This window comes from Haliotis rufescens, unplaced genomic scaffold (assembly GCF_023055435.1).
Source record: "Haliotis rufescens isolate VD_foot unplaced genomic scaffold, xgHalRufe1.0.p SCAF_23, whole genome shotgun sequence".
In the NCBI taxonomy this organism is placed as follows: Eukaryota; Metazoa; Mollusca; class Gastropoda; order Lepetellida; family Haliotidae; genus Haliotis; species Haliotis rufescens.
This window is the reverse complement of record NW_025963924.1, coordinates 8,474,839-8,616,185: the sequence shown is the minus strand read 5'-3', so window position 1 is coordinate 8,616,185 and position 141,347 is coordinate 8,474,839. Positions and strand designations below refer to the sequence as shown.

Sequence of the window (141,347 nt, the reverse complement as noted above, 5' to 3'; positions counted from 1 at the left end):
TCTATTCATGACATTGGAGTGATCAGGAGTATGGTATTGTGGCTATATGAGCAATATTCCAGCAATATCACGGCGGGGAACAACAGAAATGGGATTCACACATTGCACCCATTGTGGGAAATGGAACATTGGACTTTGGTGTGTTGTGCGAACAAGTCAGCCACTAGCTTACCCCACCTTCCCCGATATAAATTCAAATCAGTATACAGTATGATAAAAAGTCTATAAGTGACCCGGCGTCAAGAAATTATGTTGATTTGACGCCTTCTGTGCCTGGGAGATATGTTTTACGATCCGAGCCAATATTTTAATTACAGGGCTACCCCAGATGAAACAATCATGTTTTTTTGTTGTAAATATACACCTTGAAATACGCTTAGGTCTACCCTTCTTTGTTTTTTAAAGATATATTCCTTACTTCCGTGTAGCATTTGAATAGGGGTCACATGTGGCCCAGTCGTCCTGTTCGATTGTAAGTTCGAATCCCGATTCGCCCCGATTATGTTTTTAGGTTTATCAGCTCCATACACGTGCTCGTGTGTTTCATCAAAGTGGTAAACGTTAGAGACCTGTGTCACTTAGGGCTTTCCTCCCACATTAAGCTGACACGCCGTGATATAACCGTACTACTGTTCAAATTCGGTGTTAAACCCAAATCAGTCACAAAGTATATGATTTTATTCATTTATCACGCTAATTTTCACTACTTCATGTTTTACAGTTTCATGATTAACAAAATACTTTTGAAAGGCTTCAGATGAAATTGGTTTATTTCCAGATCCCATATGTAGTATTATTTCACAGACATTGTAAATTGTTTTCTGATATAAAACACTTACAATACAATACACGTGGGAGGCCGTATCGCATTCATGTTCTATTCTTACACATTACCATAACCACATAGTCCCACAAGGAAAGGGTTCCACCCTTAAACTATAAACGTTTAAATGGAGAAGATAAACATGTATTTATTATGTTGTAACTCATTCTATCATGATAGCATACCATTCATCTCACCATCATATCATTAAGTGACGTATATCATATATCATACCCATGTCACTCAGAAATACATACCATCTGAAACACAGTTAATAGTTAATAATAAACTTATTAAGGAGCAAAGAAACTATAACACTCAGCTAATCCTATGTTTCAATTTCAATTGAAAATATCTTTTGTTAGCGAAATTATATCCCCCCCCCCAAAAAAAAAAAAATAAAAAAAAATAAATAAAAAATGAATTCACATGCGCCTAAAGAAAATCTCTACATTGTTTTAATTTTAAAAATATTATTTGAATAAAAAAATTACGCATAATATACAACTGCTGTTATGTATCTTAGACATGTTATCTTTTAAAATCAAATCAATTACACCATTTCTAACATGGTAGGGGTCATGTGGTTGCAAATTCATTTCTTACCCAAGTCTCTGAGATGTTCTTTTCAAGAAGAGTTGTTTGAACTGTGCCTTTGACATTCAAACATATTCATGAAAAGTCGTTGTGCATCAAGTCATGTTGCATAATACATTTACTATTTTTGTCGTTTGCCTTTGGGGCTGCCCTTTTCTTTGTTTGTGGACCCTATTGTGATCGATTTAACTTGCCAACTAACCTGCAAGAAACACTAGTATTGGTATTATCGGACAAAACAGGTTTAAAATTTGAGACGACGATGGTTGCATAACATTTTGGTGAAAAGGAAAGAGTACGGTGAAACTCCATGTCATTATCAACAAATGACTTGATAGACGCCATTTTGTACGTGTGCAACGTGGGCTATGTGTGCATGTGGAAAAAAACTATGGATAAGTGTACACGTAAATACGGATGCGTGTCATGGATACGGGGGCCAAAAATACCGGACATGTGTGATCCTAGCTTTGGGAAACCCGGAAAACTTGCCAATCTGACGGTTATTACGTGAAGCAAAATATAAACTACATAGAATGCTTCTTTAATCCGCAAATCCGGTTTCCGGATCTGGACAATGAATTTCAATTACCAACAGTGCAAAATACTCACACCTGTGTCCCATTTGCCCTTCAGTGACCACGCTTGACCATTGTCCGTTGCTTGACGATGTTTATTTAGCAGCATACACATCAAAGGGGCAGGTATCATGGGATCAGTGTGTAAATTAGTAACATGTCTCGTTCGTTAGTTAGTCAGCCATCATCATTTGACATTGAGGTGAGGTATGCATGATATAGCTATGGGTACTCCGCTTCCTCAGCTCGCCCTATCAGTTGGTTGGTTGGTTTGTTGTTTAACGCCGCACTCAGCAATTTTTCTCAGCTATATGACTACGGTCTGTAAATAATCGATTCTGGACCAGACAATCCAGTGATTGACATCATGAGCATCAATCCACGCAATTAGGATCGATGACATGCATCAACCAAGTCAGCGAGCCTGACCACCCGATCCCGTTAGTCACCTTTTACGACAAGCATAGTCGCCTTTTACGGCAAACATGGGTTGCTGAAGACCTATTCGAACCCGGATCTCGCCCTATCAGAATGTACTGTCAAATATCCCCCACCCCCTCTCGAAACGATCATTACTACAAGCGGCATGTATCTTGTCATCCTCCCCTGCATCAACGGGTTAAAATAATTGAAATACATAGATAAAATGTTTGTTTTGTTCTTGCAATTCGTGTTTGCATTCGATACCGAATGCCCTTCACTTACAAAGACACGAGACTAGAAACCAAGTAACATTTGTCAAAGTTCTAAGTATATGTCAGTAGGCAAGGTACGTATCGATTTATCTTTCCGTACACACGAATGCCGGATTCTGATTGGCTGAGAGCCATTCTAATATTTTCAATGTACCCGCTAAATGTAAGGTACTTTTCTTATGTTCCCCGCTTGAATTGCTGAACTCCTGGCATTACATTTGCAACTCACGAACTTCAATTTTGTTTCTCGAATTATATATAATGTAGGACGCAATTCCCCTGATATTTACGATATGTTACGGATGTAATATAACCAGTGGAGAAATAACTCTTTTTTCTGTCGTCTACTGTACGTTTGATGAATGTGAAAATGAAAGAAGTTGATAAATGCCTCACTGTACATGTGGTACGATTCGGAACAAAGCTTGCATGCATAAGCCATACCAGTTATATCATCTGGTGTGCGATAAAAACGTTCGTTTTCCACCGGCCTTCGTGGAACATAAGTTGATGTACCCTCTCTTCTAGTTTGCATTGTACATCAACCCATGTACCCTCGAGCTCTCTGCTAGTTTGCATAGTACATCAACCCATGTACCCTCTCTGCTAGTTTGCATAGTACATCAACCCATGTACCCTCTCTGCTAGTTTGCATAGTACATCAACCCATGTACCCTCTCTGCTAGTTTGCATAGTACATCAACCCATGTACCCTCTCTGCTAGTTTGCATAGTACATCAACCCATGTACCCTCTCTGCTAGTTTGCATGGTACATCAACCCATGTACCGCTAGAGACCGTTGGACAACATGTAATGTCATTATGTACCCGGGTACATATGAATGGTACCCCGCGGGTCCTGGGGTAGAATGTGTCCTCAACACTCCGTTGCTTGTCGTAAAAGGCGACAAAATTGGGCAACCAGTTTTCCGTGGGTTGCGCCCCTGTGTCGACAGAGGACGGGAGTCTGGTGGTTGTTGGCACCGGAGCCGACAGTAGTGGCACTCAGTCCAACACACCATTTCGACCATAACTTTGCCTAGACGGGTTGGACGAAGAATGTGCCGATTTCTATCAATCGGCCGGTCCTGTCATGCCCTGTGCATACACTTTTTTGCACAAACATTTGGTATTTTAAAAATAAATGTTCTGGGAGACCGCAATCTGTCAATTTGCTCCAAATAAAGCGTTAACAACTAAATCTGAAATTGCCCACAAACTTGGTAAAACTTTAGCAAACAGTTCCAACTCATTACATTATAACCGGGTCCCTCAATTGCAGAGGTTTAAAAAACAGCAAGAAATGGTCAATTATAACAGGGATAATGGTGAGGATGATACTGCCCTGGGCCAAGTTCACTGACACTGCAGCAGGAGCCGACAACATTAATTATCAGCTCCTGAAATACTTGCCCGATTCATGTTTGGAAACTCTACTTAATATATTTGATGAAATATGGATAACCGGAAATTTCCCTCCTTTGTGGCACAATGCTTTTATTCCTATACCAAAGCTTTTACGGGACAATACTGATCCATCCAATTGCAGTCCCATATCATTAACCAGCTGTGTTCGTTAAACCATAGAGCGTATGGCCAACAATAGATAAGTGTGGTATTTGCAGACCAATAACCTCCTGAGTGACATCCAGTGAGGTTTTGTAAAAAATCAAAAGTACCTTAGACCAATTGGTGCGTTTAGGAACATTTATTAAAATTCCATTGTCAACAAACAACATACTGTATCAATCTTTTTCGACCAAGAGAAGGCATATGATACAACGTGCAAACATGATATTTTAAATTATTTGCATTAATTTGGATTGAGGTACAGATTACCTCACTTCATATCTCATTTTTTAACCAACAGACAATTTCAAGTACGAGTGGGCTCTACCCTGTCTGATCATTTCGATCAAGATCGGGGCGTCCCTCAAGGCAGCACCCTGTCTGTCACACTATTGAAGTTAACAATTGATAGTCTCACTAAAGTTTTGAACACCTGTGTTGATGAGTCACTTTTTGTGACTTGCCGTCATGGTAAGAGTATGCATACAATAGAAAGACAACTAAGTCTTTACAAAATTGCAAATTGGGCCAACGAAAATAGCTTCAAGTTTTCCAAATCCACAACAGTATTCACTTTTGTCGTAAATATAAACTGCACAAGGATCCTGAATTATGTTTAGATGATACTCCTATCAAGGTAGTAAAGGAAGCCAGATTCCTGGGCATCATATTTGACCATCATCTCACATTCTTACAAATACCTAAATTCCGAGTGCGGAGGGGATCAGACAACCTTCCTTCCCTTGTACAGATCGTTAATAGGCTTTAAACAAGGTTATGGTTTAACTGTCTATGGTGGAGCCTGCAAAGGCAACTTAGTGAAATCAGACACTTTACACCACCAAGGCCTAAGGCTATGTCTTGGAAATTTTGGGACCTCTCCCGTGGACAGTTTGTATGTGGAAGCTGATGAAGCTTCCCTCGAACAACGCTGCATTAAACTGCAAGGAATCACTAAATTGCATTCCAGTCAATCATACCAAGCATACAATTATGTTTTCTTCCCTCTGTATGAAAACCCGTTTCGAATTTTTTCAAACTGGTTCCACCAATTAAAATCAGAATGCAAACAAACATCACTGCAACTAAAGTAAATCAAAATATTATATCACCTACCTACTGGTGAAGCCAGATGTAGACCTCACTCCTACCCAGCTGAAAAAAAACTTACCCGAAACAAATCCTTTGGTATATCAACAAGAATATAACCAGTTACAAACAAAATATAATTATCAGGGATCCATTTTTTTACAAAGGATGGTTGCAAGTGCCACCATCATTGGATCCAAAACTGTTTCCTCAAGAATCCCAGATAATAGTTCAATTTTCACTGCTGAGGCCAAAGAACTTTGACAACAAAACCATCGTAAATATTTCATCATCTTTTCAGATTCATTGTCTTGCCTTCAGGCACTTAAAAGTGTCTCCCCACATCACCCTGTAATCCTTGACATTTTAGAACTTTAAAATGATCTTTCTACTGGCCAATGTGACATGGTCTTTTGCTGGTTACCAAATCATGCAAGCATAGCAGATAACCCAAACGCCGATGCTGCAGCTTTAAGTAGCTCTTAACAAACCGCTATCTCCATTCCTTATCCAGTACAGTGATTTCAAACCAACCTCGGGATCTTATGCAATAAAGGCGGGACACCTGGGGGGGGAATCAATAAACTTCACGAATTTAAACCAACAATCTGTCTTACCGACTCGGGGTGTCAGTCAAGACATGATGAGGTTTTTTTGCGACGATGTCTTATTGGCCACGGTCGGCTACCCACGAATATCTGCTTAAAACAAATGAAGACGGACCTCCTAAGTGTATCCCTTGTAGTGAAAGGTTCATCGTGAAGCATATTTTGCTTGACTGTGTGGACTTCGCAATCGCAAGGGATTCACATCACCAAACAGTAAATCTGAAATATCTTTTTCCCCCGTGTAAGCGGGTATCTCATTCTAAGCAACTTGAAAGAGACTGGTCTGTATCATATATAAATTTAAATATGTATGTACATAACAAATCGCTTGTTTTAAAATTTGTTGTAATACTTTTATCCACAAGGCTCTGCCCCGGATGTTAACGTGCCGAAAAATTATTGTCTCCTTGTGTGACACGTAATAAGAGGCTTAATAATGTAAAACTATCATCAACCAGTGTTTTAAGCCATCTCATTGCTGAGCATTTTTTAATATTGGCTACTATTGTGCACAACCATGGCCAGAGAGTGGCCAAAGTGATGACTTAAATCCCGCTTGGGTATCGTGCAGGAAGTTGAGGCACCGTAAGTCCCCATGATCCCCAGCGAGGTGGACTAGCTTTGGTTACTGGTGGCTTATGGTCCATGTTTTAAAAAGGTTTTAAATATTGTTATGCCCACATATGTTTGACAAATTTGTTTTTGAATATAACTTTGTATTCATGACTCAATTGTATACACATATACAACAAGAACAAGTTGATATATATATATATATATATATATATATATATGTGTGTGTGTGTGTGTGTGTACATGCATATATCAACTTGTTCTCGTCGCTATATGGCTGAAGTAATGCCGATGCGACGTTAAATTTAAGCTCACTCACTCACATACCACTGAAACCATGGTTGAGCATGACCCTTTCTAACGAAACTTTGTAAATACAGGTATATCATGTTCAAGTTCAGAACACCAGAAGTACCATCTCCATCAGTCACCTTACATTGATTCTGAATTCTATACTGGGAGTAGACCAGCCCGCCTGCCAAACACTTAACTAAAGGATAACGTATCACGTGCCATAAACTGTACATCAGGGACAAGAAGTGCAAGTGTCGTGTCCATTGGGACACCAGCATCTGTGAACCCCTTCACTCTTTTGAAGCTGTGAAGCATCGTCTTTCAGCATCAGAGTGACAGCTGCTTATTCGTATTTCCTCGACCCGGCTCGAACCCGGCTACGTAAATATGTAACAGTTAATGTGTAAAATGTGATTCACTTAGAGAATTTACAAAATGCCTCAATATTTTAGTCATCTTACAAACTGACTGAAAAATCTGTCCGTTAATTTGACAAACTAATGAGAATTCGAAAGTGAAATTTTCAGTCATTTTACACACTATAAACCAGGGTTAATGGATCAGATTACACTTGAATTTCATTCTCAGCTCCCTAGGGAGTATACAACCCACACAACCAAAGAGGCGCTGGAAGGTTTTCATGCACATTACCATCTCATACTACCCTTAAGGATGCCTGATGTGATTGTCTAATCACTAGGCAATTCCAATGGGGGTGTTATAACTACATTATTATACCTATGGCCGTCATGAAGCGGTGACGCCAATAATCATACACTGAACGATATTTCTAAAATGGAATGTCACTGCACCTTTGAAATTGAGGGAAATATCTTAATGCGCACGTTTTTCTTTAAATTATTTGCGAAAAAATTAGCACACTAACATGTATCATTATTTTTCGGTGTAGACACACGTTTTATTAATTGGTTGTAGGTTTAACAGTTAAATACTATTACTTTTACCATAAAAGAACAAACTCATGAATATTAATGACCCCACAACCTAGTTTGGCGATGTTCGTAGAAGTGAGTTCTGCTGTATTGTTTTTTTAAATAGACAAAATAGCAGTTTGTAATGCGGGTTTGTTTACGTAGTACATATTCTCAACAAAAAGTGCGTTTAGTTTCGGATGTGGGCCCACCTCGAACTTCCGATTAAGCAAACGGAGTTAGCTCCCTCCTCGAACCACCGATAATGCGGTTTCGCCATTACTTTTACTGTTATTCGGAACTGTTCAGGAAGTAGAGTGATTTCAGTATATGCCGTTATAATAGATTGTGAATTTGGCCCGATAGTGCGTCAACAGTCAATTCTTACTTTTTCATTTGAACAGTTAGATTAGATTATATTTTCTTTTGTAATAAACATTTGGTCAAAGTTACACAACTATTTATAACTGCCCCCAAATTTCCATACAAATGCCAATACACCTATGTATAGTGTAATCGTGTCAGTTAAATCACGCCTCCAGCGATTCGAGGATCCATTTGGTAGCCATGAACTGTCCCGCACTCCTTGGTATCCAATCTAGTGCCAAGGCAATATGCCGCTGCCAAGAAATATGCCCGAATCAAAGCGGTTATATAACACATATGACACTAATGGTCGATTGGCGCTAAATAAATGTCATTGCTAAAAAAAACCCCCAAAAAATCAACAGCCCACGTGTACCGTTTGGTGCAATTTCCCATCCGTCTTGTAGCATGTAGTTTAACATTGATTAAAGCTGAGCAAGTGTAGGCGTTTTACAGTATATCGATACCTTGACGCCGTTTTGATTGCTGACATATCCTTGACCAATGAATTCACGAGAATTATGACTGCGGAGAAAAAACCAACAACACAGCACCTCACAGGGGCTCAATGCTTCATGATCTTGATGTCCGTTTTCGGTCTTGCAGGTTGTGAAAGATTTGCATCAAATACAGGGGCTGCCAAATTCCTTTAACCGTGTCTGCCTTTTAGGGTTCCGCTTTTTGATATTCGGAACGGTGTGTTCTCCTTAATCATAGCAATCTTTACTAAAAGCAGATCAATTGTACGATTCCGACCGAATTACAAAAATGTGTTTATGAAACACTATCAAATAGTAATGACACACACGCACTTTGAAAGCAGGAGCCCTTTTTTCACAACACATTTGTGTTAGAACAGCCAGCATGTCCAACGAACTATATATTATTTTTGGTGAAACCTGAAAATTATTTCTTTCCCCTTTTTAGTTATATTTTTCAAATTAATGCCAGCTATCCCTTCCACACACACCCACATACACACCTTAGAATAGGCAACTCAGTTCAGGCTGGGAGCTGTTACTTGTTTGTCAGTTTCGTATGGCATTAACGCCTTTAAAAGAAATATTCTTATATAAACTGATCCTTTGAACTGGTGACATGACATGTAGGAGTGGATTTTGAAATATCACTTTGATTGATCACATGTAATTGAAACGTCTATTGGGTGGTCAGTTTCATGTTCCCTTCCGATGATCCAGCATCATGATGAAACGAAGCCACTTTCAAAGGTTGCGTGATATAAATGATGGCATTAATTTCTAATTGTCAGTTTTCGTTTCATCTCAAGCACCATTCCTTCCACAACAACGCCAGATGTCAACACGTTAAAATCTGTAGAGGTACGTAAGGTCGAGATGTTTTTCAAGGCAGATCTTGAAACGACCCGAGTTTCTTGAACAAGAGTTGTTTGATCTGAAGATACATGAGGAGGCTTTGACACTTCAAAGTTTTTTATAACAATTACTTTTGAGGTTTTACTTTTCTAAATGTCATCCCGAGATCTGGAACATAGTGTCAGGTGAGCAGACTTTATTGGAAAGGTTGCGTGACTTTTAATCCGCACATTTAATGCCTAATTTAACGCGACAGCATACCGACCTAGCCCTGTGAACATCCGGGTTAAAATGTATTTTCAGTAACCCTTGCTTGTCGTAAGAGGCGACTAACGGGATCGAATGGTCAGATTCGCTGACTTGGTTAATGCATGTCATCGTATCCTGTTTGCGTAGATCGATGCTCATGATATCAAGCACCGTCTGGTCGAGATTCGATTATTTACAAACCACTGTCACATAGCTGGAATATTGGAGTGTGGCATTAAACAACAAACAAACAAAGGGACCAAATGACCTGTTTACTCTCATAATTAACACATGGTTAAGCAGGGATATGACACGAATTAATCTACATTGATGCTACTGCGTGCAATCTGTTTCTGTAATTACGTTTGATATTTTGTCAAAGCTCAGCTGCATGTACAGAGAGTTATATTTCGCACAATTGCAAGAGCCCTCAATGGAATCCAGACACCACAAAAATACCCTCAAAGAAGCAAACGTGTTAGGGGCCTATATTCTTGCCCGGATTTCCCACAGGAATTCTTACATGAGCGTTTCTGATATTAGGAATATGACATCGAATATCAAATTTGGAAATGTCCTCAAAGTATAAATTGCGAATAAAAGACATTCGCTGTTTGTGTACACATGCTATTGAAGCTAAACTGGCTTGTTATTTTGAAAACAAATATTCAATAGTTATGTTGAGAACAAATATTTCATAGCTATATTTCTACATACGTAGAATCTACATGTTTTCTTTATGATGAAATCTCTTCTTTAGCTGCGAAACGAAACCATCCAATTGGCTCCGTTTCAACGTGCGATGTAAGACAAACTTTACTTTAATCAAAAACATTGATTATCACTATTTTCTGCCTCACACTGTCAGCCCTCATGTTTTGATGGATTTGATGAAATTGACAGTAGATATTCTATTTCCACCATCCGATGTCATTGGCAAAACAATGGTACACATTTCTTGAAGACAGCGAGTTCAGTAAGGATGACTCTTAATATTGATCAGTATTCCTTTTGTAATACCCAATGTGGAAACACATCTACTTTGCTTATTGGTAATACTTTGAGATGGATCAAAGAATAATATATTGTCATATGTTGAGTTGTTTTTGAGACCATCTGGCTGCGTCATATCCAGAGACGTTGAAAGATGGTACGTTAAACCCCATTACACATCACCACTTCTTTACGAAACTTTGGTTAAGGTCATTATTCAGAGGGTGTGTTGCACATATTATGCCACTCCAAGATCAAAGGACGCCAGTGTTAAAACAGTCCTTAGATAGTTCATGACTTCTCAGTGATTAAAAAGATGGGATTTATTGGTTTGTGAGATTGTCGAATGACTTGGAGTGACAATCATCGTTGCAAAAGATATTTTGATTATTTTTCTGTGTATAAAAAAACTAATCGCGTTTAGTTCTGTCCTACGTCACAGGCAAAACTGCGACAGTAAGGGTAAGTATGCTTGTCGTGCAAAATACTATTTATTTTATGTTCTCCTTATTATATATTTTAATAAAGCAATATTTCGTTAAATTGATACATAAAATTTCAAAGCTGAAATTAAATATAATTAACATACCGTATTTTCTCTAATAGAGGTTTGGGCGTCTGTTTTTAGTTCAGCTTAGCTGAAATACCGTATGGCCTGATTTTCTTGGTGCGGAGTCGGCCATCGGCTTTTACAACAAAACGATGGACAAAAGATGGTGAAAAGTGACCTGCTTGTTTCAACTAGAAGGATCGAATCCGATTATACCATTTATGACCATTAGTCATCCATCTTCGTTGGATATATAAAGCTTTAATATTTTATTCTCAAGAATGAACCATAAATGCTCAGAAAGCTGAATCTGTGTGTGTACGGTAATAGCTATAAAAATAATCTAGGAATCGTGATAGCTGTTTAAGTTTGGGTTTACTTAGAATCTGTTGAACTAAATTTAGCTAATCTCAGCGTATCTCTTTCTTTGTCTCCCCCAAAAAGAAACATTTTGGAAAAAAAGACTTGGTCATATTCATATAAAACAAAGTTTCTGGAAAACATCTGAAAGAAGCCATCTCGTTTAAAGTCCAAAATACGAAAGCATTGAATGAGCAGCGTCTAGTTGTCATATGATTATTGGTTGAAATGACATTTGAATCTAAAATAACTAATAATTAATTTCATTTATACCAAGAAAGACATATTTTAGTTTGCCGGTTTGATCAAGCCGTTTTGGTATATGTACTGTGCTCCAAAATAATGATGACTCCCTGTTGTGTTTTGCGAGCTCCAGCGATGAGCGTGAGTGACCCGCGATGGTCAAATGTGTGAGAATTTCTGTGTGTTGCAGAGAGTTAGCGGCTTAGCACTAATCTTCAGGTATAAAATACTGTTTTTTGTTTAATTTATTATCATGTCATAAATGCAAGTTTTGGAAATATGTCAACTTTATTGATAATTCATTTTGCATTTTTCAAAGCGCGTGTTGTTCAATTTTCAATCATCTTTGAGTGCTCAAAATATATGCTGGAAATATTTGTAATGTTTTCAAGTATTGTTCTATCCCCTAAATGGTATAACTATTCTTTGCTGCGTAAATGTCAGTCAAACAAAATGTTTATTTACTGTAAATGTGAATCTTGGAGCGAGTTAAATTTAAGGAGAAATCCTTGTTTCAAAATGAAATGTAAACTTTATTGGGGATGATTTTGGGTGAACATTGTGAATGTTTGAATACTTTTCAAGAACTATAATTGATTTATTTGATTTATTATCACTAAAAAGTATATTTATTTTACTCTTCAGAACATATTTAATCTTACGAAGGACTCAGCCAATAAAGAGTGGTGAACAAGTTAAAGCAAGTTGAAGGTTTTGCTCATCAGCTCAAAGGTATAGCTCTTACTGAAATGTTGCTTGATCAGGGTTACAACATTCAAGACTTGCGTAACGCTTTCAAAAGGTTTTATGGTGGACATGTAGAGGACAAATCTGACGTATCGGTGACAAATATGATGTCCAATGCAATTCCGCATTTTGACTTGTTTCATATATTCCCGTGTCATGTGAACAATTGACTCCTTCAATGTGTGATGGTTGCCATCGGTGGGCAGGATACGTTCACCTTTTCGCGAACGACTGGCATCATCATAAAAAATACATGCTTAATATCTGGTACGAAACGTACAATGGACTATGGCTGATCATACCTTGTCCTTCCTTTATACAGGAAACGATCAGCCAAAGCAGTGCTTACTTCAAACGTATCTCATGAACAAGAAATGCGGTCAGCATGTTGTCATGGAATGCCAAAGGAACCGCGATGAACTTCACCTGACCATCATTCATATATTTCTCATTATCTTGATATTACCAGCCTCCTGGGAGTGTTGACATGGCTGCGCCATTGTCTGAGACTCTGACATCGAAACCTTGACAGCTCTTGGGACACTCGTGAAAGGTCTAGGTCATGATGGCGTTATTGGAGCCTGAAGGCTTGACGTGTCTGGTTTGAAAGGGTTTTGTCGCTTTTATTGAAGTCGCTCGTTTGTCATATTGTTTTATTTGTTCAAGAGTTAATACCAACCGTAAGACATCCTCGGTTATCCAGGCTATTACAATTCTGGGCAAAATAAAGTACACATTCATGCTTGATGGTGGTTAAAATGAAGCAAGCAGAATATGATGTATTTGATTCGGGTATCATAGTTGTATTTTACCCTTTAATTTGCAGTGTTTCGGCGACTGTTTTCTTACCACAAATGTTTTCAATAACGTAATTTGTTCTCGAATCAAATTTTCATTTTAATACTTTCTTTTTGCCCGGCAAGAATATCTCCATTCTATTATGACGAATACTCTAGACCCATTTGCCAGCAAAGCTTCAATTTTGAATTGACGTCAACACCTCTTTTCACCCACCCATCAGAGAATTTTCCTTGCTCATGCGTGTGAAGAATATCACACGATGAAAGGGAATCAGTATACATGATGTCATTTCCTTATTCTTTGACGCCTAATGTATTACTGAATCACGGCTACGTGTATTTAGTGCTGAATTTATCTGTTCAAAATGACAAAAGGTAGTACAGTGCATTTAAACAGAACAGTTTGTCACCACATGCTAGCTGTGATGTTTTATTGAAAGTAAATAGTTTAATAGAATTTCATAACGTATTTGTAACACTGACACATTGTTAGTCAAGCATTCCTCTGTTGCAAGCTTTATTCATGATCATATGTCAACAAAGATATCAATGATAAGTCTGGGATATGATCTGCAGCTGTAACAAATGATCCAAATGTATGGACTCTTCCTATCAAGTCAAATGAGATAGTTGTTAAACATAAAGGTCAAAGTCGGGGAATACTCAGTCTCGAGTATCTGTCGAAACAGATTCCATTTGGTGCAAAAGGCAAACTAGGTTTGAAAATTACACGAATGGATCACTGCAAATCAGTGATGACACCAGGTGTTCTCGAAAAGGATAAGCATGTCCTACTCTACCGGTAGCGCCCGCCATTTACACAGTTTGCATAAAACAAGCCAATGTTCATTTGTTGCGTAACGCAGCATAGCAGTACTCCTGCCAGAAGACCCCGACCTGTAAACAATCGATTCTTGACAAACCTGCTTTATTTTACAATATAGGGAGTAGGGAGATAACGATTCACCGAACCTTCGGTGCACCACAATACAAATATCATCTTGGAAAGCCATCGATAATGCATCGATAAAAATGAAGCAAGTGTATATAGAACGGAGACACGTGAAATTGAGAGTACATTACTTAATTTTGTAAAATTGTCTTTTTGCTTTTTTGTACAAGAAATATCACGAGCCACAAATTTAGAAATTGACTCCAATGCGCTAAATATGTTTCAGTTTGCTGATTAAAGTCCTTTGATAATGGAAATGTTTTCTTTGCATGTCACTGTCGAATTAACAGTTATCACTTTAGAATAATGAATTCTATCGCACATAAGCACATTATTACGTTTCTTACAAAAAGGACTGTTCTAAATATTTGTCCCTTGGCTACGCCTATGATCGTCGGTTCGAATCAGGGATCACTCCGATTATGTTTCTAGGTTTGTCAGCACCCGTCCTCGTGGGTTTCACTGAAGTGGTAAACGTCTGAGAGCTACATCACTCAAGGCTTTCCTTCCGGCGTGGTATAACTGGAATACTGTTCAAACCAACGTTAAACTCAACTCACTCATTCAATCACTAACTCACTGAATTTTTGTGTAAAATAAAGAATAACCTACTCACAACTCGTAATTGCGGAATATCTGTCACTCGGAACATATTTTTATTCACTCAGGGCATATCATCCGTCATTCCTAATAGGTCGTAGGTTATCCTAAAAATAGTCAGTGTGTTGACTGCAGCTGCGGAAATTGAAGCGCTATAGTTTTAAGGTGTTTAATTGCATGTAACCGTCATGAGTCAGTTAATTAGGTCGATGATTGAACATAAAATAAGCTTCTCCATGCGGCCAACATAGTATATAAAATGCATTAAATCAATGCTTCATGGATTTGACGCAATCAAACGCACTGGTTGAGATTTTCTGTGAGATTGTAGCATCTTTACCTTAATTTAAAAGTATTGATAATTAACATCCTCTGCCTCGTAATATGAACTGAAATTGATTTTCTCACAAGTCAGTTTATGCTTCATCCTGTTCATCCTTGATCCTAGAAATGAAAGTATTCTATGTCCACCATCCTAAATTGAATTCGGAGAGACAACGGTTCGGATTGGTCGACGTGAGAATTGACTTCAAGGGTGCCCGTTGAAAGAATTGTCATGAAATTTATTAGTAACCCTGGTTTAAAACCTAAATATTAATATTAATTTTCGTTATTATGTCCAAGTTATCGTTCAACAAGCATCAAATAGCCAATTCCCTTCCTATGATTTACCAACCTGAACAAGAAATAAAGGAGACCCATGAAACTGGCTCATCTGTGACAAAGAATTCTCCACAAGACTATGATCATCACAAGAGTGATGTATGGGGATTAGATATGTCTCCAGCTGCAGCTGCAAAACCAGATATTCTGTGTTAATTCAAACTGTGAATCTAAACATTAAAAATATATAAATAAAACACCTTGCAATGTATTTTTTTGTACATTGCAATGTATTCTTTTGTGCCAGGCAATATATTTTATTGTTTCAACAGTCTGAAGCAGAAATATTTTTTTCCAGAATTTTCTGAGACAATGTACGCCCCTCCCCCCACCCCAGATATAAAGCGGTCGATCTCTTATATTGACCAGTTCAAGGAGTACAAGGAATAAATTAGACAAATATCTTTGGTAGAGTACAATCAGTGTACTGTTTATTGGTACTGCTTTTATAGCAATCAAATGCTTTCGGGCGTCTGTTATTTTTGTCATTTGCTGACCATCAAAGACCTTTTCAAACCGCATTCATATACTTCTCTAATATTGGCGACCCGCACGTATTGAAAAATCTGTGCCATTGTGAGACGCCAAATCCTACCAGAGCCCTCGGCACAGTCTCAGAAACACAGGTCAAGGACGTGGAGTTATTGAAGCCTCAGGTAAATTTCTTCTGAGTTGCGATGACATTTGCAACACTCTCCTTTCAATAATAAAAGCGTTGGTTACCATTGTCCTGCAGACCAGACCGTCAGTAGTTCGTTTACGATTATTGTTATGTTTGTATACTGAGACAAGACCACGAATGTCCATTTGTTCATTGGCAGTTATGCTATTGGTGATGAGGACAGTTTTAATAAGGTCTCATGATCCGTTCACCACTTCGAACAGGACGATAATAATAATAATATTATAATCTTATGGTCTTATAATCTTATTCCTGTCTAAAATATATCACAAACTGAGAATCAATAGCACTGACAATGTCAAAATATCTTGTAATACATGCTAGTGCGTCTGGATCGTTATAACGTTTACACAATCTCTGGTCTTGACCCACAATGTTCCCAGAATATTCTAATGTCTCCCAATTACTGGTTATATCATAGTCACATGACCCTTGAAAAACAGCTCATTATTAAAGGTGAACGCCTTCTGTTGAAATTAGACAAGTTAATACAATTCAACTAAACCGTGCAAAGCAGCAGACGAAAGATTTATCATTACTTAGGAACAAATACATTTTTACTGGTATCTTTTACGTATGGTTTTGAAATATGCACAGTAAAGTATTCATGATCATACACAGTAAAGAGTTCAGGGATCTAAGAACTCTTTTTCAAGCAAACAACACCACACACCATCGATTTTACAGTTTAATCTCACTATGTATGTGCAATAATCTTGAACGCGACGTTTGGATGGACTCAGATCAGATACTTGAAATCGAGAGAGTATACATGCTCTCAGTCTTGCATTATATGTAAACACTGTGGCATCATAAAGGCTAGAGCATCAGTAATATACGAAATTTCAATCTTGTCGCGGCATTGATCATCACAGCTTCTACTGTTATACATTCCTTAGATACCGCATCATATTCTTAATTGTTTACCAGAGTTTAGTATTGGTTAAAATATGTTCATGAACAGTGTTTCTTTCTCCTGGCGAATCAAAATCTTAAAGTCCAATCGTGCTTAAGCACCATACGTTCGGATCCCTTATCTGTTGGTAATGCGGCACTCGTGAAGAGCAACCTCCTCGTGGTGAGTGCTGGGTAGCGCTAATAGCTCTTCCCCCGTGCGGAACCGGGGCAGAATGTTTCCACAGCACCCCATTGCTGGTCGTAGAAGGCGACCGAACTGGGCAACCTGTTTGCCGTGGGTTGCGTGCCTGTGTCGGCGGAGGACGGGATTCTGGTTGAGGGCACTGGTTCCAGGAATAGTGTTCCTTTGCCCAATACACCACTTCGACCCTTACTTCGGCTAGACGAGTGGTAGCATGGGCCCGGTCTTATCAATCGGCTGGTCATGTCGAGCCCTGTGCATCGTTTGTATTTGCACAAAAATTATATTCAAAATTTCACTTATACTTTAGGTTTTGGTCAACATTTCTTTCTTATACAACCTGATTTGTTATTGTGAAATCGTTCATATGCCTAGAGTCTTATGCCCAGAAGGCGGTGGCTCATGGGCCAATCCGGTCGACTACATTAAGTTTTACTTAATTTGTCTGCTTGAGTATACCATTCCAGTAACCTTGGTGCTGCCAGTTGGATCCACTGGCGTAAAGCATTGTCCCTGTGATACTCCATGGTGGGTGGGGAGCTGGGATGGTGAACCTTTTACAAACTCAAAATGGCTCAACCAAAAAAAACCAAACGTCTTTTGGAATATGAAGTGTTCTTCTGGTAGTTGGTCTAGATTTTTAGTGGTTTCCGCCACTGATGGTACACCGTTAAAGTTAAATCCTTTTGCCATTTCTAAGGCACTGTATGGCACTGCTGGAGATGTCCAGGATGTCAAAAAGATTAGGTCTGGATTGCTGCTTGTTGAGTGCAAAACGGCAAAACAATCAACAACTTTGCTAGCTGCCAAACAATTAGTTTCTACACCAGTGTTGATTTCAGCTCACAAAACTTTAAATTCTAGCAAAGGTATTATCAGAGATAGGGAACATTGTCTCTCTGATATGACTGAAATTGAAATAGCTGATGAACTGAGAGATCAGGGAGTGACACATGTGAAACGTTTCACATATAAAAGGGATAATGCAATCTTCAATTCCAACACTTACCTCATGACATTTGCAAAGCCTACTCGTCCCAAAAATATAAAAGTGGGATATTTTAACATCGAAGTGGATCAATACATTCCAAACCCACTTCGATGTTACAAATGCCAGAAGTTCGGGCACGGTGCACAATCTTGCAACCGTCGCAAGATATGTCATCAATGTGGTGAAGATGACCACAATACTGATTCAAAATGTACTAAAAATCCTCATTGCGCAAACTGTTCAGGTGACCATGTCGCTTCTTCGAAGTCATGCCCAAAATTCAAAATACAACATCAGATTGTGAAAGTGAAACATGAAAGGAATATAACCTTCCCCGAAGCCAAGCGTTTGTTCATGGCTTCTGTTTCTCCAACCTCAGCTGTGTCCTACTCAGCAGCCCTGCCAAATCTGTTATGTCTGTTGAATGCCAGACAGATATAACTTGGGTCTCGCTAGAAAACTATTCTTTTGTACTATCAAGTTCATCATCCCAAACAGGTGATAAATCAACATCAGCTCCAGTGTCAACATTAGCACAAGTGCCAGAAACGTCAACAAAACTAACTGCTGTTAAAAGTGCAAACAAAAACGTTGATAACTCAAAACAATCATATCGTGTACCAAGGGGTCAACGTGACCCTATAAAAATTTATAAGGGGCGGTCGGGTAGCCTAGTGGTTGAAGCGTTCGCTCGTCACGCCGAAGACCCGGGTTCGATTCCCAACATGGGTACAATGTGTGAAGCCCATTTCTGGTGTCCCCCGCCGTGATATTGCTGGAATATTGCTAAAAGCGGCGTAAAACCATACTCACGCACGCACGCACGCACTATACAAATTTATAACAGATATCAAACCTTGGAGGACATGGATGTCTCTCATCAACCTAATGGGCGCAACAGAAGTAAGTCGCCGCGAAATGGGAGACGTAGATCTCCTGTTTACCCACCAGTTACTTGAACATTATGAATCCACTGGTTCAGTGGAATTGCAGAGGTCTTAATTAGGACCAATTTTAATGAAATACATTTATTAATACAAGATTTTAACCCATTGGCAATCTGTCTCCAGGAGACATATCTCAAAGAGACTGATAGCTTTGATTTGCGTCGGTATAGTTCCTACCATTCATTTTCTCCTCCAGGTGTTAAAGCTACTGGAGGATCTTCTGTTTAAGTAAAGCAGGGAGTGATCCACAGCCCTGTTTCACTTCATACCAATCTACTAGCTGTTGCAGTCCGACTGACTTTGCACATAACCTTTACACTGTGTTCTCTGTACATTTCACCTTCTTCTGTGCTTCAGCGATCAGATCTTCAATCCTTATATGATCAACTCCCTAAACCTTGCATGATTGTGGGTGATTTAAACGGCCATAGCCCATTATGGGGAAGTGTTAACGTTAATCCAAAGGGGAAAGTACTTGAAGATTTTATTTCTGATAACAATTTATGCATTTTCAATGATGGATCAAAAACCTATTTACATGCTGCTACTGGAACTTATTCCGCTTTAGATCTGTCACTAACAGATTCAAATCTATTAAACGAATTTACGTTGTCGGTCCACGATGACTTTTGTGGAAGCCACAATTTTCCCTCAATATTAACAGCACTTAATTCATCTGATTTTCCACCTACATCAAGGTGGAATTTTACCAAGGCCAACTTGCCTTCCTTTCAGGAACTCTGTACAGACAGATTAATACCTGAGATGTTCAGGACTGCTACCGACCCAATCCAATCGTTTTCGGATAAGCTGAATGCAATTGCTGATATAACCATCCCTAAGTCCTCTGCAAATCAACACATTCGAAAGCCATGGTTTGATAAAGAATGCAAACAGGCTAGGAAGTGCAGGAAAAAAGCGGAGAAATATTTCCGCCGACATCCAACTGTACATAATTTGGATCGTGTTAAGATCACAAATGCCAAGGCACGCCGTACATTCAAACAGAATAAGCGTATGTCTTGGAGGAATTATTATCTCTAAAATTAATTCTCGCACACCAATATCCAAGGTGTGGAACATGATTGCAAAAATTAAAGGCAAAGGTTCAAAATCGAGTGTTCAGCATCTCAAAGATGGTGACCATCTGTTAACAGATAAATCAGACATTGCCAATAAGTTTGGTGAAACGCTGGCCAAAAACTCTTCATCTTCCAACTACGATCCTAAGTTTCAAAATTATCAGAAACAACAGGAAAAGAAGAGGGTTGATTTTACTTCTCAAAATAGAGAAGATTACAATGAGGTATTTTCGCTCCACGAGCTAAATACTGCACTAGGTCAAGCGCACGATACTGCAACGGGAGATGATAATATTCATTATCAACTCCTGAAGCATTTGCCTAATTCATGTTCAGAGACTCTTCTTGATATATTTGATCAGATCTGGACGTCAGGAAAGACTAAGCTGGTCCCACCACTAGGTATTCGGATTAAACCACACATTACAGCTGCCAATATTAATCTTGATATTATTTCTCCTTTTAGGCTTTTGTCTTCTCCTCCTTGGCAACTTATCAAGCCGGAGGTAGACTTTACTCTTTCACAATTTAAAAAATCAAACACAAATCAATTAATATATCAACAATATATTCAAGTTAGAACTAAATATGACTCCCGTGCTGCTGTCATTGGATCGAAAACAGTATCATCCCGATTACCAGACAATAGCTCCTTTTTCACAGCTGAAGCCAAAGCAATATTAACTGCATTGGAATATATCCCAAAATAGTCCAGTTGTAAACGGTTCATCATCTTTTCAGATTCTTTATCATGTCTACAGGCCATAAAATCTAGCTCTTCAAGTCATCAATTCATTTTAGATATTTTAGAATTATATAATGAACTTGCTACTGGCCTATACGACATCGTCTTTTGCTGGTTGCCCAGTCATGTTAGCATCAAGGGTAACACTATGGCCGATGCTGCAGCAAAGGCAGCTCTCAACAAATCTGTGACACCACTTCTAATACCTTACAGTGACTACAAGCCTGTCATTAGGTACTATATCAAAGATCTAATGCAAAAGAAGTGGGACACCCAAGTAGGTACTAATAAATTACATGCAATAAAACCAACTATCGGTTACTCTTACTTGGGTTGTCAGTCCAGATTTGAAGAGGTCATTATGCAACGATGTCGTATTGGCCATTCGCGTTATACACATGAGAATTTATTGCAAGGTGAAGATCCTCCATTCTGTATCCCTTGTGATGAAAGAATCACAGTCAAGCATGTCCTGCTTGACTGTATTGATTTTTCCATCACAAGGGATAATTTTCAAGGTTTCATCCATAAAGGATCTTTTTACTGTAAGTTCTCATTTCATTCTTGGATTTTTAAAAGAAATTGAGTTACTAGATAAATTTTGATTATATGTATTGTAAAATGTATGTGATTTTAATTTGGTAAAATGATTATATAACTGGGATATGTAGTGGCTGTACCTTCAAAGGGGGTTGAAGTAACGTAAAATAATTGTCCCCCTGAGAGGGTAAGTAAGTCCCACTTCATTCAAAGTATGTTTCATTGCCATGTTTTTAATCGTAGAATTCTTGTTGTTTTTAGTGATTTGGCTAAACTTTACTTACAATCAGAGGGATGGTGTAAATCCTGCTGGGATACCATGTAGGTAGCAGAAGTACCGTAAGTCCCCATGGTACCTAGTATGGTGACCTACCTTTGGTTAGTGGTGATCTATCGCCCATTCTTATTGTGTACTGTTGTGAATAGTTCAAATTTTATGATGATATGCTAGTTTTAAATCTACATTTGTGATAGTCTAGTACTTTTACTGTCCTTTGTCGACAGATTTTAATGTTTATATGTATTAATTTATAACAGTCACTATATGGCTGAAATAATGCAGATGCGACTTTAAATAGTAACTAACTCACTCACTCACTGTTGGTAATGCACTATGTGGAAAAGGAAACTTTAATATTGTTTCATTGTTACAAACTACCGACGTAAAATCTATTCCCTTAGAAAAAGAGAAACATTTCCTCAATATGTCAGCGTTTTGTTATAAATCCTACGTGAAAGGACATCTAGACGAAATGTCATCGATATCTGTATTAGACTGCTTAAATGACAAATTGACCAAACAAGCATGAACCAGACATCCATAAAACTAACAACTGTGGTTGAAAACAAATGATTTGTCGATAAACAGACGTTTTTGTTCACTGACAATCCTAATCACCATTCCTACTCAATCGTCTCCAAATGAGGCGGCATAGTGTTAAAGAGTGGCGGTATGTTCATGGCGGACATCGTTCATGTTATCTAGGGGTGGTACAATACAAAGATGGGAAATGGCCGAGGGGTCAATCATTGCCCTGGAACAACATCCATGTAATCACTTGGAGCCCAATCCTAAAAATCATTTATCCTGTCTGTGCAAGCTTTATCAGCTAACACTGGGCCATGTTTATCTTCAAGCGAGTGTTTTCCAACAGGATCCATCCATCCAGCCCCTACTCTGGCCCTCCTCCTTCTCCCTCCTCCTACACGCATCGATCTCCAGCGTCAGGACACATGCCCCACCGGGATCACTCTAGCCACTCAACAGAACCTTCTTTGGAGGACATTTACCTTCCGTATCATAGACCATCAGATATTGATCCAGAATCTGGTTAGATAACATTGTGTTTGGGGTGAACGATAACAATCAAAATCTATAGAAAATATGTCGATGAACTGAATTTGAGTTGTGGTATTGGCACGCTGTCGAGGAATTGGGGTGTGAAGCAAACTCAAACCAACAGATGAACTTCCCTATCATCGAATTATTTGATCCAGAGAATCTCAGGGGCTGTCTTGGAAGTGTACAAAAGCATATGTGTAACATTTCGTCTGAATATATTTCTGCTGTGCATTGTTGTGTCTCTTTGAAACCTATGGTTGTTGGTTCTAATGCTAGATTAGTCCTGATTAAGTTCCTGTGTTTATCGCCACCATGCCCGTGCTCGTGGTTTCACCCAAACGGTAAGACCTGCATCACTTCAGGCCTTCCTCCGAAATCAAGTTGAAACGCCGTGATGTGACTGGACGCTTGTTGAAAGTGGCACTAAACACACTCACTCACTACGAAGCAAAGTTGGGGGAAGATCGGGCGAGGGAGTGAGTATGGCCTGTTGATAGTCTTATCTGAATCAAACAAACCAGTGATTGAAACCATGAGAAACCATCACGCCATCGGGACGTTTTGACACGCAGTCAGCCAGTACAATGCATCCAATCAGTTTTAGTCGTTGGATATTCCTAAGGTAATGGGGACCTTTTCTTCACCGAAAACCCCAAATATAGAAATTATTACAATATATGATGAACAAATTAAACTAAAATCGACTCAACTATGATGTCACAATTATAATATTTTGCGAGGGAGCCGAGTGGTTCAAGTGTCAATTAATGAGAATGCGAATGGGACTTCTAGGGGTGTTGAAATTAACAAAAAACTGTTTGTAATTCGTTATCATTATAAAGTATATGAACTCATTTTCAGTCAGTTTGCGAAAATGATTGAAAAATATTTATTTATTTTTACAAATTGCCAAAGTGAAAATTTAGGTCATTTTGTGCAGAATTCTGCAGCAGATACATATGTACATGAGGGAACTACAGTAACTGTTAGAAATTCAATCTTACGTTGTGTGAATATCGTTGGTTGAATAATTCTAGGCTATTCTAAATGTCAATATATGCATGAGATAGACTTCCATATGGTTTGGCAATCAGAGGAATAAAAAATCGTTTTTTGCATACAGTGTAACAGATAAAATAAATAACCAACACAAAATGGAAAAGCGTTTGGGGGAAGGTAAACGAAATTACACATACTGAAAGGAGCATATTTGATCTGTTCTTCTTCATACAACTTCTCCCTGCGGGGATTCAGGGTTAGGATAGGTCCCCTGCAACCTATGCTGGCCGCAATAGATCGGGTGGACATGCTCTGTGACTTGATTGATAGTGGGTCATTGTCCGAAGACGACATGGGTCGTTGCTCACAATGTCAATCATAGGGTTTGGTAGTCATGGCTCGATCATATAGCTGGAATTCTGATGAGGACGGCGTTAATAAAAAAAACAAAAGACAAAACAAAGAAGTACTTGTCATCAACTACAATCATACGTCAACCTAAAATTTGTCACACGAGGCAACAACCGAAAGATCGACTTACATGACAGAAGCCGTCTCGGAATTAGGGTTCGAACAGTTCTCCAGTACAGATGCTTGTCTAGAGCTGACTTAATTAGGATCGGGTGGCCAGCATCTTTGTCTTGACTGAGTTTCCTGTCATCATCCCTTTTATAATACCGGTTTCAATGTGTGATCGTGATCACTCGCTGATAGTGAGACCTTTGCCCGACGGCACCCCCCCCCCCCCCCCCTTTTTTCCTGGACTTCAGTAGGAAGTCCAAACAAAGGAAGTACTTGTCATCAACTACAATCATGTGTCAACTTAAAACTTGTCGCACGAGGCAACAACATTCAGTCTCTCTTTCACGGTGTTTCCTGGACTTCAGTAGGAAGTCATTTCTTTTATCAAACACCTGGTATCATCATTGTAAGATTGCACTATTTCGTTTTTGTAGATACCTGTGAATTCGTCGCTTGTAATTAGTTTGTTTCTTGTCACGCGAATGACACAAATGTTCCAGTATGAATATTATGTAATTTATAAAGCACCTGAATGGCAGCTCAGTGGAGCTACAAATTATTATCACCAGGGTTAACGGATCAGCGTACACTCGAATTTCATTCTCAGCTCCCTGGGGATTATACAACCCACAAAACCTTTGAGGCGCTGGAAGGTTAACATGCACATCACCATCTCATACTACCCTTAATGATGCCTGATGTGATTGTCTAATCATTGGGCAATTCCTATGGGGGTGTTCTAACAACATTTTTATACCTATGGCCGTCATGAAGCGATGACGCCAACAATCGTAAACGTCAAATCGTTAAGGATATTACTAAAATTTAATGTCACTGCACGTTTGAAATTGAGGGAAATATGTTAATGCGCACGTTTTCCTTTAAATTATTTACAAAATAATGATCCATTATTGTTATAGGTTTAACAGTTAGATACTATTACTTTGGCGAAACTATCAGTGGTTCATATTGGGAAAGGGAGGTCATTCTAATTTCAAACGGGAGCTATCTCCGTTGTTTTCGTGTTTGCGAGAAATGGCGTCAGCTACGCTGTACGTTGTTGGTCCAGCTATTGAATCCCCAGCTTATCCCTAAGGTAAAAGGTATTCTTAATTAAATGTTTGAATGCATGATATCTTTATGTTTCCATCCGTACATAATCTAAGATTGGTTTAGTGCTGATGACGGGAAAAATGTGGGCCCACATTTTACAAAATTGTTATCTCCAGTGATCGAAACAAGTGGGCCCACATTTGTATATCGCCTAGCTTCTTTAGGTTGTTTCGTTAGTTCTGATAATCAATTCCTAAATGTGGGCAGACGTTGTTCCGTCATATTGATTGAAACAGGAGGGACCACATTTATTTATCGCGAAATTCTACTTAAATATTGATAATCATTTTCTCACATGTGGGCCCACATTGTTCCCGTCATATATGGTGATCGAAACAAGTCGGCCCACATTTGTATATCGCCTAGTGGGTGGACGTTCTTCCGTCATTGTGATTGCAACTAGAGAGACCACATTTATAAATCGCTAAGCTTCATTAGCTTGGCTTACTTGTAACCATTTTCTAAAACGTGGGCCCACATTGTTCCCGTCTCGTAGTGATCGAAACAGGTGGGCCCACATTTGTAAATCGCTGGGCTTCATTGGGTTGACTAAGTCATTTAGGCAAGTGGGCTCACATTTGTCATTACTTTGCATGGGTATGTGAAATTATATATTATTCTCATTTTGTAATAAGGGGCGGTCGGGTAGCCTAGTGGTTAAAGCGTTCGCTCGTCACGCCGGAGACCCCGGGTTCGATTCCCGACATGGGTACAATGTGTGAAGCCCATTTCTGGTGTCCCCCGCCGTGATATTTCTGGAATATTGCCCAAAGCGGCGTAAAACCATACTCACTCACTCACTCATTTTGTAATATTGATGGGAAATATCTTTATAAATTATTTAGTGTGACGTTAATTCCACGAAAGGCACACAAAGTCTTTGAAGTTTGAATAATGTCATCATAGCTAACCACACTAGTTTTGCAAAAATAGTTACAAAGCAAGAAACTTAGATCTACTTCAAATTAAATAAACAGAGGCAATACGACTCATTCTACTTTTTCCAGTATAAAACAACAATCTAATCATAATTTTTGGTGGCGATATAAGCCTGAAAATATGTCTACACTTGAATTGATCTCGGACATGATACAAGCCTCAAACCTTTCCGAGAACTTGTTCCATAAAAGGAATAACTCATGAATATTAATGACCCCACAACCTAGTTTGGCGATGTTCGTAGAAGTGAGTTCTGCTGTATTGTCATCACATTTGTACATTTTAATCCAGTTATAAGTCATAATACTTATTACAAATAGACAATATAGCAGTTTGGAATGCGGGTTTGTTTACGTAGTACATATTCTCAACAACAAGTGCGTTTTGTTTCGAATGTGGGCCCATCTCGAACTTTGGATGAAGCAAACGGAGTTAGCTCCCTCCTCGAACCACCGATAATGCGGTTTCGCCATTACTTTTACTGTTATTCGCTACTGTGCAGGAAGCGTGATTTCACTAATATGCAGTTATAATAGATTGTGAATATGGCGCAATAGTGATCAACACAATAAAATTCACTTCTTTTTTCTCTTGAACAGTTAGATACTGATAATGCGGTTTCGCCGATTATAATTCTTTTCGTAAAAAACATCTAGTAAGAGTTACGGTACACATCCTCAACAACTCGTTATAGCTCATTGGGAACACCCCCAAAATGTCCATACAAATGTCAATACATACCTGTGTATCGTGTAATCATGTAAGTTTAATCACGCCTCAAGCGGAAATGCTTCTTGTCATAACGGGCGGTCGGGTAGCCTAGTGTTTAAAGCGTTCGCTCGTCACGCCGAAGACCCGGGTTCGATTCCCGACATGGGTACAATGTGTGAAGCCCATTTCTGGTGTCCCCCGCCGTGATATTGCTTGAATAATGCTAAAAGCGGCGTAAAATCAAACTCACTCACTCACTCTTGTCATAACACGCGTCGCCAATGAATCACTGGGGCATAGCGTTATTTGATTTTCGATTCGCGGATGCATCTGGTACCCATGAACTGTCCCGCACTCCTATGTATCCAATTTAGTGCCAAGACAATCTGCCGCTCCCAACAAATTTAGCGGTTGTATAAGACACATGACACTGATGGTCGATTGGCGCCAAATAAATGTCATTAGTTACAAAAGAAAACACCCCACGTGTACCGTTAGGTGCAATTTCTCAACCATCTAGCGGCGTGGCCAGTTTCAAGTTGATTAACGCTCAACAAGTGTAGGCGTTTCACAGAATATCGATACCATAAAGCCGTTTTGATTGTTGACATATCTTTGATATTCGGAACAGTGTGTGTGTGTGCGTGTGTGTGTGTGTGCGTGTGTGTGTGCGTGTGTGCGTGTGTGCGTGCGTGCGTGTGTGTGTGTGTGTGTGTGTGTGGAATCTGTTTTCTATATGTTTCGGTTACTCCTATCAAATGAAGCGACAAAACCATTTCCTAAATCATAAAAATCTCTACTTGAAGCAGAATCAAGGTACGTTTCCGACAAAATAACAAGAATGTGTTTATGAATCACTATCAAATGGTAATGACACCAGGTGTTCGCGGAAAGGAAGAGTGTATCAAACTGTGAAAGCAGGAGCCTTTTCGCAACACATTTGTGTTAGGAAAGCCAGCATGTCCAGCGTACAATATATTATTTTGGGTGAAACATGACAAATTATTTCTTTCGCCTTTTTTTGTGTGGCACATGTTTTAAAAAATAATGCCTATCCCTCCCTGACACCCTTCACCCCCGACATACACACCTTAGCTATAGTATATATCAAATAAGTTACTAAATCCATGCTGAGAGATGTTACTTGCTTGTCAGTTTCGTATGGCATTAACGCCTTGAAAAAATATTCTTACATAAACTGATCCTTTGAACTGATGACATGACATGCAGGAGTGGATTTTGAAATATCACTTTGATTTATCACATGTAATTGAAACGTCTATTGGGTGGTCAGTTTCATGTTCCCATCTGATGATCCAGCATCACGATGAAACGAAGCCACTTTCAAAGGTTGCGTGATATAAATGATGGCTTTAATTTCTAATTGTCAGTTTTCGTTTCATGTTAAGCACCATTCCTTCCACAACAACGCCATATGTCCACATGTTAAATTCTTAAGAGATACGTAAAGTCGAATTTTTTTTCATGGCAGATCTTAAAACGACCTGAGTTTCTTGGACAAGAGTTGTTTGATCTGATGATACGTGAGGAGGCTTTGACACTTCAAGGTTTTTTATAACAATTACTTTTGAGGTTTTACTTTACTAAATGTCATCCCGAGATTTTGAATATAGTATCAGGCGAGCAGACTTTATTGGAAAGGTTGCGTGACTTTTAATCCGCACATTCAATGCCTAAATTAACGCGACAGCATACGGACCTAGCCCTGTGAACATACGGGTTAATATGTGTCTTCAGCAACCCATGCTTCTCGTAAGAGGCGACTAACGGGATCGAATGGTCAGATTTGCTGACTTGGTTAATGCATGTCATCGTATCCTGTTTGCGTAGATCGATGCTCATGATATCAAGCACTGTCTATCCAGATTCGATTATTTACAAACCGCCGTCACATAGCTGGAATATTGGTGAGTGCGGCATTAAACAACAATCAAAGGGACCAAATGACCTGTTCACCCTCATAATAAACACATGGTAAAGCAGGGATATGATACGAGTTAATCTATAGTGCTGCTACTGTGTGCAATCTGTTTCTGTAATTACGTTTAATATTTTATCAAAGATCAGCTGCATGTACAGAGAGATATATTTCGCGCAATAGCAAGAGCCCTCAATGGAATCGAGACACCTCCAAAATACCCTCAAAGAAGCAAAGGTGTTGGGGACCACAGGATTTCTCACAGGAGTTATATGAGCGTTTCTGGTCGATATTCGGAATATGACATCGAATATCAAATTTGGAAATGTCCTAAAAGTATAAATTGCGAATAAAAGACATTCGCTGTTTGTGTACACATGCTATTGAAGCTAAACTGGCTTGTTAGTTTGATAACAAAGATTCCATGCTGAGAACAAATATTTCATAGCTATATTTCTACATACGTAGAATCTACATGTTTTCTATATTATGAAATCAATTCTTTAGCTGCGAAACGAAACCACCCAATTGGCTCCGTTTCAACGTGCGATGTAAGACAAACTTTACTTTAATCAAAAACATTGATTATCACTATTCTCTGCCTCACACTGTCAGCCCATATGGTTTGATGGATTTGATGAAATTGACAGTAGATATTCTATTTCCACCATCCGATGTCATTGGCAAAACAATGGTACACATTTCTTGAAGACAGCGAGTTCAGTAAGGATGACTCTTAATATTGATCAGTATTCCTTGTGTAATACCCAGTGTGAAAACACATCTACTTTGCTTATTGGTAATACTTTAAGATGGATCAAAGAAAAATACATTGTCAAATGTTGAGTTGTTTTCGAGACCATCTGGCTGCGTCATATCCAGAGACGTTGAAAGATGGTACGTTAAACCCCATTACACCTCACCACGTCTTTACGAAACTTTGGTTAAGGTCATTATTCAGAGGGTGTGTTGCCAGACACATTTCACATATTATGCCACTCCAAGATCAAAGGACGCCAGTGTTAAAACAGTCTTTAGATAGTTCATGACTTCTCAGTGATTAAAAAGATGGGATTTATTGCTTTGTGAGATTGTCGAATGACTCGGCGTGACAATCATCGTTGCAAGAAAATATTTTGATTATTTTTCTGTGTATAAAAACAACAAATCGCTTTTAGTTCTGTCCTACGTCCCAGGCAAAACTGCGACAGTAAGGTTAAGTATGCTTGTCGTGCAAAATACTATTTATTTTATGTACTCCTCATTTGAATAAAGCAATATTTCGTTAAATGGATACATACAATTTCAAAGCTGAAATTAGATACAATTAACATACCGTATTTTCTCTAATAGACGTTTGGGCGTCTGTTTTTAGTTCAGCTTAGCTGAAATACCGTATGGCCTGATTTTCTTGGTGCGGAGTTGGCCGTCGGCTTTTACAACAAAACGATGGACAAAAGATGGTGAAAAGTGACCTGCTTGTTTCAACTAGAAGGATCGAATCCGATTATACCATTTATGACCATGAGTCATCCATCTTCGTTGGATACATAAAGCTTTAATATTTTATTCTCAAGAATGAACCATAAATGCTCAGAAATCTGGATCTGTGTGTGCACGGTAATAGCTATAAAAATAGTCTAGGAATCGTGATAGCTGTTTAAGTTTGGGTTTACTTAGAATCTGTTGAACTAAATTTAGCTAATCTCAGCTTATCTCTTTCTTTGTCTCCCCCAGAAAGAAACATTTTGGAAAAAATACTTGGTCATATTTATTTAAAACAAAGTTTCTGGAAAACATCTGAAAGAAGCCATCTCGTTAAGTCCGAAACACGAAAGCATTGAATGAGCAGTTAGTTATCATATGATTATTGCAATTTCAAAGGTTTTGCACATTTGCTCTTTTGGTTTACTTAGAATCTGTAGAAGCAAATTTAGTAAATATCGGCTCAGCTCTTTGTCCCCCCCTTAAATGAACATTTTGGACCAATACTTGGTCATATTCATATAAAACACAGTAAGGTGGCCTAACTTTGGTAGCTGGTGATCTGTAGCTTATTTTTTGTATTGAATTGTTAAAAAATGTATTCTTTTAAATGTTCTCAACTAGTTTTAAAATCGAAACTGTGATACTCTAGATATTCTACTGTATATCCTTCGCTGACAGGTTAATATTCCATATAAATATATTTATTCTCGTCACGATGTGGCTGAAATATTGCCGATGGGAAGTTTTATTTTAATTCACTCACTCATATAAAACAAAGTTTCTGGAAAACATTTGAAAGTAGCCATCTCGTTAAAATCATTGAATGAGTAGAATATAATTGTCATATGATTATTGCAAGTTGAAGGTTTTGCTCATCAGCTCAAAGGTATAGCTCTTACTGAAATGTTGCTTGATGAGGGTTACAACATTCAAGACTTGCGTAACGCTTTCAAAACGTTTTATGGTAGACATGTAGAGGACAAATCTGACGTATTGATGACAAATATGATGTCCAATGCAATTCCGTATTTTGACTTGTATCATATGTTCCCGTGTCATGTGAACGATTGACTCCTTCCATGTGTGATGGTTGCCATCGGTGGGCAGGATACGTTCACTTTTTCGGGAACGACTGGCATCATCATAAAAAATACATGCTTAATATCTGGTACGAACGTACAATGGACTCTGGCTTATCATACCTTGTCCTTCCTTTATACAAGAAACGATCAGCCAAAGCAGTGCTCACTTCAAACGTATATCATGAACAAGAAATGCGGTCAGCATGTTGTCATGGAATGCCAAAGGAACCGCGATGAACTTCACCTGACCATCATTCATATATTTCTCATTATCTTGATATTACCAGCCTACTGGGAGTGTTGACATGGCTGCGCCATTGTCTGAGACTCTGACATCGAAACCTTGACAGCTCTTGGGACACTTGTGAAAGGTCTAGGTCATGATGGCGTTATTGGAGCCTGAAGGCTTGACGTGTCTGGTTTGAAAGGGTTTTGTCGCTTTTATTGAAGTCATATTTTATTTGTCATATTGTTTTATTTGTTCAAGGGTTCATACCAACCGTAAGACATCCTCGGTTATCCAGGCTATTACACTACTGGGCAAAATAAAGTACACACTCATGCCTGATGATGGCTTAAATGAAGCAAGCAGAATATGATATTTTTGATTCGTGTATCATAGTTGTATTTTGGCTCTTAATTTGCAGCGTTTCGGCGACTGTTTTCTGCCCAGAAATGTTTTCAATAACGTTTAAAATTTCTTCTCGAATCAAAGTTTCAGTTGAATACTTTCTTTTGCCCGGCAGTGGATCCATTCTATTATGACGAATACTCTAGACCCATTTGCCAGCAAAGCTTCGATTTGGAATTGACGTCACCACCTCTTTTCACTGACCACGCAGAGAATTTCCCTCGCTCATGCGTGTAAAGAATATCACACAAAGTGAATCAGTTTACATGATGTCATTTCCTTATTCTTTCAGGTGTAATGTATAACTGAATCACGGCTACGTGTATTAAGTGCTGAATTTCTTCTTACTTCTGTTCAAAATTACAGAAAGTAGTACAATGCATTTAAACAGAACAGTTTGTCACCACACGTTAGCTGTGATGTTTTATTGAAAATAAATATTTTAATAGAATTTCATAACTCATTTGTTACACCGACACATTGTTACTCAAGCATTCCTCTGTTGCAAGCTTGATCATATGATCATATGTCAACAAAGATATCAATGATAAGTCTGGGATACCATCTGCAGAATGATCTAAATGTATGGGCTCCTCCTATCATGAGTCAAATGAAAAAGGTGTTAAACATAAAAGTCAAAGTCAGAGAATACTCAGTCCCGATTATCAGTCGAAACAGATTCCTTTTGGTGCAAAAGGCAAACTGGTTTGGAAAATTATATGAATGGATCACCGTAAATCAGTGATGACACCAGGTGTTCTCGAAAAGGGTAAGCATGTCCTGCCACCGCCACCTACACAGTTTGCATAAAACAGGCAAATGTTCATTTGTTGCTTAACGCAGCACAGCAGTACTCGTGCCATAAGACATCGACCTGTAAACAATCGATTCTTGACAATCCATTATTATTATATTATATCCTGGACAACAAAAGTTCCTGTGACATTGAAAGAGATTTAATGCAAAGTTATGTTTTTTACCAAATCTGAAACAAATTCGGTTTGCAACAGATAAACGACTCCTGTAAGTGTTCAAATGGTTTAATTTGCCATACTGACTTCAGAAAATGTGTGATTTCATAAAAAATATGAACATGCTAAAATGTCAATTACAAATCAATAGCGTGTGTGTCCACCTCTGGTTGCGATGCAAGCAACACATCTTCGTCTCATGGAATGGGCCAGGCGTCGCACGAAGTCCTATGGGATATCTGTCCATATCTGCTGGAGCATGTTTCGATGTTCCTGGAGTATCTGTGAAACAGGTGGTTGACGTCGAAGGCGCCGATCCATCTCATCCCCATGTGCTCGATTGTTGAGAGATCAGTTGATCAGGGGATGACATTCACGTTGTTTTGTTGAAGAGAATCCTGAACAAGTCGAGCATTATGAGGCCGGGCGTTGTCATGTTGAAAGGTAATGCCTGGGCCATGACGACGCAAAAAACAACGGTAGAACAACAGGGCCGATGATCTCGTCGCGGTAGCGCTGTCCATTGAGATTTCCCTCTACCACTATCAAACGGGTCCTCTGTGTTGCTGTAATCCCACCCCATACCATAACGCTGCCGCCCCCGAACCGATGTTCTTCCATGACACAATGATTGACGTAACGTTGATCTCGACGTCGGTACACTCGAATCCGTCCATCGCTGTGGCTGAGGTGGAAACGAGACTCGTCAGTGAATAGAACTTGTCCCCACTGCATGGCCGTCCAGCGTAGACGCAGTCTGCACCACTGTAGACGTGCTTGACGGTGGTTTCCTGTCAAAATGGAACGTCTGGAGGGTCTTCTGGCGACAATCCCTGCACTAAGGCGACGACATACGGTTTGTGAAGATATTCGTCGAAGGCCAGGGATGCTTCTTGCAGTCACTGTTGCTGGCTGGAATCGATTTCGTAGGTGTGCTGTTCGAATCCAGTTGTCTTGTTGATTATTGGTTACGCGTGGCCTGCCACTCCGAGGATTGTCTCTGACTGCATTCGTCTGTTGCCAACGTTGCCATAAACACCAAATGGTGTTTCTGTGGACGTTTACTTGTCTTGCAACATCACGTTGACTCAATCCTGCTTCAAGCATACCAATGGCTCCCAGACGCTCATTTTCGGACAAGCGTTGCATGTCGTAATGTTGAATAATTGCGAAATTTTGTTTGCATCAGCATGATGTGTTCACTGCAGCTGCAGAAAGTAAGGCACTATAGGTTTAAGGTGTTTAATTTCATGTAACCGTCATGTGTCAGTTAATTAGGTCGATGATTAAACATAAAATGAGCTTCTCTATGCGGCCAACTTAGCATATAAAATGCATGAAATCAATGCTTCATTGATTTGAAGCAATCCAATGCACTGGTTGAGATTTTCTGTGAGAATGTACGCGTCTTTACCTTAATTTAAAAGTATTGATAATCAACATCCTCTGCCTCGTAATATGAACTGAAATTGATTTCCTCACAAGTCAGTTTATGCTTCATCCTGTTCATCCTTGATCATAGAAATGAAACTATTCTATGTTCACCATCCTAAATTGAATTCGGAGAGACAACGGTTCGGATTGGTCGACGTGAGAATTGACTTCAAGGGTGCCCGTTGAAAGAATTGTCATGAAATTGATTAGTAAGCCTGGTTTAAAACCTAAATATTAATATTTACTTTTCGTTATTAAGTCCAAGTTTTCGTTCAACAAGCATCAAATAGCCAATTCCCTTCCTATGATTTACCCACGTGAACAAGAAATACAGGAGACCTGTGAAACTGGCTCATTTGTGACAAAAAATTCTCCACAAAACTGTATGATCATGACAAGAGTGATGTATGGAGTTTGTATGGGGATTAGATAGGTCTCCAGCTGCAGCTGCAAAACCAGATATTCTGTTAATTCAAACTGTGACTCTAAACATTAAAAACTATAAATAAAACACATTGCAATGTATTTTTTTGTGTCAGGCAATTTATTTTATTGTTTCAACAGTCTGAAGCAGAATTATTTTTATCCAGAATTTTCTGAGACAATGTACGCCCCTCCCTCCACCCCAGATATAAAGCGGTCGGTCTCTCATTGACCAGTTCCAGGAGTACAAGGATTGAATTAGACAAATATCTTTGGTAGAGTACAATCAGTGTACTGTTTATTGGTACTGCTTTTATAGAAATCAAATGCTTTCGGGCGTCTGTTATTTTGTCATTTGCTGACCATCAAAGACCTTTTCAAACCGCATTCATATACTTCTCTAATATTGGCGACCCGCACGTATTGAAAAATCTGTGCCATTGTGAGACGCCAAATCCTACCAGAGCCCTCGGCACAGTCTCAGAAACACAGGTCAAGGACGTGGAGTTATTGAAGCCTCAGGTAAATTTCTTCTGAGTTGCGATGACGTTTGCAACACTCTCCTTTCAATAATGAAAGCGTTGGTAAACCATTGTCTTGCAGGCGAGACCGTCAATAGTTCGTTTACGATTATTGTTATGTTTGTATACTGAGACAAGACCACGAATGTCCATTTGTTCATTGTCAGTTATGCTTTTGGTGATGAGGACAGTTTTAATAAGGTCCCATGATCCGTTCACCACTTCGAACAGGACGATAATAATAATAATAATAATAATAATAATAATAATAATAATAATAATAATCTTATGGTCTTATAATCTTATGTCACAAACTTAGAATCAATAGCACTGACAATATCAAAATATCTTGTAATACATGCTAGTGCGTCTGGATCGTTATAACGTTTACACAATCTCTGGTCTTGACCCACAATGTTCCCAGAATATTCTAATGTCTCCCAATTACTGGTTATATCATAGTCACATGACACTTGAAAAATATATCATTATTACAGGTGAACGCCTTCTGTTGAAATGTGACAAGTAAATACAATTCAACTAAACCGTGCAAAGCAGTTGGCGAAAGATTTATCATTACTTAGGAACAAATGCATTTTTACTGGTATCTTTTACGTATGGTTTTGAAATATAAACAGTAAAGTATTCATCATCATACACAGTTAAGAGTGCAGGGATCTAAGAACTTTTTTTCAAGCAAACAACACCACACACCATCGATTTTACAGTTTAATCTCACTATGTATGTGCAATAATCTTGAACGCGACGTTTGGCAGGGCTCAGATCAGATTCTTGAAATCGAGAGAGTATACATGCTCTCAATCTTGCATTAAGTATAAACACTGTGGCATCATAAAGGTTGGGAGCATCAGTAATAAACGAAATTTCAATCTTGTCGCAGCACTGATCATCACAGCTTCTACTGTTATACATTCCTTAGATACCGCATCAAATTCTTAATTGTTTACCAGAGTTTAGTATTGGTTAAAATATGTTCATGAACAGTGTTTCTTTCTCCTGGCGATTCAAAATCTTAAAGTCCACTCGTGCTTAAGCACCATACGTTCGGATCCCTTATCTGTTGGTAATGTACTATGGGGAAAAGGAAACTTTAATATTGTTTCCATGTTACAAACTACAGACGTAAAATATATTCCCTTAGAAAAAGAGAAACATTTCCTAAATATGTCAGCGTTTTGTTATGAATCCTATGTGAAATGACATCTAGACGAAATGTCATCGATATCTGTATCAGACTGCTTAAATGACAAATTGACCAAACAAGCATGAACCAGACATCCATAAAACTAACAACTGTGTTTGAAAACAAATGATTTGTCAATAAACAGACGTTTTTGTTCACTGACAATCCTCATCACCATTCCTACTGAATCGTCTCCAAATGAGGCGACATAGCGTTAAAGAGTACCAAGAATCGGCGGTATGTTCATGACGGACATCTTTCATGTTATCTAGGAGTGGTACAATACAAAGATGGGAAATGGCCGAGGGGTCAATCATTGCCCTGGAACAACATCCATGTAATCACTTGGAGATCAATCCTAAAAATCATTTATACTGTCTGTGCAAGCTTTATCAGCTAACACTGGGCCATGTTTATCTTCAAGCGAGTGTTTTCCAACAGGATCCTTCCATCCAGCCCCTACTCTGGCCCTCCTCCTTCTCCCTCCTCCTTCACGCATTGATCTCCAGCGTCAGGGCACATGCCCCACCGGGATCACTCTAGCCACTCAACAGAACCTTCTTTGGAGGACATTTACCTTCCGCATCATAGACCATCAGATATTGATCCAGAATCTGGTTAGATAACATTGTGTTTGGGGTGAACGATAACAATCAAGGTCTATAGAAATATGTCGATGAACTGAATTTAAGCTGTGGTATTAGCACGTTGTTGAGGAATTTGGGTGTGAAGCAAACTCAAACCAACAGATGAACTTCACTATTATCGGATTATTTGATCCAGCGAATCTCAGGGGCAGTCTTGGGAGTGAAGTGTAGATATAGTTTAACATTTCGTCTGAATATATTTCTGAACAATTTGCTGTGCAGAATTGTATCCCTTGGAAACCTATGGTTGTGGGTTCGAATTCCAGATTAGTACTGATTATGTTTCTGTGTTTATCCCCACCATGCCCGTGCTCGTAGGTTCCACCAAAGTCGTAAGACCTGCATCACTTCAGACTTTCCTCCGAAATCAAGATGAATGATGAAACTGGAATCTTGTTGAAAAGTAGCAATAAACAAAACTCACTCACTCACTACAAAGCGAAGGTGGAAGAAGAATTGAAACGTCAAAGTAACCGGGATCCCTTTCGGGTGAGGTGAGGTGAGGTGAGGTGAGGTGAGGTGAGGTGAGGTGAGGTGAGGTGAGGTGAGGTGAGGTGAGGTGAGGTGAGGTGAGGTGAGTGAGTGAGTGAGTGAGTGAGTGAGTGAGTGAGTGAGTGAGGCCCATTGCTAGTCTTTTCTGAATCAAACAAACCAGAGACTGAAATCATGAGCAGCGATCCACGCCATCCGGATGTGGTGACATGTCGTCAGTCAGTTCAATCCACCAAGCCCAACCATTTAATCAGCTTTCCCCTAAGGCGTTGGGGACCTATTTCACCGAAAACCCCAGTGGGTTCCAGATAATAGAAATTATTACATAATATCATAAACAAATTAAGCTAACTTCGAATAAACTATGATTTCACAATTATGATACGTGGCGAAGGAGCCGAGTTGTTTAAGTGTCATCACGTCCTCCTGAAAACCAGGTAAATGTCTGAGACCTGCATCACTTCAGGCTTTCCTCCCACATTAAACTGACACGCCGTGAAATAACCTGAATACTGTTTCAAGTTGCGTTAAACCCAACTCACTCACTCACTATTACCGTGGATCAAATAACAATTTCATTGACGCAGTCGGAAAAGAGACATCACATTTTCTGCAAATTGTGTGTGGCGGGTGCTACACCCTGCTATAGGGTTGAACATACTTACCCATTTCCCGAACACCTGGTGTCATCACTGATTTTCGGTGAACCATCCATACAATTTCACAACTATTTTGTCTTTTTTTGCCAGCAATATTCCAACTATATGACGTCGGTCTGTAGGAAATCGGATCTGGACCAGACAATCCTATGATTGACATCAGGAGCATCGACTTTCACGCATGGGATATGATAGCATGCATCAACCACGTCAACGAGGTTGACCACCTGATCCCGTTAGTCGCCTCTTACAAACGGTACGTCGCGCACATGGCCTTCGGGTTAACGATGTTCATCATTATAACTGAAGCACTGTTCAATCCAAATTCACTAGCTTGTTATTGATTGTAATCAAGCTTTATCTTCCATCCAGCTATAAACAGCACATATGGAGTTTATACTTCGGTAGAAGGAGACGAAAACAATAATATATTATTTGGCTCCAACTAACGGTTCTGTCGCCGACAACAATGCGAAGCGAAGCCGATCGTGTTTTCGTGATTGCATATCGATAATTCTTCGTTATGTGTCCTTAATCTTCACTACGTTATTCATCAATAATGCTTTGTTACGCTTCTTAATCAGTCTTCAATGAACCAAATATCACATATTGCAAATAGTGCACGTGCCGCACGGTGAGAGAATGGTTTGAAGGTTTCTTTCCGTCATAATTCAGTCTGTACTAATCTTATGAAGATATCAAATGACAATAGCCAATATTCCCATGATATACGACCAACTCCTTATATAACGAACTCTAAGCGGCCTTTCAACTACTGACTTCAAATCATAACTATTTGATAGTGATTCATAAACACATGCTCATACCATAGTCGGAATCCAACAATCGACTCTGCTTTATGCAGAGATTTCTATTGGAAATGGAAAGGGTTTTATCGTTTATTTGATTAATTATATCTGCTCGTTCAACTGCTTAAGCTCCGCCAAAGTTGGCCAAAAATAACTTATGCTTTAGCTCCAACTGCAATGGATCGAGTGGACAGTTCTGTATGTAGCCAGATAAGTATGATTATTGGTTTGCTTGATATTGCTGTCTGTGACGTTAAACAACCTTCACTAATACCACAGTTTGAATATAAGATGTCGTCATGTACCGCGACTATGTTAGATCCGATTTCGATTTTCGAAATTGACTTTTACACAAATTAAAGGGGAAAGAAATTGTAACAGTCTGGAAACCCATTTTTCGAGAAACTCTCCGCGTTGAGGACGGTATCGGTATATCAACATGCTATTTTCATGGGTAGATACTAAGGCATAAGGACAATTAAAAACCGTTTTTCGAACAAATTTTAAACCATGTTTACAAACGAACAAATTTTAAACCATGGGCCAGCTAATTATCCTCTGCTTAAACCTCATTCCTTTGCATCATGACACATACTTCAGGTGAATTTTTCCCTTAAGTTAATGCTTTTTTATCCGTTATCTCAATATTTGTCCATGGGCCATCAAATCATCCTTTGCTCACACCATACTCCAAATTTACACATCGTTTTTAGTTTCAACAAAATCAGTAAATGCGCTATCGTGTCATTGGATTGTCTGGCCCATCACTTGATTATCTAGTCAAGACTCGACTGTTAACAGGCCACCGTCGTATGGTAGGATAACTTCTGTGCGCCACAAGGAAGAAATACTTACTTATAATGCAAATCGTGTGTTTGGTGGCTTCTCTCGGCAGGACATGGTATGCTTACCCTTTTCGCGAACAGGGGCGGTCGGGTAGCCTAGTGGTTAACGCGTTCGCTCGTCACGCCGAAGACCCGGGTTCGATTCCCGACATGGGTACAATGTGTGAAGCCCATTTCTGGTGTCCCCCGCCGAGATATTGCTGGAATATTGCTAAAAGCGGCGTAAAACCATACATACTCACTCTCTTTTCGCGAACACCTGTTGTCATAGCCGATTTTCAGTGATCCATGTTATTGTCACCACTGTTAGCCTTTTACGCCCAAAGGAATTTGTTTTTACAGATAATGGAGTCTGATTATTCTCTGACGTTGATGTGTTATGATATATTACAAATGTTATGCATATAAATAGGGCAGAAAGCATTTCAACAGTCATAAGAACTCATAAAACAACTTATCGGATGGTCACGACTGCTCATTATCTGCACGGAATCTAATGTCCAGTTCTGGAGGCGTATATACAAGTCCCTTGTGAACGTGAACAGCTGGTATCTAATTAATTATTCTCAGTAAACCAACACGCCGTACTTACACACCAAAACTAAGCACATCAAACCGAAGTGTGATCAGGGAAGCCTTTCCTGCTGAATTAGAGACTAACAGATCGGCGTGGTTCTATTGGTAGCGAGATGCTTAAGCAATCGATAGCACCTGGTCCAAAGGCACACGCCAGCAATAGTGAGAACATTGGCACTAACAGTCACCACTAGTCGGCCAGCATCAGGCCAAGACCATATCCCCTGGGTAGTTGCTGTCATCGACCCCACCCCGCCTCACGGAACCTGGTCAGTGTGTCGTGGACCGTCATTGGATGAGCATCCTACTGACCACAGAGTTCTTACTTCATGTAGTAATGAACTAGGTTCTACGAGCATTGAGTTTACTGCTGGGGACTTTGCAAACAAGTTCATACTAAGCAAGCTGAAGTTTGTATCCATAAACACAGTATTAGGAACTGCCTGGGGTGATCTTCGTTTGTGTAAGTTCACAGGAAAGCGCCAGTGACTTTAAAGCAACACAGTAAGTATATTTTATTTGTAAATTTACCAATTTTCTAAAATTCAGTTGTGTCCATACATAGGGCGAACATGGGAATATTTGTTTATGTGACACAATCAATGTGCGTCGATGATATTCAATATTCAATGTCGGTGTTGTTAATTTCATCCTTTTAAACTTCAGTTGGGGCGGTGGGGTGGGGATTGGTGTCAAGTTATTAAATTGAGTGTGGAGTGTGTGATGGTTGGGACAAGAGGACCCATCCCCCCCCCCCCCCCACACCACACACACACACACACACACACATACACCCCCATTCACGCCGGACCCGCCGCCTCTGTCAATAATGCATCTTGTTGACCGTCACGCAGTTGTCATCTGTACATAAATAGTGCTACCTCAAATCAATTCCAGATAAATATTTGACATGACAGAACTAAAAGCAATGTGCCTGCCCTACATAAAGCGTGATGGCTGAAACAGTCCGAAACGATTTCAAACAAACAGAGATATAAAACAAAACATATTTATCTGCTCCTTTGTCCAACGTGGATTGCGTTTAAAGGAACGTCATCTCGTTCATCAGAATACACGCAACTGATCACCCATGTCATATACCCTATCAGTACTCCACGTGGTCTAATGGCTACGAAATAAAGTGTCCTTTGTTTCTTGCTGCAGTGACTATCAGATCAATCGTTCATTGATTTTTCTTGTAATGCAGAAAGGCACCATGAAAGCTGTTTTAAGTGCTTCACAACTGTGCAATTACCTATCTTGATTTGACCACATTAAACCCACCGTGTGTCTAATGACGTGTAGGAAGCATGATGACCACATTTTGGTTAAAAGGACTCTTCCAGGAAGTCTCCTACCATTGTGATTAATTGATTACATGTAGTTTAAAGACTATTTTCAGTTTGAATTGAAATGTACGACGTGCCCTGTTTAAACGATATCGTTACATTGTTATCATTAGAAATATGAGTTTGTTTCAGAGGTAATTTATTGATCTTACATTGTACCTTTATCTTAATGAGAAATGCATAATGCAAGTTATATGCATGTGAGCATCATTCAACGTAGGTGACTAATTCAGTGTCTAATGTTTGCGTTATTAGATTCCAGGGGTTATGAATACACTCGATCGATACAATCGGTCCCAAGTGTGTATAACCGGCATGGAATTAAAAGATAGAGTCACTGTACACAAACAGCAGATTAGAGACCCTAATGTTCGATGCTTAGGTGTCAGCAAACACGTTGATGATTGCGGAAACGGGAAATTTAGTATTTTTCCGTTTTATAAATTGTATACAAGTAACAAGCAGCTGAGACTGGAAAAAGAACAAATGTTTATCCAATTGATGAAACCCAAATTGAACTCTAGAATGTATTAATAGATTTGTCAGTTCAATCGTAAATGTTGCACAGTTACTTTACAAATACTGTATATTTAATTCAAATGTCTCCCTACAATTGTTAAATTACTTGGTGTCGTCGCTGGAGTGTGTAAATACATTATGACGTCACAGTTGTAATTTATGACGTCATCATAAGTATGACGTCATTATATGTCATTGTCAGTTACACTGAAGAGCTGTCATGAGACAGCGAAAGTACTATGTATGAAACTGATATAAAGAAGATGATGGACTAACGTGGACTTTATTATTTTATTTATATATGTATATATATATATATATAAATATTTATATATATATACAAAAATGAGGTAAATGTTCACTCGGTGTACATGTAATATATAATAAAATAATAAAGTCCACGTTAGTCCATTCATCTTCTTTATATCAGTTTCATAAATAGTACTTTGAATTCGCTGTCTCATGACAGCTCTTCAGTGTAACTGACATATCCATATGTCATATACATATGTCAGTTACACTGAAGAGCTGTCATGAGACAGCGAAAGTACTATGTATGAAACTGATATAAAGAAGATGATGGACTAACGCGGACTTTATTATTTTATTATATATATATATATATATATATATATATATATATATATATATATATATATATATATATATATATATATATATAGTTAGTGTAAAATTAAATGACATTGGGAAAACCTCAAAGTTGTCAACAGATCAATTAAAATATATTATTTTCAAGGTGCTTGCATGTCAATTTGGCATAGGCATAACCTTTTTGGTGAATGTCTTTATCAGTGATAATAATCGTTTATTAAGGTTATGTGGATTGTAGATGAAGCATGCATTCATTATTTTCATATCACATCTTCATCGGTGCCACGATTATGTTTCTTGGGTTGTCGGCACCACATCCGTGCTCGTGGGTTTCACCGAAGTGGTAAACGTCTGAGACCTGCATCACTTCGGGCTTTCCTTCCACATTAAACTGACACGCCGCGATATAACTGGAATACTGTTCGAAGTGGCGTTAAACCCAACTCACTCACCTGTCATCGGCGTAGTTGTGCATGCGTTATAAAGCAATCTAATTAAAATCAGATCTAAGTTCTCGCTGCCGCTAAGCAAAGATCTGAGGACATCCCATTACGTGTCACGACAGAACGACCATTCGCGAACTTTGACCGACCACTAAAACGACTAACAAGAAGTCGACATCAGCCAATTAGAAAGCAGCTTTCACGCGCTTTACGGCACTCGTTTCGACTTGACAACTTCCAATTCAGACTACGCTGACACAGTTCTCGATTAATTCTATTTTTTAAACTGAACAAACGAACATCCCGGAATGTCTAACATATGGTTGCGATTGTATGGCAGTGCTTCCCACGTACTGTCCAACGCCTCCTCCGTTCAAATGTTTATCCCACGGAAGCGAGAGAAAGACGATAATTTTGACGGAATCAGTCGTACGGGCCGTAAATGTCGTTCGGAGTACCCCGTGTTAACGTTTTCGAGGTTGCATGATTAGAAAACACATTCCGACTGTCACTTTCATGATCTGATAAGCGACGCTTTGAATGGTCGGATGAAAGGTCGTTCTGACGTGACCCTTAATGGGATGTCCTCAGATCTTTGTATAGCGATAGCGAGAACTAAGATCTGATTTTAATGAGATTGGTTATAAAGTTTCTTGGCGAATATGATCAAACTGGGAGTGCTAGTTTTAACATTGTGTAAATATTGAGCTTTCGAACTTGATAAAAACGGTGAATCGCAGTCGGATAATATTCATGAATATTCGTAGAAAAACATGGCGTAATCGTTTCATGTTAAGACAGGACCTGCCAATGTAAGACAATTGCGACATCAAACAGATTTGTTGTTATCTCTATTTGATAGTTAGTCATAATCACATGTTCATAATACAGTCGGAATCGTACAAGCGATTTCTTGTGGTTTTGTCGCTTTTATGTCTGTCGTTACCTTAACGTTAACATTTACGTATGACAGTAGTCTGGCTGTTGTCACGCTACATAAAAACAGCTCCCTTCTGTATAGGACTGATATGTTTCAGGTGGTCAGGGTCTCAAGGCTAGCGGCGATCCATAATTACTTCAGTTGCCAATCTGGTTGTGAGAAGCCCAAAGGAGATTGACTGCAACTCGAAATTCCACAAGTTATTATGCTTGAGCAGTTTTGGGAATTACCGAGATGTATTCACATGGTGTTATTTAGTTGATATCCTGTTCCAAAACAATAATCTTAAATCGTTAAAAAATAGTTAGGCACAACGAATGCAATACGTGGGTTTTTCCCTGTTTTAACGATCATTAACTTGCAAGCTGTAGGAATGCGAATACAGTTGTACTGTGTTAATTCTATACAAGTTGTCAATGCCTAAAAAACCCATTGTTGTACAAATTCTTAATATATTCATGTCCTCAATAGCCCGATTAGGGGGTATGGTGGCCCAGTCGTGGGAGGCGCCGCGATTCGTTGTGCAGAGTTGCGTCCTTTGGGCACGCCAGAAACCTATGATTGTTGGTTCGAATCCCTGTTCGCCCCGATTATGTTTCTAGGTTTGTCAGCACCATACCCGTGTTCGTGGGTTTCACTGAAGTGGTAAACGTCTGAGACCTGCATCACTTCGGGCTTTCCTCCCACATTAAGTTGACACGCCGTGAAATAACTGGAATACTGTTAAAAGCGGCGTTAAACCAAACTCAGTCATTATAGCCCGATTACAAATATAATAAGTCTTTTGAGTGCGTGACCTATTGATAACAGCGGTCAGAAAATGACATATAATGGGTTCTTTAGAGCAAATGGATGTTCACATCCTCCTCCTCCTCCTCGTCGTCGTCGTCGTTGTTATCGTCATCGTCATGATGATGATCATCATCACCATCATTTTGTACATGATAATCACAATCGCCTTCGTGGTGTAATGGAACGCCTGGCCACTTCTTACCAAAAAGACGTTGAAATATGGTACTTGTTGTTACCCTGCCTGGCGCTCGGCATTAAATTTAAGGGGATAAAACAAGGACTCGACTCCGCGGAGTCAATATACTGTGTCTAAGTGTGGTATTCATGTTAAACTCAGGTAACTCAGTGGGCTCGCACTATCAAACCGGCATAAATCGGGATTAAGTGCGACCGCCTCCGTGGCCTAGTGGTAGAGCGTCCGACCGGGGAGCGGAATGTCCGGGGTTCGATCCCCCGTCGCGTCATACCAAAAGACGTTACAAGACGGTACTTGTTGTTACCATGTCTGGCGCTAGGCATAAGGGGGCTAAAACAAGGACTGATCGGCTCGGAGTGAGTATACTAGGTGGGGTATTCATGTTAAACTGCGGCATAATATCTCAGTGGGCACGCACTATAAAATCGGCATTAGTCCGGACTAGTACAAGCAGCCAAACACACACACACACACACACACACACACACACACACACACACACACACACACACACACACACACACGTACACACACACACACACGTGCAAGCACGTCGCTTTATAAGTGAACTAATCATGAATGCGACGTTAAACCCCATTTCACCTTACCTATGTAAGGGAAATAATCTTGAAAGCAACGTTAAACACCATTTCTCAACAACATTCAAATCCTTGTTTATCGAAATACTTTTCAACAGCAACATGTCCACTAACCATGTTATTGCCAGTCAGTCATAATATACACAATCACCTTTCTCTTCTCTCACAACATGGGGACACGGGTGACTGAGTCTATACAATGTGTCAGGATACAACCAACGAGGTTCGAATCCTAGATTATGAACCTTGGTCTGTGAGCACGATACCCGATATTCCATCACCAAAATACCACAGTTGGCGTTCCGGGGCCTGTTTACCTTTTACGCGAACACCTGGTGTCATCAATGATTCCCGGTATTCCATTCATGTTTGTTCGCCTAAAATTACGACCAATGGAATATGTGGGGGTTACATCTGGCGTTGATGTGTTATCAGGTGACATGCCGTCACTGAAATACAGTTCAAACGGCGTTCAGCCAAATTTACTCAATCCTGAATTGTTTGATAGGCATTACCTAGAAGTTGACGGATGACAAAGTAGAGATAATTTGTGGATAACAACTTCTTTATTTACTGTAAAGGTTACGTTTCGGTGTAGATCCTTATAACGTTGAGAAGCCTTGACAGCTTGACAACGGTATAAGAATCTATACCAAAACGTCGACTTTACAGTAAATAAAGAAGTTGTTATCCATAAAGTATCTCTACTTTGTTACTCACTTCTGTCCAGACCCGTGAAGATTCCGGGGTAGAGTAGGTCTTCAGCAACCCATGCTTGCCGTAAAAGGTGACTATGCTTGTCGTAAAAGGCGACTAACGGGATCGAGTGATCAGGCTCGCTGACTTGGTTGATGCATGTCATCGATCCCAATTGCGTGGATCGATACTCATGATATTAATCACTGGATTGTCTGGTACAGACTCGATTATTTACAGATCGCCGTCATATAGCTGAATATTGCTGAGTGCGGCGTTAAACAAAAAACAAACAAAACAAACACTTCTGTCCAAGAGGTGGAAGGAATTGGTGCAGCCTTTTATAAACGAGATATGGTCTAACCCATGTTTCGTAAGGCGTCCTGATGATTAAATTTCTGGAGTGTGTAAACCCTCTACTTGTTCCGGTGAGTAGCTTGGGAGAAGCAGCATGGTCATGGAAGGTGCAACAGAGATGTCGCTGGTAGGATTGTGTTATGTGTGCACATAAACTCCCTGAAGTGGATTCAGCATCAGATGAGATATGGTTAACAGTCGTAATAGTGAGTGAGTGAGTATGGTTTTACGCCGCTTTTAGCAATATTCCAACAATATCACTGCGGGGGACACCAGAAATGGGCTTCACACATTGTACCCATGTCGGGAATCGAACCCGGGTCTTCTGCGTGACGAGCGAACGCTTTAACCACTAGGCTACCCGACCGCTCCCTAACAGTCGTAATAAGTTAAATGAAACGTTATAAGTGATAAGGTGATACGGAATATGTCATTACATCAAACTGTAGATGTACAATCAAATTTTCAAAACTTTGAAATAAAAGCGACAAAACCATTTCCATAGTGACAGGAAATCTCTGCTGAAAGCAGAATCGATTGCGCGAATCCAACTATGTTATGAGCATGCGTTTATGAAACACTATGAAATAGTTACGATACTAGGTGTTCGCGATAAGGTGAGCGTACCCTGCCCCACTGGTTGCATCATCACAAACACATGCAAAGACAAGTCAATTGTACTCTGAAAAAACCAAATGTGAATAAATTGTGATTTCATCGGACAAGCGTCAATCAATTTCTCGTCTAAATCTCACAATAAACTTGCAAAGCGCACCCAAATGAACTTCTGAAACAGGTGGTATTACCTAAAGCCAAGGTTTGATCGAAGGTAACATTATCAATATGCCCAGCGGACGTATTGCCAGAGTCGGTTTGTGTACGTTTCGCCAGCTATTGATTCTGTTTCGCGCCAAGGCCAGATCATGAATGAGTCTGAGAGTTCCCTTCCTCACGACCCTTGATGTATCGTAAATTCGTGACACTGTGCACAGAAACAGGCCCAAAGGGCATATTTACCAGACGACGGAAAATCAGAATCTTGACGCCTCAGCATATGCAAGCGTCGCGCCGTTACTCGTGATGAAATGAAGGTTTCAATGTCCGATTTATTCGCACCACAACTCTATATATAACTGAAGCTCGTTTTTCATGGGAGAAAGACAGACATTTCCCATTTCCAACTGTTTTCTTTACCTATTTCTGGTAGCTTTACTATTATCATTTTATGAAATGCCTCAATATAAAACGAGGAATATAGATGTAAAAAGTGATCTGAACCATTCCTCGAGTTTATCCGTGTTTTGTATGAGGCACTGTGTCTGAGACGTCGATGAGAAACCAACATGCGTGGCATCCTCATCTCGCAGCTGCTGATGCAGGTGTTGCGAAAAAAACTAAATACCAATAACTTTTATAGACGTCTCAGCTCCATAAACAATCGTGGCGAGAATATTCACGACAAATCAATTTGCGAAGAATTTTTACTTGTTTTTCTTGACATTTTATCTGAAAAAGGAAAGTTTAATTATTTAGGATTCTATGTGATGTGCAAAATGTTCGCATGGATTGCTTTTGAGAATCCCTTTTTACATCGTACTTGTTGTAATGATTTATTTAATTGTTAACTGAACGAAAGTTCAATTAAAACCCAAGCGTAGTTTTTTTGTAATTGTTTTGGCACACGCAGGACACAAAATATTAAATGCCACGATCAATTCAAATGATACATTGTATATAATAACACTAGCTTGGTCACATCAAGAGTCATTGACGTTTTGATGTAGAATTAAGTAAACTATTGTTCCAAAAGCTAATTTAGAGCAAAGCCGGGGTCATAATCACAAAAAGATAATCCACCTGACAATTGTACCATCTAGATTCATGTCTTTTGGTTTGTGTTCCAGTTGTGGAGTCTCGAAGACTCAAAGATGTTCATTTTACGTCAGCTCTCTTGAACAAATGAAAAATTCCATCTAACTCCATGGACATAAAACAGTCTGTTTTGAAATAATAAACTGAATAAAACCCGGGAGAAAGTTTTACACGTTGTATTTAAGATGTCATCAGAACAATGATTCGATCACAAATGACTCCTGCAAATGGTTAGGCTGTTATGGACGTCAAGTCCCAGACTCACTCATATTCATGTCCCATTTAAACAAAACTTAAAATATAATTCAAAATACTTTGTTATTGCTTTCCGAATTGAACCATGTTCAAGTTATATTTTCACAAACAAGTTACGTAGGCATGTATTCGATTGGATAGTTCAAAGGGGTTTTGATGCCTTTGGAACCAGTTTCTCCTTACATAAAACTCCAGACGAAGGCTTTGAACGATGTCACGCCATATTAGGTCATCTACGGTAACGACATCTGTATCCTCAACTGCAGCCTGGGAACCTCGACATCAGATAGGGCCAACGCTGTGAAGTGCACAGACAAAATTGATCCTGATATGGAAAAAAGGAAGCTCCATTTAATGAAATCTCGAAATGCTTCCGAGAAGGTATAGGGCCCGATGACCCTAAGCTTGCCCTACGAGCCGCTTCACAGGATCTGATGGTCAGGTTCGGTGTCATCATGACCTCATGACCCATCGGCGTTGTTTTTTGCTCATGCTTTTAGTCACTGGTTTGTCTTTTCGAGACTCGCTTACTAACAGGTAGCCTTGATGTAGTTGTAATATTACTGACCTCCGCTTTAAACGTTAACGTCAACGTTACCATACAATAAAGGACATTACTCTTTTCATTTATTTTCAAAACTTAGACCAGAGATTAACATCTCAGACAATTCTTGTGTTTTCATAAGGTAGTTTAGAGTTCCATATGATGACAAAATCGTTGGTTGTTACACTTCTTCACAATTATTTGAAGAAGGAAGTTCATGGAGTGCAGAAAAAGTGACGTTGGAAACGTCAAGTTCAGAACACGCAATCATAGATCTTTATCAGCGTGAAATATCGTTTTCATGAATGAAAACATATCCCTGAATTATATAAAGTGCATTGTTTGTGATAGTAGGCGATTAACAACGAATCCTGTTTCTTTTCGAGAATCACGGGAAGAGGGGTTTATTTGATCTGGGATGAAAAGTTCCATTTTATATTTGTCTAGTACATAACATCCATGTTCATAATTGTGGCTTGTGATGATATTACATTAAGAGTACATGACAGTCCCATTAGCGTGCATATTGAATTGGACATACATGGGAAGCATCACGCCAGACAAGCATCTCTTTTATGGTACTTGATGTGACGGACGAACTGTATGTTCTGAAATATTTTTCTCACCATCTGACGTATATATAATTAGCTTGTCATCATCTTTAATCTTCGAGGATTGATTGGTGTGTGTTAGACTAACGCTTAGTCCCTGAAAATATATAATTTTGACAGAAACGAATAACTCCTCTTAAATTGAAAAGGAACCCCTCTGAGTATGGAGATTCAGAACCTGAATAAAATCTAGACTTGCCTCATTTAAGGAAAAACAATAGGGTACTGGGACTGTGAGACAGGCTCTGTGTGTGTGTGTGTGTGTGTGTGTGTGCGTGTGTGTGCGTGCGTGCATGCGTGCGTGCATGTGTGTGTATGTGTGTGTATTGTTGTGTGTGTGTATGTGCGTGTGCATGTGTGTGTGTGTGTGTGTGTGTGTATTGTTGTGTGTGTGTGTGTGTGTTTGTGCGTGTGTGCGTGCGTGTGTTTATGTGTGTGTATGTGTGTGTGTGTGTGTGTGTGGTTGTGTGGTTGTGTGGTTGTGTGGTCGGGTGTGTGTGTTTGTAAGTGGGTGTGTGGGTTTGTTGGATATAGCATACAGTTAATTCATCTTGACGGGTGGCCCAGTCGTCTAATGCGCCGCGTTTCGCTGTGCAGAGTTGCATCCCTTGGGTACGCCAGAATCCTATGATTGTGGGTTCGAATCCCGGTTCGCCCCAATTATGTTTCTAGGTTTGTCAGCGCCATACCCGTGCTCGTGGGTTTCACCGATGTGGTAAACGTCTGAGACCTATATCACTTTGGGCTTTCCTGTCACATTAAGCTGACACGCCTTGATATAGCTGTAATAATGTTAAAAGCGGTGTCAAACCCAACTCACTCACTCATCTTGAGTTGGATGGTAATTGGAGGTGGATAAGCATGTTTGCTACGATTCTCTTGAGGTAGCAACTGCCGCACATGAATAAATTATTGATATCCCCATGCAGGCCTTTTCGTCACCAGGAAGATCCACAGAGGGAATTAAACGAGGATCTGGTGCACACAATGCGAGTCATTGCGTGTCATTAAACCGGACAGCATGGTCTTTGACTGGGGCGTAAACACACTCATTCATTTACCTGTATTGGGAAATGAATGTGCATCTTCATTGTTATTGATGAACACGTAACATTTCTGATAGAAGTAAAACAGTGACATAAATAATACAGTTTTATGTGAGCAGTAGCTCTATTGGAATGATATGAAACTATTATTTTTAATGTAGTCACACGTGTTCTTCCTTATTAAACCAGTTGGCAGATGTGTTTAAGTTTAACGTTCCACTAAATCGATTGAGGCTGTAGAGAGAAGCGTGTTCCTCACTATTTAAAATGTACATAAACAGCAGATCTTACGAACAGCTTCTGATCATGAAAGGACTCGGGTCTGAATGTCGTCCAAAACACTGCAGTCAGATAAATGTTTGCGTACTATTCAGACTGTGAACGTGTATCTCGTGAACGTTATTATTCTGCCTTCGTTCTGGCGAACCGTCCCAACAAATATAGCTGTATATACATCGTTTTCGCAACCATATGTAGGCTTACTCGACTTAACCCATGCTATGTGTATATATGACAAGAAGGTTAATTAGATGTGGAGCATAATTGGTGAAAGATACTAATAATTGTGTATAAGTGTTATTTCTTTAATGCAAAAGTAAAACTGAAATTGAATACATTGTGCTTGTCTTCCTTCCGTATTAACATTCAAATTCATGATATTTGTATCAGCAATACTGTCTACGTTCTACCGGTGAGTAAGCCTTATCTTACGAAATATGTCTGTTACTATTGTGTTTCTGAAGTCATAGTTTTTACGATCCATCACATGTTTGCACTAGTGCTTGATAATAACCTTGTGTTTGGGTGTTTCAGTTGTTTAAGTTACTGCTCTTGATATTGTCATTTTTCCTACTCGTCACGATATGGGTGAAATACTGCCGATGTGACGTTAAATAATAACTCACTCACTCACTCATTTTTCCTGACGTAAACGTGAATACACAGTCGTGCGGGATGCAATAATTCCGGCACCCTACCGAATGACTATATAGCACACAATAAGCATTTGGATCCCTGTGTGGCCGCCACACTAGCCATAGAATAAACACCATCGGTTCGGAATGTGACAAGTAATCTGTTTACAATTACAGAACATTGTCAACAACGTTATAATATTACCAGATCACTGAATAAGGTTTGAGGTAAGTGTTGAGGAATCCTGGGTCAATGTATTCAGGTTACATGACAATTAGAAGGTGAAATTACCTTAAAATTATTAATAAACATAATTTATTCCAAACAATATCAGAAACCATTATCTGTATATATTATCTGGCAACATATACCAAGGAGCCCCTTTGCAAAGATAAATTTTGAAAGCCGGCAAAGCCCTTCAAGATACCTGTTTAAATATGATTTATAAATAATTAAATGCCATATTTATAGTTTACTGTAAATCTCCTTTGACGTGTTATATGGACAGACTATTGGTGAGTTGATGAGCACTGTGCAAATCGAACAATCGTGTGTAGGAGTATTCTAACTGCATATTTTCAGTCAATGTATCGCCGATGTGAAGGGATCTATCCGAGAATCAGATTCAAATGGCCAAACTTTTTATTTTTCGTTTTATATATATCAAACACTTTATTCCATTTTACTACAAGTCACGTATTGATAACGACAAAGGGTAATGCGAGTAGCGCTGCAACCTTCCATAAACTTTATCTCAATGTATTGTAACCTCGTTTATGTTTAGGAATGTCGTATGTATACAGTGAGATCATAGCCCAATTCATGTGTGAAGATAACAAACCCAACATCTTTGTTCGGTTTAAGATTTAAACATACCTTTAGAGCTGAACATATCTAGCATGTATTTAATACCATATATATGTTGATTACGCCTTCTGCGAACACCTGGTGTCATCACTGGGTTTTCGATGTCCATTCATATGGTTTTTAGCCGCTGCGTTGCTTGTTCTCCCAATGGATTCTGTGACGGCGAATGATCAAGACAAGTTTCTGGCGTGGACATTTTTTATATTTACAGTGCAGTGAGGTATTTTCCTAAATGCCTTTTTAGTAAAATGAATTTGGCGCTAAAGTTAATAAGCTGGGCTAGGGCAATTGAACGCCGAGTAATCGCTTCTTGGTTCACTTGTCATTAAGTCTAAATCAATCTCATTAAAAATGCCTATCTCCGTAAACGTTAATTACTATTGGCACAAGCGGACATCATTTAGATAGAAAACTTCTCAAAAACCGACGACAGGGATCTATTTGACTGAGAATTTTGTGCCAGACCCGAGGCCTCGTCCTGCTAAATACGGTTTAGTTGAGTATATTGTTGATTCAGTAAATACAATCTTATCCCAAATGAACAACATAGACTAATCTATTATACATCGATGATAACAATATCTGAAATGGTATTTGAGCCATGCATTATTATCTCTTTAACTCGATTTATCTTTGGGACATAAAGAATATCTCGATTTATCCGCAGTTCGAGACAAACGGAGTATCAAAGCTAGACCAAGTCATCGATAATGTTTCTATGCGCCATTGTGCTACAGTCACGGCGATCAGTATCAATGAAGTTCGAGGTTAACAAGGTTACGCGAAAATGAATACCAGTGACAATACAGGTGGTGTACCCTTGTTGATAAAGCTTTCGCTCGTCAAGGCCCGGGTTCGATTCCCACATGCTTACACTGTGTGAAGTCATTAGTGTCCCCTGTCGTAATATGACTGGAATATTGCTATATAATACTCACTCCCAATGCATAACGAACAGTATGTGGGGATTTAGGAGGTAGAATTGGTACCCCTATCATGTGTCGAAAAAGGCGACACATGGAGTGGTCATGCTCGGTGACGTGGCTAGTTGTGTGTCATCTCAGCTCCATGGGAAGTGTCATGGATCATGCTTTCAGTCACTGGTTGCCTGGTTACGATTTTGTTTGTTTGTTGTTTAAAGTTGCACTCGCTGTATGACGGCGGTCTGTAAATAATCGAGTCTGGTTTGACTGACATCATGAGCATCGATCCACGCAATTGTGATACGATGACATGCATCAACCAAGTCAGCGAGCCTAACCACCCGATCCCGTTAGTCGCCTCTTACGACAAGCGTATTCGCCTCTTACGGCAAGCGTGGGTAGAAGACGTATTCTGTACCCAGATCTTCGAGGGTCGGCTGTTTACGAGTAGATCGGCGATCGTTGTTTTGAGGGAATAATACTTACTGCGGAGTTAAACAACATTCACTCACTCCCATGTAAATCTAAGTCACGAATTCTCTCACCCAGCATACACGCAATACCCACATATTCTCGCATACTGTACATGCTAACTATCACGTCCACAACAACCATAATTTGACACTTTATCAGTTTACTGCTAAAAAAAAGAGAAAATATAAGTACACAAACAGGAATATTGTGATTGATTTTTTCTATGAATTATTTGTTGTTAAAGGGGAAGTGTACACGCAAAAATCACTTTCTTTCTTTTTCTAAACAAAACGCAATTTTAGAATTAATTAGTATCTGTGTTTGAAAATATACACTCATTTTTTCACAGTGAAAGTAGGAAGCTCACAATAGTGTGAAAATGATATGCCGTTATGAGGCCTTCGTTTTTCGAGCTAAACAGGCCTGAGTTATCCCCCTTAGATTATGACGTAATTGGTGCCAATTCAACTGGGTCCCTGTCTATTCTCAACGCAAAAGATATCAAGTACCAGTTTGCGGTAAAACAACATGGCCTACGACACACTCCGGCGCAGTGGTGACTCAGCATAACACTATGCTGGCTGGCATCTGAGACGCTAGAATCACACACCTAGACCTACACCACGTGAAGCGGCTCTAACAAAGCATGATGACGTCATAATGTTTATCAATTGACACCAATGACGTCATATTGCAAGGGGCATAAGCCATGGTGTTTTTGTTGTGGAAATAGAACACTTGGTAAATGTGAAAAATATAAATCGTTTTAATGCGAAAAATATGTTAATTAATTGTGATATTTTTATATTTTTGTCTATGACACTTCTAGGTTAACACTTTTAATGTGGAAAAAGTACAAGAAAAATAGGTTAATTTCCGTGTGAACTTGCCCTTTAATATATTCCATCTTTATGACGACCGCCTGTAATTAATCGTGTCTAATCCAAACACTCCAGTGACTGAGATAGTGAGCAACGATCCACACCTCATACCGTCGGGGCACGTTGACACGCCATCAACCAGGATACAGAGTCTAACCACAAGATCCGTCATGTCTTACGACCAGCATTAACTGCAGGGGACCAATTCTATCCCATGGGGCGAACCCAAATCACCGACTAAGCCACTATTTCAACTTTTGACAAATCACAGAAAATAACCCGATTTACGGAACTTGACATAGAGCAAGCTTTATCGACAACAAAAATAGTTTTTTTGTGATAAAAAATAGAGTGGGTCTCTTGTCACGAGGATTTCCCGACAATATGAGTGGTTAAAAATACCAGCTTGACATTCAAAGAACACCAGATATTAACTGTCGTGTTTTGACCTTTTTTTAAAAACACGAAGAAGAGCAATTTTCATTGATGTCCTTGTGCAGAACACCGATGTATGCCAAATATAATTGAATAATAATCTGTTCTTCGACAAGCAGTCAGCGTTCTTATAATGTTGGCATGCCAATAGGATAGGAAAGTGAGCGAGTAGGGATTTATATTATGTCCTTTTTTATATTTTTACAGCTTTATCACTGCCATATTGCAACCGCATTAAATCTATTTCACAGTGTAATAAGCTATGTATTTCCATATTTCACATGACAATCATATTATGGTATTTTACATCATTGTGACATTAATATTTTCCCCACAAAATTGCCCACATCCATATTTCATTTTAATACAAGTGTCATTCCGTATATATGCGTGAATATTTCAGTTATACCACATTGTAAGATAACTATACAATCAGTAACTCGTCGACACAGATAATTAAAACTCCAATTAAGAAATATTCCTTTCTGTGACTTGGAAAGGAACAAAATAGAAAAAAAGTCCCAGAGATTTCAAGTGATTGCAGCGGGTATATGAGAATGAGAATCAATACTGCTCAACTTAACAAACTGAACGTCTGCAGTTGACCTATCTATAGTTTGTCACAAAAATATAGGCACGCTATCAAGCTGTGTTTGGCGGCCTACGACAAAAGATCGAATCTGAGTCAAGCGACATTATGATGTTAAATAAAAGCGTCAAAACCCTTTTGATAGTCATACGATACCCATTATAGATACCGACTATATTATAGGCATGTGTTTATTAAACACTATCAAACAGGAGCTCACCACAAACACATGCAAAGGCAAGTCAATTGTTCACCTGAACAAACAGGTGGACATACGGTACGAGTCAAAATAGAGATTTGCAGCAGACATAATTTTTGTCACTGACGGGTCAAATTTGGAAATGTCCTCCACGTGGCTCCCATAGAAGCTTTTGAAAGCTTTCCTGGGGCCTTGAACGTTGTTACCTTGAACAAATAACTTTTGAAATCTTTGAAATCTTTTTGAAAACTATTGGAAAGTTGACGTCATTCACCTTTTCATAAGTCTTGTGAAGAGTTTTTCGTCACTCTGATTCTTTATGCATAGATCTAAACATGAAACAGATGAGGTGGTTTCTCGCCCTACACCGTCGGTGCACAATGTCATGATCAGCACACAATCAAATCAGAGAACCTGAACACCAGATCCTGTTCAGTCTTCTCGTACAAGCAATAGAGTTCTTGTCACCCGAACTATCCCGATCCACAATCCCGATAATCTTACTGTCAGTAACGTCTGTTAATAACATGATGTATTCGTTCGTAAAATCGAAATGAAGATTTTTATAAATGAAATTGAGGGTGTGGTGAAATGGGATTTAATGCCGCGTTCGCGATGACGTCACTTCAATAGAGTCGTGCAGGCAGGTGCGTGGGTTGCTGCTTGTACTCGAGGGGCGGTCGGGTAGCCTAGTGGTTAAAGCGTTCGCTCGTCACGCCGAAGACCCGGGTTCGATTTTAGACATGGGTTCTATGTGTGAAGCCCATTTCTGGTGTCCCCCGCCGTGATATGCTGGAATATTGCTATGCCATGCCACAGTTTAACATGGATAACCCCTCTCAGACACATTGCACGGACTCCAAGACGGCCAGTCCTTGTTTATCCCCTTAATGCCAAGCGCCAGGTAGGGTAACGACAAGTAAATTCTTTTGCTCTTTCGAACCAGCGACCTTCTCTCCGGACAGACCTTGTATCCACTGCAGGCGGTAATGCCATTAACAGTATGGGAGTATTTTGTCCTCGCGACGTCACTGCTGCCAGTTCAGCACTCGACTCATCTCAGCCCATAGGTCGCATCTGTCAGCTCTCTTCGGAATCCACATTTGAATTATATCAGTTCGATTCACATACAAGTAACTATCACATAACAAAACACACCGTAACCCATCCTGGCACTGTGGGAAATATTACGAGTTTTTCTTGGGGCGTTTTTTCGCCGAATGAAGTTTTATGATCAATTATATTAAGTTGGTTGTATTCAACATTGGACGTCATGTCAGAGGTTCTACATGCGGCGTGATCGGGCTGTCACAGTCAATATTTTGTTATGATGCTGTATAACCACTCCCCTGTTGACTGATGGCGGATAACTTGACTGGTCAGATAAAAGAAGTTTAAGATGATCATCTCAAGAGGATTTTGTTGATGACACGAATGTTATGAAGAGGTGACATGTTGTCTCATAACATATTGTCTATCCCTGAATGAAAGTTGTGTGAGTTGCTGGTGTTACCGGCAAGGCAGGACATGCTTACCCTTTTCGCGAACACCTGGTGTCATCACTGATATTTAGTAATCAATCCACAGTATTTTCATCACAATTTAGCCGATGGAATCTGTTTCGGTAGATATATTGGTACTGGTTATTGCGTTGCGTTGCGTTGCCATGCTTTTATCTTTTACAATAATGTGGGTCTTTGAGAACCAAACTATTTTGAAATCCTGCATACGACTCATGAAGGGCACAATGCAGAACTGTAATAGCACATTACTATATAGTGAGTGAGTTAAAATTTAACGTCGCATCGGCATTTGTTCAGCCATATAGCGACGAGAGATAGGTATAGAAGGTAATGCTATGTAATATATGTTAGGCGTAGTGGCGTTTGATTTAAGAAAGGTGACATCTTCAACGAATTTGAAAAGCGGAAACCAATATTATGATTTATTTATCCCAAGACATCTTTTCCATTGAGGACAAGATAAGATAAGTATTCCGAACATTTATTCAAGAGCATATTATGAACTTAAAATGTTTAATTAAGGTGCTTGTATCAACTTACTACCAAGTTATCAATGCCTGCCATTACTCTGCATCGTAAATCCACCCTTTAGATCTTATATTTGACGTGGTTATACCTCTTAATAATTGATAAGGAGTTTTCTTGTAGAAAATTATAATGATATCATACATATTAACGTTGTATAATTTGTAAGTCTTCTTTAACTACCCTATTAATTTGAGCATGAGACCTTGAACATCGCTTACAATATTCATGACCTGAACGGAGTGGCTATTTACGACTTTTATGTGTGTGAGACAGCGACGATCTAAGGCAGTTTATTCCAAGTTCGCAAGGATACTTCCCGTCTGATTGGTATACGTCATATAGGATACGGTATTGTGAGAATTAATGTGACAGCTTAGCTGTTAAGGAGGTTACATTAAACCCGTGGGTTAACCTACAAACTCATTCCAAGGCTGACGTTCCTCAGTCTCTTCTTGAATTGTTAAAACAGTTTTAAAGTTTGAAAACGATTTAGTACATTTAGATCGAAAGGCAGACTTGCTTGTTGTACGTTCCTGTTGTGTCTTGATGTAGTTTGTACAAGGGCAACTGCTAAATTGGGTTCGAAATTCATTTCATAATATTACTATCATGGCTTGTGAGTACAAAATGCGTCAAAACCCAACGCAACTTTTGCGGGCAGCGTTTGCCAGTTCACTGAAACCAAGAACGTATGGTGCTGATAAACCAAGGAAAGGGACAAATCCTGGGTTCGAACCCACTGTCAGCGGATCATAGCGGCGAAGGTACGCAACTCTTCCTCGTCATTCCGATAAAACGGGTTTGATGTATCTATGCCAGTTGTCCCATTGAGATTCAGCTCTCTTCCATTCTCCGTCAGGGTATGATGTTGGTCTGCACAGTTTTTATTCGAGTACTGAGGTTGCGAAAATATTAAGTTGAACCATTCTTTTTCGTACTTAAGGTAACTAAAATGGAATATGACCTTCAAGATTCAAAACATTAATTCTAAAAGAAGAAGATTCATAATTATAGATATATCACTGATTATGCCTCTGTGACATATTAATACGAGCAATCGTAAGGCTTTTGAAATGTATCTAATCCATGATTCTGGTGTGGTATATATAATATAATATATACCTTCACCTGAACATGTTATTACAGTGCCGGGTTAGAAGTGGTCTTCAGCAACCCATGCTTGCCGTGAGAGGCGACTAACGGAATTGGGTGGTCAGGCTCGTTGCCTTGGTTGATGCATGTGAATGTATCCCTATTGCGTGGATCGAAGCTCATGATATCAATCTCTTGATTGTCTTTTCCTGACTCGCTTATTTACAAGCTGCCGTCATTAACAGGAATATTGCTGAGTGACGTTAAACAACAAACAAACAAACAAACGTATAATTACAATGATCATAATAAGAACGTTGTTGAATGTTCCCCCGGGGACGTACCTACATGTACGTTTGTAAGTGTAGTGTATGTACGGTGAGCTATGACTACAGGATATTGGTCCAAATATTTTTTTGAAATTTTGTTAATATCGTTTCATATTTCTCCTTAGTGATAAATGCAGCTTTGACTTAATGTTTTAGCTTTGCTGAACCAGGAGATGAAAGACTTTATCCTCTGAGATATTTTTTTTGTAGCTAAATATGTTATTTTTTGCTTCAACGTCATCGCTAATTCCTCATCACAAACGAACATAAAATGATAAAAGCAACAGATTAACTATGAACAAATAATTAATAAGATGTGGCCGTTTTTAGGACACCGAGTATTCTGTTTTATCTATCATGTACCTATTGACCCCACCTTAATGCTCAATAATATTAATCATAATATTTGTTGTATCATTAAGGATCCAATTAACGTGGGTTCCGTTTCAAATATATGCAAACTGGTTCAGCAATGGTCTCTTTATGGCACAAGTTGCTTCATGGTACCTCAAACAGAAGTCTGGACAAACAAGACGAAAGTGTTACTGACAGTTTGGTCAGAATTAGACGAAAGTGGTGAGAATACATTCACCATTCACTAACAGCACTCAGAAACTGAAGTGGGATCTTATCGGTTTTACTCGTTCATTAAGGTCATAATCTTAAGTGTAATCTGTTAGGAGTTATGACTGGCAAGATGGACGTTGAAGATGAAGAGGTCCAATCGCTAGGATGGAACCCGTCGCCTGGTGCCAATAATGGCAGCAGCGAGAAATCACATTACATTACCGCACTGCAAAGTTGTGTAAGCATTGGCAATTCAATTATTCATGTTGAGTGGGAAAATCGATTGTTGTGATACACTGATTGTAATCTACAGTGATTGAGGTTGATTAGAGGGTTATTTCCCGGCGGGAGCCATTTGGAAGGAGAGAATATGGGAGGGGGTGACGTTCCCCACTCGTCCCAGTGCCAGCCTACACATATACTAATATAAGGAAAAGAATTGATGGATATCAACTTCTTTGTTATGAGGAACACAACGTTTCTGAGTATATGCTTACTCCTTCATCCAGTGAATTAGATAACAAAGGTGGAAACTTAACAAGGGGGAGCCAACAGATACATACACTAGCATTCACAACGTCAACGCCAGAGAATGAGCAATCTCGAATATGTATGTCACGTTATGGAATACTGAATTTGGTCACACACTCAATGTCTCGGTAGTGGACAGCTAGTTTACTAAAGGACTTGGCGGATTGTAGGTCATTGTCCTCGGATGGTGTTTATCGTCGCGCATGTTTTCATATCCTTGTGGATCCTTGGTTAGAAATATTTCGGATTCGATCATATGGTCATAGGATCCTGCTACGTCTGAGGTACGCAACTCTGCGAAACGCACTCAAAAGCGACGTGGCCATCATCCCCCTGTCCTAAAGTACCTGTCGTGGACACAATGATGGAAGGACTTAACCAGTCAATTTCGAGTATCCAGTGTATTATGTCTTCAATGAATGTATAACACACTAGATCATTGATGATGACAAGACTACAACTTTCGAAATAATGCATAATTGTTACCTACCAGAACATAAATATTAAGATGATTTGTCATGGATGAATAATTATTTAGTGAGTTAAAATCTGAAGTCACATCGGCATTATTAAACCATGATATAAAAACAAAAATTCAGCAGTACCTATTTGCTACCATTAATTAGGACTCTAATGTATAATGTTCTTAAGGGCATCTGCGAGTAATGATTCTGCGCAATACTCGCCGTCATATGACCATTAACGACATATCTAATTAACACATCTCTGGTCAATTTATCGATTATATGAAGCAGTCTACTTGTCACGTTGTCAAAGAAACGTCCTTATGTATAAAAAAACAAAGTGAATCAGTTCCCATTTTGTTTTTTTGATATAAGATATTTACCGGTATCCACCTGGATTTCGAGGATTTGCATTTGCAGTTAAACCAAGCGACTCGGGCGCGCCATGATCCTAAGCTCGGTGGTTCGAACCCCAGATTCGCGCCGATAATTGTCATTGGTTTGTCAACATCATGCCTGTGACCATGGGTTGCTAAGATCTGAATAACTGTAGTCTTTCATCCAAAAACCAAGCTCGCTCACAAGATCACTTACTCGCTCGCCCAAAATCACAAACTCACTCACGCACGCAAATGTCAGAAGGCGTCACTCGGACATCGAGATTATACATAACCGTATTCCCCTTTGTATCCATACATGTATGCATCACCTGTAACGAAACAAAACAGTATATCTTTTTTCTGACCAAGATATAACACAATTTATTGTTCTTTGCAATATCCAGGAAGTGTCCAATCTAGACCCCTAAGGATATCCAAATTGGTTTTAATGACCTACTAGTTTTCCAAGTAAAGTGGGGCTGACTGAAGTATGCGAACGTAATGGCAGCGTTGTATCCCAGTATGTAATTGTTTCCTGCTGTATATCGTAATTGGATCTAAAGTAAAAGACTATCATTTTACAACATGAATGTAAGTGTGTTTTATTGCCATGGTCAGCCACCGGAAAAGTAGGCATTAAATGAACCAAAGAATACAAAGGTGAAGCAATGATAATTTATGGCTGATATCGGTTTTTGTTTGAGAACAAAGCATGTACCTTGGGGGTTAATTCAAGATGAGAAGCACAATAGATGATTAGGGTGGAAAAAGGAATCGCTTTGTTACCTTTCAACAGATATCAAGGCTTCATATGGGAGGAAAGCCAGAACTGGGTCAGAATCAGAATCAGTTTATTCTCTGAAACCACAAAGGTGGTACAAGAGCATATTACAATAAATAATTATGCATATGTTCAAAAAGCAGACAAGATGGCAATTAATAACAACATGTGATTACCTGGCATTTTTAATACTAATGGACATTTTTACAATAAATCTCGATAATGTTTTTAGATCCTGTGTGTTTGTTGTTGATAAGAGTTTTACAAATTTTATAATATTTGGCCATTCAGTATAATATGGTGAGAGAAATGTTCGCCTCTCTCTTTTAAAATAATTACATCTGAATAAGTAGTGAAATTCATCAGCAATAGATGGGAATTACATAATTTACAAGTTCTATTTTCCTTTGGAATATTTTTCCATCGGCCAGTCTCATTAGGTAAATTATGATTACAGGTTCGAAATCGTTGTATTGGAATTGCTATTCGTTTTGGCAATAGAAGATATTTATCGAGAACCGATTGTAATTAACAGTGACAAGATACATTTTCCATAATCATAAGAAATATCTGCTAGAAGCAGAGTCCATTTCACGATGCCGACACATTTGGAAATGTCCTCTACATGCCTACCATAAAACCCTTTGAAAGCTTTGCTGAGGCCTTGAATGTTTGAAACTATATTTGAGCAAGAGTTGTGTAACGCTCTTTGAAATTTTCGTAGACATTTTCTGATACCTCTCTGAGTGAGTGAGTGGGTGAGTGAGTACGGTTTTACGCCGCTTTTAGCAATATTCCAGCAATATCACGGCGGGGGACACCAGAAATGGGCTTCACACATTGTACCCATGTCGGGAATCGAACCCGGGTCTTCTGCGTGACGAGCAAACGCTTTAACCACTAGGCTACCCGACCGCCCCTCTCTGAGTGAAATCTGAGGACATTTTCGTATAAGGCAGCGTCAGGTGGACAATCTACACACCCAATCAGCGTCGCGGCTTCTAAGTTCTCGGTACGAGTGAGCAATGCATTCAGACAAGAATATCTGATTTCTGTAATTGATTGGCAAAGAAAATATTATTGTAGAGCTGATCAGAGAATCGTACACGTGGATACAAATCCTGAGCGAATTACCGAAATACCATATGGACGCAGACTATGGTGGCCACTGGGTCCTGGGTATTTATCATTATAAAAATGGAGATATAATATACTGGATAACGAGGATGATGCCGTATCTGTATCTGTTAAGTACTGTAACTATCCACTTCATAACGCCATATTGAACAAAGAATGCCGGGACAGGATGGATGCTATCAAATTGCATGTGATGTATCTGGTAATTATCAAGCAATACATCACGGCGTGATAGTATCATATTATCATACCCCGGTATTATCTTAAAGTTGTTGCACCAGACATTTTATTGACATTCAAAACAAGCTGCTGACGTCCGAAACACTTTTCTTTCAAATATGTTTCTTTATTGGTTAAACCAGAGACCATATAATAGATATAGTTTCTGGTTAAACTGATCTCATCATGATAGCTAATGTTTGCACCTACATTGCTAGAGAATGGATGGTGAAACGTTAATGGCCATATATTAAACTATATGCCAAGAGCAGGCCAAGAAAAGTCTAAATCAATAATATTTGATCAGTTTCTTCGATACCGACATTGTCAAGAGAATATACACTACCTGGCAAATTAATGTGTACATCGTTGTTTGATGGTGGATAGGAATGAAAGAAACAAGAAATGATAGATGTTGGTGATGTGTTTGATTCAGATATCCCAGACCTCACGTGTCCAGTGTTTCGGCGACTGTTTTCAGCCTACTAATATTTTGGATAACGATGGTGTCACACAGCTACGTGTAAACGTTCACAAAATGTAAATACAGATTTACATAATTTTTAAGCATAAAGAACATAAAGTCAGAAGGTAAATCATCAAAGTAGAGCCTTATCGTGAGTGAGTTAGGTTTAACGCCGCTTTTAACATTATTCCAGTTATATCACGGCGTGTCAGCTTAATGTGGCAGGAAAGCCCGAAGTGATGCAGACGTCTGGGACCTGCATCACTTCGGGCTTTCGTCCCGCATTAAGCTGACACGCCGTGATATAACCGGAATGTTAAAAGCGGCGTTAAACCCAACTCACTCACTCACTCACACTACTACTACTACTACTACTACTACTACTACTACTCCTACTACTACTACTACTACTACTACTACTACTACTACTACTATATGCTGACATCTGAATAAAGTATTAATATCGCCCTCTGCATGTTCATGTTCCCAGGCAGCAAATGCCAATAAATCAACCATTTCGTGCAGTCTCAGCCCCAAATTTATAATTTATGATATATTCCTCTTGCTGTTTGTTTATACGACGCTAGGCATCGAAAGTGGGGATTCCAGATTAAAGGGGTTATCTGGACATCTTTCGCGATTCTGCATTAACGTCATAATCAATTTTGATGTGTCGGATCCAAAGAAATAGCTTATTTCTGGGATTGTTCTTCATTAACAATTAGGTTAGATTGTGGGATGTCGTCAAGACGAGTCTGTCCAATGTGATCAGGATCTGGCTGTGACAGATATGTGCAGTCAACGCCTATCACATACACGGGAATTAACTGGGAACCGACTGACGGGATTGAAGGAATTAAGCCATTTTGTTCAAGCTTCGGTGGTATTTACCAACGTTAATTACGGACACACAATCTATCAACTCCTGACAACGGATACATAACGTTTCAAATTGTCATGATTCATGAAATAATACGCCCAAGAGGGGACAACAGAAGATGTTTTTCTCAGATCTTTAATTATATTTGATACAACAAGGAAGAGTATCAATAACTTTATTTACGTGAAACAGTAATTATACAGCAATCAATGTTCTATCCGCTTACTGGGGAGTTCACATTAACTTGTAACAATTCACAACGTCAACGCCAGAGAACAAGAAAGGTTTTGATGCGATGCATCAACACGGCGGCAAAGTCTTTGTTTGTCAAATTACATTTAAAGTATAATAATACCTTCAAAATATTTAATCAGCTAGGCATGTTCAAACTAGTATGAAAAATATTGGTTTCAATTCATTATCTGTTTCCTAGCAGCTCCAGCCTTTGGTGTTTACATTTCACAACTGTTAAGATACAATCGAGCATGTTCTTTCAACCAAGATTTCAATGAGCGTCATACGACTCTTGCTTAGAAGTTGTTTGATCAGGGTTACAACATTCAAGGCCTCAGTAAAGCCTTTAAAAAGCTTTACGGTAGACATGTAGAGGACGCATCAGTGACAAAAATGATGTCCGATGCAATTCCCTATTTTGACTTGTACCATATGTTCCTGTGCTTTTTCAGGTGATTAATTGACTTGCCTTTGCCTGTGTTTGTAGCGGGTGCCACCGTGGGGGCAGGATACGTTCACCTTTTCGCGAACACCTGGTGTCATCATTTTTTTTATAGTGATTCATAAACACATGCATATGATGTAGTCGGAATCGTAAAATCGACTCTGCTTTATGCAGATATGTCTATTGGATATGGAAAATGTTTTGTCGCTTTATTTATTCACATCTCAATGTTTTTTACCTTACTTACATACTGATAAACAATGTCCTTCCACAGTATATGAGGGGATTCCGCTTGTGATGAATCGGAACCTAGGCACCGTCACAACTTACTAAGAACTTATATACCAAATGTAAAAAAACAATGTTTAAAAATGGCATGACATGTTTCCATTGCAAAAGTAAGGCGGTATGAACACTCCAAGGAATGGCCGTGTCATTTGATAGCGCATCATGTTGACAAGCGACGTGTCATATTTAGTAAATTCATAAGAATGCCTATCATAATTCTCGTTCGTAAAGAGGTCTCTTCGACCAGTCGTCATTCTCATGAGGGCACACTTGATGGTCTGGAGTGTCTTGATAATGAAGGCCTGTAGTTTGTATTATAAGCCACTGAAGGCGTCCTTTTCTTTGTGCGAGAAGCCTGTGATTTAAATGCCAAATGAACTGTTTATAACCATAAATTTAACAGTAATGATTTCCGTGATGATATTTCACTCTGATACTCTTCTCCAAACAGTGTTGTCTGATAAAACGTCGAGGATGACGACGTTGCTAGAGCTTCACATGCTGAAGTGGGCGCTTCTCTTTCACACAAAACAGTTTCTTTCATGTTTTGACAATAAATCAGAATTTCGTTTTGGATATGAGTCTGCAAAACGAAATAAAAAATACATCAATAAGATTAATGAAAGAAATCGATCTGGAAAGAACAAAATGACTTTCCCCCCTTGATTATGACTAAGTTTGTACGAACTCGGAGGAGGTCAACTAGAAGGTCGTATCATCGTCTGACATCAGTAATGTCTGTTATTGTATACCCATTACCGCTGAAGAATAACGTGTTTAGCTGTCCTATTGGGAAATATTTTTAAGTATTACAACGAGACATCAATCTCAGATTATTTTTAGTTCAAGACAAAAGCCCCACGACGAGTGGTGGTCAGGTGTATTAATTACACTGTCATTCATTCTTCAGATATTTGATGCCAAACTAAGTGCATCGAATAAGAAAATATTAATTATTTTCACTTTCGGTATTGGGGTTATAATCCCGTATACATTGGTGCAAGTTATTAATTATTACATAAGTGACACCTTAGAAAGCAGATCAGGGAACGGTGTAGTTATTATGCCTTTGTGTCCTGTATACATGACATTATTTTCATGACGACTGTCTACATTTTGCCAAATTGTATCCTATTGTTTTGATGACTGCCTTCGACCCGAAACCACTTTAATCCATCGCATGATGAGTAATTAGAAACGGTGTTTTATTCAATGATAATACAACTTCTTGGCGGAGATTTCCGGCATGCTTTGTCACCATGCAATCACCATGCAAGTCCGAGAAGAATAGGAAAGTGTTAATCTGTAACGTAGTCAGCATGGCCATACATGACATGACAGTAACAAACATTAGCATGCAATAGGCATGTTTAGGTCGGGGACTCGGTGCGACAGATTGGTAATGATCTCAACAAATCAATCAGTCGGATGTTGAAGGTTATGGAATTTGTTTAGGTAACCTGGAGATGTGGAAATGCAACATTGTCGTAGTAGTTACATAGACAGAGAGGTCATCAAGACTGTCATTAGACTTATGCCATAACGGAGAGAATGAGATCATTTGTAAGAATATTATTTATCGACCATGGAGTCTTGAATATCAGATCTTTATTTCCAATAAGGTACCAGAGGATGTTTTGCAATTTACATGCAGAAAATGCAAAAATAGGTGTACAGACATTAATCGCCCGGAAGTTTTCTATAGTTTGACCCAAAATTATTGAAAATAACAACATTGTAAATTCTAGATTTATTAAGTCCTAGAACCAAGAAATCAGTTTGTTCAACAAACACTGCTTACCTAAAGCCATAAAACACCAAATTGTTCAATATTTAGTCAGTCCACCTCATGTTTCAATCTGGCGAGGCATGTTGCCTATCAAGGAAATAATGAGTCACTCTAGATCTGTCCAAATATCTCACCACCTCTGGTTTCATATCCCATATTTTTTAGATTGTTTTGACTGATATTGTCCTTAATGAAGAAGGTTCAGGGTCGAAGAATGTCCCTGTAGAATATTAGTGTACACTGCACTTGTCATGTTACCTTCAAATATACATAATGAGGTGGCACCCAACGCAGACACCCCGCCCCATACATGAAATTTAGGACTGTACTTTGGACGCTGGTTACCTGGATTTTCGGTACCTTTGGTCCACATTTTTATGCCGTTTGGATATAGCCACACTGGACTCATATGAGAATATATAGCTACGCGCTAAATCTCAAGGAATAATGTTGAACGGTTTATTTCACGATAAGACATTGTTCTATCATAACGTCATTTCTGGTGATTTCTGGTTGCGCTCGCAACTTGATGACGTCGTAAAATGGACGACGTTATTTTTGAGAGAGAAGTGTTGTTCCCCATAGATATAGCTGGACAGCGCCGATGAATGCAATGGCCGAACGATCGCACTCAAAAGTTAGAGAGATATAACAATCGGTATTGGGAGAAAAGGTACAGAAAATCGACGTGAAAATGGTGAAAATATGTGGGAAAGACCAAATTGAACCCCCGTGTTCATAAATTGGACTTGTCCGACATTGCCGCGCTCGGATTCTATTCAGGGAGTCATCATTATTTAAATAAGGGTAAATATTTTTCAAGTGTGTACTTTTTACTAAGATCCTTTGTCAGATGAGGCTGTACGTACATAATGTTGATTTGTTATATAAGAGATGGTTTATTCTCCCTGTACGATAAACACACCCACTCATCGTTGATTTCTTAAATAACATTGTGCCAACTGAAATTTCTTTGCTCCAATCACCAGTTCAAACATCGTTCTGTTTAAGTTTTAGGAGGGGTGATGGAATTCCTCGTGATTTCGGCAAATCAATTGCATGCAAATGTATTCGTATTGTCTCTTTAGAAACATAAGTGTTCCGCTATGAATAATTTCGTGCCTAATACTTTCTATGCCCATGTGTCCGTTTTTAGACGCCAATATACCAAGTCGACTTCTGTCACCAACAGTCTTTGGCCTACCTCTCCTTTTTTGTGCTCAATTCCATCTCCACTCAAAACACGATCAACGGTTGATAGTGGAATGTCTGTTCTCTTTGCAATAACCTGTCCTTATCTGATTTCTTCATGGTACAGTTAAGAAATCTTTTTTTTTTTTTATAGCTGCCATATCCAGAGTGGTTTTGTTTGCCGTCTGCTGGCTTGTTTACCAAGGGGGACAACTCTGGTGATACTTAACAAATATGACACGCGGAGTTATCTCCCTTTACGCAAAGTCAGATTAAATTCTACATGCACCTTTGATATGGAAAATATTGATGGCCAGAAATCTTAATAACTTTATACCTGAGTTTACTGTGCAACCACAACCAGGTCTATCATCATGACGCATTATTTGTTTCAGACAAGGCTTGGCCATTCCGTTCTGCGACATGGGAACTTGTAATATATGACGGTGCGTCCACTCCTGGAGTTAATAAGTTGCCAGTTATCTTCACATACATGGTTGGGAGTACCTGAATACCTAAGTACCTGCTCACTCAACAACAGCCAAGATAAATGGTAAGTGCAATCTTATGGAAAATTGTACAGATAATGTATCAATAAGGATTTTCTTATGGTACCAGTTTAAGCGTACCGTAATATCTACAGATCCACAGTGGTGTTGTTTGACGTAAATTATTATATAAATTCCATGCATTTCTTTTATTTACTTCAGTTCTTTTGGTAATGTTTATTTCAATTAGAAATATATCTTATATGTACGTGACTTTATGCTTCCACGTGTTTACTGCAACAATAGTTCATTATTAACGTGTGAGGTGAAATGGAGTTTAACGTTGCGTTCGAGATTATTGTACTTATATAGCGACGTTAATGGACTTGTTTGAGTGGCTGCTTGTACTAGCTCGGACTTTTGCCGGTTACATGGTGCTAGCCCACTGAGATACCATGCCGCAGTTTAACATGGATTACCATCTCAGATCCAATATACTAACTCCAGGCCGACCAGACCTTGTTTATCACCTTAAAGCCTAGCTCCTGGTAGGGTAACGACGCTGCAATGGGATCGAACCACCGCTCTCCGGGCAGACGCTCTATCCACTAGACCACGGAAGCTGTCCATTGTTATAGAAGCTATCAACCATATTTACATGTATAAATGTGTATGTGCTAAACATGGAAGTTGACAATTAACGGGAAGTGAAGTCAATAAAAGTATGGATAACCAATAGGGTTTCATTTCAAATTTTACATTGATTTTATAACGTATGGGGCGACTAGCGGGGTCGAGTGGTCAGGCTCGCTGATTTGGTTGATGCATGTCATCGTCTCCAAGCTCATAGATCGATGCTCATGATGTCAATCACTGGATTGTCTGGTCCAGACTCGATTATTTACAGACCGCCGTCATATAGCTGGAATATTGCTGAGTGCGGCGTTAAACAATAAAAAAAACGACCTTTAGACAGAGGCCTTCTTATTCCATCGTCTCTATGAAATTCATGGACGGCAAACAAAGCGTTAACAAATGGGATATGTTGTCAAGGGGGTAATGTGTGATTGGCGTAATGTGTGAAAGATTCGATAATGAAATGATTCGATATGCTCATGAAGACGTCTCGATGCAAAGCTTTACCTCTGGGTCATCATGACTTTCTAGTAAGTGTGGCTCAGTCGTTTAATTTCTAGAGTGCCGCAATCCGTCCCAGAATCATTTCATCGTGGGTTAGAATCTGATTCACCGAAATGTTTCTTGGCTTCTTGGTCAGCATCATACAAATGCTCGTGCGTTTCATCTTCTAACAGCTGCATCACTTCGGATTTTCCGGACACCAATTCATTATTGTTTTTGGACCTGCTTCTCGCTCTTTATTTACTTTGTGGTCTGGTTAACCCAGAAACCTCACATTCAGGGCAGTTAATGACGGGAAAGTTTACATTTACGCAAAGTGACATTTTTCTGCAGCAACGATTCGTTAATTCGGATAATTGTTAACCAGAACGACCTTAGTGGAAACACTTCTGTCCGGATTAACCAGGCTTCACTGTAAATAGTAAATTGGGCGAGGTGGTCCTGATGCTGGCCTTTTTAAGTGTTCATTAAAAAGAGAGGTACAATGGACCTCCGATAGTCTGGACCCCTTTAATCCGAAAACCCAGCTTTACGGACGTTTTCTGTTTGGTGCGTTCAGATGATTATGTCTCCATGGTGTCTGTGTTTGAAGACCCTGGTGACATTGTAACTATCTAACCCTAAGTTTAGTCAATTCTTACCACAAACATAAGCTGTTCTTGGTACATGGTCTGTGCAGGAGTCCCTCCCTGGAATTCCCCTAAGACAAAACGTCTAAAGGATCTACTATTTGATAGATTCGGTGGTCAGAAATTATTGGAAACAAAACAAAAATTCAGAGAAAAGAATCGTATGTTTTGAAGCAGTGACCGAAACATTTCTCTTGCTGACAAAAAACGCGAGACCTGCAACCCCCCACATTATCAATAAATATCACTACTGTACCATAAGATTTGTACTTTGATTTCTTCATGTCCGATGCAACTCACTATTTTGACTTGCGTCTTATGTTACGTGTTTTTTCAGCTTAACACAACTGACTTGCCTTTGCATGTGTTTATGACGAATGCCTCCGTTGGGGCAGGATACGCTCACCTTTTGGCAAACAATCTGGTATCATCTCTTATTGATGGTTATTCATCAGTATCCGCTTATGATGTAGTCTGAATCTTACAGTGAACTAAAATATGTTTTGGTTGTCAGCATAATGGGGAGGGTTTTGCCGCTTTTATCATTTGGAAAATACACAAAATATTTGCCTCTGAAATGGAAAGTAAGAAGATAAAGGTCTATATAGGCAAACCAGCTCTCTGATGTTCATTTAGGGCTGTAAACATCAGATTGTGGACTAACACCGTGGTACTCTGTTGCTTTTCTGGTGACAGACAGCGTGTTAGTAATAGCTGTCAAAGCAGATGTCTGTAACGATGACAATAGATTTCAAAATTGTTTGTTGAATACTCACGTTTCTTATAAACTAGCGGGCAAAAGAAACGCCACCAAATAAATAATGGTCGTCTGTTTTCAACAAATTTGCCAAACAGCACGAAAACAGTTGGGAACACATAGCTGGAATGCAACTTACCTATTCCCCGTGAACATGCGCACGTGCTTTACGTTATGTGCGAGAAAAGTGATTCTAATCACTAAAAAATGCAAAATGTGGACAAAGTTGCCCGTATGGTATAAAACATTAGCAGGATTGTACTCTCTCATCACATGAAACCGTTTAAAACAACGAACATGCCTCGACTAATAAAACCGCAGAGAAGAGGGAGAGAGCCATCGGTATGTTGCAAATAGGAGCAACGCAGGAGTACGTTGCCAATATAATGGACTGCTTCAAGTGCACCATCGCTAGACTTGTCACACGTCGCAAGCAAACAGGCAGTACTGCAGAATTGGCGAGGAGTGGATGACCCAAGGTCACGACACCACAGGAAGACCGGTACTTGCGGGTGCTTCACCGAATGTCCAGATTCATAACGGTGACGTCATCATCCGCAAACAGCCTTGAACATCCAGTCAGCAGAGGGACCGTTGCTAAATGACTCCGCCTGTATGGTCTCCTTGCCGATCGACCTTTCAAGGGCACGACAGTAACGTTTCTACACCGACGTCACAGACTGAGATGGGCCAGGACTGTACAGCAGTGGCAGCAAAGAAATTGGCGAAGACCATCTCTTCAAGTCTGATGGGCGGGTGCGAATCTACCGACGACGTGGTGAACGGACGGCACGTTGTCTCTTTCAAGAAGTGGAGCCTTATGGAGGTGGTAATGTCATGGTCTGGGGTGGCATCTGCGTGGACCAGAAGACAGATCTGGTTATCATCGTCGGAAATCTCACTGCACGTCGTTACATTGATGAGGTTTTGCGGCTTGTGGTACTGCCTTTCCTGCAACGACACCCACAAACGCTGTTTCGAATTCAGCAGGATAACGCCACCCCTCACACAGCTCGAGTCACTAGCGTATTTCTGAACGCCAACAACGTGACCTTATTACAGTGGCCAGGCAGATCTCCGGACCTGTCGCCCAAAGAACACCTCTTGGACCAACTTGGACGCAAGTTTTGGAAACGTCAACAGCCGCCACTGACGAGGGATGCCTTGGCAATTCCCCTGCAGGAAGAGTGGTGTAAGATCCCTAATCAGGATGTCAGGAGACTCGTGTATTCAGTTCGACGTCGTGTTAGGGCCATGCATGCAGCACGGAACTTTAAAAGAGATCAACGTCGGTTCTGCGTGTGTGATCGAATACATGATAAACGTGTCTGCAGAACTTTAAGTACATTGTTTTTTATCAAAAATTGTCATCTTCAAATACCGTTTTGGCATAATTGTTTTTTTTAATAATAAAACATCAACCGTTTATTTTGCGTTTGCTTTGTTTTAGACCAGAAAATGGTTTGGTGGCGTTTTTTTGCCAGTTATTTTATTAGGATTGTTACGGTGGAAATTGTTCCATCAAATCTTTCAATGTTTCTGGACATTTTTCGAAATGGGAAAGTCTTCCCCAAATTTCAATTTTCTTCAATCACATATAATATTGAGCTCGCTTTTCCAACGTCTCGACTTAATTGTTTCTGGAGGAATGTTTGACATCAAATAATCACCTTATCGAAAAATGATATTTCGTTTGTCATATTACTTTCAACGCGAAGAAATATGTACGAAATGAGGTATCGAAAATAGTTAAAAACAAATACGAGAGTAAATTGATATTTTTATGAATGACATAGTCTTACTGACGTATCCGGTGTATTGCATCGTTGGAAAAGTTTTTAGAAAACTTTTAGCAAGTTTAGATATCTGAATTTTCGAACCTTGAACTTGAAAAAAGAAACGAGGAAGCTGAACCGGCGAGTACAGTCTTGTACTTCTGGATGTACAAATACAGTTTATCTTTTGGGTCATTTCAAACAAGTTATACAAATTAACATGATAACACAGATCTCAAACAAATGATAAAAGGTAACACAGACTATGAATATAGACAGAGGAGGTGTGTGATGAACAGAGCATCTCAAACAAATGCTATAAATTAACACAGACTATGAATATAGACAGAGGAGGTGTGTGATGAACAGAGCATCTCAAACAAATGCTATAAATTAACACAGACTATGAATATAGACAGAGGAGGTGTGTGATGAACAGAGCATCTCAAACAAATGCTATAAATTAACACAGACTATGAATATAGACAGAGGAGGTGTGTGATGAACAGAGCATCTCAAACAAATGCTATAAATTAACACAGACTATGAATATAGACAGAGGATGTGTGTGATGAACAGAGCATCTCAAACAAATGCTATAATTTAACACAGACCATGAATATAGACAGAGGAGGTGTGTGATGAAAATACCATTTCAAACATTTGCTATAAATTAACCCAGACCATGAATATAGACAGAGGAGGTGTGTGATGAATAGAGCATCTCAAACAAGTGATATAAGTTAACACAGACCATGAATATAGAAACATTTTAAACATTTATACAAATTGACACGTTAACACAGTCCGTGGAGATATAGAGGACAGGGCTGTGATGAAAATACCATTTCAAACAATTTATAAAAATTAAGACGATAACACAGACCGCGGAGATTGACAGAGCAGGTGCCCGATTAACAGAACATCTCAAGGTCCACACTCTCCTTCTAACCGCCTCCAGCCCAAACCACTGTGACATAAAACACGATTCATGGTTTTTATCGACTTTTTTCATTAGTTTTCTACGGAATAACAAAGTTGTTCACACAATGAGTTTTTTGTCTCATTATGAACACACATTACGTACAGAAGGGGATTGCTTGTATTGGAGTCTGGCAGTAAATGCGGAAATTGTCGCTTGGGATGACAAACTGTTAACCTGAAGTTCTGCTCACGGCTTCAACGTGGAAGACGGAATTTACATTGATGAAGAAAAAATGGCAAAATGGCTTTAAGTGTTATGAGGCAAAATGGGAAAACGGGACATAAAGCACATCTCCAATATCCTGATGCAGCACCGCCATGTGTCCCATCTTCTTAGGTTGGGGAAAATGATTTATGGCAGGAGTACTGCTGTGCGGCGCCAGGCAACAAACACATAAATTTTTTTAATGCAAATTGTGTAGTGGGGGGTGCTACCGGTAAGGCAGGACATGCTTACCCTTTTCGCGAACGCCTAGTGTCATCACTGATCTTGAATGATCGATTCATATAATTTTCACCGATATTTTGGTTTTTACTCCTAATGGAATCTGTTTCAGCGGATAATCGAGACTGGTAGACTCTGGCGTTGAAAAAATAAATAAATAATAATAATAATAATAATAATAATAATAGGTCATTTATATTGCGGATATTTCCACACACCACAGGGACATGGTCAAAGCGCTATTATTACCTCGGTCACTGGATCAGCGTGCACTCAAGAATCTTTCTCAGCTCCCTGGGGAATATACAACCCAAGCTGCCTGTAAGGCATCCTGTTCACTGCTGGGAGAACAGAAGCACATTTCGAACAAAGTCATTGCCCAAGGAGACACTACATGTGGTGCATGTGCTTCAGTGTAGGGCAGGACCGAAGCCCTAGAAACTCCCAGGAGCCAAGCTGCCCAAACGCGGTCACCCATCCAACTTCACCTGATTTGTGACCTGTGCGCTGTGCACAGGACCACGTGCCACCACGTAGAGTAGGTAAAGAGTATGTCAGGTCAAGTCGAAGGACTTTTGTTTTGAAAAGATGCATGGCATAAGACACATAGGTTCCAAAGGTAGCGAATTGGTTTTGATTTATTTTCAATTTCAATTTTATTTCACCTTATAATGAGTGAATGAGTTTGGCTCAAAAGCCACTTTGAACTTTGTACTTTAGTTCTATCACCCCTCGGTAGCTTGATGCGCTTTGTCACTTTGGATAAACTCACGGGCGTGGTGCTGTCAAATCTAGAATTATAATCAGGACGGATTCGAACCCACGACCATCGGTTTCTGGTACGCCTAAGGGATGAAGCTCTGCATAGCGAATTGTGGCGCCGTAAACGACTGGACCACTGGTGTCGCAACTTGGGCAGAAGTACCCCATGTAGTAGAACTACTGAATATGGATAGGGTTTTGTCGCATGTATTTACTTTCAGAATTTGAGATATTGACATGGGAATGAGCGAGTAAATGAGCGAGTGAGTTATGTTTTACGACGCTTTTAACGGTGTTCAGTTATATCACGGCGTGTTATTATGGTATTGATGTATGAACTCAAATGAATTTGATATTTTTTCAAACATTAATGTCTCGCGCAATTGTCTACTGTCGGCTTTATCCACATTCGTGACCACTCGTGTTATTCCGGGCAAGCCAAATAGCCCCTCTCGATGCAATATTATATTATCAACTTATTTCCGTCTTCGCGCAAAGGGATACAGCAAATAGTCCCAAATCGGCATTCCCTTTGTAGCGAGTGGGTGATTGAGTGAGTGAGTGAGTGAGTGAGTATGGTTTTACGCCGCTTTTATCAATATTCCAGCAACACTACAAATTTGGCTTCACACATTGTACCCATGTCGGGAATCGAACCCGGGTCTTCGGCTTGACCCCTTAACCATTAGGCTACCCGACCGCCTCATTCTCTTTGTAAGTTCATGTGGCTGTATTCTCACAATTTAGTGATAACCAGAGTTTGGACAGTAACACATGAACTTGCGTCACAATGGAATTCCCTTTGTTTGTACAAAATTCACCAGTAATAGCTGATTAAGCAGCGCTTGATCATGAAATGTGCACGTATGAAATGAATAAACGTATGCCGTAAAACAGCGCCTAGTTTTTTTCACGTAAACAATAAACTTGCCTGTGCATGTATTTGTGACGGGTGCTGGCTACGCTCGCCTGTTCGCGAACCGTCTTATCATCATTGTTTGATGGTGACTCATAATCATAAACAGGTGCTTATGATATCATAGGAAACGTACAATGGACTCTGCTTTTTGAAGCAGAAATTTCTTATGATTATGGAAATAGTTTTGTCGCTTCTATTTATTTGAATAAACACCAGGTCAAATAAACAACGAAAGAAAGATTTCCACGTTTAACACGTTCCTGAGGCAGCATTGATTAAACGCCTCGTCATTCGTCAGACTCGATGCAATAAATTCGAGGAGCATCTGTAATAACTCGTTGAAAACGCATCTCTGAAAAAATGAACATCTGGCTCGAATAAACAAACGCATGCATAAACACCAGCTCTAAGGACCTTCCGAAATAATATACATACATAAAATATTAAGGTATATATAATGCCTGCATTTGATCCTTTGTGCGAACAGTTAGACATTTTATTGATTAAGTTTCACAATTTAAACAGCCCTTGGCTGATTAAGTCATTAAACTTTCTTTGAAAACTGACTGACATAAAGATGAAAGTATTTTCGGAAAACATGTTCACTGTTGTCTTTTGAAATATTACGCAATTATCTGAAAAAGAGATTCACAAACATGAGTAATTTTGCTACAATGTTGAAACATGGATTAGCTATCAAACGTCCCAAATTGTTTGAATGCCATGGTTTCCCTCGGGGGTGTTCCCTGTAGTAATGGTTTACATGTAGTGTTAACACATTAGTGTCAGATTAAGCTCCAAAATTAAGTCTGACGGATAACGTGAACAAAGATGGTTAACCACAATCTCCACAAATTTGGTGAAGGATATTAAATATAAATACATTACAAACAATCCATGTTTTACACAAACAGCACGGTTTAAATTTACTTTAACTAACTTTATAGCTGTTGTTCTTAAAAAACATATTATTTTCATATCAATTTAATTCGAGATTGTAATTTATTTTCGATACGAATTACGATTCCAGGAAGGTTAAGGTCATAAATTAGATACTTCCAAAGGGTTTTTTGGATAATCGATCATATATTTACCGGCTTTATTTATCTGCCATCTAGGTGCAGTGATGACAAGGACACCTGGTTCACTGATATACTTTCGTACCTTTGTTCACAATATTGTTTATTTATTTGTTTGTTGTAGGCAGCAAAATTTACATACAATTACAAGGAAATCTCGTTCACGTGCTAACATAGACAAATAAGCGTGAAATCATCACCGAACAGTAATAACATGATTTTGTCAATCCTTTCTTTCACGAACACACTGCTTGACCTCATGCCACTAGAAACACGACCATTAAACATAAATGACAATTGAACATAGATACCTACACATGTATTTGGTAATAATAACACAAAACAGATGCGTTTTTGACAATGGTATCATTAAACGTGATTATTATATCATTATGGAAATAGTTGTGTCGCCGTCTTCAGAAGAATCATCTTGTTTTCAGTGCCACTGGCACAAATAAGACGTTGTGAATGGCTTTGTTTGACGTTTCAAGCACGCCGAAAGCCCTTTGGCGTTAATCCCGTGCAGACGACGCATTCCCAAACGGATCACAAATACTGCATTTAAGCAAGAGTAGAGAGCTTACGTGTTACTGTGAATAATGCAAATCAACAATACTAATGGTTCAGAGCGGTTTGACGACCTTTCCCTGAAGTATCAAAATCAAGAATGAATCCTTACCCACGTGCATGGAGGAATTACATGGTCAATGCAGTTTCAGGTGTGCTGTGGCGTTAGATCTTGTTCCCAAACCATCCTGTCATTGGCAGACATGTTTGTTGATTTTTCTTCTGACCGATCTTAACATTTATATTTCATGATCCGCTACTATTTTGGGAGAGTATATATGCATGCACATCAGCATCAATTAATTACCTACGCCAAGCACGTCAGTACCAATTTACAATAATAGATATCTATCCAATGCAATAACAAGGGATAAATCTAATTTGTGTAGTGGGAACTTCAGTTTGTAATAACACAGCTTTCTTTTGATTTGGATTCAGTAATTAATCCCCATGTTTGACGAAAGATAATTGCATGTCTGGAAGAACTAGGAATCAACCATTTCCGGACGGAAGGCCAGAAAATTGGCCCATTCCGTGAACAACCTACTTTGCTGAGTGCATTGTTGATTAAAGGTCATCACTGCGGCATAATTATTGGAAACTCGCAATTTACACATTGTTTCATCTTTAACCATTTGGACATCTCTAACTGGTTCAGTGCCATCAGTAGTAGCGGACATAACCTATGCGTGAAGCGCATTAATTCACAATTCAGCGGACACACCTAACTTCACGGACAGAAAGAATCATTTTTGTAAAGTGTATTTATTTGCCAATAATCATAAAACTAAAAGAAATAGAAATCGTCAAAGCCAGATCTAGAGAATATTCCATAGGGAGTAAAAGGCAACATAACGATGAAAAGTTTGTAAATAGATAACTAAAAATCAGTGATGACACCATGTGCTCGCGAATAGGGTGAGCATGCCATTGCCTACCAGAAGCACCGGTGAGGTTTGTTTTTCACTGCACAGCTCCAAATGTCGATTTCTCGGAGTCCTTTAACGCCATACTGAAAGTTAATCTGTTTCAAATATGACGTGATGCAGTCGAGTATCAAGGAAGGAAAAATCAAATCGTCAAAGATGCGACGTGATATACCATACAAGAAGTGAATTAATTCCCAGTTTGCAACAGATCGCGTATTACTCTCTGCAAAAGTGAATTGGAAAAGCTTGGCAACCGTTCTTCAGTTCACTTCCACTGATGTAGCCACCTGGGCTAACAGAAACTTAAGTTAAATACTTATGCTGGGCGATAGTAGGTTTCTCCTATATAGTAAAGTCTGAATTGGCGCGGTAGTTAATAAGTGCGCCTACAGCAATTGAACGCTCAATACCCACCCTATCATTTCAAACTGAACGTTAGTTTAAAGTAAATATGTTTTGAAAATACCTATCTTAGCTAAGTTTGAAAACTCCGAATACAGACCAATGGACTCCTTAATGTTCACACAAAATACAGTAATTAATTGAGGTCCTCAAAATGAAATCCTGCTAAATTAAACTAAATCAATATCTATGTATGTATTTGTAACTATAAGCGACAAAACCCTTTCCATATTCATAAGAAATCTCGATTGTGTCCAGCGCTCCGAAATTCGCTGTGCAGAGTTGCGTCCCTTATGCTTGCCAGTATCCTATGATCACACTTAAAAAGACTCGACTATTCTTATGATATGAATATATGAGGTAATAAAGATGCTGAGAAGGCGGGTGGTGCACTTGTGCCCAGTCTCTTTGTCTTTATGGACAATAAAATATGTTTAATATAAAGATGCTGACAGATTACTTCTCGCAGGGAACAAAATAGTACGCTCGGTCAATTAGAATGAAACACGATTACTACAACACACAACGACATTACAAGTTAGATGAGTATCCACACAATACGCTTGTGCTACAACTTATGTTTCTGGAAACGTTTACAGTTGTTGTAACTTCGCGTATGCACTCTAGTACAGTACAGGACAAAAACATCTCCATAATCATACAAAATCTCCACCAAAAGACTTCACAGAACGATTCCGACTCTTTCATAAGCATTAATTTTTTTTATCACTATCAATTATTGATTATTCCTGATGTTCGCGAGAAGGAGAGCGTATCTTGTGCCATCGGCTGCACCCGTCATAACACTTGCAAAGGCGAGTCAAATGTTCACCCTAAAAACACGAGGACACGTGGTATAAGTCAAAATAGAAAATTTATGAATCGGACATTAAGTTTGTCACTGATGCGACAAGTTTAGAAATGTCCTCTCCATGTCTACTATAAAACGCTTTGAAAGCGTTGCTAAGCACCTAAATGTTGTAACCTTGATCAAACAACTTTTGACGCTCTTTGAAATTTTAGTAGGAAAAGCATGCTCGATTATAGATCAAAAGTTGTGAAATGTAAACACCAAAGAATGGAGCTGCTTGAATAGTGCTCGACATAAAGGGAAAGTTGAAAGTCTTGTGGAGTTTTATGTAACTCTGAATTTATGCATAGATCTAAATATGAAACAAATGAGGTTATTTCTACTGTTTTCTTTTATTTCTAGTTCAGGCGGGTAAATCAGTGTAAGGGAATTGGCTTTTTGATCTTTATTGATCGATATCAGATCATCGCTATGTGAAGTTTAAATTAAAAATGTCCTCCACATGTCTAACATAAAACGATATGAAAGCTTTACTAAGGCCTTGAATGTTGTGATCAAGAGTCGTATGACGCTGTTTGAAATCTTCGTATTTTGATACATAATTACCTTGAGAGATGATATTTCAATGTATCATTTTCCGAAATGATAACAAAGCACTCGTCTGGGTTTTTGGGGGGATTGAGGGTTTCATCTGACCCTCACAGAGGCATGATGTAATAAGGAGCTGATTGTGACAGCGGATGTTGCCACGGGGCGAATGTGTCTTTGAATAGAGTCTGGATAATTGTCAGTGGGGAAAGAGATGCTATGTAGTTGCTGGGAAGGATGCGGTGAACTTGAACGATGTTTGAACTGGTGTAATCATGGCCTGGTACTTGTGTGTCATTGGAGGAATAACAGTCTGCGAGAGAGCCGCGTGTACTAAAGCCAGGGAATTGTGTCATATATCAGAGCCTTGTTCATGTAATAGGTGGGGGTAGGGGTGAGGGGTGAGGGGTGAGGGGTGAGGGGTGTGGGGTTGGGGGAAGGGTGTGTGTGTGTGTGTGTGTGTGTGTGTGTGTGTGTGTGTGTGTGTGTGTGTGTGTGTGTGTGTGTTGAGGATTGTTGATAACTTTCATCACTGCTTCTTAACTTTTACCTGTGCACGGAGCTGGATAGGTACATATTTTTCAAAACACATTTTGTCGGACATTCAATTATGTGGAAGCTTCAGTGGCTGAATGGGTTACGTGCCTCACTCCGGGAGTGTGGCTTCGAATCTCATCTTCCCGAGCCAAGGGAGTTGACTGACTATAAAAGTTCAGTGGCCGAACTGGGCTTGTATTTATGGAGTTATATTTTGGCTAGACTCACGAGTCTATGCATAGTCCAATCAAAATCACGTAACGAAATCGACACCCGCTTCGTTAACTGCCATGTAGATTTCGGTCGATTGCAGGATTTGTTAAGCATGTGCACCGCCAACTCGGCGTCAACAGATATTTCCCAAAGCGTCTTCGCGCAAAGGGATACAGAACAAAATAGTCCCAAATCGACATTCTCTTTGTAGTGAGTGAGTGTGGTTTTACGTGGTTTTTAGCAAAAGTTCAGCCATATCACGGCGGGGGACACCGTAAAAGGGCTTTACTCAATGTACCCAGGTGGGGAATCGAACTCGGGTCTTCGGCGTGGTGAGTGAATGTTTTGACCACAAGGCTACCCTACCGCTCTAGCTCTAGAAGAAAGGGTACAGTCAATTCCAAGTGTACAATAATGAAATATGGGTTAAAGTTCAATCTAATCAGGTCAACCGACTGACCATTTGTGAAAAATAATGGGTTGTTTAAACCATTCATTTTTAAGTGTGTGTAAGAGTATTGTTGACAGTCCTGTCATATTCCTTAATAATGCATAATGAAATAAGTATTACTAACATATTCTTGTACAGATCTATACAGTCATGTAAATTACACCTTGCGAGTGGACTTCAGAGAGGTGATTCAAGTTGGCTGCAGCGGTTTGGATAATCAAAACTAAGATGTCGACCATGTTGGAGGATATATGTTTTGAAAAAACCCCACAACACTCTATATACGTTGCTATATCAAATTAATATTCATGAATAACTAATTCTAAGCTATTAACTTTGATGACATCCAATAAGCACCCCAAGTTACGCGCATGCGTTAACAAACCGGTCTGAGGTGAGGTGAGACGAGGTGAGGTGAGGTGAGACGAGGTGAGGTGAGGTGAGGTGAAAGGGGGTTTAACATCGCGTCCAAGATTATTGCATTAATATTGCGACGTGCATGCACGTGTGTTTATGTGGCTGCTTGTACTAGTCCGTAATGCCACAGTCAACTCGAAAGATTAACCGGTCTCTATATTATTATTTGAAACAGATTTCCTTGAGCGTAAAACTAGAGGTGAATGGATCACTGAAAATCAGTGATGGCAGCAGATGTTCGCGAAAAGGATACGCCTGTCCTACCCTATCGGTATCATCCGCCATTCACACAATTTGCATATAAAATCAAGTGTTTGTTTGTTGCATGGCGTCTCGCAAAGTTACTCCTGACATGCGACAACGGCCTGTTAAAAAATCAAGTAAAGTAGTTACTGATAAATTTCCACGTTTAAAGTGGATTCGAATAAAATGTACCCTTCAGTTGTCAATGTACCCAAGATTGAGAGTGGGGCCTTGTAACATAAGCCTATATGTTGTATAATCAGAGCTTTGTGAGTTGAATGCTCAAACAAATGCATCCACAATTTGAGTTTGGTGTAATAACATAATGAAATGTTTCTTTCTTCCAGTACGGCCAGATTCATTGTGTGGTTCGAGAATTGCTGCAGGAGAAATTTAGCACAGAAATATGGCAGAAAGTTCTGTAAGTACAAAGTGTTAAGCTCTTTATTTGCACTTTTTGATTTACCATCTGGCAGCGTAAAGCATATAGTTCATGCCCTGGACTAAAAATTAGTTGCTTGATGATTTTGTGTGTGTTATGTATCTTCTGATTTTCGGACAGGTGCCTTCAGACAGGTAAAAAATATACTCTCCAGGGAGATGAGAATGCACATTTAATGCACACGAATCCCTTGATCCGGTAAAACATGTCATGTACATTGAGCACCCTTTCTGTGTTGAGTGCATGATAGTGATGATGATGATTATGATGACAATAATGGTGATGAATATGTCAGAAGTATCATCATTATCATCATGATCAGTATCACCGTATCACCTTGTGAAGCATGACAAGACTCATGATGGAAACAAGGCATTCACAGTTTTCTAAAACGAGCCAAGGATGTGATGACATAATCTCAAAGTCGGTGTTGATTTTGTTGATGGTTCTGTACTGCTGGACGGTACAGAAATGAGTGTCAACCAAGCCAAGTGCCATATCAAATCGGCCTAGACACAGTTTTTCAAGGAGAGGTTTTCTGAACGACCACTGCATCGAGTTTATGTGCAGTGCGTTAAAAAGTTCCGCAATCCTGCAGAGTCCTTCGCTTGGATGAAGTCGTCTGGCCTGAAAAATGAAACAGAAGGCTTTCTGTTTGCTGCTCAGGACAAGTCACTTACAACTCGAAACCGCCAATGAGATTGTCCAACACATTGTGAGTGGATACCCAGCTTTGGCACAGACACAGTGCCTTAAGCGACATGATGGGGTGGCTCGATCATTTTATTACCTTCTTCGTCATGCTTGTTGTTTTGACACAGAGGTCCATCCATTGTACGACCCGGAATATGCAGAGGGCGTTATGGAAAATGATAAATACAAAATCTTTTGGAATAGGCCCGTATACAGCCTCAGACATATTCAGGCCAACAAACCTGATCTTGTCCTTTTGGATAAATCCAATGAAATCATTTATATCATTGAATTTTCTGTCCCTTTTGACAGTAATATGATTGACAAGATTCAGGGAAAACATGGCAAATATGCAGACCTCGCTTTCGAAGTGTCACGCTTGCATCCCAAGTACCAAGTTGTCCGACTCCCAATTGTTCACGGTGCCTTAGGTTTCGTACCTCCCAATCTGTTGACTGACATCGGGAGAGCTACCAGGAATACAGCCCTCTGACAATCTGGGTAATGCAGAAAGCTGCAGTGTTCACATTCTCCGAAAAGTTCTGGGTAGGTTTGACTAGGTAGCGCTTCCTGGGAGAAGTCCCATTCGCTGTCTGGGCTGCGTGTAGAGGGGGGCAAGGGCCCGGAGCTGATGATGGGCCTAACCAGCCTGACTGTGCCAGGATCACCCAAGCCCTCTTTCCTGCATTATATATTCTAATATGTAAAAAAAAAATAAAAAAATAAAATAATAATAATAATAATAATGGCACGATGATTTATTGCTGCATAATAGCAACTCAACATAAGTGTGAACAATGTATGTTGAATGACTGTTGACTGATGATGGTATTTTCAAGTATTCCATTATTTACAAATACATTGTATCATGTATCAATATCACTTGAAATCAGTTCTCAGCAGCTGGATTCGCAAACTGCCGCGGTAGTGCACGAGAATATGTATCTGTCTTGCTCATCTAAGAAAAGTTAATCAAAAGGTTAGTAACAGCGTAATGTATAAAAGACAAGCTATAGACTAGCGATTAACGTCAACGCTGTAACGTCAACACGACACAAAGTATATATCATTTGACATATTTCTTTAAGATGTATTGAATATGGATGCTTCAGAAGGCTACGCCGTCACAGAGGCTAGCCATGCGGCCAATAATCCATTAGCTTTCACCGTCTTATCTCGTATTAATCACTCACTATCAGACGAACACGCTTTTGATATTGACCGAGAAGCAAGAATTACACATGATGGTACGCCAGAAGCAGCCCTTAAAAGAAACCACTTGACTCCGGAAGCACTAATAGATTATTCATCGTTTATCTTCTTCTTGTTCTGTGTATATCTATAAATCTTGCACAAATCATGTTACATGGAATAAAAGAGCGATGGAGCGTTCTTGTAAACCTCATTAGGTCAGCGAAGGAAAAAGCATGTTGTTACAGGCGTGAAATTGTCTACTTTCTTTGAATACGATATAACGGTAATTTGCTGCCCCAATATTGACTGCTTATGGCAAAAGGGCCATTCGTGTTGGCACTTTGGCTGTTTGAAACCACACTGTCCATTTGTTCGTGTCATTGACTGTTCACGACATTCCAATTGAGCCGTAATATGGCAGCATAGTGTCAATTTCTGTGATGGTCAGTGACTCGTTGTTCCTGATCATCCACTGCTCTCAATGAAGTCAACTACCGCGGTACTGATGTATATACCTGGTGCATCACTTCAGTCACCTTGGACAGGGGTCATAAAGGAGCCACACAACAGGGGGAAGTAAACACTCATTGGCTTATTTGTTACTTCCATTATCCCGCACGTCCTTGTTTCCTGTAAACATTTCTACATATGACCACATGTTTTCCCCGATGGTCGCAAGTACTGATTCATATCGTATGATGCAAACAAGCGGAGGAATCAATTAAAGGGGTAGTCGAACTACTACTTCGTAGAAACACTTAAACATGCCATTTGAATTATGTATTCTGTATAAGAGCTGCTCACTTTATAAACAAAACCAAAAGCGTTTCGTTTTTTATGGAAATATTAGTAGGCATGTTTCGAGGCGCATGGGTGTAGAGTCGTTATGGTCGCATTGTTTCATTTTCTATACACTCAGTAGTTTCGCTGTTTTACGTGCATATCCTCAAGGAGCTATTTTCAAACGCCACTGTTTCAAGTATAGAATTTAAAATTTAAAAAGTCACTCCAAGCTCAGGTTCCATACGTTCAAACGAATGATAAAAGTAGTCGAATTACCACTTCTTTGCAAAAACCCAGGTACAGAATTACTTAGATTTGAACAGATGTGACCTGAGCTTTAAATTGCGTTCTTTATTCTACCTTGAAACAATGGCTTTTCAAAATCGGCCCCTGATTTAATTCTCGAGCACCTAAAACAAAGAATACAATCGACATTTGTAAAAACATCATGCGATCACGACAAAACATGAATGGCATCCTTTGGACAAGCGCCAAACCAAAAAATACATATCTTGAGTAACGGCTGTGCATACATACTCATCGAAAAAGCTATCCGCAACTAACTCATATTTCCATGTAAACGAGCCAGTTTTAACAGTGTGTTTCCAGACGCATTTGCTTAAGTGTTCCATGGAAGTAGTAGTTCGACTACACGTTTTACTGATTCCTCTGCTTGTTTGAATCATACGATATGAATCAGTACTTGCGACCATCGGGGAAACATGTGGTCATATGTAGAAATGTTTACAAGAAACAAGGTCGTGTAGGATAATGGAAACAATAAACATGCTGATGATTGTTTACTTTTTCCCCTATTGTGTGGCCCCTTTATGAGGTGACTAAAGTGATGCACAAGGTATATATCAGTCATAATATTATCAATTCTCATTTTCACAAAGGGTAGTTATTTCAGCGGCATGTCTGCCCTGAAATTAGGCACCCCACACTTCTTAGCCACTTTTACGAACCCTATTGTTTGTGGCTGTACATGGTCCTGTGAGCGCCTCCGTGGTCTAGTGGTAGAGCGTTCGCCCGCGGAGTGGCAGGTCCTGATTTTGATCCCATGCCTCGTCATACCAAACACGTTAAAAGATGGTACTTGTTGTTACCCTGTCTGCGCTTGGCATTAAGGGGCTAAAACAAGGACCGGTCGGCTCGGAGTCAGTATGTTGTGTGGGGTATCATGTTAAACTGCGGCATGGTATATCAGTGTGCTAGCACTATAAAATCGGCATTAGTCCGAGCTAGTACAAGCAGCCACACACACATGTGCATGCACGTTGCTATATAGGTGCAATAATCTTGGACGCGACGTTAAACCCAATTTCACCTCACCTTACATGGTCCTGTGCACAGTGATTTAGTGTTCAAATGTTTTCTTCAGCAAATTTCCGAGAGTTGTGTTGAAGGAACAACATAAATATACACCACAGAAAAGCCTATCTTGATCACCCGCTGAAACAGAATCAGTTTGACGCAAAAGACAAAACAGTGGTGAAGACCACATGAATGGACCACCGAACACCAGTGACAAGGCGCCAACACAGAATATGGCAACATCCATTCTGAAAATCAAGTGTTATATCACATGAGTGAATACGATTATATATCAACCCATATTTGTTCCAGGGAGGAGTCGGGTCTTGATGAACACGATCATTTCTTAGTCTTCTATCGCTACGAAGACAAGCTCACCTTCCAACTCATCGGGGCAGTGTCTACGGTTTTAGGTGAGACTCCAATAGAAGGCTTGACCCACATAATGCGCCATTAGCGTAAACATCCCGACCATGGCAAGACCTCTTGCATAAATGAACAGGGTCATCAAGGAACCAGACCGGTTATGTCTTATTACATAGACATAATTAAATTATGACCTACCAGCTTCGTGAGGTTCCTTGAACACAAATCAATGTGAATATTTTGTAGTTTCTTGATGATCCATATACACAAACCAATGAAATGGATGATTAAATATTTATGTTACAGATCTTACAGCTTCGCAATTTTACATAAACACAAACGGATGTGATGAAATATTAATTTATGTTAATAATCAGTAGCTTCTTGATGAGATGGATTTGGAAATATTCATGTTATATAAATCAGGGTGATGAATAATCAAATACATATAGGTTCGTACCAGCTTCGCGATGAGACACCTACAGAGGCAGTTATTTGAGTGAGTTGGGTTTAACGCAGCTCTGAACAGTATTTCAGTTATTTCACGGTGTGTCAGCTTAATATGGTTTGTTTGTGGTGTAACGCCGCAGTCATCATTATTCCAGCTATATGACCGCTGTCAGTAAATAATCGAGTCTGGACCGGACAATAAGTGATTGACATCATGAGCACGAACCTACGCAATTGAGATACGATGACATGCATCAACCAAGACAGCGAGCCTGATTGGTTGCTGAGGACGAATTCTAACGCGGATCTTTACGGGTCGCTTAATGTGGTAGGAAATTTCAAAATGCAGGTCTTAGACGCTTACCATTTTTGTGAACCCCCAAGCACGAGTGTGGTGCTGATCGATCTAAAACTTGGGCTAATCTTGGATTCGAACCGACTATCAAAGGTTTTTGGCACGACAAAGGGACACAATTCTGCGGCTTAAGCAAAAAGGCCAGTCATGCTCCCAGACAGTAGCTTGCATTTCATCAACCCGATATGTGAATATATAGTTTAAGACAATGTTCCTGGTACGTGGTCTTGACAAGGTATCCCACAATGGTCGTATATCCGCATTCCGATCATCTCGAGTAATGTATAACTCGATATATCGTTGATGATACCTCAGGTTTCGAGTGACCAACGTCCATAGATTATTTCAGTCTGTCATTTGGACCTCGATATGTTTACATGTTCATCAGTATTTTGTCATTCAAAACGAGTTTATAAACGCCCCGAAGTTGTCCTAAAGTTGCTAGTGATATCTTTAAGTGGCATTTTGTAACTGTAACAATGAAGACAGGAATGATTCATGGATTTCAATTTCCAATCCAGTCCAATTACCAGTACCGTTGTTAAGAATGAGTGTTTGTTTTTACACAGCTTTTTGCAATATTCCAGCAACATCATGGCAAAGAACACCGCAAAATGGTACCCGTGTGGGGAATAGAACCCGGGCATTAACGCCTTAACCTCGAGCTGAACCACAAGACTACCCCACCGCCCCTTTATCTATAGATCTAGAATCTCAGTGATATAGGTACCTGCAATTGAAATGAAATGTAGAAACAGACAAAGTGGAGTATACTCAACGCCAAAAAAACCCCGCAAAACATAAAAACATAATTATAGAGAAGTATGCACGTTAAGAAGAGATGTTCAAATGTGTACCAGTTAATGACAAAACTAACAATCGGTGAAGTGTTACCACAGAGTGTCTTTACTCTTGTCACGATATGATGCACGTAATTTCCAAACTTTGCACTCTAATCCTGAAAGAGACAAATGGTGCAGTCAGAATCAGTGACGTCACATGAGCATCGGGTCACAATACATACCAGTATGTTCGTTTGTGCATCGAACCAATCTAATATCTCTTGCATAAGAGTAAGTCTTCATATATTAACCTACATGTATAGTATTCGCGTTTATTTTGGCGGAGGGTATAATTGCAGTTCCATGTCTATTGTTGATAATGGGAGTTCTGTCTTCTAAGGCGCCACGATTCGCTGTGCAGAGCTGCGTTACGTTGGCACGCCAGAAACCTATGATTGTGGGTTCGAATCCCGGTTCGCCCGATTGTTTCAAGGTTTGCCAGCACCATATCCGTGCTCGTGGGTTTCACCGAAATGGTAAATGTCTAAGACCCGCATCAGACACACTATGATATTACTGGGATACTGTTCAAAGCAGCGTTAAACCCAACTCATTCACTCATTGTTTATAATGCGTTCTAATATATTTTCAATGAGCCCCCTTTTGATTCTATCATCCTTTTATCCTTCACATCTTCCCGTTCAAACAAAGCACTCATTGTCATTGTTTTGCACACAATTACACCGCCATACATCGACATTGACCCCCATACATCAACCACGATTCCTGTCACACAGACATCGCGGAGAAATGCATAAGGATCGATTTACACAAGACTCTCTCCCAAAAGAAAGGACGGGACTGTGACATGACTTATAATAGGGAACAGGGAAAGATGTCAGTGTCCGATATATACATAGTCATTATCTTGGTGGGACTCTTCGCCCCGTGGGCTGATTGGTATGGGATATAGAGACCCGTGTATTAACTAATGCATCTTTGTAGTGCTCTGGTGGAGTAGGGCTTGCACACTTGATCCAATGTCGCTCTGACCCTTGGGGGAAGCATGCTCCTGAATAATAATGACACGGATTGATAAAGACAATATAGACGCCATCAACCACGTTCCGTCTCTGTTGATTAAACGTCGACTTATATATACGTTGCCTGCTTCAGTAAATATTCATAATCCGGCTTGTGTATTCATAAGATAAGCTGGCTTGTTAATTTTCTTGGGTTAAATGGAGCAAATGTTTGAGATATATCAGTATGCATTGATTGACGTAGTTAGAGTATATGTGCACAGTCGTGGATAATGGAACGAGGATATTAGTATTTGCACCGCCATCAAAAACTGGCCAAAGTCAACTGTTAGTCCTGATTGCTGTAGGTGTAGTTGGGGTACAGCCTTATGCCAATGTCGTACCATTGGCCGAAAGTCCTGCTTTCTGTACTCGAGTTAGAACATGTCACCGTATATGAACCAGTTAGCTGTGTAAATGTACTTTTCTAACCAGTTGAACATCCATCTCGAATAGACCGCCTCCGTGGTCTAGTGGTAGAGCGTCAGCCCGGAGAGCGTTAGGTCCGGGGTTTGATCCCCGGCCGCATCATACCAAAAGACGTTAAAAGATGGTACTTGTTGTTACCCTGTCTGGCGCTTGGCATTAAGGGGCTAAAACAAGGACTGGTCGGCTCGGAGTCAGTATACTGTGTCTGAGTGGGGTATTCATGTTAAACTGCGGCAGGTATCTCAGTGAAGTAGCACCATAAATCGGCATCAGTCCGAAATAGTACAAGCAGCCACACAAACACATACACGTACATGCACGTCGCTTTATAAGTGCAATAATCTTGGACGCGACGTTAAACACAATTTCACCTCCTCTCACCTCCATCTCGAATATGTGGTCAAACTATTACACAATATTAAACTATGCTTGATCAGTCGTATCCTAATATGATTTCATCTATGATCAAACGCGTGTTCGAACTAATGCCCTGAAAAACAACGTTACCGTTATTATAGCTAAAATGGATGGATTTTGTTATCAAATACAAAGAACCAACAATATCGGTTTTGAAACATTTACTGCAATCAACACGAATGTCACTGACCCACTTTTACAAATATGGATACGTCATAGAATAAACCAGATAACGTCACTATTGAACGTGACGTCACCTATTCCTATCCTATGACGTCACCGTCAACAACGGGCGAGATAATGGCCCGTCATCAAGCAATATGAGGGCATTATCAAGTTAGAGTTGCCCGCTCATTTCTAATAACAAGCGGGCGGTTTAATGAATATTAAAAATATTAAATAATTCTATCCATTTTAGCTATAATACACAATATTAAACTATGCTTGATCAAACGTGTGCTCGAACTGATGCCGTCATATAGCTGGAATATTGCTGACTGCGGAGTTAAACAACAAACAAACAAACAAACAGACAAACAAACTGATGCCTTATATGTACAGTCGCCAATAAAACAAACACTGTTTGAAAAAAAGATGAACACATACAAGGATAGATAGGCTTACTGATGAAAGGGGCGGATTGGTTAACACTTTAAGGAATTAACTGTTATTTCTATTTTCTTAATGTCTGTTCATTTTTTTTATTCTTGCTAAAAGGAAAAAGCTACTTTTGTAATTGTTTTTACTGCAAAGCTGATTAACCAGTTTTGTATAAGGTGCACCAGTCTTGTTTTCTGTAAAAGATCGGCTTTGGAAAACAAACAAGAGATCATTATTTTTAACATTATCATCAGCCCCTTGTATTCACAATATATTCTCTTACGTACTCTGGACCCGTTGCATACAGCAATCTTAGCACTGTAGTGCATATAGTAGTAGTAGTAGTAGTAGTAGTAGTAGTAGTAGTAGTAGTAGTAGTAGTAGTAGTAGTAGTAGTAGTAGTAGTAGTAGCAGCAGCAGCAGCAGCAGTGTAATGGCTTTGCGCAGAAACTTGGACCTGGAGAAATTCATACCAACATGACTTCCTCTGTCTGTCAGATCTGTCTTTGGAGGCGGTGTTGGAGGTGTTTGGCGACTACTTCGTCATCTACTGCCTTCGTCATGGCTACGACAAGATGTTGAAGACACTGGGAGGGGACATGAAAAGCTTCATCCAGAACCTTGACTCACTCCATTCCCTACTGGCTCTCAGCTACAAGAACATAGAAGCACCATCCTTTAGGTGAGTAGGTCTTTGGCTGCTGCACTTCGGGGTTTAAAATATAACATATATCAAAGCAGTAGCTGGTTGGCAGATATCGACATGTGAAACATCATCATAAATCATCTTTGCCAGGTACTTGCTCACTAAGTACCGCAGTTGCTTTTAGGTTAAATAAACTTCATACAGATTCTTTAAACGTTGGTAAGTATCTAATACATCATTCCTCAAAGCTCGATAATCATCTAATACAGCGTTCCTCAAATGTTGGCAAGTATCTATATCTACGAATTGACCATCAGAATTGGCGAAAAGTATTTTTCATTCATACGGAGACGTATATTTGACCAAAGGTCTCCACGTTGAGGCTTAAAAGGTCAAGTAACTAATATTGTGATAAAAATAACGCACCCATTAATAGAAGAAATAATGTCATTTGAAAATATTCCATTCAATTCCCACGCTCAAATAATTAACACACAAGTGACAACAATGAGTATGTTTATCTTAAATATCAACTTTAAACATATTTTGCTATATAGTTCATACCATTGAACGCATTGGTATATGTCAAACACATTCCTAAAAGTCTTTAAAGAGGGGCTATTGGTGTCATGGCTTAAAATGTGACATAACCTCAGGTTAATTACAGTAATCATAAACAGATGCACATCATACATTTAGACGAGGTGACAAAGAGGTGTTTCGAATTCGTGAATCTTACATTTGCTAGGACTGCATGTGACTAGGTATTTTCTGTTGATGAAAAGTGACAATATTGGCCACTGTGCTGTTAAGGGACCATTACACCAAACGCCGCTCTGCGCTCCTTCTGCGTCCTAAAATTTGACTAGAGCGCAGTGGGGTCGCCATACTCAAGAAAACTCTCTTTTGGTGTAATCGCTCCTACGACCGTTCTGCCTTCCTTCTGCGACTAAATATGTTACTTTTGTCAATGTCACTGCGTTCCCTGAACGACCTAGGCGTTCACTGTGCGATATCTCTGCGCTCCCTCTGCGTCTCCTCTGCGTTCCCTCTGCCTCCGTTCTTCCTCCCTTGAGCGACTTACATCGACGACGATCTCACTGCGACTGTTTAAAGCAGGTTCAAAACTTTTCAGCGACAGTGGGGCTCTTGGCGATGGCTGAGCGTTCCCTCTGCCTCCCTTGTGCGCTCTACGCGACCGTTCTGCGACACCTCTGCCTTCAACGCCGACCTGGCAAAACTTAAGAACGCAGAACGGTCGCAGAAAGGTCGCCGTCCGGTGTAATGGGGGTATAACCAAGTATGACACCAAGTATGACCTGGTGTTAACATTAGAGGATGATGTTTCTTCCCTTGTCAGTGTTAAGAGGTGGACAGCGAATATCAAGAGGGGAAGAGGAAGCTTCGAAGATCATCACAGATTTCGAAGACCTTCAGTTGCCACCACGAAGGAAAAGGTTGATGAAATTGATATGATTATGGATGATCGACGACTCACCACATGCCACATGGCTAATATAATAGGCATCTCTCATGAACATGAGAGAGTTGAGAAATGAACTCGGCATGACGAATGTTTCAGCACGCTGGGTCCCATGCCTTCTGAGTTCTGATGCTCCGGTTTATCAAACCAGCTGGGTTTGTTGAACAATGTGTGACTTTGTACTCATTAAACATCCTACGTATTCACTAGATTTGGCTCCCTGAAATTTTCACCTGTTCCCAAAACTTGAAGAAAGAACTGGCTGACAGGCAAATGATGATGACGTCATGATCATTTTTGTTGTGGTGGGAGGACCACATGGTACACCAGTGGGATCTAGACACTCCAGCTTCGTTGACAAAAGTGTTTGGACCTCGGAAGGGGTTAATAATAAGAAAATCAATCAACTCAGTCCATCAAAGTAGGCTAACAATCTGCCATTTCTTGTAGTAACACTTGTGTACTTAGATATCCCTTGTGTATTCAATGCGCTACACATTTTCATATCATTGATTTCAGATGTGAATCTCACCCTGATGGCTCTCTCATGTTGCATTATTATACAATACGACCTGGACTCTACCCCATTGTTATAGGTAAGTGGTTCTTATGTAGGATGAAATAAATATCTGATCCATTGCTTCCTTTTAATCCACCAGTTTTTTCCTTGGTCTAGCATTGTATACAACCACTGATGGCTGAAGTGTTATTGTAAATCCTGCACGAAACAGAGGGACAGTAAGTCCCCATAGTCCCCAATAACGTGGTCTAACTGTGGTTGTTGGTGGTCTATAATTGGATTTTAATAGTAATAACTAAAGGTGTTGACATAGTATGTGTAACATAGTAACTTCGAATTTGTTATATATTCAATACATGATATTTACTCACTTACTCTAAACCAAGTTCCACTGATATGCTTAATCGTATTGATTACTTTAATAGGATTTACAGCATCCAAGATACAGATTTAAGCAAATGACAAGCGTGTGTTCGTCATTGTATAAGCTCATTTTTCCGGATAGATTCCAGTGTACAGTGTACACTTCGTTCATCTTAAGCAGGTAAAAATAACCCGAAACAACAACAATTCTCTAATTTGGGATGCCACAATGCCAGATAAAAAGAAATAAGCCTGTTGGCAAAAAATGCAAGTATGGAACCCCCCCCCCCCCCCCCAAAAAAAAAAAATAAAATAAAATAAATAAAATAAAAAAAAAAAAATAAAAAAAAATTGTACAGAGCAAAGAACCCATGTGAGCATTTGCAAATGTGAGTGGGCACATTGAGAATCCTTGTTGATTATGTACACAGATGCGCTCTTACATTGAGATAATTATCATGCTCACCTATCTCATCTCGCTGGAGCTTGGCTCAGCATTTACGTGAAGGATACTGATTAGCAAGATCGGAATACCTCCGTGTATTTGTCCAGCTACGTCCCTCGGGACATCTTGAAAGTTCATCTCGAACATTTCAGTAGTTTGCCACACAGTGACGGGTTACCATCGTAACAACAGGCAGTACAACCATTCAACGGCTCTTTGATTTCCAACCGATTGCCTTCTTTAGGTCTCAATGCAACGAGTGATCAAGCTTATCAATCTGACTATCTTTGTATAAACACATATCGACCCTCAAATAATGAACCTGTATTGTCTTTAAAATCGACCAATAAAGACAAAGCTCAGCGATGCCGTCGTAAATAAGGATAAAGTAAATATAAACTTAACAAACACCGACGAAGCTGCATCTGTTAAACCTAATCATGCTTATTTCTGGTGAGGACGAGCCCCACGGCCAGTTTATATGATCATGGTTGAAGTCATGTATTTAGTAGTGATGACTCTGCACTAAATGGATAATGTGTGGTTCAATAGTTGATCGGGTGGTTAGGCTCGGTCGATAAATAGAGATTATTATACGAACATGTGTGTCATACTGATTTTACAAAACGAGTGTTAGAATTCTTCTATTCCCCGTGCGAGAGCGAGGCCAATGCATGGATTCTAACAAGAGCTTCGTAAAATCAATATGACACAGATACGAGTGTAATTATAATATTTTCTTTAGTACTCATTATTTCATACTCCGTTTGAGCTCCCCTTTAGAAAAATGATCACGATATGCGTGTTTGAAAGCAACAATTGTCTAATGACGTCAACAATCTCCAGCTATGACGTCGTTTCTAGTGTGACGTCATTCCTTACGTCACAATAAGATTCGAATGACGTCGACAATGCCGTCCGGTTGACGAAAAAATTACACTGGTAAGCGTGAGTGAGTGAGTGAGTTGGGTCTAACGCCGCTTTTACCAGTATTCCAGTTATATCACGGCGTGTCAGCTTAATGTGGGAGGAAAGACCGAAGTAATGCAGGTCTCAGACGTTTACCACTTCGGTGAAAGCCACGAGCAAGGGTATTGTGCTGACAAACCTAGAAACATAATCGGGGCGAACCGGGATTCGAACCCACAATCATAGGTTTCAAGCCTGCCCAAGGGGCGCAACTCTGCACAACGAATAACGGCGCCTTAGACGACTGGGCCACCTCGTGTCCCCGGTACGCGTGAAAGGATATGTTCATGTACGTTTCTAAAATCAGTTATTTCTAACCGAATCTGTAATAACTTGTCTTATTACCTACGAGGGCAAACATATCGGGGTTAATAAAATTCGCATGTGCCCTAGGTTCATTTCACGTCACGAGTGAATTGTTTCCGTCATCCGGACGGCAATTTCGACCTTATTCGAATCTTATTGTGACGCAAGGTCGGAATGACGTCACACTAGAAAAACCGTCATAGCTGAAGATTGTTGACGTCATTCGTCAAATTGTGGTTGCGCTGCTGTTGCGACTTGTTGTCCTTATTGGTTAACACTAAATTTCGTCTCTGTATGTACATCTTCTTAAGGTAATAAATAGAACATTATATACGTGTTCATGGCATACTATGTTTACGACACTCGTGCCTACATCCTCGTGTCGTAAATGACACGAACATAGTATGACACGAACACACATATAATATCCTCTTTTACCTACCCAGACGGCGTGGATCATGGATCTGAATAATAAACCAGTGGCTTGTCTGGTCCAGATTCGGTTATTTACAAGCCACAGTCATTTAGCATGAAAGTAAACAGTGTTAAATGAACAATAAAAAAAGCTACGTGGTGAACACATATGACTCAAAGCATGATCGGAAGCCGTAGACAACGTCGCTACCTTCAACTTGTCACCATACGTTTGAAACCCCCCCCCAAGTTACCAGCACGAGGGCAGGGAGTTGGATTGTTAATGTACAATTCAGAATATGTATGGCTGCTATTTATTTGTATTCTTGGATGCAGCTATTAGCACACATCTTGCAACACTGAGGATGTCGTTGACCCACCGTGACGTTTCACATAAATGTTTTATTTATTTATTTTAAATTCTAAATTATTTTTGTTTTGGGGGGTGGTTGGGTGGGCTGTTTCATTACAGCGGCCAGTTTGCCTATACAGTGAAAGCTGTGACAGCCGTGCCGAAACTTTAGTTCGGTATAGCCAATGGCCCTTTGGAATCTGTTGAAACAAGGTCACTGTGGGACCGAACATTTCGTCCGGTTGAGGAAGAGGTTCGGCTTAGCGAGGTTTTAGCAGGAGATTCAGAAATAGGAAATAATGATAGGATTCATTGACATGTCAATTGTAGTACATTCCGGACGTACTTGGGTCCAGTATAGACAGCAATCCGGATTAGTTCGGTTTCAACAGATTCCCTAGTATTACTAAAACTGTGACAAATGTCGAGTACAATACGTTGAGAAGGACACCCTTTACAATGTCCTTCCAATTCTCTTTACAATAGCAAAACAGTGATATTAAACACTGAACTTATGAGAGGGTACGGTAACCGGAGTTAGGAGCTCTGACATGTACAGTGCCGTCTCCGGTCCCATTGGTTGTTGGACTGCTTTCAATCACCAAAGGCTTTAGCATACACACTGGTGACCATACTCAAATTTCCTCCAATTACTCGAGTTGGAACAATTTCATTTATTTAGAAGGTCGTACATTGGTGTCTGTTTCAACCGTGCCGGTACCTCTGACCATGATTCACAATGGCGTTAAAGGTAGGCTTGCTTTGCTTGCCGTTTCGCGAACACCCCGTATCATCACTTTACTGCTTTGTGAGTGGATATATTCGTGTATATATGTGTAGTTGTCCATACGTAAGTATCGAGGTTCTTTGTTTCAACTGTAAGTAGGAATACCCCACAGATTTGACGATTTTGATGTGACAAATTATCAGTTGTTTAAGCTGGGTTGTGCGACATGGTTGACATACGCGTAGAGGTGTGTGATGTCTGTGTGTAGAATATTAAATTCCTTTCAGGGGGTGAAAATAATTTGCAAATACAATATTGGTTTCAAAAGCAGACAGTGCTAAATGTTATCCGAAATTTTGTTACGCGTAAAATAACCCTGGAAATTTCCGCACTTTTAATCGTACACCGATAAAGTAATGTGCGATGAAAGTTTTTTATTAGACAGCTTTATTGAAGCTGCAATAGCGGTTAACATGGAAAAACAGTGGACAAAACGAGAGGAGTAATTTCAAAATTGTGATTAATTTCGCACCTGGTGAATCGTCAGGCCTCAATGTTCTATCAATCAAAGGACAAAACACAGTTTTTTAGAATCCCTTCTGCAAATGTGTGCATATATATTTAACAAAAATATTAAACGTTTTCTTCATATCAATATATAATTAAAAGTTTTATTGATAAGATAAAATCGAATGAATTTACCTATTTAATATGAAATTTTAATATTGATAATTACACTTCAAAAGAAATATAACACGTCCCATTTTAATTCTGGAAACCCAAAAGTCCAGAAACTCTACGATCTTTGCCCAGTCTCGGTTAAAGGTATTTACAAAATCAAACATGCTGTTTTCATGGGAACATACCAAGGAAGAAAAAATGAAAACAAAATTGTTCAAAAACCCAATATTTACACTATGTCGCCTATGGGCCTGCCCATGGGCGAAGACTGGCCCATGGGTAAGCCCATGGGCGAGAATATGTTCCTTTACCCAAAACTCATGTTTTTGTATTTATTCAAGTATCATGACACAAAATTTAACTCATTTTAACTTAATTCAACGATTTTATAGCGATATTGAAATATTCTCGCCAATGCATGGGCGAGAATATGTTCCTTTACTCAAAACTCATGTTTTCGTTTCGCAAATACATGCGGGTGTTCTTACCATTTTCATGGCACATAATGTAACTCAATTTTACTTCATTCAGCTATTTTATAGCGTTTTTGAAATATTTAGCCCATGGGCGAGAAAAGGTTTGGCCCATGGGCGAGAATATTTCCCTTTGCTCAAAACTCATGTTTTAGTGTCGCATATACATAAAGGTGTTCTTAGAAGTTTCATGTCACATAATTTAACAAATTTTAACTTAATTCAACTATTTTACGGCGTTATTGAAATATTTCGCTCTGGACGAGAAAGATTGGCCCATGGGCGAGAATATTTTCCTTTGCTCAACAGTTTTAGTTTCGCAAATACATAAAGGTGTGTCTACAAGCATGACACATGATTCAACTATTTTACGGCGTTATTAAAATATTTCGCCCATGTTTTCGTCAGTCCCTTTAAAGCATCAACTAACCGTGTGCAAAGTATATTGTATCGTGTTAAATATACTCTATATTATATCATTACATTACTATTTAAAGATATACCTGCTGTCGGTCAATTACGATCTACCACAACACGCGTGAATAAACAGTTATGCAGGTGTTGCTGTGGGCACACACCTAGTCTGAAAATGTTAATTTTTTTGTGGATACATGTTTTACAAATGTTCGTTGATATGTGGATATATTAAGCACAAAGACAAACAAATGTTTATGAAAGATGAATTAATGCCTTGATATATTCATCAAGATGTGTATCATCGTTTAATGGGGTAGGTATGAAATATACAGGTACGCGTGCGCGTATTTTAATGAAAAAAACTATTCGTCTTTTATTGCATAACGTTTGGCTGAATATCTTACATTCTAACGAAATCTCGAAATAATTATTTAATTACATGCGGTGGCGAACTGACCAGTGGGAATTTTGTTTCAATGCGATTGAGGAAAACGTGAGTGAATATTGTGACACAATCGACTTTAAACCGCACAGATGTATCTTCAAATGTGTTACATCTATAGATTAGTATTATATCTACCTATATACCACTTTATAATGTCACGGTACATCGTATTTAAAGAAAACAAGGGGCTCAAAGTGAAGCACTTTTACCGTATTTTCTTAAGAAAATCCAAGTCAGAAGTGTTCGGTCCGACTTGGCCCGTGCTGTCAAAATCAAATTAAACCTCACAGATGTGTCATCAAATGGATTCACATCTATAGATTAGTATTATATCTACCTAAATACCACTTTATAGTGTCTCCGATCACTGTACTTAAAGAAAACAAGGGGCTCAAAGTGAAGCCCTTTCCCCTCTATATTCTCAACATAGTCTCTATCAGAAGTGTTTGGCTTGTGTTGGGTCCGACTTGGTCCGGGCGGTCCAAATCGACTTTAAACACACATATGTATCTTCAAACGTGTGTACATCTATATATTATTATTATACCTACCTATACACTACTTTATAATGTCCCAGTGTATCGCATTTAAAGAAATCTGAGCCGTTAAAGTCAAGCAATTTTACTGATTTTTCATAATACAAAATGTCAAAATCAACTTAAACCTCACAGATGTATCATCAAATGGATTAACATCTATAGCTAAGTATTATATCTACCTATATACCACTTTATAATGTCACGGTACATCGTATTTAAAGAAAACAAGGGGCTCAAAGTGAAGCCCTTTCCCCTCTACATTCTCAGCATAGTCTCGATCAGAAGTGTTTGGCTTGTGTTTGGTCCGACTTGGCCCGGGCTGTGAAAATCGACTTTAAACACACAGATGTATCTTCAAACGTGTTTACATCTATAGATTAGTATTAAATCTACCTATATACCACTTTATAATGTCACGGTACATCGTATTTAAAGAAAACAAGGTGCTCAAGGTGAAGCCCTTTCCCCTCTACATTCTCAACATAGTCTCTATCAGAAGTGTTTGGCTTGTATCTTCATCTCTGCACAGCGAATCGCGGCGCCTTAGACGACTGGGCCACCCGTGCCCCCGACACACAAGAGACAAAGTAAGTTTATACAGCAAACTACGGTTATAACGAATTCAAAGGGAACATTAATTGTAGATCGTAATAATTTAGTTCGCAAGACAATGGGCAATGGGCAAGCATCGTGTCCTGGAGATGATGGAATCAAATTTCACACCAACTGTCAACTATGGCAAAACTCAACGATCGTGTCAATTATGCAAAGTGTTATTAATTTGACTTGGGGTGTGTTATTCATGATGCAGTGTAATATGATCTGGACAGTAAAGCAGTAGAATAACGTGCAACAAATTATTTATGATAATTTCCGTCGTTGTGTTCATGGCTATTCACAGTGACAAACATAAACAGACGGCAAACTATCATTGTCACAACATAATATCCCCTTGTTCAAGTTGGCGATATAATTTATTCATCTGGAAGATATTGGAATTCAAACCACAGTGAATTACGCTACACTTCAGTGCATTTTTACAAAATAAATCATATGAAACCCATACCTATTGCTGTGTGTGTTTTGACTAAACACGTTATGCCATATAACAAAAGGCGGGATCTCAATATCCCAAAATCTAAAAAAATCCAAAAAAAATTTGTATTTATGTTAATGTTTTAATTCTTTAATGACTGCAATACAATCAAGCATGTCAGAAGAGAAATGTCGTTCCTTTTGTGAAACCATTAAAGTCTGTAAGTGATCAATCACATATTCTTATTTGATAATATTTCTTAAGAAAATACAGTAAAAGAGCTTGACTTTAACGGCCCAGTTTTCTTTAAATGCCATACACTGTGACATTATAAAGTGGTATATATGTAGATATAACACTAATCTATAGATTTAAACACATTTGAAGATACATCTGTGTGTTTAAAGTTGATTTTGACCGCCCGGGCCAAGTCGGACTGAACACTTCTGACATAGATTTTCTTAAGAAAATACAATAAAAATGCTTCACTTTGAGCACCTTGTTTTCTTTCAATACGATGTACCGTGACATTATAAAGTGGTATATAGGTAGATTTAATACTAATCTATAGATTTCAAGACATTTGAAGATACATCTGTGTGTTTGAAGTTGATTTTGACAGTCCGGGCCAAGTTGGACTGAACACAATCACTTCTGATAGAGACTATGATGAGAGTGAGAGTGTAGAGGGAAAAGGGCTTCACCTTGAGCCCCTTGTTTTCTTTAAATACCGCTTTCTGAGCCACTATAATGTGGTATTTAGGTAGATATAATACTAATCTATAGATGTGGATCCATTTGATGATACATCTGTGACGTTTACATTGATTTTGACAGCCCGGGCCAAGTCGGACTGAACACTTCTGACATAGATTTTCTTAAGAAAATACAATAAAAATGCTTCACTTTGAGCCCCTTGTTTTCTATCAACACGATGTACCGTGACATTATAAAGTGGTTTATAGGTAGATTTAATACTAATCTATAGATGTAAACACATTTGATGATACATCTGTGTGTTTAAAGTAGATTTGGACCGCCCGGGCCAAGTCGGACCCAACACGAGCCAAACGCTTCTGATAGAGACTATGTTGAGAATGTAGAGGGGAAAGGGCTTCACCTTGAGCACCTTGTTTTCTTTAAATACGATGTACCGTGACATTATAAAGTGGTATATAGGTAGATTTAATACTAATCTATAGATGTAAACCCATTTGAAGATACATCTGTGTGTTTAAAGTAAATTTGGACAGCCCGGGCCAAGTCGGACCCAACACAAGCCAAACACTTCTGATAGAGACTATGTTGAGAATGTAGAGGGAAAAGGGCTTCACTTTGAGCCCCTTGTTTTCTCTAAATACCGCGATCTGAGACACAATAAAGTGGTATTTAGGTAGATATAGTACTAATCTATAGATGTGAATCTATTTGATGATACATCTGTGAGGTTGAAGTTGGTTTTGACAGCCAGGGCCAAGTCGGACCGAACACTTGTGTGACTGTTGAGAGTATAGGGAGAAGAGGTCTACTTTAACCAACGTGTCTGCTTTAAATACGACGAACAGTGACATTAAAAGTGGTATTTATTGAGATATAGTACGTTCCTGTAAATATAAACGCTATGCCGACAGATGGAAATTTGTATCACGATAGCTAGAAGTATTTGATACGTTTTAAATCTTATTTCGGTTAACGATTGCTCTTTTACAGGTTAGCTAGATCAGCGACGCTTACACACAGCTCCACTGTCTGGTTTTCAAGCGATTTACTCCGAATTACTTAATTATGGTGCACTTTTTTGTTTGGTGATTGTTCATTCATGTCATGTGTTTATATTGCATCAATTATATGAAGGTATGATCGCCGATAATGAAGTAATTAGCCAATAACACTCTGGCCCGTCTTGGCCCGGCCCGACTTTTAGGCAATGCCCTGTACATGTATATTTTTTGTGGATACATGTATTACATATTTTCGTTGATATGTGGATATATTAAGCACAAAGACACAAAAAGTTTATGAAAGATGAATTGGTGCCTTGATATATATATTCAACGAGAACGAATCTTGTATTTCCCCCGCGATCCTGATGTGTATCATCGTTTAATGGGTCATTCATTAAAAGTATGTTGTGAGGCGATATTAAAGGAGCCGCTCAATTTACACAGTGTCGTCCGTTTCGCGTGAACTACCACCCTACCCTGTCAGTAAGAGTTATGTAATCGGTACACAAATATATTTGGTGCGATGTCAGTGTGGAAGGAGTTTGAATTACGTCCGCCACTGGCCACAGAAATCCTCAAAGTAGAGTAACAATCAACAAGGCCAATGCCGTACTAATAACCTAGTGACTCACGTAACAACGGCTGTCAATATGTCTCCTACAGCTACCATACCATCATCCCTGTCACAACTGGTGTATTAACGGCTTATTCAAAATATTAATTGTAGAAACGTCGTTAACAGACTAAAGTACGTCGTATTCAGTGCTCAACTGGATGTTACCTTCCTTATATCATCTAACAGCCCTGTTTGTGAAAATATGTACTAGACATAAGATTTAAAGACTAATTAAATCAATTGTAAGACCGCATAGACCATAAAACCGAATAAAATATGTCTTGGTATCATCTCTTGTGTATTAGATGATGGTAATGACCTGAAATGTTATAACGTTAGATTAAGAAGGAGAAACATTGAAGTGTTTTACAATACTTGGAAACATGAGCAATAAGATGTAGCAGCATAAACATGCATGGAATAGGGAAAATGGTGCAAACAAATTGAAAAGGATTTTAATACAAAATTATTGAACTAAATAACTTGCCTGAACAGAAGGGGTACCTAAACTTGTTTGACAGTTATTCGTGTGTTGTAGACAGTCGAATTGGACTCATGTGTGTACGTGGGTTACGCATATCTATTGCCAGTTTTAGTACTCATACACTTTCTCTTTTTGTGTTGATATGATTTCTATTTTCGTACATGATATGATTTCATTTTTATTTTTGGCTGCTATGTTTATATATGTTCGAGTAGCCGTCTGTCCCTCATAAATTGATCCCGGTAGTCGCCTCTTACGACAAGCGCTGTCACCCTTTTACGCCAAGAATGGGTTGTTGAAGATCTTCACGGGTCCATTGACGCAGGGATTTGTGTAAAGTCATTCAGACAGCATACAATGCCAACTCAAAAATTATACTCAGTGTCTCCGCAAAGTAATATAGTACGGTACTTAGGGTACATGTGAGATTATACTCAGGTTAAGGAGATGTTTAATCCATATAACGTGTTATCATTCTACCTAACAATGTATTTAATGAAATGAATGCAAAACAAACTCAACGGCTCAAAGGTTTAATTGAAAAAAACTACCCCTGGTCTTGCCTAATAAAACAACTGCAACCCGACACAGATTAAACGCAACTTACAAACACAATCATAATCTGGTTAATCTGTATCACTCAACGAGTTGGAGCGGCTTACTCTGCCGACAGTATGACAGTATTGGGCAGGTCGGTAGTTAGGAGGTAAAACCAGGCAGGTACACTGGTCACACTTGACTGGTCTGACTGATGATTAGGTCGTGTGTCAATTGGGAGTGAACCATAGCAAGTAGTATCTGCGAAACTATTTGCTCCTTTTATGGGACCGATTAGTTTTATGACCATGGGCCTCGGCACAAGCGTGGTGTTGGAAGACAAGCTATACATGTACATCCGATATGGTGACTGTTTTTCGCTATTCATATTCTAAATACATTCATAATACCACAACATTTTAGTTCTCCTTGAAATTTTACAATCACTTCAATATGTACAATAGATTGAACGAGAACAAATGATATATTGCAGATTATTGAATCATTGTCTCTATTATCAGCCGCTACGTTTGTATCGTTGGTATTGTACAAAGAAATATTTTGTCTGTCCTTTTGCAGATTTAGCCTTAGGATGTGCTCATTCGAATTAGGAACGAAAATAATTGCTTATCATGAGTATATATGATACAGTTAAAAGTTACTTGTACACTGTAGACGTATTCACTTTAAAGTCGTATACGACCTTCGCGAGCGAGTTGAATGATCCAGGTTAATTGGAACAAAGTCTAGAAAGGGTTATAAAGTTTTGTATTTGGTAATGTGTAGGTTTGTTAAATATGATTTTTTTTAATTCCTTTTATTTCAGTATGTAAAAACATAATTATGCGCTTAAAAACAGAGCTGACTTGATGGGAGATATGGCGTTAGCCACCTGAGATTGTCTTTTGGACACGGTTTAACCTTACTGTGTCCTCACCCTAGTTGTTGTTACCGTTGTTATAAGGGATTAAGAGCTACGGCTCATTGCATTTTTTGGTTACAGTCTGTATCACTAAAGTGGACATGTGCAGGTGAACTCTGTTCAATTAGTATATGAAATGCCCAAAAATGTGAACTCCAGACAATAATAACCTGAGAGTAAATCCACGTGCGTCTGCCTTTCCCCTCGTTCACCTTCGAAATCCTTGATTATTATATCATGCCAGAGTTCTGAAATTCAGTGACAATGTTGCTGAAAGGTAGAATCTGATGGACGTATTGTGCAGAACCTGTTTGACACTGTGGGTTCCAGGACCACTAACACTCTGAGCTGAAAAGATTTTGGTCCTAACCGCCCTAACATCTACAAGTTTGTAAGCTTGTAGACATCATTAAGAAGAAATTAACAGTCCCATGCTGAGACCTTTCTCAAAATCAGGCCGGTGGCAGGCTGCCAACAAAGAGAAGAAAATATCGCAACACCGACACAAGTGTGCTCAGTCAAACAAAGAACTTATGACCGGCAGAAAACAACTCCAGTTGAGTATGCCGATGCTGTATCTGAACCGTGTTGGCCTGAAAATTTAAACATGCTAATTAAATCCATAATCGAAAAATTATTTTTAATAGAAACCGTATCTTAATTTGTTCTTGCACTGTATCATATCGTGTATTTCATCTGTATATGTGTAATGTGTATATGTATAAATGACTACACTTATACCGCATATTCTGCAACAGACTATAATTAATCACCTTATTATTGTCTCTCCATTTACCATGACCGACTGCACTAATACCCTTTTAACAGTGGACACCGATTTCAGTATACATGTAGGCTTTTTGTTCAAAAAGGAATATGCAAGAAATTATATGGAACAATTAACTGTGTACTAATTACATGTTTGAATGTTATCAGATTTGCGTTCTGAGGTACAGTGATATAAGCATCTTCTACAATTAACAATACATGTATATAATAAAATACAAAACTCTCTGCCGGAATTTTTTGTGGAAATCATTCGATCAAGTAAAAATGACTGCGTGACAAGACGAATCAACTATTTATACCCGATAAAAGAAACTGCCTTATTTTAGGAACAGTGCTATAACAGGACATTTGGAATTTTTAACAAGCAGATACATTAGAGACGGGTTCTAGACTACATGTACGTAATCCGTATCAATCAAAGGTGTAAAATAACTGAAAATCATATCTGTCGGAGACCTACCAAATTACCAAGTTTTATCATTACTATATTTATTACAATGCAAATACTTTAGAGATACATTTTTCAGAGGAGAGGGCATACAAACAAGTATGTTGCTTCCATGTGTGAATGCAGGTTGTACTTGGCATCTCAGTTCTCAGTTTCATACCGGTTGTATATCTGAATTTGTATATGGAACCATGCGTACAGCATGACAATTACAAGCTATTCGTCAGTCTCCAACACACATAACACGGTCAAACAATTTTGGGCACCGCTTTTGCAAGTTATTTAGTACAATTATTTATTATTAAAATCTATTTCCATTTGTTTTCACCATTTTCCCTATTGGCAGTCGTTGTTACGTGCGTCACTAGGTAATTAGTACGGCATTTACCTTGTTGATTGTTACTATACTTTGAGGATTTCTGTGGCCAGTGGCGGACGTAATTCAAACTCCTTCCACACTGCCATCGCACCAAATATATTTGTGTACCGATTACATAACTCTTACTGACAGGGTAGGGTAGTAGTTGACCGGACGACACTGTGTATATTGGGCGGCTCCTTTGATATCTCCTCCAAACATACGTTTATTGAATGACCCCATTAAACGATGACACATCTTGATGAATATATCAAGGCATTAATTCATCTTTCATAAACATTTGTTTGTCTTTGTGCTTAATATATCCACATATCAACGAACATTTGTAAAACATGTATCCACAAAAAAATAAACATTTTCAGGCTAGGTGTTTGCCCACAGCAACACCCGCATAACTGTTTATTCACGCGTGGTGTGGTAGATCGTAATTGACTGACAGCAGGTATTGTAGAATCACTTGTAAATAACGCCGACACTGTAATTAGATACAACGTCCTAATGAGAATATGAGAATTATCATAAGAAGGCTGTTGTTTTTTCTGAACTGTTACCATTTTCATACCCAAAGTGACAATGCAGTTAAAAGGTGCTTTAGTGTCACAATATTCACTCACGTTTTCCTCAATCGCATTGAAACATAATTCCCACTGGTCAGTTCGACACCGTATGTAATTAAATAATTATCTCGAGATTTCGTTAGAATGTAAGATATTCAGCCAAACGTTATGCAATAAAAGACGAATGTTTTTTTTCATTAAAATACGCGCACGCGTACCTGTATATTGCATACCTAGTGTCACGTAATTGCCCAGTGTGATGTATCAACGGAGCATAAAATGATAAATGAAATAGAAACTAACTAAACTTTAATGTTGTGAAAAATAACTCCAATGAATTGGAGTAGAAGCACATGTATTCGTATGAAAACTGTCAAAACGTTTTGAGAGATAAGGCCGGGTTCATTAAAGATCGCTACAAAATGTAAAACAGGTGAAATTTGTAGAACTTCTATAAAGGAAACATCCAATCAAATGCCCTTTTTAAATAGTAATGTAATGATATAATATAAAGTTTATTTAACACGATACAATATATTTTGCACACGGTTAGTTGATGCTTTGAAGGGACTGACGAAAACATGGGCGAAATATTTTAATAACGCCGTAAAATAGTTGAATCATGTGTCATGCTTGTAGACACACCTTTAAGTATTTGCGAAACTAAAACTGTTGAGCAAAGGTAAATATTCTCGCCCATGGGCCAATCTTTCTCGTCCAGAGCGAAATATTCCAATAACGCCGTAAAATAGTTGAATTAAGTTAAAATTTGTTAAATTATGTGACATGAAACTTCTAAGAACACCTTTATGTATATGCGACACTAAAACATGAGTTTTGAGCAAAGGGAAATATTCTCGCCCATTGGCCAAACCTTTTCTCGCCCATGGGCTAAATATTTCAAAAACGCTATAAAATAGCTGAATGAAGTAAAATTAAGTTACCTTATGTGCCATGAAAATGGTAAGAACACGTGCATGTATTTGCGAAACAAAAACATAAGTTTGAGTAAAGGAAAATATTCTCGCCCATGGGCCAAACCTTTTTCTCGCCCATGGGCGAAATATTTTAATATCGCTATAAAATCGTTGAATTAAGTTAAAATGAGTTTAATTTTGTTACATTTTGTGTCATGATACTTGAATAAATACATTTAATGTATTATTTGCGAAACAAAAACATGAGTTTTGAGTAAAGGAACATATTCTCGCCCATGGGCCTGCCCATGGGCCAAACCTTTTTCTCGCCCATGGGCGAAATATTTCAATATCGCTATAAAATAGTTGAATTAAGTTAAAATGAGTTATATTTTGTGTCATGATACTTGAATGAATACATTTAATGTATTTGCGAAACAAAAACATGAGTTTTAAGTAAAGGAATATATTCTCGCCCATGGGCCTGCCCATGGGCCACACTTCGCCCATGAGCAGGCCCATGGGCGACATAGTGTAAATATTAAGTTTTTAAACATTTTTTAAAAATTTTACTTCCTTGGTATGTTCCCATGAAAACAGCATGTTTAATTTTGTAAATAACTTTGACCGATGCTGGGCAAAGACCGTAGAGTTTCTGGACTTTTGGGTTTCCAGATTTAAAATGGGACGTGTTATATGTACATTTTGTAGTTTCATTTAGATTTCATCTTCCAAAGGTAAAAAGATATGGTATCCGGCCCTAAATTGGTCATAAATGTAAATAATGTTCTAAGAGGAGATTATCACTTTGACATTGTTTTATCCTATATAGGATATAATATTGAACATAAATTTATGTTCATACTGTAATTTATATTCAGCGTAAAATATATCAAAATATAGGCAAAGTCTACATCATAATTGCAAATGTTAACAGCAGGACAGAATGATCGTTTGTACGTTTATTCACAAGACCTTCGCCTCAAAGAAAATACCAAATATGTGAGAGAGTTTAGTTAAACGCCGCCTTTAGCAATATTCCATCAACATCACAGCGGGACCAAAAATGTGCCGATGACTGATTCTTATGATCACTGACAGCCGTATGTGGGATATTCAGGGGAATGGCTGATTCGGGGATCCTGTTAACACAAATGTGTCGTGTAGGTAAATACCATCGACATTGTGCGTGATTTTGCGGCACTTATGGCGTCAATGTCCATTTCCACTGAATTTACCAAATTCTGTTGAATTTACCATTTTAACTAACTACGATAACATTCCCGTCACATTCTCATTTATGTTAGTTAATGTCTGCTACGTATAGATGGATGAATCTATCAAATTAAGAGAAAATGTCAAATTGTGTAAAATCTAAATTTTTCCTTGCTTACATTTTCAAACAAGTACAGTGGGGGTTTCAGAGCACAGAGTTTGTTTTTACGCCTAATTTATTTCTCTTAATTTGCTCCAGACTATTTCTGTTATTGACAAAGAAAAATTGTCAGCTAATTTTAAGATGTTATAAGGAATTCAGGGATGTATGTATCGCAGCTGAGTTGGGAATTTATGTGATGTAATTGACGTCTCATAACCGGGACACGTGAAACGTGATTTTGTCAACACAAGCCAATAAGGCGGAATGTTCACTACGGCGGTCGTGTTTGCCGATTTTCTAACACATGCTAGACGAGTTAAGGATTATTGGTGACGTAACTGAATGAGTAACAGTGCTTTGATAAATCACAGATTGCTAATAGGCTAGTTTTGTCCATTTAATCATTGAAGTAATTATCTAATAATTAAATTTCGGAACATACGTGAAATGACGACGGTAATGTTGTAAAATGCAGAAGTAGAGACATTTACAATGTAACTAATTTTCAGTTAGATTGCTTTGCCAAGACTGACAGCGGGTGATAAAGAAAAGAACATTTCTCGCAGAATACAATCTGTGAAGTTCATTTGTATGCGTGATGCACTTTGAGTTTACTCAACTTCAAACTTTGGGTTGAAGAGCATGGACATATATGTCCCTGTGGTATCCAGAGGTTAACACTGAGCAATACACTCACTGGAATTATCCCGTCACTGTTAGTGTAACACAAACATCCACTGACACAATCTTTCAGGAAATGTCAATTTTGTTGAGAATTTCAGATAACGTGATCAGGCGTGATTTGCTGCTTTTCCCCCGACATTAATGTTGTTGAAAAACGTCAATGTCAAGCACCGATCTCGAATGGGTCAATTCGGGAATGAGATGCTGGTTGTGGGTTTGTGTGGCCTCGGAGCATCTAAAAGATGTCTGCTGGTGTAATCGAGTTTATGTTCACCGCGCAACTCGAACTGACGTGTATCGGGGTTCCTTCACGACATGTTTCAAGTAAATCTATCTCCAAAACAAAGCGATTTAGGCGAGAATCATAGATCATAGCATATCGTCATGAATTGGGTCTTTTATATAATCAAACGTTAGTTATTCCATTTTACGGCAGAAGTCAAAGAGAGTTCCTTGAACAATGGCGTCATTGATTTGTTTACTCCTTTCGTGACGCCATAACTGTATGACGTCATCAATGGAATGCTATTGCAAGGTAGATATTGAGGGAAATACGTCAACACGCACGTTTTTAAATATTTGCCAAAAGATAAGTGTGCCATATAGAAATTATTGTTTTCTTATAGATAAACGTTTCATGTTTATGTGGTTATAATATTTAAAAAAAATATATACTTTTATGCAAAACTGTTAAGACGGTGAGTGATTTCTCTGTACCGGCATCTGTTGTAAAACTTTTTTTCGGCGCGGTAGTTAATACGTGCGTCCAGCTCATCAAAAAGCACACGAACTTCCTCTTTTTTCAATTGGATAGTTATTATACGCTATATACATTTTTAAGGAATACACCTCTCTTATAATTAGATGAACCCGGGTTCGATTCCCGACATGGGTACAATGTGTGAAGCCCATTTCTGGTGTCCCCCGCCGTGATATTGCTGGAATATTGCTAAAAGCGGCGTAAAATCAAACTCACTCACTCACTATAATTATATGATATTGATACTATTAATGAATAGGGGCGGTCGGGTAGCCTGGTGGTTAAAGCGTTCACTCGTCACGAAGAAGACCCGGGCTCTATTCCCGACATGGGTACAATGTGTGAAGCCCATTTCTGGTGGCCCCCGCCGTGATATTGCTGGAATATTGCTAAAAGCGGTGTAAAACCATACTCACCCACTCAGTCACTTAATGTATAGACCAGCGGACACCCTTAAAGGGAGGAACATCAGAAGTTGGTTGGTTGGTTGGTTTGTTGTTTAACGCCGCACACAGCAATATTCCAGCTATATGACGGCGGTCTGTAAATAATCGAGTCTTGACCAGACAATCCAGTGATTGACATCATGAGCATCGATCCACGCAATAGGGATCGATGACATGCTTCAACCAAGCCAGCGAGCCTGACCACCCGATCCCGTTGGTCGCATCTTATATTTACGACAATTGTAGTCGCCTTTTACGGCAAGCATGGTTGCTGAAGACCTATTCTACCCCGGATCTTCACGGGTCTCAAAAGTAGGCTAGAATGGTGGAATGAGGAAACACATGTAGGACATGAGTAACATATGAGTGAGTGAGTGAGTGAGTTTGGTTAAGCGCCGCTAGCACCATAGTTTTATGGTTGTATTATCACATCGAGTCAGCTTCTGTGGTAGGAAAGTTCACCACTTGGACGTAGCTTATCACTTTTGTGAAACCCACAAACAAGGATATGATGTGGCGACCTAGAAACATAATCTGGGCGAAACTGGGATTCGAGTCCTTTATCACATGTTTCTAGCAGGAAAGGGACGCAACTCTGCAGAGCTAATTGCGGCGCCTTGCACAACCTGTCAAGCGTGCCGCCAGCTGCTTGGGTGTTTGTTGTACCTATGGTTTTCCGCGGCGGGGTGAATGTTCCTTGTTTAGAGGGAAGCCAGTGCAAAGATAGATAAAATCGGTACAAATTGTGTCGTGAAGCAATGATGTGTATGGAACAAGGGGGTGATGTATTAAATGGATGTGTTTTGTAGAAGGAGCGGCCGTGGAGTTATCTGTTTCATTAACTAAATAACGTATCGTATTTTGCATTAGTGAAGATCTTTGCCGCCTCTGCTATGTAGGACGCGTAATGAATACGCCAGCTTCACGTATACGAGGGTTTCTGAATGGCCGCGTAAAATCGAAAGTTCCTATTGTGTTTCAGCAAAATGTATTGATCCCAGTCACGAAGTCTTTGCACTAATTAACAGTTCAATGTGTTATCGGGGAATTTACATTATACATTACATGGAGCTATATTTCCCACAGTAACACAGGTTCTCGAATTACCATTTCCCGAGTTAAAAGTACTCATCCATTATGTTTAGTAACGCTCATTGTGATAATGGATTGACGCGTAACACGTTCCACTGCATTAGCTGTAGGAACCCTTGTGTTCGTGCTGCAATGTCAAAATCATATTTAATGTAGCAAGAATGTCCCATAAAGTCCGACCAGCTAAAGACTAACCTCGACTTTCAGATTTGCGGTTGTTATTGAATATTTGATGCCCAGAAAATTCAGTTGGAATCGGCGGTATGTGTCGTAGGTTTCAAATGTCAAAATGTCAGCTTATCGAAAACTCAATTACACCTGAAATCACATGTTTTTCGACATTCTAAATATATTTGTTATTTCTCCGTTTGACTTTGCTTGCGTCCACCTAAACTGGTAGAGGGGTGATTGCGATTGAGCGACACGAAGCATAGCATTCATTGGTACTCGGTATCAAATAAAAATAAATAGCGAACTACATGTACATGAAGTAAAAGTGCTTTCCCCCAAATAACCTTTAGGAGAGCGGTTTATTAAAAGAACTGTATCAAATACATTCTACACGCTATGACATCATGATACAATGGTGACGTCATATGCTTCCCTGACAACTTAACCGTCCGAATACAGAGAAAAATCATCATACCACGTGATTTTGAAAATGTGGGACATGTTACAAAATAGCATTCAATGGCCAGATATGAGAAACCCCACTGAACAACGTTCTTGACCAAATCAGCTAGCTGCACACAGTTCAATTCGTTTTACAATGTAGTGTTATTCCCGTCAAAATCTCACGTCAGAGCTTCGGGGAGCGGGTTAAACAATACCGAGGCACCATAGCTTGGAAACCTAACGTAACATTAAATAACGCACATGCATGGCCTCTTGTTGACAAAACAGTGTCCAGTGACGTAATGGGCGCAGACTAACATCCGGCAATTCTCCGCGTCTGTCATGGCACCAATGCCGTTATTCCTGGTATTTAACGAGTCTGTCACGACTGTGTTTATTGACGCTGCTACATGTCGCAGGGATGTGGGCTTTGTTTATAAATCTGCCTTTGACTTGACGTTTGAATCTAAACAGCGTATGGCTTGGATAACTCACATTGACACGTTGGAGTGTATTCTAAGGCAAAGGTTTGAAGCAAGCTTTCAAAAACACACGGAGTCAGATAATTATGTCCAAAGTCCCTGTTACAGATGAAGAAATAATGCTGTCCATGAGTCTTGTTAACGTAAATTGTGGCCATTGACATTTAACCAAGACAGGTATGTGTTAATTACTTGAAAAAAAACCCTAATCAATTCCGCGACTTTCCTTATCGTAAGTGAGGTAGTGAGTGCGTGCGTGAGTGCGTGCGCGTTTGGTGGTTGAGTGAGTGAGTAAGTGAGTGCGTGAGTTGGGTTTAACGCCGCTTTTAACAGTATTCCAGTTATATCACGGCATGTCAGCTTAATGTGGGAGGAAAGCTCGAAGTGATGCAGGTCTCAGACGTTTACCACTTCGGTGAAACCCACGAGCACGGGTATGGTGCTGACAAACCTGGAAACATAATCGGGGCGAACCGGGATTCGAACCCACAATCATAGGTTTCTGGGACGCAACTCTGCACGGCGAATCGCGACGACTGGGCCACCCGTGCCCCTTGGTGGTTGAGAGTGTGGGGGAGTGAGTGGTTGAGCGAGCGAGTGAGTAAGTGGTTGAGCGAGTAAGGAAGAGAGTGGTTGAGTGAGGGAGTACAGTTTAACTTCTCCTTAAGCCATGTTCATTTACGGCCAGGGACAACAAACGTCACACGTTGTACTTTGTGGGAAATCGAACATAAGCATTGTCTTTAAAGCTTTAAACACAAGGATGTCCTACCATCTTATCGGTGTAGGGTATATATTTTGTCAATTCGGTTCATTTTGATGCAACAGAGACACGAGTATCTGGCTCTCACTCGGGACTTTGTTAAACTATTTTTCAAAGCGTGTTCTGGAATGGAGGTCGCCAGTTTAAAACTTGTTCCGGATAGCACGAGAAAGCTGCTTTCTGATTGGCTAATGTCGTATGTAAGTTAACCATTTCAAAGGTCGGTCAAAGTTCGCGAAAAGTCGTTCTGGCGTGATCTGTAATGGGATGTCCACAGATCTTTCTTTATCGGCAGTGAGAATTAACATCAGATTTTAATGAGATTGAGGCGGATGGGGGATAATGTTCATCAAGCTTGACTCCTGAGAGTTTCTGGGGGTCTGTCCTGCCCAGCACTGAAACACATGTTACATGTGGGGCCAACTAAAGCACGTGCCTTTGTTCGATTTATGCCTCTGTTCACCCATAGTGAATGATTAATAGATGGTAATGTGACTGTTATCTTCGAGCACAATAAGGCAGCTTTGGTTGTGTACTCCCCGGGGAAATGAGAATGAAATCCAAGTGCATACTGATCCAATGAACAGGGTAAAAACATAGGGCTGAGGGCATTCTACAATTTGGCACTATACATATACCCAGTATTATAGTAAAGTCAAATTTCAGTTTCATTTTTGTGTGAAGAACTTTGGCCAATACATGAGAGTGAGTGAGTGAGTATGGTTTTACGCCGCCTTTAGCAATATTCCATCAATATCACCAGAAATGGGCTTCACACATTGTACCTATGTCGGGAATCGAACACGGGTCTTCGGCGTGACGAGCGAACGCTTTCACCACAAGGCCCTCCATATAATAATAGTGCAAACGTTTTCATAAATTCTCCAGGTTATTAATTATAATTACCATATTTGCGAATACACATTACATAACTCAATATAATGTTTACAGATCAATACGACATGATGTTCATGCATTTTTAACAGATTTTGCAAACAGGCCACATACGTTAACATGATTCAATAGAATGCCATTTACCCTAGTTCCGTCGTAAAAGTAAAACATTACATCTTAATTTACCAAACCCCACTGCTGACATGTTTGCCATTATAAATACTCAAATATCTTTTTAACAGTTCTATATTCTTTATACATCACATATTGGGTGTTATTGTTGAGTGTTGATATCTATTCTTGACGGAATTCATCGAGAGGCGACGTTATAAATACCCTAATATAGGTTATATTGTCCCCAACTGACTGATTTCATCATACAAATCCCAAACTATGCGAAAATAATTTTTTTTCGAAAAGATGCTACCCAAGTACTTTGACCAATGTTGGCGGAATACATAAACATGCTACCTACGTTAGGGGATACACCTTCGTGCATTCTGGTTAATTTTAACCAGTACTTTATAACACGCTTTGACATTATGATATTGTTATTATTTATCACTGTCGCAGGACTGGTGTCACTATTTGTGTGAGTGTATAACGCCGCTTTTAGCAATATTCCAGCAATATCACAGCAGGGACACCAGGAATAGGATTCACACATTATACCCATGTCGGGAATCGAACCCGGGTCTTCGGCGTGACGTGCTAACGCTTGAACAACTAGGCTACCCCACCGCTCCTCTGACACTATTAACCACTATTTTTGGTAGTCCAGCGTTTAGCAGCTCGAAATACTTTGTTGTAAAATATATATCCGTGTGATTCTATTTGAATGATTCTATTTGAATTCCAAATTCTTCGTTACGAAGCCATCACTCTGTGTATTTAGTTATAATACCAGGTTGCCTTGGATTCCTTGGTCATGGGTTTCACCACGGTAAACGTCTTAGACCTGTGCGTTTTCCACATTGGGGCATTGAGGTAGCCTAGTGGTTAAAGCGCTTGCTTGTCCTGCCGAAGTCCCGGGTTTGATTCCCCACATGGGTACCATCTGTGAAGCCTATTTTTTGTGTCCCCCACCGTGATATTGCTGGAAAATTGCTAAAATCGGCGTAAAACCATGTTCACTCGCTCCTCCCAAATTGAGGTTATACACAGTAATATAACTATAATACTCTTTAAAGCGGCGTGAAACTAAACTCACATGTGAGCACAATTTCAACAGCAGTAAAACTTTGAAGAAGACACTTCTTGCAACAGTAATGTACATGTCTGTTCTTTAAGACTGCACTGTTCAGATATATGGCGGACTGTAAATGACTGAGTCCGGACAAATTCTTACCCGGAATCCCCATGATTGTTTGTAAAATATCATGTCTTGACCGGACAAACCAGTGATTGATATTATGAGCATCCACCCACACCGTCAGGGTTCGAGTACACGCGATCAGCTAGAGTCATCCAGTCTGCCACCCGATCCACTAAGCCTCCTCTTACGACCAGCTATAGGTTAGTGGGGACAAATTGTAACCCACTTTGGAAACTGTAGTGACATAATTTTGTTTGCTATTTCCCAGGGTCCGTACGAGCCGTTGGCCGAGACATCTTCAAGCAGAAGGTGGATATCACGGTACAAGAGCAATCAAGGGAGGTAATCGATGGCGGTAAGACCCAGGAGCACACAGTCTTCAAGGTCATTTTGCACAAAGGGCTGGAAAATGAACGCGGGAGTCCCGAAGGTCAAGAGGAACGTTTGTCCCTCGAAAACATGGAGGTTGCTGTGCCTACAAACATTTCAGCTTTTCATTTGAATGCTGGTCAATTCTGTTCTGCGTTCCCGTATCATATCATATTCGACGATTTATTGAAAATACGACAGTGTGGAGTGATGATTCACAAATTGTGCCCTGTTCCTATCCGAGAAGGCATGGCGGTTACGTCCTTGTTCCGGATAATCCACCCTAAAATGAATCTGTCCATCGTGAACATTCAGAAATTCATCAACGCAGTGTTTCTCCTGACTGTGTCCCCGGAGGAGTCAGAGAAGGAGGGTGACAACAAGGCTTTGGTCCTGAAAGGTAGGCGAACACATGTTGACCTGAACATAAATTGGCCTTAGGTAACGAATGAAAGCAGAAAGCGCAACGTGGAGTTTGTCAATGACGTAAAATATATTTTATAACCATTGGTAATGTGTTATAATACTTATCTCCCGGTCCGTGAAGATCCGGAGAAGAATAGGTCTTCAGCAACCCATGCTTGCCGTAAAAGGCGACTATGCTTGTCGTAAGAGGCGACTAACGGGAGCGGGTTGTCAGGTTCGTAGACTTGGTTGATGCATGTCATCGATCCCATTTGCGTAGATCGATGCGCATGTTGTCAATCACTGGATTGTCTGGTCCAGACTCGATTACGCCGTCAGGTAGCTGGAATATTGCTGAGTGCGGCGTTAAAAAAACAACCAACCAAAAACCAATTGTGTGACAACGTATATTAGATTAGCAGTTTAATTTGATTTGAAACCATCTTTTTAACTTCGTAACAAACACTGTGTTGGTACAACAGATATCCCGCAGCGAGTCCTTCACTTGAAGAAGAGAGTGAATATAACTTCAAATAGTCAGCAATGTTACATCAATAGTCCTCAGCATTAATCCACAGACCCGTGAAGATTCCGGGGTAGAATAGGTCTTCAGCAACCCATGCTTGCCGTAAAAGGCGACTTACGGGATCGAGTGGTCAGGCTCGCTGACTTGGTTGATGCTTGTCATCGATCCCAATTAGGTGGATCGATGCTCATGATATCAATCACAGGATTGTCTGGTCCAGACTCGATTATTTACAGACCGCCGTCATATAGCTGGAATATTGCTGAGTGCGGCGTTAAACAACACACCAACCAACATTAATCCACACCGTCGGGTACAATGACACACAATAACCGAGGTCACACACGGTCGCATCACTGTTGCAGTGGGTTATTTCAAGTATTGATTTCGTGGAATCTTGAATGTCGTCGGGATCCGTCAGATGGACCATATTTGATTTTAATAAATATCCCCAAAAGCAAATCAATAGCAATCTCTTATCGTTGAGATGTCACCCAGACCCATCATTGCATTTGGGTCTGTGCATCTTGTACATGGTTGTATTTATTGCAGGACAGATGATTTGGTTGGAAGCGTCTCATCATATGATCTTTATTGGATCCCCTCGCCTCACAAGCCTCAACGAACTTATGGAAATGAACGTCTACCTAGCAGATATCCCCCTGTATGACGTCACGCGCGAGCTTGTGCTGCTTAATCAACAGAGGATAGCTGAGATAGATATAGCGTGAGTAAATGATAAAAAAAATTTTGTTTGTTAGATAATAATCGAGTCCGATCAGACAATCCAGTGATTGGCACCAGGCATATCCATCCTCGCAATTGGGATACCATGACGAGCAATCACAGTCACCGAGCCTGAGCACCCGATCCATTCAGTCGCCTCTTACGGCAACATCGGTTGCTCGGGACCTTCATTCTCACCCGGAATCCCGACGGGAGATCAAATGATGATGATGATGATGATGATGATGATGATGATGAGAAGAAGAAGAAGTCACACACCCATGACAACAAAAACAGTATCGTCAATATGAGCTTGTATACACGACGTTCCCCCTTTACACGTGGATGCACTGGGCCGATATACTGTTTATATCCGTTTAATCAGGCCGTGTACAACTCACGGAGGACAAATGAACTCTGTGCATGAATTTCGTGAGAACCTGATGCTGAAGCAATGTGTCGAGTTGGGGCCGCAGAGATTTGGCACATGTAGCATGAAAAATATTGGTGATATAATCCGAGCACCATCTAACTTTATGCATCTGGATCTACTCTTAAAGGTTTAGAGTGACAGAACACTCTCAACAAGAGTGTATGACAAGAGGGATGACTTCAAATTTCCAATAGTCAACTTTCCCTCCGTGTCGAATAATATTCCTGCAGCTCCAGCCCTCGGTATCTACATTTCACACCTTTTGAGGTATAATCGAGCATATTCTTTTTATCAAGATGCAGTGCGTGTCATTCGACTCTTGCATCAAACTTCTTTGATCAAGGTTACAACATTCAAAGTCTCAGTAAAGCTTCAAAACGTGTTGTGGTGGACATGCGGAGGACATTTCCAATTTGCATCAGTAACAAAAGTGATTTCCTATTCTGACTTGTACACATGTTCATGTGTTGTTTCAAGTGGATACTTAACTTGCCTGTGCATGTGTTTGTGGCGGTGCCACTGATGGGTCAGGATACGTTCACAATTTTGCCAACACCTGGTATCTTCACTTGATAGTGATTCATAAACACTGTTCATGCTGTGGTCGGAGTCGTACAATTAACTCTGAGTTTCTGAGAGATTTATTATAAATCAGGAAAGGTTTTGTCGCCTTTATTTCCCCTTGCTTGAAACAGGCAGTGTCTTCAGTCGTTGGTTAGAAATAGCGACTTCAGGATCGTATGTACACACGGATGATGGAGGAACGAGACGATGAAATAACAAAGACAACTAAACATGACAACAAAATAAGAGTACTAAGTATTTGAATCATATAATGGATGGTGTCATCGTTGTGATAAACCAATCATATGTCCGATAAATTTTGTATCACGATCCGAAAAATATCAGATGAGGACACCAACCACAAAATACTTTTAAAGAGCTCCACACATGGAATAGAGAAACTATTGATCATTAAAACTGAAGATATATATTTCCCTGGGTCACAGTACTCATGTACACAAACATGGCTTCAGGTGGCTAAATAATAAATGCACCATGTCTTCAAATTCAATTACTTTCAGAATGTCATATGATAAAGACGGTATTATCCTCTTCTTTCCGTATCGTTAATGTAATATACATTTGTATGTGGAATAAATAACATGTATTATGCTCGCCACAGGTTTACATAATACAATTTGTATTCTTATATATGATATAAACCATACGAACACACTCGCCAAATTATCTCTATTTGATCGTATTTAACATGAAAGCCAAATTCTGGCATGATACATTATTTTATTCCAAATGTTTGGCTTTAATGGTACGGAAAAAAACTCGGCTAAAAAATCTCTATGTATTGCTTCGATACAGCAAAAAGTTGGACGAAACAACAGCGGCGTTGAAGCGGACGTCCCAGGCGTTGGAGATAGAGAAACAGAAGACGGATGTGCTGTTGTATCAGATGCTGCCACAGAAGGTTGCGCATCAGCTGAAGAACGGCAGACAGGTGGAGGCAGGTGAGACAACATAAGTACAAAGGGACTTCCTGATGGAGATTTAACGGGCGCTTCCAGCTAATGCTGATTTCATGCTCAGTGTGTGAGGCGCTTTTTACCCCGCTTTTAGCAACATTCAAGCAATACCACGACAAGGAACACAATAATTTAAACACAAGCAACCCAAATGTCCCAGGTTGCTACAGGTAACGTTTAATGTAAATACTTAATTGGTAAAAATCATCCCCCAATATTCCACATTGTCCCATGGAATGAAGAGCCATTAGCAGCCATTTGGTGAATGGTGAGGTGAGGTGACATTGGGTTTAACGTCGCGTCCAAGATTATTGCACTTATATAGCGACGTGCATGCACGTGTATGTGTGTGTGTGTGTGGCTGCTTGTACTAGTCCGGACTGATGCCGATTTATAGTGCTAGCTCACTGAGATACCATGCCGCAGTTTAACATTAATACCCCACTCAGACACAGTATACTGACTCCGAGCCGACCAGTCCTTGTTTTAGCCCCTTAATGCCGAGCGTCAGACAGGGTAACAACAAGTACAATCTTTTAACGTCTTGTTGTATGACGCGGCCCGGGATCGAACCCTGGACCTTCCGCTCTCCGGGCGGACGCTCTACCACTAGACCACGGAGGCGGTCATTTGGTGAATGGAATTAGGCGCATTGTAAATGGACTTTATCAACCACGGCTATGATGCTCGATATATGTGGTCCTATCTGTCGAAACAAGTCCAATAATGCTTCCCATGGCTTGGATAGATTGCAGCATGATGTTAGAACGGAAACATGCATAGCGCATGACTTCCACATTGAATCGCTGAAGGGAATTATAGATAAGAACCTTGTTGAGACCAACTAGTTTGGCCTGCATTCATCGGCAGGTCTACATCACGTTAATCTCATTTGGTCCTCGCTTCTGGTAATTATCAGCGCTTGGAGGCTCATGTATTAAATTACTTTCACTTGAATTGAAAAGGGTAAAATCCATAGAATTTAAAATAATGAGGTAAGTAGGCTACGTTTAATGTTTGAGGTCAGAAGGCGCCACATCCAGCCAGACTTAGGTACTATAGCGGAAGGATCGATCACACTCGCGCATGTGCCAAAAGTGTGGAAGGTGTTTGAAACAGGCTAATGACACTAAGTTATCTCCGTCAGAGGGACGCAATAAGCTGTCATTCTTTCAAGGAGAACATTTTCAGTCGTAGTTGACGGTTTCAGGCTTGGTTCAAAGACGTCCTCTGAAAGACTCTGAAAGACTAAACTTGCCATTTTGAAATCAGAAACACTTTCAATCATTTAAGTATGAAATAGGCTAATTCGGCCATTGACGATCGTGCAACCTCAAATATAAGGCATTATTACATTACGACGCAGCGTCTTTCAACGCACGGAAGTTGTCCATCTCAATTACAGGCGCCATCGGCCATGCGTTTGTTGACGGCATTGGATATAATCGAACGTGGCATGGCATCATTTCTCCTGGTTTCTGTTTGGACGTGGTTATGACCGAAATCATGCATTTCGTGTAATTTATTTCAAATGTATAACATTTCACAAACGGTTATGACCGAACGCTTTTGCATTTGATGTCTTTTATTGCAAATGTATACGATGTCATAGACGGCTTTGACCAAAGTCGTGTTCGTTTCAAGTATTTTTTTCCAAAGCTCTGGTCTTGATATTGAGAAAGTTTGTTGACACCAACCGGCTGTGACGATAAACAGGCTAAGAATGTCTTCCCTTGACAAATCTAACATCGACTGCATTATTGAAATTCTACATGTTAAACTGATCTGCCGGTGCTCATTCAAAGTTAGTTAAAAATATACCTTTTCGCTTAAAATTCAAAATACCCGCTGTAAGGAAGTAATGCCACAGTGAAATGTTTTTTGTAATAAAATGGTCGCCATGACTGGTATTTCAATTTTGACTTCCACATGACGAATGTACCAGTTTTCATACAGCAACTTAACCATACCTGAATAATGAAACGGTAACCTTCTGGCATATAATAAGCAATATGAAAGTCAACGTCATTCATAATAAAACAATAATCTATTGACCACGTTAACTTGAGATTTGAGGATAAACACCACATATGACATCTTAGGTCACGCTAAAGGTACTTATCGTCCAAAACTGGCTCGAACAGGAGATATCGCTTGGGTGAGATCGAGCGATATCTACACTGTAAATGTTACAATATGATGTGTTTGTATGATAGCAATGGCAAAACAAATTGGGTAACCGACTTAAGGAACCTGCTGAATAATTATGGTTTTGGTTACATTTTTAAATTAGAACATATTGCTTATCCGAAGTTGTTCATAAATGCTATAACACAAAGATTAAAAGATTTATATTTTCAGTCATGGAATGCAACTCTAACGCGTTCACCAAAGTCCCTGTTATATAGCAGTTTCAAGTCATATATCATTGCAGAGCAATACCTTTTCAGTGTTAGTCTTAGAAAATTTAGGGTAGCACTTGCAAGATTCCGATGTTCATCACGCGATCTTTTAATTGAAAAAAGGTAGATATCAAAATATTCCGAGAGAAAATAGACTCTGTCCACTATGTGACCTAGGATTAATTGAGGACGAGTATCACTTTTTACTAGTATGTCCGCATTATGATGAATTAAGAAAAGTATATTTACCAAAATATTTTTATGTAAACCATTGTACATTTAAGTTTAAACTATTACTGACCACTAGCAACATTGAAACCATAAGAAATCTTTCTATGCACATATATCATGCTTTTATACAAAGAAAATCAAGTTTGGAAATTATATGATTGTACCAATTGCTCCTGTAATCATGATTGTACTATAGGCCTGTGGCCTCCTCAGTACGTTGAATAAAGAAATTGATATCGATGCAATGAAATTGCATCACAATGCTTTGCAGACCATTGTGACGTCATTGGTTACAGTGACGTCACAATCAAATGACATCAGTAATGGCTCTGCCACTGAAGCTGTTAGCAGTACTCTTTAAAACTTGGACACTGCTTATTACTGTCTACAAACTGAAAAAGTTGGAAGAATGATGACAAGAAGGATGACAAATAAAATCTCACCCTCGTGTCTTTTGATATCAAACATATCAACATTCGTTGTTAAAAGTGGAAAAAACTCCACGGCAAGCCTCGGAGTTTTGCCACTTTTATCAACTCGCGTTGATATATTTGATTTCAAAAGACACTCGGGTGAGATTCTCTATTTTTTCAAATATGTTTTTTTTTAAAATGAGGAGAGTTTTAATAACATTGGTGTTAGCCTACTCGGGCTATGGTACTTGTGGTACTGTTGGGGTATATGTGGGTCAGGATGACGCTGTTACAAGTGGCGATCCAACTCTTCCGATGTTGTGTCGGGTTCATGTCTAGCGATTTGGAACAGCCACATGCTAAAACTACCAAATCCAAATATGTCCTCCTGTATGCTGTTGGCTGCTGAACGTTTATGGCGATCTCAGCCAGATGCAGTATAAATCCTCACTCGTCAAAGAACCAAATTCTCCATCGGTTTTGAGGGTATTTTCAACGTGCTTGCCATTGCAGTTGACGACATTGATGCGTCACACGACACCTCTGACAGTCAGTCTGGCTCTGGGACCTGGCTCACGAAGGAAGTGTGCTCTCTCTGGTCAGATATCCTTTGCCATCCTGGACTCGCTGATGTTACTGGGGATGGCTTTTGCCGCAATTGCCCAGTAACACGGGGTTGGTCTGACACGGATTGGTCACTTTGCTGCTGGTACAGATTTCCAAGACTGGAGAAGGTACTCTGGCACACATTGGCTATAGCCGACTGCGATTACACTTTTTGCAGTTCGCAGTTTGAGTTCGCAGTTGTAAAAGTTGCGACCCTTTTGGCAACCGAGAACTATTCACTAAGCTCCACGTGCTTAAAATGGAACGACCCGTGATTCTCATATGGTGTCACCTTTGTGTATTGTTACGTTTGGTTTACGCATTTGGTCGTTGTCGTTTTGATGGTTCCAACAATGACATTATTTTGTAAAAAACATGTTTATGTTTGTTTTTATCTCATAGGCGTTTCTTTATTTGAGGAGTATATGTACGTACATACATGTATGTGGTTAATTTACAGAGGTGGGGTGAGGTGAGATTGGGTTTAACGTCGCGTCCAAGATTATTGCACTTATATAGCGACGTGCATGTACGTGTGTGTGTTTGTATGGCTGCTTGTACTAGTCCGGACTGATGCCGATTTATAGTGCTAGCTCACTGAGATACCATGCCGCAGTTGAACATGAATACCCGACTCAGACAGAGTATAAGGACTCCGAGCCGATCAGTCGTTGTTTTAGCTCCTTAATGCCGAGTGTCAGACAGGGTAACAACAAGTACCATTTTTAACGAGTTTTGGTATGACGCGGCCGGGGTTCGAAGCCCGGACCTTCCGCTCTCCGGGCGGACGCTCTACCACTAGACCACGCAGGCAGTCGTAATTTACAGAGGAAGTGTGTCATTCTAAATCATACTCAGTGCAAACACAGACATATAAGGTGAACTTTACCTTTGACTTTAAGATACAAGCTATATTAAATCGTTTCGATTTTGAAGAATATTCTCCGCCGAAAGATGAAAGACTTCTGCCTGTACCCAATACTCGTGTCACGTACATCACCCGGTACGACGTAATCAGTGTGATGGCCGACGGGGTTTTCAGGAAATTAAGTCCATGTTTTTCTTCAGAAGTCAGCTTCATAATACGTCTTTGATGCCATAATATCCCCAGCAAATCCAACAAAACACCCAACAACTACGAACACAAACGTTTTAGACGATGAGGTCGAGACTGGGTCTTTGATGCTGGCATTTCGCCTTAGTCGTTTGTGGTATATTTGAGTTTTTGCGTTGTTTGCCAACCAATTTTATAGACTTTAGAATGTCTGAGATAGTCGACGCCCGAACGATGGCGATATATAGATGACAGTATTTCAGGATGAGATGACATGTGATTATGTGAGAGCAATTGATTGATGAGGAAAATGAGATCTTGTGAATATCAGGGTTAATTTTGTTCTTCAGCAACCCATGTTTGTAAGAAGCGCCTAAAGGGATCGGGTGGTTAGACCTGCTGACTTGGTTGATGCATGTCATCGTATTCCAATTGAGTGGATCGATGCTCATGATGTCAATCCTGGGTTGTCTGGTCCAGATTCGATTATTTACCACCGTCATATAGTTGGAATATTGGAGCGGCGTAAAACAACAAACAAACAATTTCTAGAGATCATGTAGTGGTTCTACAGCAACATGGACGCGTGCATACATGCATGTGTGTTAAAGTGGATGTACAGCTTGTATGTGCGTATATCTCTATAAACGCTTGGTCGTTTGTTATGTGAAGCCGCAGTCAGAAATATTCATGCTATCTCACACCGGCCTATGAATAATCAAGCCTGGAAAAGACACACCAGTTGTCGATATTATGTGCAACGTACCAAACTAACCAAGTCACTTGGCCTGATCACTGAATCCATTTTGTCGAATCTTACGTAAGACCCGTAAAGCGAGAAGAGAATAGGGACTCGGCAACCCATGCCCGTAAAAGGCGACTATGCTTGTCGTTAGAGGCGACTGACGGTGATCGGGTGGTCAGGCCCGCTGACTTGGTTGATGTATGTAATCGTATCCAATGCGTAGATCGATATTTATGATGACAATCACTGTACTGTTTGGTCCAGACTCGATTATCTACTGATTGCCGTCATATGGCTGGGATATTGCGTAGTGTGGCGTTAAATAAAAGCGACCCCCCCCCCCCCCCCACACACACACACCAAAAAGACCCAAAATACATAACAAAACAAACAAAAAACAACCAAACCAAGCATAGATTACTTGGGACCAATTCTGACCAAGGTTTCCAACAGGGTACGTGTGATGATTTAATCCTGTGTTTGTTTATTGAAATATCTTCATAACATATGTCAGAATATGCGTATGTTTGTAAATACGTATGTTTGTGTGTGCGTCTGCTTGTAAATAAGTTTTCATGTTTACGTGAATGCTTGTGTGGGCGTTCGTTTTCATATGCGCTGCTGGGCAAAACGATGTTTAAACCAATATTTCATTTATATCGTTAGCAAAGCAATTGCGGCGGAAAACCCAATCTTATAAAAATAAGATCTTTTACACGACACCTCTATGCATCAAAGTCAGAGGAAGTTTCTGATAGGCCAATCTGCGTCAAGGCTTCTAAATTCACGAAACGAGTGAGAGAAGGGAATTGCAAACGCACAAAACCGCTCTATTATTTTGTATAATGTATCATATCGGTACTGGGCAGCATGGTATCCACATCCAAAAGGATATGCTATCGATGGTTTATTTTGCGTTCTGTGTGGGTTTACTCGATGGAAATTTCCGAATCGAGCATGAACAATGAAGCCGATTCGTTTCAGAAATCTGAAATCTGACAGGGTTAAGAACTATCGCATGCTTGATTTAGATTGGGCAGTAAAGGGTGGTTCCGGGTTCACCAGAAGCGACCTTTTGTGGAAGTGTTTTCATATCGTGCCGCAGAGGGATGCCGTATCCGAGTCATAGAGGTGATCTCGATGAGATTGTAGAAAGCCCGAAGTGAACTTGTTTGACTTTTAGAAACAGTAACATCATGTTATGTCGATTGAAACAAATGTTATTTTTTCTTTTAGAAAAGTTCGACCAAGTGACAATTCTGTTCAGCGACATCGTGACCTTCACCAACATCGCTTCAGCCTGCTCGCCCTTGGACATCGTCAACATGCTGAATAACCTCTACCACCGCTTCGACAAGAGCACCAATGACCATGATGTCTACAAGGTAAGACAAGCCGTTGCTTTTTATTGTTTCTAGAGAGTGAGTTGGTTCAGTTATTTCACGGCGTGTCAGCTTGGTGTGGGCGGAAGCCCGGAGTGAGTGATGTAGGTCTTAAACTTAACCCAGGATTACGGGTGCTGACTCGTTCTGAGGTGTTAGGGGCAACCCACTAGTAGGGTATGGTGCTGACACATCTCCGAACATTTAGTGGGCGAATCTGTGATTCTGCCTCCCAGATGGTTATGAAGGGACTCGTCCTGATTCGCCGAATTTCGGGCTTTCCTCCAACACTAAGTTGACTCGTTGAAATATATTTGAAATACTGTTTTCAAACAGGCGTCAATACCCACTCACCCACTCAAATTAAGGTGGATGGTAGCAATGTTGTTGAAGCGTGTTCTCTTCACGCCGTAGACTCGGGTTTGATTCTCCATATGGGAGCAATGTTTGAAGCCCATTCTTGTTGTTTTGGTACGGCAGGAATAAGATATATTCTTAAAACGTCGTTTAACTTTTATTGGAATACCATGAACTCGTCACCTGATGCGACTTCATAGATGAAATCGAAAAAACATAAGTTCTTTTTCATTTCGATATGGCCTGGCAGAATGACATTCAAACCTAGATTTAACAAGTCACACTCCCACACTGACATAAGATGACACTTAAATGGTGATTATATTTGAAAAATGATTTTCTAGAATTTCATCTCTCAATAAAGATGAACATTCTGCTATTACGATGATCAATCAAATGTGTCCAATTCTCAAAATGGGAATCCGTAATCTAATATAACAACAAATGCATTCAAAAGGACTGGAGCTCGCTTTTAATGGGGAGTAAATTTGATTTGGTTGAAATTATGCTTGTGTTAGGGGACCATGGAATGACAGGACAACGCAATCAGATCATGTCAGGCTGCATTCCGAATTAATGTGGTGCAGATGTGTTGGTAGTACGCCAGTCCAAATGGCACCTTTTATCTAATTGAGGATTGAGGAAATAAAGGACCCATGAAGAAATTTAAAAGTATTCGTGCTGTGGGAATAATCCAGGAGATGCGCTGGGTTTTAATCCCCTTTAATTACGTTTCTCAACCAAAGAGATTTCAGGACACACTTCGATTTCTTAACATTAATCGTCAAAGATTGATATTTTACAATGGTATGCGGTTCGAATCCAAGATTGGTCTTTGATTTTTGGCCTGCTAGAACAAAGGTTAATAGCAAGTTTCGCCAAAGCGCGTGTATGATGTTGACATACCCAGAGACATAATCAGTGCGAATCTGGGAGACGAACCCACGATCATTGGTATCTGGCGCGCCAAAGGGACGCAACTCTCCACACAACGAGTTGCAGCGCCTTTGATACTGTAGCCCCCCCCCCCCCCCCCCCCCCCCACCATCCACCACCACCATTATGGTTTGGGAACTGGAATGGGCGTAGAACACCAAAGTCAAACTCTACTATCCTATTATCCATTGTGTTGCTGTGTTTAGGTAGAAACCATTGGCGATGCCTATATGGTGGTGAGCGGAGTTCCGGAGCCGTCCACCAACCATGCCAAGTCCGTCGCCGACTTCGCCATGGACATGGTGCAGGAAGCCGCCACAGTCAACTCCCCTGCAACTGGTAAACCTCTACAGGTAGGAACGATATCTCGTGTCTCATTTTGCGAATTTCTTTATTTTTTATATATTTTTAAAATTATAATTACCCTGAGAAGAACCAACAACCACGACTAAATACATACGTAAAACATTATTAAATTATTAAAATACAATGTCATTACGTGCTTAAATCAGCAATACGCTCAACTGACACAACTATATACTGTAGCCGATAGAGATAATTTTAAGATACTTTTTCAGGCAAATACGGGAAATAAAGAACCATTTGCCTTCATGGAAAACCTGTTTCAATATAAGTCATTTTGTAACGCGCCTAATATTCAACCTCGATGAGACTGCTTAAGGCGTTACGCTCAAAGCGCCTGGCAATATGGCTTTGACAACGGGTCAGTATTCATTGAAATTAAATTCTCAGCTCCCTTTGGTGTATATAACCCAGGCCGCCTGGAAGGGGCTTGAAGGTTTACATTCACATTATAGTAATCATTATCATCTCAGCACCCATGTGACATTAAGTCCGACGTGGGAATTCCAGGTTTGAATTGGTCTCCAGCAACCTATGCTTGTAGTACAAGGCGACTTAATGAATCGGGTTGTCAGGGTCGGTGACTTGGTTAATGGCCTGTGTCGTTGCTGAACTCATCAAATGGATGTGTCCCAGCACCCATTGCAAGTCGTAAGAGGCAACTTAGCTGGAATTCAGGAATTCAGGGTTAGACTCGGTCCCCAGCGATCTGTTCTTGTCATACGAGACTAGGCGACTTAATGGATCGTGGTCAGCCTCGGTGACTCAGTGTCATCGTAATGGATCATGGTCAGCCTTCAGTGTCATCGCACCCCGACGGCGGGGAACGTTACTCAGAATATCACTGGATTGTCTAGTTTGTTTGTTTGTTGTTTTACCGCCGCACTCAGCAATATTCCAGCTATATGATGGCGGTCTGTAAATAATCGAGTCTGGACCAGACAATCAAAGTGATTGACAACATGAGCATCGATCCACGCAATTGAGATACGATGACATGCATCATCCAAGTCAGGGAGCCTGACCACCCGAACCCGTTAATCGCCTCTTACGACAAGCATAGTCGCCTTTTACGGTAGGCGTGGGTTACTGAAGACATATTCTACCCCGGATCTTCATGAGTCGGATTGTCTAGTGCACACTTGATTATTTACGGGCTACACATCCCTTTAATATTGATGAGTTAATCAACAAACAAGCTATAGCTAAGGAAGTAACTCCCTTTTTGTCCCCCAGATCCGAGTGGGGGTCCATACAGGCCCCGTGGTGTCAGGGGTCGTAGGGATGAAGATGCCTCGCTACTGCCTGTTTGGAGACAGCGTCAACACGGCATCCAGGATGGAGAGTCATGGCGTCCCGGGCAGGATCCACGTCAGTCCCACCACATTCAGGTACCACGTAGTCGACATTTTTAATCTCCCCATGGGAGGCGTTTCTATCCTTGGTTAATGTATGTTATTTTCCAATTTGTTTTTAATCTAAAAAAAAGCAATTCAGCTTTTTTTAAATGTTAGCTAACAACACTGGAGTGGAGTGAAAACAGCTGCTTGGAGTATTATTGAATGAATAGTAGCATAGTGACGTCATTTCCAAAGTCGATCCGTTTTGGAAATATCTTCATGGTTTACGTTTAAGATGCGGGGACAAGATACAAAAATATCTTAATCAGAATTTCGATTGTGTTCTATATTTTGGGCATTTGTTTACGGAAAAAATGTTTTCTGAACAACTAAATCTTTAGCCTGTCTGTAACGATTCAACTAGAAACGGGTGCTCTGAGATATTGCGTTCAGCGTCAGAGTAACATGGCAGTATTTGCAATCATTAGTAGGATTTTTTTAGATAATTCCTAGTTTTGAACATTAAAAAAGAGATAATCTCTTCATGTTATGTTATTCAGTTCGCCTAAATGTGTTAGTGTTTCAACCATTGAAAAACTAACATATATAGGCGAACTGGATAACATTTTAGGTAGCTATTTCTTCACTTCAGATAAAATATGGACACCCAAAAATGCTATGATATTAATTTCCAATATTGGATAAATCACAAAGAGTACATTTCCTCTCTGGCAAGAATAATTTCTTCCATCACCCAACTTCAGTTGGCAAGTCCTACTAAAGAGTACACGCAAGTGTAGGGCTAAATGTGGAGCGAGCTCGAGGATTTAGTTTTCAATTATGAGTTCGTTTTTTTAATATACGGTCGGCAGCACTTTTCAGCAGTTTCAATCCAAACGTCAATTTGTAAATAGTGCGGAGAAATCCTTAAAAAGAGTACATGAAGGTGTAGGGCCATATAATTTAGTTATTGATTTTGAGTTTTAAATATATGGAGAGATTTGAAATATCCGCCTCCCAATGTTGCCGATTGATATAATTAAATTTTATATTTGTAAATAGTGCATTTTCTAACTGGGCAGGGGGCGGTCGGGTAGCCTAGTGGTTAAAGCGTTCGCTCGTCACGCCGAAGACCCGGGTTCGATTCCCGACATGGTTACAATGTATGAAGCCCATTTAAGGTGTCCCCAGCCGTGATATTGCTGGAATATTGCTAAAAGCGGCGTTAAACCATACTCACTCACTCTCTCTAACTGGGCAGATGAACTAAGATGTGTCTAAGCCATACAGAAGACATTCTAACCTTCACATTGTTAATGACTGACAAGATTGGATTTGTGGACAATAGGGCCGAACTGGGTTCGAGTGGTTCGACACGGAATTCGAATTACTTTTTCCTCAGTCAAGTGTTGTATATTACCGAATCCTGGAAATGACCAGTCTAACATAAATGGTCCCAACGGAAAGACCAGTGACGTGTTCATGTCCTCTCTCTTCAAAGCGGACTTCGAGATGCGAAACTACGACCACGATTCTACATGTATGTTAGAGTATTGAAGAGGGGGCACAGAAACATTGAGAGGCTCTTTGTATGTGATTAAAACATGACAATACAAACACATATATCCTCCCTCATCCCCCCCCCCCCCCCCCCAACCTACCCACCCAACATCAAGCTGATACGCCGTGATAAAACTGAAACACTGTTCAACAACTCACGTAACGAGTATCACTCAATATCCTACTGCCTTTATCGCATGGTTTTAGTTTGGTATGTGTATTCTCGTAGCCAATTCATTTAAAGTATAAATTAATCAGGTGACCATTGTTTCCAGATGTATACGAAACAACGGCTACCAGTTAAAGAAACGCGGACGGATTCAAGTAAAGGGTAAAGGTGAAATGACCACGTACTTCCTCGTTGGCGACGAGAACCGCAGAGTCGTAGAACCAGATGACGACTTCACCAGTCTCTCCGTGGACTCAGACTTCTGTTCGGATTGTGAAGAAGTGACGTCATCCGAAAAAGCTATGACGCCGAATTCTGACGTCAGTGAAAGGTCATTGAAGTCATCAAAGCCCGGATCAGGAAGTAAGAAGCGGGCCCATCGAAGCAGGACGTGTAATCTATTATAGCAGAACAGAATAGTGGAATGTTTCTTTCTTCAGGGAGGCAGATATGGGATTTCACCTTGATGCTGGAACGATTTCTTGCCGTACAGTGATTAACGGTTTTGTGTACACAACGCTCCTTCAACGCCTGTGAATCCATACAACCGCGTTGCAGTTCAGTCTCTATTTTTAACCAACCAATCAAACCACGGCCTGGTACCGGCGAGAAGGAAACCAGGGAGTGTACAGGCCAATGAGCGCTCAGCTTACATCGCACAAATGGTAACGTTTCCCGTTTGACAACGTATCGAACATGTGCCACGGGCTTAGGATTTTTGTTATTCCAATTGTATTGTTCACTTCTGCACGGATTTCATTTGGCGTCCATGAATTATAAACGTTAATGGCTCACTGATACTCGTCACCACTTTGTGCATTGTGCATTGCGGACTCATGCATTCATTGGTGATGGCGGAGTCCAGTGTCCATAAGACCGTGAAGCATTGACGATGAGAAAGATATGAAAACAAACAAAAAACTGTGCTGCTAACGTGAGTAAGAGAATCGGTACACCGCTACCACTTTTCAAAAGCGGACTTACTGACAAACTTCAGAATAACCTGCTTAAAATTCATATTTGAAGTTCATGGATATGTTTCTGTGAGGAAAGGTCATTTCTTTATTGTTGTTTTAAAGGAGCAGGATAAACAAAATATGACTAGTACGCGACGATGTGGACAAATGTGTACTTTTATATCTTGCAGTTTAAGTCTTATCTGTGCATTTTTTAGTTTTCATGTAGGAAGAGTTGTTTCTTGATTTAATTTATATTTTGTGAGTAATTTGTTATTTGCATCTTGGTCAGCAGCACACAGACGATACCGATATCAACCCCGATTATCCAGTGTATTGCATGTAGGTCTCCATTTAATTGTGATAAATACTCTCATCTTGTTCACCACTCGTCCTATTCGGAAATACTAGCGGCCAAAAACATTCCATGATCATAAGAAATCTGTGTTGAATGCAAAGTCCAGTGTACGAGTCAAACTATATCGTATGAAGAGAATTTATCTCGCTTGTGAGAATAATTTGATTGGACAACAATATTTGACGTCGTGCTGTTCGAAACGGGCGCAAAACGAAGCAATAGTAGCGAATAGGCCCAGATTGTTTGTGAAAACATAATGGCTATATCATACACTGGATAGTCATAGATGTACAGATACAGGACACTTTTTTGTGTTAAATTGTTTCTTCGCTTTCCCATATTTTTTGTATGTACATGCACTTTACTTCAGTAAAAGTATCGTAATGTTTTGTGTGTTTGGACTCATGGTCAGTCTTTAGAAGAATAGGAAATTTAGTTATCAACGACTATTTTGTAGTTTATCAATCAATGTTTGTTTAATTTATCTATTGTTAATCCTTACCTTTTATATCTCAATACAGTTTGTTTGTAAGTTGTAGCTACATATCAAAGATTTATGAATACTTTCAACAAATGAACTCCGAAATAGCTTTTGATGGACATACGTCGTAGCAAACCATATGTATTTTAATATTATATATTCACTGACCACAGACCAAAACATGGAGACGAAACAACATAAAATAGTAGGTCTAGTTGGTATTCAAGAGATGTTTCATATATCCCACTGCCCGGTGACTGGTAACCCATTATGTTGACGGTCCTGTACAAGCGAGGACATCTCAGACATGAGGTTCATATAACATGTGAAGTAAATACTGAATACTCAAGTGTGTCGATCTAAATTTTGAGATATCTTTTTAAGTTTTTCAACTTTAGTATTTACACAGTTGCAAATAGTGTATTTGATTTTGATTATTCTGCCAAAATGATACTCAAGAGCCATGTTGATGGAATAATGGGACGATACATTATCGTACATGATTAAAGAATGAGTGTTTTGTACTTGTGTTTGTGTACAGATAACAATTCTTAATGTTGTACGACATACTTCTTGGGTTTGTGTTACGGACAAAGTTTACTGATACGTGTTGTTTGTTGGTTTCTCTGTAATGCTAAAACACATTAGTTCACTTTGGCATGCTATATAACAATTCACTTTGGTATGGTATAAAACAATTCACTTTGGCATGGTATAAAACAATTCACTTTGGTATACTATGAAACAATTCACTTTGGCATGGTATAAAACAATTCACTTTGGTTTACTATGAAACAATTCACTTTGGTTTACTATGAAACAATTCAATTTGGCATGGTATAAAACAATTCACTTTGGTATACTAAAAAACAATTCACTTTGGTATACTATGAACAATTCACTTTGGCATGGTATAAAACAATTCACTTTGGTATTGTATAAAACAATTCACTTTGGTATGGTATAAAACAGCTCACTTTGGTATGGTATAAAACAATTCACTCTGCAGGCATGGTATAAAACAATTCACTTTGGCATGCTATAAAACAATCAGAATTCTGCTGTAATACGGTTATGTGTATGTTTCATCTGTCTGAAGTGTTTTGTTGAACTATTTGTTCAAGCAGTAAAGGTGAAAGTTGACATGAATTTTATGTTCATCTTATTTGTAGTTTATATTTTCCTTTAAAACATTACCTTGCTAGATACTGTTTCCAAAATTGATAAGATATATCTAAACTATACATTTCTGTTCATTATATATGCTTTGTATATATAGTTTGAAAAATGAAAGACGATATTAATATCATTAATATCTATAATATGAATCTTCAGACAACGAATGATCATCTCAGGATAATATTTGAAAATATCATAATGTACAAAATGATATATAAATATACACCAAAGCCAATGGAGAATGATATATACGTGACGTTATCGTATTGGCACTTTCCTGGATTTGTTCAAGAACTGTCACCTACAACACCGCCGCTGCACTGAGAAAAACTGTCAGTTCAGATGTCCATCATTACAAGCCATAGCTGTGTCAAGAAGCACACAGTTATACATGTATATGTATCCAGGACAGTACACAACAACCTAAAGGGGGTTCACATTTTGCTATGTGTATTATCCGCTGCATTTTATATCCTGAATTGTTTTTGTAACTGATCTCTAAAAGAGTATGACCCTGGTTTCTCAGCACCAAACCCATGACCATGTGTTTCCAAATGTGACGCATCAGTGACAAGAATGATGTCCCATGGAACTCCCTATTTTGACCTGTACATTGTACCATATGGTCCCTTGTTTTGCCAGGTGAACAGTTGACTTGCCTTTGCATGTATTTGTGACGGTGGGACAGGATACCTTTTGGCGAACACCTGGTATCATCATTATTTAAAGTGATTTAGGAACGCATGCTCATAATAATAATTGTACAATAGACGTTGCTTTTGGCAGAGACTTCATATGAATATGGAAAGGGTATTGTCGCTTTTATTTATTTGTGACTGGTGCCACGGTTGATGCAGAGTACGCTAACCTTTTCATTACTATTAATAGTCATTCATAAACACATGCTAGTGATATTGTCAGAATCGCCCATGGACCATTGGTAAACATCTACAGTCCGCATCGCCTGTGTTTCGCTCATATTAACACGTATTAATATACACATATTAAGTGCTGCACATAGAACTCCGCATTCGGCGAAATAGTGAGTGAGTTGGGTTTAACGCCGCTTTTAACAGTATTCCAGTTACCCACGAGCACGGGTATTGTGCTGACAAACCTAGAAATATAATCGGGGCGAACCGGGATTCGAACCAACAATCATAGGTATCTGACATGCCCAAGGGACGCAACTCTGCACAGCGAATCGCGGCGCCTTAGACGACTGGGCCACCCGTGCCCCCTTGGGCGAAATAACGAAAATGTATGCATGTTTATAACCTCGTTAATATGGAAGGGGAAGAACATTATTTTGTTTTTTATTGATCAAAATGGTTATCCATTGTCTTTTCTTGGAGACTACATGATGTAAACTGCAGTAATTACTCATGGATTATACTGATGACGCATGTTGTACGGATCTCAGCTCCTCCTGTACGGCCCGCTTCATAATGTAAAGGGGGGCACAGGTGGCCCAGTCGTCTAAGGCGCCGCGATTCGCTGTGCAGAGTTGCGTCCCTCGGGCACGCCAGAAATCTATGATTGTGGGTTCGAATCCCGGCTCGCCCCAATTATGTTTCTAGGTATGTCAGCACCATACCCGTGCTCGTAGGTTTCACCGAAGTGGTAAACGTCTTAGACTTGCATCACTTCGGGCTTTCTTCCCACATTAAGCTGACACGCCGTGATATAACTGGAGTAATGTTAAAAGCGGCGTTAAACCCAACTCACTCATTCACTCATAATGTAAAAATGGAGAGCTTAAGGTATTCATTGTTGACATGTACACACTTAATGCGGTAATAATCACGGCCTGGTTCGATACCTCTTTGTATAACCATAATGTGTGTTGCAAGCTGATTGGTTAAAAGAGTTGTTAAAATCGGATTTCAAGTTTGGACTTTTCACTGGGTATAAATACGTTTGTTTCATAATACACTACCATTATTTCTTTTCCACATATGCAAGGAAGTAGCATTGTCATGGCAACATAAATATCAATATTCAAGATAATTTGTTAAATTTTAATTTTGATTCATATTTACTGGAAAAACAAACATTGATGTGCTTGTTCTGCATTTAACTAGAAATTCAGTTGTGATGGAGGTGTATGACGTTGTAACATGAAGTCATATCGTTCCAGAATTACGTCATACTCGTCCTTTTTGTGATGGTGCACATTACATGGTGTTCGTTTAGTGAGAGAAATATTGGGTTTGAAGATGTTACATGAACACTGTTTACACATGTACTCACATTTTAAGCCTGTATGTGAAGAGGGATGCTTTAGAGATTGCGAGCACGTATAAAAAATAGCAATATTTGCATTTTGACTATTATAACATTTTCTTATGAAGCTGATTTTCTTTGTCCTTGAAGTGCATAATTTGAGAGCAAATCATCCAAAGTGGAGATAAAGTCATTATTTCAGACTATGATTTTGTTCTGAGATTCTATAAAATGCCTGCTCATATCGATGCTTTAGATTGTTATTCCATGAAAATACCGCCAGCTTGGCCATCTCATTACACGAACAGAACATTCAGGTCAGTGCTGTCATTGTCATGATTGTTTTTTCGTGATGTTATTAGCCCCTTTAAAGGATGGATATCACAGATTTTATCATAGCTCTAATTGTGTTCAATCAGGCAAGGTTTAGATAACGATTTTGGGAAATGTGAGAATATTTTTTTGTGTCTTGAAGTTTTCTTGTGAATATTAGCCATAACAATATATCTTCTTTTACCAGATTACAGACCTGCTTCAGGGTTAGGTCTCGGCTTTTCTCGCCATGCGTGATCTCATTAACCCTACGTATTAATACATTCGTGACCACGTGTGTCATTCCGGGACAATCCCTGTGTCCCTGATCAATACCTTTTTACCCAGTTAGTTCCATTTTCACGCAAACGAGCATAGCGAAAAACTTGTCAAATTGTTGTATCGCCTTTGCTTTGTAATATATGACGGTTGCCATTTAGGGACACTCTAGATATATGTATAGTGTCGTGACACAATTATGGCTGTCACGTGGTAACTTTACCTATAAACTAAAACATTAAGGAGGAATTATTTGAAAGTTCGTACAGTCATATGCGCATTGTGATTGGTCTGTTGTGTTTTCGAACTTCGATCGACAGGGGCGAATGTTCTTCCTGGTTGCGGAACGAATTCGAAGCGAGTGCTGACGAATGCATCTGGATTCCACATGATCACAGTATATGCATATGCATTCTGTCTCGCCTTGCTTTGGGGGCGGTCGGGTAGCCTAGTGGTTAAAGCGTTCGCTCGTCACGCCGAAGACCCGGGTTCGATTCCCGACATGGGTACAATGTGTGAAGCCCATTTCTGGTGTCCCCCGCCGTGATATGGCTGGAATATTGCAAAAAGCGGCGTAAAACCAAACTCAATAACAATCGTCTTGCTTTGATCAACATGTTTCACTTAGATGTAGACCTTCTATGAGTAAACCTGTGGGTATTATTTTCAGAATGTGAACCTGGTGGCTCCCCTTGGCCAGATTTGTTGCTCAGTATTGAACAGCCTTCTAATGAGAAACGGCTTATTACATGTAGGTTCAATGACGTGGCTGACTGCGAGTCAATTTACCAAATAGCGTGGATCGGTGCTCATGCTTTCAATCACTGATTTTCCTGGTATAGATTCGATTATTGCCATGGCCTAGCTGAAGTTAAGCCAACTGCGGCATTAAACAGCATTCAACATTCGGAAATTGTAGATAGACATGCAAAATGACACGACTTCATGTCATGTCTGCCTTTGAATGTTAAAGATATACATTTAATGTACATATCAATATACAGCTGTTGACGCACTTGTACAGTTATAGAAATGTGAATAAATATAGACAATGTCACTCTAGAGGACCAGGTTTATTGTGTTTATTATCATCATAAAGATAAAAAAGCGCAATATAGTTAAAATCTGATCTTTACGCATGTAGGAAACTGTCTTGAACCTGTAACATCCTCGAGTTTTGTGACACAAAATATGTCAATTCATTTCATTTCTCTGCAAGTTCTATCTGCCAGAACCTCCATTTACATTCAAGTTTAGCAAAGATTAGCAGATTTCATGGATTGTATAGTTTCATCTGTCGTAGGAATAGGAAATCTTGCCCTCAGCC

General features: G+C 39.6%; 1 protein-coding gene across 1 annotated transcript; it reads left to right on the top strand.

Annotated features, from left to right (window-relative positions):
* Window positions 1–41,255: 41,255 nt before the first annotated feature.
* On the top strand, window positions 41,256–137,649 carry LOC124151775 (guanylate cyclase soluble subunit beta-2-like). The gene is made up of 13 exons (XM_048401755.1): window positions 41,256–41,553; window positions 70,403–70,560; window positions 84,491–84,564; window positions 88,885–88,985; window positions 93,552–93,735; window positions 95,702–95,778; window positions 118,940–119,440; window positions 120,524–120,698; window positions 122,511–122,656; window positions 129,359–129,507; window positions 131,004–131,150; window positions 132,397–132,551; window positions 134,336–137,649. The coding sequence occupies exons 2-13, from the start codon at window positions 70,558–70,560 to the stop codon at window positions 134,634–134,636; spliced, it is 2,013 nt and encodes a 670-aa protein (XP_048257712.1). The 5' UTR covers window positions 41,256–41,553; window positions 70,403–70,557; the 3' UTR covers window positions 134,637–137,649.
* The last annotated feature ends 3,698 nt before the right edge of the window (window positions 137,650–141,347 follow it).

Coding starts and splice junctions, on each gene's coding strand:
- LOC124151775 (XM_048401755.1), top strand. Junction 84,565..88,884: donor GAAATATGGCAGAAAGTTCT/GTAAGTACAAAG, acceptor TATTTGTTCCAG/GGAGGAGTCGGGTCTTGATG. Junction 93,736..95,701: donor ATAGAAGCACCATCCTTTAG/GTGAGTAGGTCT, acceptor CATTGATTTCAG/ATGTGAATCTCACCCTGATG.